We start from the raw sequence: 144,179 nt of genomic DNA on the forward strand, positions 1-144,179 counted from the left end.
GTCACATTAGCAGTGGGCGGATATTAGGTTGGCGGCTGTCTGCAGAGCTTTTTCACTTGAGGAGTCACCAAAAGATGCTTTCAAAAGAGAAAATACGTAAATTCGGGGAAAAAAATCCATTTTTTCCCCTCAGCTGCCTACTCTATCAGGCATGGTTTTGCCCTCATGGAGTTCAGTCTGGTGGGGGAAACAATAATTGTAATAAAGAGTGGTAAATGAAAACAGAGCCGGAAAGATGAGTTCTCCAGGAAGGAAGAGTATTCCAAAGTTAAGAAAAAATACGGACAGAAACAAGACACGCGAGAAAGGCTGTGGTTGACACATACAAAAGGACCATTATTTTGTGGCCTTTGTTTCAGCCTCGTTCTTTTCAGTCAAACCAACACCTAAATTTCTGTGGGCGCTGAATGAGAGGGTGAGCCGCACATGGACGTTCACCGGAAGGGAAGACGACAGCTTCCCTTCGAGCGAGTTCGTACTCGTACTTCCACCCGAGCCAGTGAGAAACCCGCCGGACTTAACAGCAAAGATATTTTCACCAGGATCCGCGAACGCCAGTACTGTAAGGTTCCGCCTCACCGTTTTCTGCCGCCGGAGGCACTTCCGGCCCAAGGATTTCCACCAATCTCAGTTCCTAAAACCTCCGAGGCCCCGCCCATCCCCGGGAGGGGTCACCACTTTGAGGGCGGGGAAGCCAAGGAAGCCTATCGATATCTCTGGACTAGACTGCTCTGTCCTGCGCCGCCGCGGTCAAATTTCCACAGACTTCTCTGTCGACCGCCGAGCGGTAGTTTCGGCAACGCGCCTTGATCCTTAGCTTTGCTGGAGGCCGCAGCCAGTCCCGCGCAGGAGCCATGGTGCGTTAGGTCCCGAGCTCTGGTAGGGTTGGGGCTGAGGTCCGGTATCTTGGTGGATGTCGAGCCGTCTCTTCTGCTATACTCTGAGCGGCCTGGGGCCCTGGGACTTGGGAGCCTCAGCGGACGGAAGGGCCCCGGCAGTGATTCAGCATCTCCGACCAGGCCCGGCGAGGGGCTGTCGGTCGTCGGTGCGGACTTTTCCCCGGGACTTATTTCGCTTTCGGTGTTCTGGACACACCCTACTCGATAAATTAGCTGCGTTCGTCTTCCGAGGTCTTTCAGTGGAATAAATCCCGAGCGGTCCAGTACGACTCCTCGTGCTGTGTGTGAGACAGAGGAGGCGAAAATAGGAAGTTAAGCCCCCCAGTATCTTCAGTCAGGACTTGACCCCAGTTTGGGTTTCTGGACCGCGCCCATTTTCCTGGTGGTATGACTTATCTCACCCCTAGGGTTCTATCAGAAACGGCCTTTTAAAATCACATTGTCCAGTAACCTAGTTTTAAAGATGAGTAAACGAAGGGTGAGAGGGGAAGTGATGGAATGAGGATTACATGATAAGTCTCTAAGCTTCCAGTCCTGTGTTTGCTGTTCCAGTGTTCAACCGCTTATCCCCCGTGATTATTCTCCCAAGTATGGTGTTGCTGGACTTGTTTTAATACCATCGTTTTAGCAGTGAAATTTCTGTTGCTGTAGTTATTTGCGTCCACCTGTAACTTCCTGAGGACTTTTTTGTGTTTATTAGTTCAATATCCATATACTTACAGATACAGGCGCTGTTTTAAGTATATAGTGAAAGTTCAGAGCGAAATCAGACATGTCCCTCTTCATAATAGAAAATACAAAGGGACGTGCGGATAAAGAACTAGGAGTGTATGGGAATTTTGGAGAAAAGGTGGAGAATTCAAGAGCTATTCATAGTTTAAGGAAAAAGGGGTTTGGGGCCATTTTTTCCTGCGGGTTTAAGTGAACAGCGTAGACAAAGACGTGAAGGAAAGCTGATTATATGAACTTTAGTAATTGACCCAATCTAAAGGAAATGTTATGGAAAGTGGTGCAATAGGAAGTTAGGAAGATAAGTCCTATCCAGATCTCCCCGCCCTCTCCTGCTCTTTAACCTCCACCCCTCGTGGTACCTGTCTGTAGCATTGTCTTGCAACAGAGCACAGTAGTAATCTTATGTAAGGTTGCATTAACAGACACATATCGGTATTGGATGGAAACAGATTCAAGGACATTTATTTCTTAATGATAGTGCATGTTAAGAATTGGGATTTGTAATGTTCTTATATTCATCTTTTATCTTTTACTTTCAGTTTCGCAACCAGTATGACAATGATGTCACTGTTTGGAGCCCTCAGGTAGAATAAGATTTATATTTCTACGAAGTAGCTTTTGATGGCTGCAGTCTGTTTAGAAACATATGAGATTGTATGCAGTAAGAAAATGGGATATAATCATTTTAGACATCCCTGGAACTTAAATTTATCATTAAAATAAATTTCCTGGTTTAAAATAATTATTTGAGGTTTATAAACATATCTTCTAAGATGTGTTTCTTTCTTTCTGTTTAGGGCAGGATTCATCAGATTGAATATGCAATGGAAGCTGTCAAGCAAGGTTCAGCCACAGTTGGTCTGAAATCGAAAACCCATGCAGTGTTGGTTGCATTGAAGGTAAGTAAAGCAATAAATATATCTTCTCCTTTAGAAAACATGACTACCAAATGTATATTTCACCGAATAGACAGCAATGTTGTAAACTTGTTTTTAATATCTTAAAATGTTTATATTTAGAGAGCACAATCAGAGCTTGCAGCTCATCAGAAAAAAATTCTCCATGTTGACAACCATATCGGTATCTCAATTGCGGGGCTTACTGCTGATGCTAGACTGTTATGGTGAGTATGATTATTAAAAAACAAAAGAAATATCTGTTTTGATTTATAATTGATTACTTTATGTTCCTAGAAAAGATTCAGATAAAGTATTTTAGGAAGTTGTTTACCAGAGGTGTATAAGTTAAGATTGTAAATCCCTTAGGTGTTTGGGCTCAGTTACTAAGTATTCCATTTCTCCATCACTGTGGACTAACAGAATTGACTATATTGGTATTAATGCTTTTGAGAAGTCACTAATAATGTGATACTATTAAATCAATCTATATCTTTTAAGACCATTTATGTCTAAGACGAGCTTGACAGTTTTCTCTAGTTTCTAAGCATGAGCTGAACCAACCTTGCTTTCTTCCATATGTCAGTTTTTATTAGACTTTTACTTGCAAAGTTTAATGCTAGATAAATCAGTCATGCATCTTGTCCTCAAGAAACTTAAAATCTAACTGTCTATAAGTATAATTTCTATAATACAAGGTAGAAAGTAAAGAGTTTTATGAAAGTACTAAGGAAATTTCCTTGAGAGTCCAGAGGACTAGAGATTATTTCTAATTGAGGAGCAATATGTAAATGAAGAGTTGGAGTCTTTGAAGTCACATAGCTTGAGTTCAGTTTTCACTTTCAGCACATAGTATCTGAGATTGGGCTAGTACTTAAACTCATTTTACTTATTCTTATTTTTCTCAAGGTTATAGTTAAATAGCCTAACTCATAGAGCATATAGATAGTGCTTTTCAGGTAGGATGTGAATGTGTGTGTGTTGAATGAAGGGTGAGAGTTAATTAGCTAAAACTAAATTCTTAAGTCCATGACTGATTAGGAAAGAGTATATACATTAAGGGCAAAATAGTAATGCTGACTTTTAAAATTTGTAAGTTATTCAGCCAGAACCTTGCTGTAAGCTATGTAGTGACAGCATTGTTGGTTTCCATCTACTCTTGAAAATGTAAAATGTATTATATTGCCAAACATTTTCACATAATAAAGGGATTTAAGAAAAACACTTTACATCAGTACTATCCAAAAAATGATATAATACAATCTATGTAAATAAAGTTTTCTAGTAACTGTATTTTTTAAAAGTAAAAAGAAATGGGAGAAAATACCTGTTTTTTTGGTATTACATATTTGAAATTTGATGTGTATTTTGTACTTAAACAGCACATCTCAATTCACACTAGTGACTTCTCAGGTGCTCACTGGCCACATGTGGTTGGTGGCTGCCGTATTGGACAGTGCAGTTTTAGATGCCTTGGGAAATGGACTTAAATAAAAGTATTGAACAAATAACCTGGCACCTACAATTAAAATTTGATCATCAGATATGACATACACGTAAATTGGACAAAACAACATGGAAAGAAAGGAGCATATCCATTTCTTTTTGTTAATCCTTTTGTCTTTATTAGTTAGGCATGAAATGTTCCCAGTGTTATACTTGTTTGAATCTTGGCAGGTTTAACAGTGAAACTCAACAGTCTAGAGTTAAGTATCTTCTTTAGAACTCTGTTAATGGGTAGAAGTAACATTGGCAGGAACATGTAAGAGTGTCTTTTAATATGAAATCTACTTCTTGTAATTGCTGTAGTGGGGAAGTGTTAGTCTTCTTTCAAGAAAAAAACAATATAGGTATTCTTTTGCTGGTTCAAGACCTAGAGTTAAGACAAACTTGCTGACAATGCAGAGGATAAGAGAGGACAGACTTTTTATTCCCTTGCTCAGCCTTCTATTCTCTGTTCAATAAAGTGCTATTAGACAAATGTTTTCTAGAGCTAAGGAATATCTCAGTCTTTTAAAAAACCTCCTTTCATCTCAGAGTTTAGTTAAAAAAATGTATTCTTTATGGCCATGTTTCTCTTACTTTTCTGATTTCCTTATATGGTGGTACTCTATGTAAATGTTTAAAAGAAAGCAAAAATGAAATCCAACTATTTTATTTAGATGGATAAACTCTTCTGTGATTTGAAATGACTGGAAAAATCCCCTTTCTTTTTTAGTAATTTCATGCGCCAGGAGTGTTTGGATTCCAGATTTGTATTTGATAGACCTCTTCCTGTGTCTCGTCTTGTATCTCTAATTGGAAGCAGTATCCTTTCTATGTTCACATTTATGGATATGACCTTTAAAAGGTTTTGATACTAAATCCTTCTATTAGTTATTCAGAGTATATTATAAGCCAATTTCCACATATTGTATGTTAAATCTATTTATATGTTTTGGGACAGTAGTTGGTTATGATAAGTTATTTCTTGGAAGAATGTATTCTAAATAAGGAAATGCATTGACTATTTCATCAACCCTTATAAGGAATTGCTATCTTCCAGATATAGATAAGGTCAATTTCAGGAAAACTATACTAGCATCATTTTTAGAGGGAATTTAAAGCTTCTTGTTAGTGGTTCTAGATGAACCAAAAAGCTCAAAAGTTTTGGACCCCTTATAACCAAAAAAATGAGTTACTAAGTGGGAAGAGATCATTTTGCTAGCATTCATTCTTGAATTTGATGGAGGGTCAAAAATTTAACATTACACCAAAGAAAGACTGCTCTTATTTTCTTGCTGTGTTTAATTTGTGGTGGGTTACACAATTAAGGAAGAAGCCTGAGATCTTGGTTAATTGGCTTGAACTATGTTGAAAAGAAAGATGGTACTTTATTCCTCTTAGAATAGGCTCTTTAACTAATTTAAGAAACCCAGATACCAACACAGCGATATGGCCGAAGACCATATGGTGTGGGACTGCTCATTGCCGGTTATGATGTAAGTTCATGAAGTATTATATTTTACTGATTTTTTTTTTTAACTCTAGAAGTTTTTATAAATTTCTGCCCAACCAAAGTCAAGAATAATGAAGTATACTTTTTTACTTTTGTAGGATATGGGCCCTCACATTTTCCAAACCTGTCCGTCTGCTAACTATTTTGACTGCAGAGCTATGTCCATTGGAGCCCGTTCTCAATCAGCTCGTACTTACTTGGAGAGACATATGTCTGAGTTTATGGAATGTAAGTGATAGCCTTTCTTTTTTGGGGGGTTGGAGGGGTGGGGTGTATTCCTCTCAGCACTCCTACCTAGACTTTGTATCATTAGTAAACACAGTGTCTGAAATAAAACTATCAGTCTTACAGAAAGAGTTTTTTAAAAATATCAAGCCCATTAAGTATTAATAGTATCTGTCACATACTAGTTTTTCCTTTTTCTGGCCACTATGATAGTTTCAATCACATTAGTAATATTTTTTTCAAAATACAAATATATGACCCCAACCTTGAAGATTTTTGGTTCACTTGATCTGAAGTGTGCCCCAGCCAGAGCTGAGAACCTCTGTACTAGATAGCAATTGTAAGTTCTGTTTACAGCTTTTAGTTTTCTATAATTCTGTTCTTATTTTTAGCCACGCAGACATTTCTGTAACAGGTAGTCCAGAAACAATTGTTAAAGGGCATTATAGCTATGCTAAAGAAAGGTTAAAAAAATATGTGAGATGTGATGATAGGGCAGGTTTTCAAGTGCTTTGCTTCATATTGGAAGCTTTAATATTTACGTTTGGCTTCTCATCTATTTTCTTATGGCACTAAGGACACCTTAAGGCCAGGCTTCTTAACCAGGAGTCTGTGAGTTTGAATTGATATTCAGAAAAAACATTCTTGTAGGGATGGGTTAAATAATACACAGCATAGTATGAACTTAGTAAGGGGTCCATGGTTTTCACCTGAATGGCAAAGGGATTCATGGAACAAAAAACGTTAGCATTCTATGAATTTAGAGAAAAATAAGTTCCTTATTAACATTACTCAGCAAATTATTATCATATAATAATAGTTTTAACTTTGGGGAAAGGTGTTCTGTGGTCAAGTAAGCTTGGGAAATGCTGGATTGAAAGTAAACCTTTTATTTATTTTTTTTTTAAAGATTTGTTTATTTCTCTCCCCTTCTCCTCACCCCCCCCCCCCCCACCCTGCCCTGGTTGTCTGTTCTCTGTGTCTATTTGCTGCATCTTCATCTTTGTCCGCTTCTGTTGTTGTCAGCAGCAAGGGAATCTGTGTTTCTTTTTGTTGCGTCATCTTATTGTGTCAGCTCTCCGTGTGAACAGCGCCATTCTTAGGCAGGCTGCACTTTCTTTCGTGCTGGGCGGCTCTCCTTACGGGGCACACTCCTTGCACGTGGGGCTCCCCTACACGGGAGACACCCCTGTGTGGCATGGCACTCCATGAGTGCATTAGCACTGCACGTGGGCCAGCTCCACACATGTCAAGGAGGTCCAGGGTTTGAACCACGGACCTCCCGTGTGGTAGACAGAAACCCTAACCACTGGGCCAAGTCCGCTTCCCAAAGTAAAATAACCCTTTTAAATTATGGTAATCGTGTCAGAGATCCCTGAGATCACCCCCAAACATTTGGAGAGTCACGAGAACTCATGAGACTCCACGTGTAGTTGTATTCTCTGCTAAGATTTATTATAGCAATAAATAATAAATAAGATTTATTATAGCAATAAATAAGGATATACAGCCTGATTAAGGAAAAAAAAGGAATCCATGTGTAATTCCCTATGCTCACTCCCCCCAATAATGGGTCACACAGAGTACACACAGCAACAAATACACAACAGCATGTGTATATGTTTCTGCTCAGGGAAGTTGATTAGAGACTTTGTGTCCAAGATATTCATTGAGGGCAGAAAAGAGTAAGCATTCTGTGTATAGCAAATTCCAATCTGGATAGGGAATTATAAGGATTACTTAAATCTGTAGATCAATTTGGGGAGTATTGCCATCTTAACATCAGGTTTTTGATCCAGGAATATGGGAAGTTTTTCCTTCCATTTAGGTCTTCAGCATCTTTTAACAATATTTTGTAGTTTTCAGTGTACAAGTCTTATACTTATTTTTGCTAAATTTATTCCTAAGTATTTTATTCCATTGCAGACAGGATTGTTTTCTTAATTTCTTTTGTGGATTGTTCATTGCAAGTGTAGAAATATAATTGATTTTTGTATATTGATCTTATATTCTGCAGCCTTGCTGAACTTGTTTAGTAGTAATTTCATGGATTCCTTTTGTTTATTTTTCTTTTTTTAATCTAATTTCTCTGGGTAGCACCTCCAATACAGTGTTGTGTAGAAATAGTGAGGGGACATCCTTGTCCCTGATCTTAGGGGGAATATTCAGTGATTCACTGATGAGTGATGTATGATATTAGCTGTGGGGTTTTTTGTAGATGCCCTTTATCAAGTGTTAGTATTATTTATCATACAACAATATTGGATTTTATCATGTTTTTCTGCATCTACAGAGATAATTGTGGGATGTTTTATTTTTGTTTGGTTGTTTGTTTCTGTTCCTCCTGTAATATCTTTGGTTTTGGTATCAGGATAATACTGGCATCATAAACTGAGTTGGAGACTCCTCTTTTAAAGAGCAAATACAGGGACTAATGTTCACAGAGCACATTCTACAAAACTCTGACCTGTATTATTTGTGAATTAGGACTTTGATTTGCCTAGCATGATAAGAAAAGTTCAGATTTAATGAGAAAATCATGTATCTTCTAATTAAATAAAATAATAGCAGTGTTATTGATTAGAAGATTATATGACTAAACATTAAACTTTTGGCTATTTTGCTATGATATGATATATTTAGTAACCAAGATTTTAGATTGTAGACGGGGCAAATAAGCCTAGCATGAAGATAAAATTAAGAAATAATTGTTACTTTATTACATATAGGTAATTTGAATGAACTGGTTAAACATGGTCTGCGTGCCTTGAGAGAGACACTTCCTGCAGAACAGGACCTAACTACAAAGGTAAATCTCACATTTTCCAGTTGTAGATGTTACCATTAAAATTTAGTCCTTTATTCCATAGATTTAAGGAGGATTATATACTTACAGTTCTTTGACCTGGGAGTGGTTGCTTTGGCTTATTATTTTTCTTGAAGCTATTCATTAAATGATCTGATTTTGAAATGTGTTTTTTTTTAATGTTTTTAATATAAAGTAATAAAACCAGTAAGTCTTATTTAGAATGCCCTTCATATCTTCAGCAGATAGGTATGTCTTGGTATTAATTCAATCAGTAAATATATATATATATATAAATATGGAGAACCTATCATGTACAAGGCACTTTCTAGGCATTGAGAGTATAATAGACCTAATAGGCAAGCATCTTTGCCTTCATGGAACATACATTCTTTTGTGTGAAGATAGTATAACATAAGTAAATTATATAGTATATTAGAAGTTAATGAATACTATAGAAAAAAATAAAACAGGTTAAGAGGAAAAAGAATGACTAATTGGTTGTAGGTAAGTACTGTAGTGGGGGTGATATAATTTAAAATAGGATGGTCAAGAAAGGCCTTACTAAGAAGGTAAGATTTGAGAAGACCTAAACAGAGGTAAGTAAGTCATGCAGTTTCCTAGAGTAAGATCATTTCCAGGAGAGGGAATACAAGTGCAAAGGCCCTGAGGCGAGGTAGTCATAATGTTCAAGACAGAGGGGCTGGAAATGTTGGACTCAGCAACGGGGAGAAAAGAAAAGAGGTCAGAGAGAGAATTGAGACCAGACTGTGTATGTCCTATAAGCCACTGTAGACCTTGAGTGAGCTGTTAGGGGAGTTTGATCAGAGGAATACCAAGATTTGATTTAAGTTTTAAGAGAATCACTCTGGTTGCCATTTTGAGAACAGATTTTAGTGGGTATGTGGGTGGAAATAGCTTTAAAACTGCTGCAGTAATTCAGGTGAGAGATCATGGTGCATTGAGACAGTGATAGAGTTGGAGATGATGGGGAGTGGTTCACTTCAAGGTAAGTTTTAAAATCAGAGCCAAAAAGATTTGCTAATAAAATGATTGTGGGGTATAAAAGGAAGAAGAAGAAGAAGAAAAAAAGGTTGTCTCCAAGGTTTTTGGCTTGATAAGCTAGTATAGAGATTTAAAATAAATTGAGATGAGTAAGACAGTGGGAGGAACAAGTTTTAGACTAGGAGTTTAAAGAGAAGATCAATCACTCAATTTTGGACATGTAAAGTTTGAAATGCTTGATGTTTGTCCAATTGGAGTATAGAGTCAGCTGCTGGATATGTACCTCTTGGAGTTGGGTAGGGTGTGGTACAACCTGGAGATATAAATTTTGGAGTCTATGTGGAAATGGTATTTAGAGCCATAAGATTGGACTTGATGAGATTCTTAAATGACTAGTTAGACAACAGGTTTGAGTACTAGGAATTGGCAGATGAGTAAAAATCAGCAAAAGAAGCTGAAAATGATAGGAAGAGTTGGAAAATGAGGCATCCTTGAAAGGAAATGAAGAAACTTTCAAGGAAGAGGGATAGATAAACTATGTCAAAAACTGCTAATAGATCAAGGAAGATGTGGATTGAGAATTTGCCAGTTGGTTAGCAATGATGTAGTCATTGGGTACTTGGCAAGACAGTTTCAATGTAATGGTGAGATAGAGGCCTCATAGGAATTGAATTAGGAGAGGGTGGTTGAAAAAGAATTGGAGGGAAGCGGATTTGGCTCAATTGATAGAGCGTCCGTCCGCCTACCATATAGGAGGTCCAGGGTTCAAACCCAGGGCCTCCTGTTCCATGTGGTGAGCTGGCTCACGTGCAGTGCTGATGCGCACAAGGAGTGCTGTGCCACACAGGGGTGTCCCCAGTGTAGGGGAGCCCCACGTGCAAGGGGAGCCTCCCCGTGCTAAAAAAGCACAGCCTGACCGGGAGTGGTGCCGCACACATGGAGAGCTGACACAGCAATATGATGCAACAAAAAGAGATGCAGATTCCTGGTGCTGCCGACAAGAATGCAAGCAGACACAGAAGAACACACAGCGCATGGACACAGAGCAGACAATGGGGGGGGGGGGGGCGGGGAGAGAGAGAAATAAATTTAAAAAATAAATCTTAAAAAAAAAAAAAGAATTGGAGACACCTCTTTGGAGGAGTCTGGGTGTCCAGAGAAGTAGGGTGGTAACAGGAAAAGGATGTAGCAAGGATTTTGTTTAGTTAAGATGGGAGAAATTACAATATGTTTGCTGCATGGTTGTAAGAATAGTGAAGTGTAAAGGGAAGAATTTATATTGGAAAAATAGTAAAACTACTGGAGCAATGGCCTTGAATAATACACAGGTAGAGGGGATGGCGTTAGACAGGAATGTGGACTGTTCATTCACAGTAACCGGAAGGGAGAGTATATAGGGACAATTGAAGTGAGTTCAGTTAGCATTGTAAGTCATTTTAATAAAGTGGTTGGATAATTACTATTTAACACCTATGTGAAAATTATAATTATAGCTTGCATAATCTTCTTTAAAGGATTTTTCCTATTGTAAAAATATGAATATTCTTCTTCCCCAAACTAGGGAAATGCATTAAATTGTTATTTTTGTTTAAAATATCTATAGTGCCATCACCCCAAGACAACTATCATTCAAATTGGGATATGCAGTTGACTGTTGACATTCGCAATTTGGAAGTCTGTCTTCCTGATGTCGTATTTTTATAGACTCATAGAGAATAACCTATATGTCCTTATACTCAAGGTTTCACTAAAATTTTAATTTCATAGGAAATGTTTTCACCCTGGTTAGCATTTACTGAACATTTTAAGAATTGCTCTTTAATTTTTCCATGTAGAATATAGTTTGAAGCCCCCATCAAATTCAACATTCTAGAACCCAAAACTTATTCTCTTTCCTAGTTAATAACCAGTCATGTCTTAGCTTGGATAAGAACCAATTTCATGATTTCTCAGGGCTTAGATTTGCTTCCTAGTGAAGTGCTTTGTTCCCTTACACTGATCTCCAGCACATTCCCATTGTGAGCCAACTTGCAAACTTGTAGATGAACTAGATCTTTAGGGTTACTTGTGATAATCAAAACTCTGTATTAAATCTGCAAATGATAAGGGTTTGCAATTTTTCTTATAGTTATTTTCCCTTATACTGGAGTATTTTTTTAAGTCCTACAGATGCTATGTAAATTTTTGTTCTGCTTTTATCACCCAATTTATAAACATTTTTCCAATTTAAATTCTTGATTTTTCTAACCTTTTTTTTTTTCTTCAGAATGTTTCCATTGGAATTGTTGGTAAAGACTTGGAATTTACGATCTATGATGATGATGATGTATCTCCATTCCTGGAAGGTCTTGAAGAAAGACCACAGAGAAAGACACAGGTATATAATATAACAAACTGTAAATACAGGAGACTTTATCATAAGCTACTGTTGCTGTGTAGAAACCTACCACTTTTGTCTTTAATTATTGAGATAGACCCATAATTCAGAGGGTAGTAAGAAAAGTAAGAATGAATAAAGTATCGAGAGGCTAGTGAGCTCCATAAATACAAAGTGGGAGCAGAAGTGATGGTTTGGTTGTCTATTGCTATGTAGTAAGTTACTCCAAAACTTACAGATTTAGAACAACTAACATTATTTCTCATAATGCTGTAGGTTGACTGGGGCTCAGCCAGATGGTTCTTTTGCTGGTCTCACTTGAAATCTCTGTCATTGCAGTTAGATGGTAAATGGGGCTGGGACATCTAAGGTGGCTTTACTTATATTAGGAGGCTGGGTCCTTGGCTGGGGTGGCTGGGCCACTATTCATGTAGTCTCAGGGTCTCTCCTATATCATGGGCTTTCTGGCAGGGTTGCTCTGTCATAGGACTTGCATAAGTTCAAAAGCTCAAAAGTAAAAGCTGCTAGGCTTTCTTAAGGCTGAGGCTCAGTACTTGCATGGCATCAGTTCTGCACATTCTGATGCTTAAAGGGAGTCACAGGAACAGCCCAGATTCTCTGTGGGTGGAGACTAAGAGAAGTGGTTCATAGGTGTCCAGTTTGGAGATTAAATTAACTCTTCACACATAGTGAGAAGAGGATCAGGAAGTGTTGGTAAATATTGGATTAAATATGGGTCTTGTTGGATGTTTAGAATACACATTTATAGATGCTTATTTGATCACTGTGTAATTGAAAGTAAAATGTCCTGTATAGAAATGTCTTTTGTAGCATGAATTGTTTCAACTTGAAAAGGGGGGAGGCAAGGTTTGCATTAATTAAATTGCTTTTGGTTACAAAAACTAGCAGTGTTTGGGAAGAATGCTGTTCAGTGCCACACAGCTGATTAGTTTGTGCTGTATATTGGTGGTAAAGGAGATAAGAATGTCTAAAAAGTACTGACTGTATTTTAAGGCTAATAGTGGTAATCTAAGAAATGAATGCCTTTACTCTTGAGCAAGAACTTGAGATAAAATCATAAATGCCAGAATTTGGAATTGTTCAATGTTGTTTTGGTTTTCAGAACTGTGAAATTTTATCTAAAAAACCCCAAAAAAACTTTTGTCCAGAAATTTTAGGACAATAAAATTAATTAGTTACCCAAAATATCTCATTTCCTATCCCTTTTTCTCATTAATTTTTAAAATAATGTAATATCTGTGATTAGACATGTATATTGATCGTGTTCTTTTTTTTTTCCTCCTCTTAAGCCTGCTCAACCTTCTGATGAACCTGCAGAAAAGGCTGATGAGCCAATGGAACATTAAGTGATAAACGAGACAATATGTGTATTATCAAATATGTAACAGTGCAGGATCAGTACCTGAGTGACAGTAATCTATACTTCGAACCAAAAGATGCAGAGTGGTGGAATGGTATGTTTTAGGAATCAGTCCAGAAGTGAGTTTTTTCCAAATAACCTAACTGAAACCATATAATGGGGTGCTTTTTCTTTGAGAGGGTCTGTATAATCATTTTCTAGAAAGTATAGTATCTGTACTACTGTTTTTATATGAAGAACCTAGTGTCTCTATGGTTTTAAACTCAACTGTGAAATAAAATTGTTTCACCTGCTGGTATAGTGGGGGTGTTTTTGTTTTGTTTTTAAGTATCTTCAACTATAAATAGTGTCTGGGATTACAATTGCTCATTTGCTGTGTTTGCCAAATTATTTTTAGTGATAGGAAAATAAATATCTCTTATCTATCATAGCCTTGTAACAATTCCTCAGTGAATGGACTGGCTGTATAAGAATCCATGGAGATTTGGTTCGGAATATAAATTCCAAGGTTCAGCCTTGGAGATTCTGATTAAAATCTAAGAAACCATGACTTCCCTACAAAGCTACAAGATAATTAACATAGAACTGCTTTTGTTTCTAATCTGCAGATGGCAGTAATCATAGTTCCAGTCTCACTGTAAGATATTAATGCAGAAATAACAAAAGAGAAATTTTAATCCCAAATCAGCATTTTCTCCTATCTCCTCCAACTCCATTCCAACATAGTCTTCAGACTGCCTTCCCATGGAGCTTTGTGCTCTGATAATTCAGAATAATTTTTATCCTGGACTGTGCAAAATGAAATTAGAGGAAATCTGAGTTTTAAAATCAAACTTGCTGCTAAGAAGCCTAAAGGAGTTATTTTCTGAAATACTGCATCTTTCTGGACAGGAAAGGTTCATTTATGGATAGGAACCAGGATTTTAATCCGAATTTTACCATTTAGCTGCTGTTGGCTTTGGGCTGTTTACTAGGCATTTTCTACTTACTGTGAAGATTAAATGGGAGAATTTATGTGAAAACACTTGTAAATTATAAAATTTATAAAATATTTAATATTTTTTACAGGATCCCCGAAACTTTAAAAATAAAAAAAGCCTTGGTTGGTTTAAATCTGTGACTCCTTGAAGGGAGAGTGGTAGGAAAAACTCTTGGAAGCCTCACTGAGAAAGACATCTGAGTATTGAATTTGTGTGAGATGTCAGTCTCTATTTTGGAAGTAGCCTCAAGAGTTGCCAGCTGCTTAGCCTGGGACTAAGCATGTGGCCATTTGATCTACAGTGGTGTGCATCAAACACATAGAATTTACACACAAAAAATAAAATAGTGAATGAGAAGAACTCCCACCTGCCATCACACTCAATGAATTTATATCCTGAAGAGAGAACAAAGTGAGAAATTTAATAATACATTCTGTCCTAATTAAGGTCTTACTTCCCTGTGCTTTTCATTGTATGAGCTTCTCTTTACTGAGTGATTCTAATATTTAGTGTATGTGTATGTCTTGTTTCTGGTTTTTTTGTTTGTTTTTTTGGTATCTGTACCTTAAATACAAGATGGTGCTCAGCTGAAAAAAACAAAACCAGTGATCTGCATTGTACTTTTGGGGCAATTTTAATTTTTTTTCAATGTGTGATTTTAGTCCTCAGAACTTAAAACTCTCCCACCCCAATCAGATTCATTTCCACAGTATATACAGAGGATACTGTGATGCCCTTTTTAAAAAAAGATATTTAGGGGAAGCAGACTTGGCCCAAAGGATAGGGCATCCGCCTACGACATGGGAGGTCCATGGTTCAAACCCCCGGCCTCCTCGACCCATGAGGAGCTGGCCCGTGTGCAGTGCTAATGAGCGCAAGGAATCCACTGCCACACAGGGTGTCCCGTGTAGGGAAGTCCCATGCACAAGGTGTGCACCCCATAAGAAGGAGAGCCACCCAGCACGAAAGAAAGTGCAGCCTGCCCAAGAATGGTGCCGCACACACGGAGAGCTGACACAGCAAGAATATGCAACAAAAAAACAGATTCCCAGTGCCGCTGATAAGGATAGAAGCAGTCACAGAAGAACACACAGCAAATGGACACAGAGCAGACAACTGGGGGGTGGAAGGGGAGAGAGAAAAATAAAAAATAAATCTTAAAAAAAATGGTATGGATTAAAAAAAAAAAAACTTAGATTACATAAATGTTACATAAAAAATGTAGGGGATTCCCATATGCCCCGCTCCCTACTCCTCCCACATTTTCCCATGTTAAGAACATCCTTCATTAGTGTGGTACTTTTGTTAACAACTGATGAGCACATTTTGGAGCATTGCCACTAAGCATGGATTATAGTTTACATCATAGTTTATACTCTCTCCTGTACAATTTTGTAAGTTATGACAAGATATATAATGGACTGTATCTGTCATTGCAATGTCATTCATGATAATACCCAAGTCTGGAAAATGCCCCCGTATTACACCTGTTTTCCCTCTCCCCTCAGTACATTCAGTGGCCACTGCTTCCACATCAGTGATAAAAGTAAGTCTACTTTAGTCCATAGTTCATTCCCCAATCTTGAGGATTCTGGGATGGTGATGCCCACTCTACCTCTAATTGAGAGGAGCCTTAGATCCCATGGGGCAGATGGATGGGATTATCTTGCTTGCAGGTACAGACTCTGTTCCTTGGGATGGTCATTGTCCATCATCTTGTTGGTTGTCCTAGATGAGTCTGATGAACTGGAGAGTAGGTGGTACAACTTGAGATTCAGGGCCCAGCTGACAAATGGACAGCTGAAAAATTTAAGTCTCTTGGACATATACCAATCAACTCTATTACTGTGTTCAAATAGAAGGGGCAGAAAAGCCATGTGTAGGGAAACCACAACTGAGTCCAACTTTGTCACACTGTGGAGCATAAATTCCCAAGTAGTGTCTGCTGGCAGGGCACCAAATTCCTGAGCTATCTACCCCGCCTATAGTGCCTGGATGTCTCCAGAGTTCTCAGGAGCCCCACTATTTGAGGCAATATTTACTTTGGCAGTTAATGAGATCCTGCTGAAACATGCATAAACAAACTTGGGAATGATCTTCTGACTCACTTGGAAGTCTCTTAGCCATTTAAACTCCTTTGTCTTTACTCTTTCCCCCTTTTGTGAAGGTCTGTTTCCAGCTGCATTGCTAGCTGGTACTTGGTAGTAATCCCTCTGTGCCAGGGAGACTCATCCTGGGAATCATGTCCCATGCTGGGGGAAGGTAATGCATTTATATGCTGAGTATGGCTTACAGAGAGGCGATATTTGAGCAACAAGGTGGCTCTCAGGAGGTAACTCTTAGGCACCCTATAATACTAGGCTAAGTTTCAATTTCAAAAGTAAAGGTTTTTAAACACAGTCATTGATACCAAGGGCCCTTCAATGGTCCATCGTACTTCACTAATTAGTGCCCTTTACTTGGGGGATTCTTGCTATCCCATTAGAGAATGTGGCAGAGCTCCCCAGGATGGGAATTTGACATTCTTTCAGTTATTGTGTGAATCTCTACCCACCATGGCAATGTCCCATGAACACCTGAACACATATATATGCCTTATAGGTATGCCCCAGGTGAACCTCCTCCCATGCATCCCTTATCACTGACACCCCACATCAGTGATCCTCCAGTGCCACTGTTCTAACTCTTCTGTGATCCAAAACGTTGAAAATGAAGCCAACAAAATAACCAAATACAAGTAATAAGAAAATGAAATTATAGTTTTCAAATAAAAAATAAAATACAAAAGTTTTTTAAAATTTTGGAAAAAAATAAAGTATAAAATTAAAAATTTTTGACATTGTCTTTCATCACTGTAAGATCTGTTATCTTATATGTACAGTGACATTTTCTTCCATTTATTCCCCATCTTATTTTTCTCATTTTGTTTTCAAAGAAGCTCTAGGTTACAGAAAAGTGACGTACAGAATGTAGGGGATCGCCGTATACCCAACATCCTTCCCACCTTCCCCTATTATTAACATTCTACTTGTGGATGGTGCATTTGTTACAGTTGATGTACAAATATTGAAACATTGCTAATAATCATGGTTGATAATTTATAAAATGGTTTATATTTTGAACCATAAAGTTTGATGTAATTTAACATGGTTTGTATCCATCATTGCAAGATTTTGTAGAGCACTCCCATTGCCCCCAAAATGCTCCATGTTCCTCTATTCTATTCCTCCCTCCCGCTCCCCTCAGGGCAAGTTCTTGTTCTCAAATTATTTATAATTAGAAAAGCATTCAAAATAGTATAACTACATGCTAGAGAAAAAGTAAGTCCCAAAACAATATGCATGTTTCAAGAGGTCAGGAAGAAGAATTAGTGAGGCTTAATAGGGTCCTGATACCTTTCCAAGTTCTGTTTTTAAGACTACCCAGGGAGTAGATGTGTCTCATACAGTTGAGTGCCTGCCTCTCATGTGGGAGGTCCCAGGTCCGATTCTCTGCTTCCTGAAAAAACAAAAACGCAACAAGCGAAAACAATAAAACCAACTCAAGGAAGCCAATGTAGCTCAGTGGTTGAGCACTGGCTTCCCACATAACGAGGTCCTGGGTTCAATCCCCAGCCCCCAGTACCTAAAAACAAGAACAAAAAAAACTCAAAAATAGATGCACTGTAAAGGTTTTAAAAACATATTACATTTTCTTGCCTTTTAATATTTAATAGTTTCCTTCATTATTCAGGGTCATCATATTAAATATCAAATTTTATTCTGTAACATAATGAGTTTATGAGACAACTGAAGTGAGTACGGTTGGTCCTACATTATAGGTGGCCCTAAACTAAGTCTACGTTTGTGCTTTTCCTTGGTTTCATTTCTTGCTAACAGATTATTGCTCCATTCTAAGTCAGTGGGCTTGGAAATCAGATTATCACATCTGTAAGAATTCCAAATTAAAAATGAATACAATAGGCAGGCAGATGTGGCTCAGGTGATTGTGCTCCCATCTACCATATGAAGGCAAGTTGGCCTGCACTGCTGCGGAGAGCTGACAGCAGACAGAAAGTACAAACAACAAGGGGGGTGGGATAAACAAAACTAAAATCTTTTTTTTTTTAATGAATACAGTAAAATAAGATGGAAAAAAAAAGACTACACCAGGGGTCAGGGATAGTTTGGTGGTTGAGCGCCTGTTTCCCTTGCACAAAGTCTCTGGTTCAATCCCCAGTGCCTCCTAAAGAAAAAAAAAAAAGAATACACCTACACCAGAAATGGAACAAACTGTTGATATATCTTGGATGGATCTCAAGGGGAATTATGCTAAAGTAGGAAAAGCCAATCTCAAAAAGGTTACATTATGGGAAGCAGGTGTAGTGCAAGTGATTGGATTCCCATCTACCATACAGGAGGTCCAGCGTTTGATTCCCAGGTCCTGGTGAAGGTAAGCTGGCCCATGGGGAGTGCTGGCCCGCACAGAGTGCTGGCCCATGGAGCGGCAAGATGGCGTAACAATAAGAAACACAGAGGAGAGACGGTAAGAGACACAGCAGACCAGGAGCTGAGGCAGCACAAGAGATTGAGCAACTCTCTCCCACTCTGGAAGGTCCCGGAATTGGTTCCCAGTGCTGCCTAAAGAGAAGACAAGCAGACACAAAAGAACACACAGCAAATGGACACAGAGAACAATGACTGGGAGAGGGAGAAAAAAATAAAATAAATAAATCTTAAAAAAAGGTTACATTGTATGATTCCTTTTGTATAATATTCTTGAAATGAGAAAATTATAGAGATGGAGAACAGATGAGTGGTTTCCAGGGGTTAAGGAAGGAGAGAGGTAGCCTCCCTGTTGGCTGTGGCTAAGTATATACAAAACTGGTGAAATCTGAATAAGGATGGGTGTTACATCAAATCAATTTCCTGGATTTGATTTTGTACTGTAATTATGCAAGATATTTCTATTGGGAGACACTGGATGAAAAGTACATGATTCCATTATTATTTCTTACAACTGCATGTAAACCTACAATTATCTCAAGATAAAAAGCTTAAAAACTGAATATGCAGGATCAAAGAGACATCTTTATCATTAAAGCGGTGAACACATGAAATTTATGATCTATTTTGGGTGTTAAAATTATTTTATTTTTTGCTTGACAGTTCCAAAAAAGGGAAATCTCAAAATGGATTCTAAATAGATGAGACACTACTTATGTCCTGTCTCCCTGAGGTAAACCTGTTCGTAAAGGCAGGTTCTGTCAACCTCTTCATATCCACAATGTTTTGCTCAAATCTTCAAATGTTTGGTTATTAATAATCAGCCAGGAAACGTTTTTTGTGGAGACGGGGGACCACAGATGGGCAAAAACTTAAGATGCTATAGTTGACTGTAGCTGTAACAATTAGGTTTGTGGAAATAGGTAAAATATTTTTGAAACAGTGACTATCAATTTCCTTTAAGCATAAAATAATTTTAATTTGCTGGATGCTCAGAAAGAGTCACAAAAGGGACCATTACTAAATAAAGAACAGAAATCATACCAGCGTTCAAGCTACTCCAGCCCAATTGCAGAGGCAGAGATTCAGATTACTGAAGATGTTAAGAACTGAAATAGATCTTCCAGATAATTTAGAGTTCCTTATTATATGGGCTGAAATTACTGTCCCAAACAGTAATTAATTACTTTCCCAGTTAATTACTGGGTGAGGTATAAAACAATCCTGGGTTTCCAGCTCCCAATTCAGTGCTGCTTCTGGACCCCACAGCCCTGATAGGAGTCTCTCCTCTCCCAACACTTCCTCCCCTTGGCTGTTTTAGTCCCTGGAAAAAAGAACAATTTCTAAGTAGCGTGTGAGAACAGAACTTATTTCAGTGCTTGACTTGTAGGAAAAACTTAGGATGTGCTTCTACTTTCCCCTGCGGCCAAAATCAACTATGGACGACAGAAAAAACAAACCACAGATTTGCGGCGCGCAACTACAGAACGGAGAAGGAATGTCCTCTCTGACTTGCCGTAGATGCTAGGTGGCTGTGGCCTTGGTCATCTTCCCATCCCGTTCCACGTCAGCCGAGGACTCCGGAGCCTCCGCTGCAGCTGCGGGTTGAAACCGGAATAGACGGTCCCGCTTTTGCTCCGGCCGCTGCCTCTGGAAGCCAGGTAGCGGGCTATTAATCCCCAATCTCGGAGGCATGACGGGCAGAGTAGAGTCCGTGGAACTGGCTCTACGGTGGGAAGATGCGACAGGGGTGACTAGGCCGCTCGCGTCGGGCCTGGCGAAAGGGAGCAGGGGGCTTGGGAGCTCAAGGCCGAGGCCAAATCCCGGCCTGCGTATAGGCCTGGGGGCTTCACCTCCCGGGTTTTCCGGATGCGCCTTTTCAGGCCGGTACACGCTTTGCAGGAGGAAGCTGGGAGTAAAGGTAGGAGGTAGGAGTGGGGGCGTGCAGTGCACCGATTGAGGGACCGACTGATGAGCGGCGCTTTAAGGTTTTGGCGAAAGATTCATACGCAGGGTCTTTTAACTTAGCAGTTCAGATTGTAGGTTGTGTTAAAGATCTGGTAGAGTGGGGTTGAGGGACTGTCACTGTTTTGTGCACCTTACTTGTGAAGTTAGTACAGCATTCTTAAACTATGGGCGGGGTTTGGGGGGGGTGCGGGAATAATATACTTTAGCCTGAGGCTGACGTGTTTGTATCATATTTGAACTTATTTTCATGGGAACACAATATAGACTGACCTTTCCCTTTTAATATTTTAAAACTGTTAAGCCAAACTGAACTTCGAGCAGTAAAGGTCCTGATAGTTACTGGTTTGTGTGTATTTGTGTGTTTTAACATGTAACGATATACCGTATTTATTTTTCTAGGTTTGCTGGCGTCTGTCATCCTTAAGTCTTGTATTGGGTTGCTTATAACCGGAAACCATGACGGCTGCTGAGAACGTATGCTATACGTTAATTAACGTGCCAATGGATTCAGAACCACCATCTGAAATTAGCTTAAAAAACGATCTAGGTAAACTTTAATAAATTTTTAAAATGAAACGGTAAAAAAGAAAAATGTGAAAATAACTCATTTGCGGGTTTTAAGGTCCGTTAGGAATGCTTAATATTTGTTTAAATATTTCTACGATCTCTTCAATAAATTTTCTGTCTTACTAAAAATGAAAACTTGTTACCTTTAGACTTGTGATACTGGGTTTTTGGAAATAGAACATCTCAGTTTAGCTTAGTAAAGCTAGAGAAATGTAATAGTTTAGTTGTTAGGTATGCCCCTATATAAAATAATGGTTTGTGCAGTTAAATATATTATACTTAAATGAAGCTGGAAATTCTCTGTAGGTAGCAGGTTGAGAATGTGTGTTTGAATATCTTATTTTCTTTGTGAAGTTAACTTCATATTCCTTGGATTATAAAACCAAAAGGACCTGTTGAACAAATGAAGTCAACACAGGAATAAAAATGTACTTTCTAGAAAGATTTAAGCTTTTTGTTTTGAAAGCATTTCTGCACAGTAGAAAACAAGATATATATTTGTGAATTTCACAAGTATGTATTGTGTCTTCTTTTTGTGGGATTCTGTTGAGAAAAACTTATCAAAAAGTAATGCACTTTGCACTTTGAAAAGTAATGATCCTTGTTATTTGGACTACCAATAAATATAACTTAACCTGGAACTAGTGTTTAAAACAGAATAGAGAGAAAATTATATTTCAGAACTTGAAACTATATTTCAGAAGGTAAGTCGTTTGCAGTTTGGAAAGAGACTTAACATTTTACTTTTCCCATCTCTTAATCAGCAATAATTGAACATCTGATTTTTAGTTATTTCACATTAGATTTCTGTTGAAGACTGTTAGTAGAGAAGGGAAAAGCCACTCCCTTTTATGACTTTTAAAAATCCCATTTTATACAAAAGCTACATAAACTTTTTTTTTCATTCATGTAAGATAGTAGAATGGAATGGAAACTAGTAAATAAATTCTCATTTCTATTTTTTTCTTATAATTTAGAAGTGTATATTATACTCCCCAAATGCTTATGGTTATAGCTGGAAAGGTAAAGAAGAAAATCTGTCCTTAATTGAACTAATATTTTTTCTTTAATTCCAGCTGCCTTAATTACCCTGCCCCGACCTGTAAATAAATAAGTAGTCTCAAATTTTGTGTTTTTTTTTTTTTTTGCTTTTACCTTGGAATAATTGAGGTGAGAAAAAATTTAGAACTATTTTCCAATTTTGAGAAATAATCAGATACTTTTTTGTTTGGTTAAATATTGAGGTGTTTTAACTATTCATTATTCTTTCCCTTTAGTCACTGGGTATACTCTAATGAATGTACATTCCTTGGAATATGAGCTACTTAGTATATTTTGGCTAATTGAATTGTACTTTAAATTTTAAACTTTATGATAGTGTTCATAGGGAGAAAAAGTTCTGGAAATTATGAAGATGTGGAAAGAAACATCCTTCCCTCACCTCATTTTGAAATGAAATGGTAAAATGGAAAATGGGGTGATGGTTTGAAGAATAAGTGGTATAGATTTTTTTTGGCAAGTTCACCATTAAACTTTTAAGTCTTGAGTTTTTTTTAAAACTTTTTAATCTTTTGTCAAAATCTTTTAGTAACTTGATATTTTGTAAAAAGTAGTCAAAAACTGTAAAAAAAGAAGCATAGTGATAAAATTTTATGCTTTTTTATGTTGTTGGAAATTCCTTTGTCTTATTTTGGCACAAATCTGCTTCATAGTAACTTTTATCCATTAGTTCTAGTTCTGTTTTTTTAACTCATGATAGCCCTATGATTATCGAAGACTTTTTTTAAATTTCAGATTTATTTTTTTATTTCTCTTCCCACCCCCACCCCCACCCCCCGCCCCAGTTGCCTGCTCTCTTGTGTCCATTCGCTGTGTGATCTTCTGTGACGCTTCTATCCTTATCAGCGGTACCAGGAATCTGTGGTTCTTTGTGTTGCGTCATCTTGGTGTGTCAGCTCTCTGTGTGTGCAGCCCCATTCCTGGGCAGGCTGCACTTTCTTGCGTGCTGAGTGGCTCTCCTTAAGGGGCGCACTCCTTGCACGTGGGGCTCCCCTACACGGGGGACACCCCTGCGTGGCAGGGCTCTCCATGTACACATCAGCAGTGCGCATGGGCCAGCTCCACATGGGTCAAGGAGGCCTGGGGTTTGAACTGCGGACCTCCCATGTGATAGGCGGACACCCTATGCATTGGACCAAGTCCGCTTCCCGTGATTATCGGAGACTTTTGTCAGCCCTTTTGTCCTTCCTTCTATAGCTTCTATTTTATGATCTAAACAACTGTAGTAGCAGTTATGTTTGTATCTTATATTTTTGCCTTTGAATTTTGGATCTAAAATATTTTTAGTACCATAAATTCTTCAACATGCAGCAGTGTTAATAATGTGAAATTGTAGGTGGTTTTGCGTAAAATATTTTATATTGCTTAGTTTTTAAGCTGAATAGCAGTAAGTTAGCTTCTTAAGTGTATCATCCTTAATTCCAAACAATGGTTACTAATCTAGAAACATTTAATTTTCTTCCAGTTTTTCATATAATTTCTTAAGAAAGATTATAAAGCTTCATAGTCTATAGAAATATGATGGGGTTTATAATTAATCTAGTTCATTAGTCCCCAACATTTTTGAGTCTGAAGATCCTTTTCCTAATGTTGGAAAAATGTCACTGGTCCCATTCTCCCCACAATGGTGGCTGTAACATTGAAAAAAATACAAACAGAAGCTGTTTTGAATTTAGAAGCACTTATCATAATAGCATCTATATATATATATTTAAAAATATTTACGTGTGTGTTTGGGACATACATTATTTGGTATATCTATAGATTCATGGATTCTTTGTATTAATTCTACGGCCTGTTGGTTAGGGACCAGAAATGTAATCCAGTGCCTTCCTGTTACACGCAAAGAATCTGAGGTTCAGAGATAAATGATTTGTACAAAGACATACAGCTTGTTCATGGCAGAACCAAGTGGAGAAGCCATGTTTCTTTGGTTAGTACCATAATTACCATTGCCCCCGATGAACAAAGTGAGAAAATGTTTTATTTTGTTGACTTGTTAACTGTTTTTCAAATTATCAGGAGAATTTTCTTTCAAAATAATGGCTTTTTTTTTTTTTTTTTTGAATCAGAAAAGGGAGATGTGAAGTCAAAGACTGAAGCTTTGAAGAAAGTAATCATTATGATTCTCAATGGTGAAAAGCTTCCTGGACTTCTGATGACCATCATTCGTTTTGTGTTACCTCTTCAGGATCATACTATCAAAAAATTACTTTTGGTGTTTTGGGAAATTGTTCCTAAAACAACTCCAGATGGGAGACTTTTACATGAAATGATCCTTGTATGTGATGCATATAGGAAGGTAAATTAACCAATGTAATTATTTATGAATATTGCATTGATTTTAAATATTTGTAAAATTGGTGGAATGGGCTTTTTTGGTTTTTAAAATTTAATGTTGGATAAAATGTAAGTTGTAGATATTTAGAAATTATGCGAAAATTTCTGTACATAAAAGTTATAAAGAGTTATTGTAAAAAGTTACTTTTTTCAGACATTCTATGCATTTAAGTGTAATTATTGATAAAAAACTGATGCACATAGACTATAAAACATTGATCAGACAGGCAAAAATTGCTTTAATCAACAAGAATCTGATGGAAACTGATGATCTAGGTCTTTTTCCTCAAACCCGCTTTTTTTTTTTTAAAGGAGGTACTGGTAATTGAACCAAGGACCTTTTACATGGGAAACAGGTGCTTAACCATTGAGCCATATCCACTCCCCAGTGAGAGTTGGGTTTTTCATGTTTTGTTTTTAGGAGGTACAAAGGATCAAACTCAGGACCTCATACATGGGAAGCAGGCATTCAACCACTTGAACTACATCTGCTCCCAAACCTACTTTGTCATTTTTTTTCTGCTGGAAATTTTTGCATTTAAAAACTATGGGTTTTTTCCTTTTATAAAAAGCTGACACTTAGTATTTCATATTTGAATTTTTATATTAGGATCTTCAGCATCCTAATGAGTTTATTCGAGGATCTACTCTTCGTTTTCTTTGCAAATTGAAAGAAGCGGAATTGTTAGAACCTTTAATGCCAGCTATCCGTGCTTGTTTGGAACATCGACACAGCTATGTTAGAAGAAATGCTGTTTTGGCCATCTATACTATCTATAGGTAAATAAAGATTTACTCCTTTCGCTTGGCTTTGTGAGGAACGTTTAGTCTTTCAGACTAGTTTCTAAATCAATTGCTTATAGGCTTTATACAGCTTTCATATCTGTTTTTTTGGTCTACAAAAGTTTGTTTTCTTTAATTTGTCAACATTGAAATGAAAACATATAGCTGTATTGGGTGCTAGTTTCTGCATAACAGCAGTCTGCTGGAATTGAGTGATAGTAGCATCCTTTAAACAGGTTGTATACATTCCAGTTTATAACAGTCCCTCTCATTCTCAACTGCATCCCTCCAACCCACTTAATTCATTTATTGACTTGCTTGGCCCTTATAGACTTAGAGTTTTTGTCCCTGTTTTAGAACCTTTCTTTGGGAAATATGGGTAATGTCTTTTTACCATTAGAGGAGGGAACTTTTTAGTAGGAAGAGCTATACTGCTCAACTGGTTCCTATTCTTTGAAAGCTGAAGAGTTCAGACTTTAAAAACAAAGAACCAGTTAGTATATGGGAACTCTTTGTTTTATGCATGATTTTCTATAAATCTACAACTTTCTCTAATAAAAAAATAAAAAAGAACCAGTTAGGTAAAGCTGAAATGTCTAATTTTTACAATCACTGGTATCCATTAAAAAATAATAATTTTTGTAAGCATCTTTGTACTTCCGTAAATTAGTTGACTGATAAATGATTTCAAAGTTATTTTACTGTTTATGAATTTGTTACCTGTTAGGAAAAAATATTATTCTGATTAATAATGTAATTGAGTTCTTTGAAAGTTACCATATAGACTACACAAAGTTCAGAATTTAAAATACAGTGATAATCGTTCTGTGATTACTTTAAAAAGAAAGAATCCTTTATTTTAGAGAAACATACTGATATATTTATAGATAAAATGATAAACTCTGAAATTTGCTTCAAAATAATATGGGAGGAGGGAAACTGGACTGGGTATGCATGTAATAAAATTGGCTGTGAGTTAGTAGTTGTTGAAACTAGGTGATGGTTTTTTATTAAGCTGGTGTTTTTTATTCTGTGTACTACAAATATTTTTAAATTAAAAAAATAAAAAGTAAGTACAGTGCACAACTAATAAAATAAAAGGACAAACTGTATTTCTCTGATAAATCTTAGTGAAGGATCTTTCTGTACCTTGATATTGTCCTTATAAGCATCAATATTATATTTTGAAGGTATACAAAAGACAATTATTAGAGATTTCAGGTGATAGCATGTTGAATAAATCAGGTTTTCCTGTATTAAACTTGAAAATATCTTACTTGATAATTTAATAGTTGAAATATAATCTTGTGATCCCTACTTGCAAATCTCATTGATTTAAAGTTTCAAAAGGCAAAATAATTGATAGTATTATAAAGTTTGTTGAAGTTTAATTTTGGTATTGTCCAGAAATTACTGAAATAGCAAAGTAGGTTTTTATTAAATATATGTATTATCTATTTTATTTAAAGAAATTTTGAACATCTTATACCTGATGCTCCTGAACTGATACATGATTTTCTGGTGAATGAGAAGGATGCAAGTTGCAAAAGGAATGCATTTATGATGTTAATTCATGCAGATCAGGTGAAGTACTTTTAAAACTTTCATGAGAATTGAAATTATTTCATGGGCCTAGATATGCTTTTAGCAGTTTAGTTAGTAATTTTGTGTATTGTACATGTGACTTTTGTGGTTTTGATTTTTTTTAGATTTTATACTTAATTTAATTTGTATAAAAGTACAATTTTTTCTTAACCCTTCTCTGAAATATCACTTAATGTATATATTCACTTTTTAAAAAGTAAACATTGAAGAGGCTTTAATAACCATTTTATAGTTTTCCTTTTTTTTTTTTTAAGATTTATTTCTTTATTCCCCTCCATCCCCCATTGTCTCTTCTCTGCATCCATTCACTGTGTGTTCTTCTGTGTCTGCTTGTATTCTGATTTGGCAGCTCCAGAAACTGATCCTGAGATCTTCCTGAGTGGGAGAGAGGTGATTACTCTGTTGTACCACCTCAGCTCTCTTGGTCTGCTCCGTCTTCTTTTTTCTCTCCTCTGTGTCTCTTGTGTCACTTTGCTGCACCAGCTCTCCCTATTGGCTGGCACTCCTGCATGGGGCAGCATTCCTGCATGGGCCGGCACTCTGCGTGAGCCAGCTTGCCCTCACCAGAAGGCCCTAGGCATTGAATCCTGGACCTCCTATGTTGTAGACGGGAACCCAACTGCTTGAGCCACATCTGTTTCCATATAGTTTTTCTAGATCGAAATTATGATGCCCATAATCTGTGGCACCCTACTTTAGGACTTCGATTGCCTGTTTTTTTCCTTATGTTGGTATAGGTCTAAAATGGTTTAATATAGAAAAGTAGTAGCTTTGCATAGGGGTCCCTCCTTAGCCATGTCTGTGGAAGTGGGGTAGAGTGGCCTTCAATTTAGATGCATGTCCTTATTATGCTCTTTAAATTTCCTAAGTGGATGTTAACTCCATATCCATCTCTGCTGCTGGTTAAAATGTATGGATCTGCTTTTGATTAGTAGCAGTTCTGCACATTTTGGTATGGCATCTGATCTTGAAATTTTTGCTGTCTAAATAATTATTATCAAAATATGGGAAATAACAGATATGAAGACTGAAAAATAAGGATTCTCACCATTCCTCTGAGATCCAGATACTGTTTTATCCTTGTAAGCAAGATTATGAGAAAGCTGCTTACTTGGACCACATTGTTTTGTCCTCCTGTAGAATTGGTTTTACAGAACATTGCTTTGGTATTATGCTGTTGACCTACAGTAAGGCACATAACAAAAAATAATCCAATAACATTTGTTAATATTTTTCTGTAGACATGTCAAGGCCATAGTTCTTCATATTACAGTGTGGTTTATGAGAACTCATAATAGGTTTTCCTTTTAGGTCTCAGTACTAGGAATAACTGTATTCCTAAGCAATTGGTTTACTTATTATTTACTTATTTATTTATTTTTAAGATTTATTTATTTCTCCCCTCCCCCTTGTTTGCACTTGCTGTCTGCTCTTCTTCCTTTTAGGAGGCACTGGGAACCAAACCCAGGACCTGTTGTGTGGTAGGGAGACATCCAGTCTCTTGAGCCACATCCGCTCCCTGCTTGTTATATCTCTCATTTTGTTGTCTTGTATTATCTTGTTGAGTCAGCGTGCTGCACCAGGCCATCACATCAGCTCACTGTCTTGCTCGTCTTCTTTAGGAGGCACCTGGAACCAAACCTGGGATCTTCCATGGGGTACATGGCACCCAACTGCTTGAGCCATGTCTGTTTTCCAGCTGGTTTATTTTGATTGTATGAGTACCTTGAATCATTTAACACACAGTGTTTTTCTCTTTTGATTTAGGTGCTAGAAAATTCAGATCCATATTTGTGACCCACTTCTAGAAAATATGTTTGATTTTGGGTCTTATATTTTATGTGTTAACCTCATTTGTAGTTTTATTACTTCAATTGTTTTTTCTTTTTCCTGATTTCCTTATTTGTTTTTAGTTACAGTATGTATTTCTTAGCTGTATTTTAAATCCTTTTACTGAATGAGGGTGGAGTATGATAAATATATTCTAATTTTTTTTTAGGATAGAGCTTTGGATTACCTAAGTACTTGTATTGATCAAGTTCAAACATTTGGAGACATTCTTCAATTGGTTATTGTTGAACTAATTTATAAGGTAAGAATGATACTTTGAAGGGAAAATAACTCTAAAAGTTTACTTTAAAACAAAATTTAGATACCTCTTTCTGTGAGGCTAACTAATTGAGATAATTTTAAACTTACAGGATAGTTGCAAAAATAATGCAAATGCCATGCAGAGAGCTCCAACATACCTTTACCCCCTAAGATCTGCAGATCTACCAAATTTAACATTTTGCCAGCTTTGTCATACCTTTATTTTTTTCCTTTCTTCCTCTCTTTCCCTCCCTCCTATCCTCTTTCTCCTTATCTATAAGTCTCTATCTATCTATTTTCTGAACATTTGAGGGCATCATACTCCTTGAACACATAATACTTCCATGTACATTTTCTATGAACAAGGATATTTATGTTATCACCTCGTGTGCAGTTATCAAGTTTAAAAATTTTAACTTTGATAAAAACTTACATTCTGTATCCCAGTTTTTTCTTATGTCCCAATAATGTCTTTCTGAGCCTTTTTTCTTCCATTCTTTGATTCCATCTGGTATCATATATTACATTTGTTATTATCTATTTAGTTTGTCTTTCTTTCTTTTCTTTCTTTCTTTCTTGGAAACATATCTTCCCAACCCTTCTCAAACATACCATTTAATGGGATTAATCTCATTCACAATGTTGCAGTTCCCTTACCACCATCTATTACTAAAACTTTCCCTTGACCCCAAACAGAAATCCTACACTCATTTTGTTTTAACTCATTGCCCTTGCCTTCTACCACTGGTAACCTCTACTTTACCTCTTGTCTCTTGTGAGCTTACATATCCTCTGATATTTTCTTTGTGGACACCATGGGGCTTATATTTAACATCTTAAATCTTTAACAGTCTCATTTGCTTTGATACCAACTTAGCATACAAAAACTATATTCCTCCATTTCTCCTACCTTTATGCAGTGCTTGTCACAATTACATGTATATGTATTATGAGTTTACAACCACTGAATTATTACTACATTTTGTTTGTCTTTTAGATCTTGTAGGAAGTTAAAAGTGGAGTTAAATAGCACTGGTATTTATGTTTACCAATGTCATTATCTTTATTGGAGAGCTTTATATTTTCATGTGACTTCAGCTGATTGTCTGGTATCCTTTTCTTTCAGAACTTCCTTTAGCAGTTCTTGTAGCCCCAAGTAATAGAGACTTAACTATGCATATTTTTAAGAAAATATGTTGCTGTATAAATATTTTAGGAAAATCTAATATCATTGTTATCTTCAAGAGAAAAAATAATAATAAGAGGTATTTGCCTCACAGATACAAGCGTTCATTTAGAATAATATAGAAAATTTTAGTTGACTATCCAGTATTGAATATTGTCCCAACTAATAGAAAGTAGTACTTGGGGGGGGAAAGGTTATCTATCTTGCTTGAAGAAGTGGTATTTTCCTTTTATCAGTTATTTAGATTTATGTAATCCATCATGTTTCCTTTTTTTGACATGTCATCGAAGAAATTTAGGACCAAATTTAATATCCTCTTACAGTACCTGTATTAGTATATTTGGTTAATGTGTTACTGTCCTTGCTTTTGTTGCTTTATATTTTCTTTTTCATTTGTGTACAGTATACGCCTTTTATTTTAAGCCACGTGAAAATCTTTTTTGACGCATGGGGCATAAAAATTAATTATGATTGATAAATGAATGAGTAGCTATGAGAAGTATTTGAAGTAACTCTTTATTTCTTTGTGAAATTACCAGTGCTGTGTCACTGTGTTTCACCACATGTTGGCCAACTTTTTTTTTTTATTTTTTAAGTGCAAGCCAGTTTAGTTAGGCTAGTAATTTATTAAGGAAGGGAGGGAAGAGAAATGGGAGAAGATAACAGATTATGGGTCTCAGGTAGAGAGGAAAGGGGCTGAAAAGAGATAAAGAGGGCTGATTTACAGATTATAATTCCCCAATACAGATTACAAAATGCCTAGGTTTACTTGCATACTGATGCAGGCAGGGGGAAGGAAGGCAAGAACAGGGCCAGTTTGGGCTTTGCTCTTGCTTTTGCTTTTTAAACCATTAATTACTCTGCCCCTTTGCTAATGTCTGGGTAGGAGTCCCAGTTATTTGCTATTTTGATTAGTTATCCCACCTATCAATCCCCTAGGAGGGTCCAATGATAGGGCCTTTGGAATATATCTGGGGCTTCTCCTTTATTCCGGAGGAAATCTCATTCCAAATGGGAGTTGTCGCAAGGATCTTCCAACAGCCATCTTGTGGGTTATTCTCAGCCATGTGGATTTCCTGCCAGGTTCCAGATCTGTCTGTTGATTCCCTGTTTTACTAGCTTGTTTGAACTTCCCCCTCAAGAGAGTTTACACCTTTACTCTTAAAGGGGTGCTGCTGATTAGGGGCAGTAGGCCCTATCTGACAAGGTTTAAAACCCTCCTGCTATTCTTTTGCGGTTGGAGGAAGACAAATCTGGCATCCTGGGTGAAGCTGGATGACGTCCCCTTATGGCTAACAAGATGTTGATTCTGGAAGAAATAAGCTTAGAACTTTGAAGATGTACAGTCTTACTAAAAGGAGACTGGACCACAAAAGTAGAAAAGGTGAGGTGCTTTTGAAGGCTGCATCTTCCCAAAGTTGGTGGGTTTTATTTTGCAGATTTTGAGCACTGTTTAGGACTTTTTTCAGAGTGGTTTACATAGAGATGGCATTCTTTCTTAAGGAAGAGACATGTTCCTCCCTGTTCTGCAGTTAGCATGTTAAGTGCCCTGTGATTTTGCAACACTGCTGCAGCAAGAGAGTCTGTTTGCTGTTTTAGAGTTTCTAAGGTATGGCTGGTTTCTTTTATGCAGTTAGTTAGCTCTAGGAAGTGACTGTAATAGATAGTGGGATTTGGTATAAATTGCCAATTCCAGTTTTCCACGGTGATGGGTATGCCTAAGACAACTAAGAGGAAGATGAGAAGAGGCATTGCCTTTTTAGTTATTGTATAGAAAGAAACTACAGGAAATGAAAACAGACAAGATTTTTTAAGTGGTGTCTGGTTTGCCCTCTCCCTAGCAATCAGCTTTTGGGCTAGCGTTAGAGGAAACAGTTGGCTTTGACGGAGGCACTGCTTAGCTTTTTCTCTTAAAGACATATTTCAGGCTGTCCAATGACTGATGTTCACCTGTCCTGTCAGGTGCTTCTGGTGAGCTGACAGCCAACAATTTTAAGTCCTTGAATAAGAATATTCTTAGCTTTAAAATTAAGAAAAGCAACATTCTATAAGCTGACACTTATAAAAAAATTTCATTTCGAAAGAAAATGTTCCTGAGATCAATTGAAACCTCACTGTTTTCTTCTTCAGGTCTGTCATGCTAATCCATCAGAGAGGGCTCGTTTTATTCGCTGCATCTATAACTTATTACAGTCATCTAGCCCTGCTGTAAAATATGAAGCTGCTGGAACATTAGTGACACTCTCTAGTGCACCAACTGCGATCAAGGTACTGCTTATTTTTTTTGTGGGGGTGGTCTAAATTAGATGATAGATATGCTGACTTTTCACTTAAGATTTAGTAACATTGCAGTTTACTTTTTAGTTGCATGGCATTACATGGCATAGAGGAGCAACTACAAATTTTATAAAATTTGCTTTCTTACATAGTCTGTCTGCTCTTCCTCCATCCCTCCCTACACATTTTTCTTACCTCCCCTCCTTCCTTCTTTTCTTTCCTTCATATATATGAGAAAAGACTTACATATCTACTTTCTGAAGAATAATACTGGTATTTTAAGATCTTTCCCCATATTAAATTTCATTGAAAACTAGATCCGGGAAAATGAATTCTGGATCCTAAATGAGGGATGCTGAAAGGGTACTTAGTGATTTTTTTTTTTTTTTATTGACTTTGTAATAATATTACATTAAAAATATATATGTGAGGTCCCATTCAACCCCACCCCCCCCACCCCCCCCCTCCCCACCCCAACAACACTCGTTCCCATCATCATGACACATCCATTGGATTTGGTAAGTACATCTTTGGGCACCTCAAAAATATGGAACGCTTCACGAATTTGCGTGTCATCCTTGCACAGGGGCCATGCTAATCTTCTCTGTATCGTTCCAATTTTAGTATATGTGCTGCCGAAGCGAGCACAGTGATTATTTTTAATAATGGAATGTTACCCTTCTCTTCTTTTTTTTTTTTAAGATTTATTTATTTATTTATTATTTATTTATTTAATTCCCCTCCCCTCCCCCGGTTGTCTGTTTTCTGTGTCTTTTTGCTGCGTCTTGTTTCTTTGTCCGCTTCTGTTGTCGTCAGCGGCACGGGAAGTGTGGGCGGCGCCATTCCTCGGCAGGCTGCTCCCTCCTTCGCGCTGGGCGGCTCTCCTTATGGGTGCACTCCTTGCGCGTGTGGCTCCCCTACGTGGGGGACACCCCAGCGTGGCAGGGCACTCCTTGCGCCCATCAACACTGCGCATGGGCCAGCTCCACACGGGTCAAGGAGGCCCGGGGCTTGAACCGCGGGCCTCCCATGTGGTAGACGGATGCCCTAACCACTGGGCCAAAGTCCGTTTCCCACCCTTCTCTTCTTAAGTTTTTTTCTACCTAGTCTGTGTCAGGAATCCCTAATATATTCAGAGACTGAGTTGCTCAAGAAAGCCAGTTTGTATAAATGGAAGAATTTACTGCTTTATCCACCAATACTTAGGAATATTTTTAACTTTATATTTTGAAACAATTTTAGACTAATAGAAATGTTGTAGAAACAGGCAGGTTCCCATATACCTTCACCCACCTTCCTGTAATGTGAATGTCTGCATAACCATTGTTTAATTGGCATATTAAGAATTAATATTGGAACAATACTAATAACTAGACCACAGGCAGACTATTTGAATTTCACAAGTTTTCCTACCTTTTTCTGGTGCAAGATCCAATCCAGGACCCCACATTGCATTTAGTTGTCAGATATCCTTAGTCTCTTCTATTCTGATATAGTTCTTCAGGTTTTCCTTGTTTTTTATGACCTTGAAATATTGAAGAGTACTCCCCAGTTATTTTGTAAAATATTACTCAATTTGGGTCCATCTGATATTTTCTCATGCTTAGATTGAGGTTATGCATTTTTGAGAAGAATACCACAGAAGTAACTTCTTTTCTTAGTATATCAGAATAGTGCTTGATATTGATATGTCTTAATACAAGTGATATTAACCTTGATCACTTAGTTAAATTGGTGTCTACTGCGTTTCTGCATCGTTGAGTTACTATTTTTGTCTTTGTAATGAATAAATTATCATGGGGGAGATACTTTGAAACTATGCACATATCTTGTTTTTTCTCAAACTTACACCCACTAATTTTATCTGCCAATGGATCTTCTTTACAACAGTTATTACTGTAGTATTATAATAGTGACTTTTTGTTTCCCTCATTTTCTTCTACATTTATTAATTAAAATTCTTCTGCAGGAAAGAGCTGTCCCTTTTCCTTTATTTGTATCAATATCTATTTTATTTCATTCTGTGCGTTATAATCCAATAAGGCCATTATTCTGTTGACATCATTCTGTTATTCACATTTTTCCAGCTTTGGCCATTGGGAGCTCTTTGGGGTTTGCTCCTTTATTCTTTACATTCTTGAATCATTCTAAAATATACGGGTTTTTTTTTTTCCTCTTATTACTAAGTGTTTTAAATATATACTGAAATACTCTCATTACTCAGGGTCATTTTTATATTCTTAGTTGTTCTGCATGCTTTAGTGTGGATGCATTAGACTTTGCCTCTAAACTAAAGTTGCTTAATAACTATACTTTTTGAGATTTTCTGCTTTTTTCTGTTTTTTTCCTTAATGTCAACCCTTAACCTTTCTTTGTCTGTCAAGTATTTCTGCCTGAAGCAACCCTTTTTCATCCTTTTAATGACCAATGCTTCTAGTCTTTTGTACGCTTGAAAACGATATAAGGTTTGTTAGAATTTAGGGAACAGAGGAACATATTCCTCTGAATAAAGTTCATAAACTTCAGTAAAGGAAAATTAGTGAGTATATTTTAGCTTCTTGAGGATATTTTTGTTGTTGCTGTTTTTTTTTTTTTGTTTTTTTTTTTTAAGATTTTTAATATTTATTTCTCCCCCTTCCCCTGCCATTACCTGCTCTCTGTGTCCATTCGCTGTGTGTTCTTTGTCCACTTATATTCTTGTCAGGTGGCACCAGAAATCTGTGTCTCTTTTTGTTGCATCATCTTGCTGCGTCAGCTCTCCGTGTGTGCAGTGCCGCTGTGCGGAGCAGGCTGTGCTTTTTTTCATATGGGGCAGCACTCCTTGCAAGGTGCACTCCTTGCACGTGGGGCACCCATACATGGCATGGCACTCCTTGCGTGCGGCAGCACTGAGCGTGGGCCAGCTCACCACACAGGCCAAGAGGCCCTAGGTTCGAACCCTGGACCTCCCATATAATAGGCGGACACTCTCTCAGTTGAGCCACATTCACTTCCCTATTGCTTATTTTTAGATTCCATGTTTAAAATAGATGAATGTAGTCTTAAAATACATTTCTTTTTCTAAATCAATATAGGCTGCTGCTCAGTGTTACATTGATTTAATTATTAAGGAGAGTGACAACAATGTAAAGCTCATAGTTCTGGATCGATTGATAGAATTAAAAGAGCATCCTGCTCATGAACGAGTATTACAGGTAAGTGTTGTCTGAACGAGAACAATCCTAAATTATTATCCAAATGGAGATCATTCCCAAGCCTTGCCATTTTGATTATCTTAAATGTTTGGATATTGGGCAGTTTAAATTTTGGTCACCTGAGGTATAACTCTTGAATCACCATAGCTTTTGGGGTTATTATCTTTGCCATAAAGAAAAAAAATTCCAAAATGAATTAATATGTTTGCTTTTTTCTGTTATATTTATACTCTTGGGTATGCTTAGCAATAGTGCTATATAATGCTACCAATATTAATATAGTTTATATTTCTTGAAAAGTAATTATCAATTAATTGAAAATAAAAGATCATCACATTCTAAAAAATAATGACAGGTAGATTGAGTCCTGGGTGAGAACAACAAAAAAATTGCTATAAAAGGTATTACTGGCATAATTGGAAAAATGTGAATGTAGACAGTTTACTAGCCAATAGTATTGTTATAAATGTTAAATTATTTTAATTTGATAATTATGTTATAGGTATGTGAAAATTATTGGGAGATATGCACAGAAATGCTTAGTATTATAAAGCAAAAATGGCAAAATATATTAACAATTGGTGAGTGTAGGTAAAAGGTATACAGGAGTCACTTACAAATTTTAGAACTGTTTTATCAGTTTGAAATTTTTAAGTAAAGTTTTCAAGAGGTAAAATCATTTGTAAATTAAGTTTTGCTGTACTTTGAAATATTTATCTGCCATAGATTTTTTATGCATCTTTTAAATATTACATTTTCCTTCAGAGCCAAAATAACATCAGAGTTAACAAAATTGTTATAATTTCTTCATATTATCTAATACCAAGTCAGATCCACATTTTCCCAGATGTCCCAAAAATGCTCATTGGTAGGTAATTTGTCCTTTCACAACTGTATATTGTATATGGTTGTTGTGTCTCTTAAGTCTTTTCATTTTTTTTTAATATGTATTTTTTATTGGAGTAGTTGTGAGCTTACAAAATAATCATGCATAATGTGCAGAATTCCCATACATCATCCCTCCACCAACACCTTACATTGTTGTAGAACATTTGTTACAGATTATGAAAGAATATCATCAGACTATTACCACTAACTATAGTCCGGAGTGTACATTTGGTATGTTTTTTCCCTGAATCCCTATTTTTTAGCACCATGTATTAGTATTGTGCATTTTTTATAGTTCATGAGAAACGTTCTCATATTTGTGCTGTTAATCACCATCCATCTTCCACCATGTTATATAGTCCCATACTTTGTAGATTCTATCCAAAGCGTGCACTCAGTGGCTCTCACTTTCATCACAGAGTTGTATAGTCATTACCCCCGTAAACCTTTCAATGTTTTCCTTAGTCTAATAGAAAAAGTTCCATACCTCTCTATCATTGACCCTTAGCATTAGTGTAGTATATTCTTGACATTGATGCAAGATTATTACAGTATTAGGGATCCAGTGTAGCTCAGGTTGTTGAGCGCCTGCTTCCCGTGTTTGAGGCTGCAGGTTCAATCTTCGGTACCTCCTAAAAACAAAACAAATGGAAAAACCAAATCTCATTGGGGAGCGTATGTAGCTCAGTGGTTGAACACCTGCTTTCCATGTACAAGGACCTGGGTTCAACCCCCATACCTCCTTAAAAAAAAAAAACAACACATTACAATATCGCTGTTAACTGTAGTCACTAAGTTACATTAATTGCATTTTTCCCATGAATCACCATACTTTTATACCACCTTGTAATAGTGATGTACATTTGTTTTAGTTCATAGAAGAACATTCTTGATTTTGTACTATTAATCATAATCCTCATCCACTTCCAGGTTCGCTATGTAAGTCCTTTCATTTTGAACAGTGTCTTTTATTCAATTTGACTTATTAAAGAGACAGGACCAGGTCACTTCTTGATGTGTGCTTTCATTTCGCTTGTACCTCTGACCTCTGTTGCTTGTAAACTAAGTTGGATTTAAAACTTGATAGAATCAAAGTAAACTTTTCTACCTTGAATGCGTCATGTTATAGTCTGTATTTCATATTGCATTATATGAGGAGATACAAAATATCTGTATATTTCACCACTTGTGTTTTGTGTGTTTTTTTGGAATTTAATATTTTCTTGTTTAATGTGTGGGTCTTCACTTACCCACTGAGATATCACCCTGTGATAACTTGAACACATTCATATTCCAGGTCACTAGTGGTTTTATGATAGATAAAAGGATTATGATCATGCAGACAGAACCCTCCATTCTACCATTATGTTTTTCTTGTGAACAGAATGATTGGTATTATTTAGTGATTTTTTTTTTTGCTCTTTTTCAGGACCTGGTTATGGATATCCTAAGAGTATTAAGCACACCAGACTTAGAAGTACGCAAGAAAACTCTGCAGTTAGCCCTGGATCTTGTGTCTTCTAGGAATGTTGAAGAGGTGAAACAAAACTGTCACAGCACTTGTAACCTGTCGGCCCATACACGATATAATTTTAACTTATATTTACTTTTTTCTGCAGCTGGTTATTGTCCTTAAGAAAGAAGTGATTAAAACAAATAATGTGTCAGAGCATGAAGATACTGACAAATACCGACAACTTCTTGTGCGAACATTGCATTCCTGTTCTGTCCGATTTCCAGATATGGCTGCAAATGTTATTCCTGTGGTATGTAAATCCGAGCCTTAATTTTGAAGTTCTCTAAAAATAGAATTTTTAAAAATTTCTAGTTATTCAACTCCAGAAATCACAACTGTATGGAATCACTACATTTCGTGGTTGAAAGGGATATTTATATCCATCTATTCTTTAGCTCAGAAGAATAAGGACTCTGACCTTTCTCAGACGTCCTCATCAAAAAACACATAGTGACAAAAAAAGTAGCTCCATGTGTTGTTAAAATTGATAGTTGTTACAAATATGTAAAGTAAAATTATGCTGTGTATATATATATCATTCAGGAAGAGATAAGTGTTTCAAATAGTTTCAGCTTTTGCAGATTTTTTAATAGGAAAAATTCACATATTTAGAGTTATTTCTCTAATACTGTCAGATAAATGAGGTATGTTGTTATATTTAAAATTTTATGTTTCAGGTCGGAATTTTCTCTAAAATGAGTTTGCTTTTAGTTATATTTTAGAAATATTCAATTTATTTATTTTAGATTGTGGGATTCCAGCTTCTGTCTTTTTGTTTGTTTTTTTATAAAGATTTATTTATTTATTTATTTCTCCCCAGCCCCTTGTTGTTTCTCACTTGCTGAGTCTGTCTTTTTTTTTTTTAATATTACATTCAAAAAATATGAGGTCCCCATATACCCCCATCCCCCGCTGAGTCTGTCTTTGTTGTTTCTTTAGGAGGCACCAGGAGCCAAACCCGAGACCACCGATGTGGGAGGGAGGTGTCTCATCACTTGAGCCACCTCTGCTCCCTGCTTTGTTTCGTCTCTCATTCTGTTTTTCCTCCCCACGTCTCTTGGCATCATCTTGTTGTGTCAGCAGCCATGCCTGCCTGTTGCATCAGCTCGCTGTCTTCTTTAGGAGGCACCAGGAACCTCTGCTTGCTTTTTTGTGTCTCCCACTATATTCTTTTCTTCTTGTGTCTGCTTACTGTGCCTGCCCGTTGTGCCAGCTCACTGTCTTCTTTAGGAGGCACCAGGATTCAAACCAGCAACCTCCCATGTGGTGTGGAAGGCAGGAGCAGTCACCTGAGCTACATCCACTTCCCCCCAGCTTCTGTTTTATACTCAGTTTTGTGATAAACGTAGCTGCACATAAAAACAAGAAGGCTTTGTGTATTTGTTTATATAGTAGTGCTTGTCTCTCAGTTCACATTTTGTTAGGATTTGAAAATTAAGAATTAACATTCTTTGTAAATTTGTTATTTTACTTCTTGCCGTAGATAATCTTTCCGATAATTATGTGATTGTTCTATTTCTCTTTTTTTGTTTCTTTTAGTTAATGGAATTTCTTAGTGATAATAATGAAGCAGCAGCTGCTGATGTCTTAGAATTTGTTCGTGAAGCCATTCAGCGCTTTGATAATCTGAGAATGCTTATTGTTGAGAAGATGCTTGAAGTCTTTCATGCTATTAAATCTGTCAAGTAGGTTTAAAATACTTTTAAATATAAGATTAAGCATTTTATCAGTTTTTATCTTTAAAGGGTCCATTGATAGAAAGTATAATAGAGGGAAGATGGTTCAAGATGAGCCAAAATAGGACAAAATAAAATAAGTCTAATCGTAAACATCACCCTACCCCCACCTTTGGTTAATCTGTACTTTACTGGAAAAATGATTTTTTAGGAGTGAATTAGCTCGTTTTCTCTATCCTGATTTTCTCTAAAATGTGAATCATAAAGTGCCTAAGGAACATATGTTTAAATGGCATCACTTTCGAATGTCATTATTTATATCCCCCTTTAGCATTTGTGGAAGAGAAGTATTGAAAATGCATCCTAATTCTGACATGATATGATTTCCTTCACATAGCCTTTACTAATAAGAAAAGAGCATTGCATCCAAATTTTTCTTCATATAAAGTATCTGATGGAAATACTGTAACAGACAGACAGTATGTCTACCTAGATAGAAAGAAAAGGGCCAGTATAAAATTTATATTTATGATATGAAAATATATTGATATTTATGGAAGAGAGCAAGATTTGCTTCTTTGTAATAATAATCATATCAAAGTTTTGTTTTGACAATTTCAGTCAAACATTATTAACTTTAGCATTTTAAACTAGAGAATTGTTGCCTTCTTTACCATTTTATGTTGTTTTTACTAATCCCTTTTATTCCTTCCTTGTCCAATGTTGTGTTAAGAACTTTGCCTCTTCTATTCCATGATTATCAGTAAAAAGTGAATTACTTTTTACATTAAGATAATAAATTTCTTAGAGTAGTAAGCAAAAAAGCTAAATTTACCTTAAAACTATCCTAAATGGAAGGTAACAACTTTCTGGGAAACATTTTGGTATTTTGTTTTTAATACTGAGTTTACCTAGTTTTAGAATATTCCTAATGATGTTGAATGAAACAGTTTTTTTCCTTTTAATCTGTGTGATTTCTGGAAACAAACAAAAAACCTAATAGTGTTTGTAATATTCTTTCTTAAATGTTTTTCCATATCTTCCATAGTCCCTTAGAACTGCAAAATCTTGAGCTTGAGGGTCTCACAGCATCAAGATTTGTTTGCAAGGCCAGTGTTTGAAAACTTGTATTCTTGTTCTAGAATTTACAGAGGAGCACTGTGGATCCTGGGAGAATACTGTAGTACTAAGGAAGACATTCAGAGTGTGATGACTGAGGTCCGCAGGTCCCTTGGGGAGGTATGTTTTACTTCAGTAAAACCTACTTTATAGGCGATTTGCTTTTGTGTTTCTATTTAATTATAGTGTCTGGGATAAAGAACACTGAGAAAAATGTATTTTAATTACCTAGATAATAAAGCCAGTTTCAAACTGAACTTTGAGGACTTCTCTCCCTCCTCCTTAGGTGCTGTGGAGAATTAGGGAAGGTTCATTCCCAATTTCCCTCATCCCAGTTGAAACATAGCAGCTTTTTTATCTATATTGTTTACTCTTCTCAGTAAGAGTTTGTTTGAACAAAAGGTTCTGTGTCTTAAAAAAAAAAAAAAAGGACAAAGGCCCATAAAACTGTTTCAGTTTTTATGTTCTGGAAGAATTACAAATATAAAAACAAGACTGACTTAAGAATATTTATGTAGTAAAGCTGACATTATCTGTTCATCCAAATAACATACAGTAGAAAAACAACATTGGATTGCTTGGCTAGTCTTTGTTTGGCTAGTAATTAGCTCCAGGACCTTGGATATAAGTTCCTTAACCGGAGTGAATATCAGTTTAACTCAACAACAAACAGATAACCAAATTGAAAAATGGGCAAAGGGCTTGAATAGGCATTTCTCCAAAGAGGATATTGGCTGATAAGCACATGAACAAATGTTCAACATCACTAGTCATTACAGAAATCAAAATCACAATGAGATACCACGTGACACCCACTAGAATAGCTATTATTTAAAAACGAAGAAACTGTGTTGGTGAGGATGTGGAAAATAGGGTCTCTTGTACATTGGTGGGAATGTAAAATGGTATACCTGCTATAAAAAAGTTTGGCAGTTCCTCATAATATTAAGAAAAGAATTACCACATGACTCAGCAATCCCGCTTCTAGTATATACCCAAATGAATTGAGAGCAGGGACTTGGACAGATGCTTGTACACCAATGGTCATAGCAATATTAGTCACAATAACCAAAAGGTGGAAGTAACCCAAATGTCCATCAGCAGATTAATGGATAAATAAAATGTGTATCCATACAAAGGAATGTTATTGTGCCTTTAAAAGGAATGAAATTCTGATAAATGTTATAACTTGGATGAACCTCGAAGACATGCTGCATGAAGTAAGTCAGACACAAAGATGCAGACATTGTATGATTTCACTTTATGAAATAGCATATGCAAACTCAGAGACTGCTTTATTCATAGAAGTAGCGTGACAGTTACTGGGGCGGGGATTATGGTAAGGATGAGAAAGGCAGTGGGCAGTTAATGCATAATGGGTACAGGGTTTCTGTTGGGGGCAATGTGAAAGTTCTGGTAATGGATGCTAGCAAGTATAGCACAACATTGTGAATGCAGTTAATCCCACTGAATTGTTTACTTGGGAGTGGTTGAGATGGGAAAGCTTATATTGTATATATATTTCCACAATTTAAAAAAAGACACTAAAGAGACAATGACAATTAAATGCAATACATGGTCCTGGATGGGGTCAAGTAATAGAGGAAAAAGGCTCAAAAGGACATTATTTGGACATATGAAAGATTTAGAGTATACACTATATAAACGATATCAATATTAAATGTCTTCAACTTGGTAATTATACTTGAGGTGCTTACATAAATGATTATCTTTGTTAATAAAATGTACGTGGAAGAATTACATGTTTAAGGAACATGATGGATACAACCTATTCTGAAATATTCAGAAATGGATGGATAGGAAAATAGAATGATACAGAAACTATGGCACAGTGTTAAAGATGGTAGATCTGGGTATGTAGATGTGGGGTAGAAATTCTCTGTGGGTTTTGTGTTCTTTTTGTAGCTATTCTGTGAGTTTCAAATTATTTCAAAATAAAAGTTGAAAGAAAAAAATAAAATTATTATGTACAAGGAAGTCAGATTTGTTTCATTTTAAAAGGAGTGCTATATTTTGTTAGTATTTTAAGAGAAAAGGAATGAGGTTTAGAGTATCTGCTTTGTGCTAGGCACTGTCCTAGGAATTTTCCTATTAAGTAACTTACGTAGAAAGAATTAAGATTTCGATTTAAAAAGATTTTAATAAACTGAGGCTCAAAGTGGTTTAATTAACTTTCCCTGGGTCTTACAATTAGTGGTAGAATGAGAATTCAAACCCAGGAATGTCCAACTCTAAAGCCCCTATTCCAATATCCACAAAATCCGTTGAGAGAATAACTTGTCTATAGAAATGACTGAATATTGAATATGATTTTGCTTGGTATTGATATTATTACTAAATTGATGTTTCCAATTGATTTTTAGATCCCGATTGTGGAGTCAGAAATAAAGAAAGAAGCTGGTGAATTAAAACCTGAAGAAGAAATAACTGTGGGGCCAGTTCAGAAATTGGTAACTGAAATGGGCACTTATGCAACTCAGAGTGCCCTTAGCAGTTCTAGACCCACCAAGAAAGAGGAAGACAGGTAATTTAAGGCACCTGTGCCCTGCCAGTTACTTCTTTTATTCTTGTGTTTAAAACATCAAATGATTTATTTTCTTTAATTATTTTGTTTTTATGACCAAAATGGAAGTGCATGCCATTTAAAAGGTACTTGAAGAGAGGAGAATTTGTTATTTCCTCCAGGGGTTTTGTTGCCCATTACCATCCAGAAATACAGTTTTAACTTCAAGGTTTTACATAGTTTTGAAGATTTTCCATTTCTGATTAACAGATTAAAATTGTTCATTCTTTCCCCTTGATTTTCCCTGGATTTTGCTTTACATTTTTATGGTGAAGCTGATGAAAATAATGCCTAAAGTTTTATTGAATGCTTACTATGTGCTAGGCATTGTGCTAGTTTTTTTGTCTCATAGTCTTGACAATCCTGTGTGGTAGAGTCTCTTAGTAACGCCATTTTACAGAAGAAGAATTTGAGGATAAATTTATAAATCCTACATTTATAAATTAAGGATAAATTCATAATTTATCCAAAAGGACACAATAAATAGACAAGCTGAGATTTAAATGTTGCTCATTGACTCCATATATATACCCTTAACCATTTTCTCTTTAATAGTTTTAAAGATTCATTTTATTTATTTTTCTCCCCCCCGCCCCCCCCCCCCCCCCCCGCCATTGTCTGCTCTCTGTCTACTCGTGGTGTGTTCTTCTGCATCTGCTTGCATTATCTGGTGGCACTGGGAAACTGCATCTCTTTTTTGTTGTGCCATCTTGCTTCGTCAGCTCTCCGTGTGCGTGGTGCCACTCCTGGGTGGACTGTGCTACTTTCACCTGGGGCAGCTCTCCTTGTGGGGTGCACTCCTTGCGCGTGGGGCTCCACTTGGCGTGGCAGCACTGCGTGTGGGCCAGCTTACCACACGGGTGAGGAGGCCCTAGGGTTCAAACCCTGGACCCTCCACGTGGTCGATGAACACTCTTATCAGTTCAGCCATGTCTCCTTCCCCATTTTCTCTTTTCATATCCATTTGGATCTTGCATCATTTGAAGGTAACTATTAAAGCCATTGCATTCTTTTTCCTTCTGAGAGCTAAAAAGATTGCTAATTGAACTCCTATCAGTGAAGGATAGCAGTGAGACTATTGAATAGACTTAATTGAATCATTTTTGAAAAGTTGCATGCTGCTTAGGAAGTTAATAGGTTTCATTTTCCTTGATTGCTTTGCAGACCTCCCCTGAGAGGATTCCTTCTGGATGGAGATTTCTTTGTTGCTGCCTCCCTTGCCACAACTTTGACCAAAGTTGCCTTGCGCTATGTAGCTTTGGTTCAGGAGAAGAAGAAACAAAATGTAAGTTCATTTATTCTCCATTTATCCAACAAATGAACATTGAGTGGCTACTATATGCAGACAATAGCAGGGACCCAAAAACTTCCTGGTATGGAAAAGCTATGATTTAGTAGAGGAAATGGACACAGTAACATAATATTACTGGGGAACTGACACAGTAATACAATATCAATACATTGTGATTAGTCCAGTGAAGAAGATAAAAATAAGGGTTTATGAAGTCACTTCTGTTTGCTAGCATTATTCAAAGCCCAGTGAAGAAAACGCCTCTCTCTAGCATAGTCTAGTCAAGTCATTTTCTGTTTTATCCCATTTCTATATATATATATATATATATCCTTTTCTATGGTTTATACCTTTATCGTAGCTTCTGACAATTCTGACTGTGCACTTGGCATAATAAACTTCCATTCCTGCACTTCTAAACCCCTACCCCAGTCATTTGTGCTTTTGTCCTACATTTTCTCTATGTCATGTTATAAACCTCAGAATACATTGTTGTTATTTTTACTTAAAATAGTTATCTTTTAATGAAATTTTTTTTCGTTGTGTTGTTTTTATTGGTGGGGGGGATGAGAAAACAGGCTTGTATTTATCCACGTATTTACCATTTCTAGTCCTTTTAATTCCTTTGTGTAAATCCAGAATTCTGTCTTTTTTCTGCTGAAAGAACTTGATCATTCTTGTTCTGAAAGTCTGCTGGTGATGAAGTCTCTCAGCTTTCATTTGCCTGAAAGTCTTTCATTTAAAAAAAAAAGCTCTCTTTGGAAGAATTTGTGAATGTTTATTTTATTTTCATTTCTTTTTTAATATTGCTAAAATAAACAAGAAGGAGGGATGTAATAAAAACTAACAGAAGAAACCAATCACTCGAGGCTATAGCACTCAAATACAAATCTTTCAATATTGTAGTGGAGATAGAAACAGCAAAAGATAGAAATACAATTACATTACTAGATATAATAACATGAATCCTTCCTCTTCCAGAGTTTAAATGACTTCTGTGAAACATCTTTTTCCCTACCTGGTCTTGATTATTCTATGTTTTACAATCTGCAGTTTTATTTAACATTATAGCAAACATTTTCCATGTTATTCTAAACCTTTCCTAATCATAATAATCATAATACTTCATAGCTGTGTCAAACCATTTGGTTTATGATACCTTCTTTTACTTAAGCCTTCCATAAAATTGAATATGTTCATTTTAGATTTGGAATTTTCAGTTTGTTTTTATTTATTTTTTTTAATTCCAGGTTTCAAAAAAAGCCATAAATGAAATTTTGATTACCAAATAATTTACAAGGTGTATTCTCTCTTTCTGATTTGTATATTTTGATTTATGAGTGATAATTTTATTTTGTGACTCTCTGTAGTCATCATTTATTTGGGTCACATCTCAGTGTTATCTTCTTAAATTATGATTTTTGGCAAGTCTCCAAAATTTGCATCTTAGAGTCTAATTTGATTTCCTCTCAAGGACAGCTGCATCACTTCTGGAAGTTGGGAGAGTGGTTATTAGTATCTTTTTAAGAGCCAAATTTCTGTTATCATATCTGATTCATAAAGTTTGCTACGTCTAGTCCAAGGAAGGAGGAAGTTGGGTAGTTTATTGCCTCACCAACTTTCCTTCATTTATGCCTTTTGTAGCATTCTTCATTTCTTGTAGACCTGAGTTCCTCTCTGATGTCATAACCTTTTTTCTAAAGAACTTGTTTTAATTTTTCTTGCAGTGCAAATCTGTTGGCAATTAATGCTTTTTGTGGCTTTTATTTGACCGAAAAAAGTATTTCTCTCTCTCTCTCTCTCTTTTTTTTTTTTTTCGGTTTTTGAGTTACGGGGGCCAAGGATTGAACCCGGGACCTAATATGTGGGAAGCTGGCACTCAACCACTGAGCCACATCGGCTCCCCTAAATTAGTTTTTTTGTTTGTTTGCTTGCTGTTTTGTTTGTTTTGTTTTGTTTTGAGGAGGCACTGGTTGCCTAACCCAGGACTTCCCATGTGGGCGCTCAACTGCTTGAGAAACATCTGCTCCCTTCATTCATTTTTGAAAGATACTTTTGCGGATATAGAGTTCTAGGTTGACAGTATTTTTTTTTTTCATACTTTATTCTTTTTTTTTTTTTTAAGATTTTTTTTTTAATCCTCCCCCCCCAGTTGTCTGCTCTCTGTGTCCATTCGCTGTATGTTCTTCTGTGACTGCTTCTATCCTTATCAGTGGCACCAGGAATCTGTGTTTCTTTGTGTTGCGTCATCTTGTGTCAGCTCTCCATGTGTACGGCTCCATTCCTGGGCAGGCTGTACTTTCTTTCCCGCTGGGCAGCTCTCCTTACGGGGCGCACTCCTTGAGTGTGGGGATCCCCTATGCGGGGGACACCCCTGCGTGGCACAGCACTCCTTGCACACATCAGCACTGAGCATGGGCCAGCTCCACATGGGTGAAGGAGGCCCGGGGTTGGAACCGTGGACCTCCCATGTGGTAGGCGGACACCCTGTCCATTGGGCCAAGTCTGCTTCCTTTTCATATTTTAAAGATGTAGTGCCATTGTCTTTTGGCTTACATGGTTTCCGATGAGAAACCTACTGTCATTTTTATGCCTTTGTAGGGAATGTGCCTTTTTTCCTCCAATTATAGATTTTCTCCTTGCCACTGGGTTTCAGTAATTTGATTGTGATATGCCTTAGTGTGGTTTTCTCCATGTTTCTTTACTTATGTTTGGTTCTTTGAGCTTCTTGGATCTGTGAGTTTATTAGTTTCCATCAAATATGGGAAATTTGGGGTGATTATTTCTCCAAATATTGTTTCAGGCCCCCTCACTTTCTTCTTTTTTTCTGGACACAGTGTCAAACCTGTACTCCTTTCTACTGTTTTTTTTTCCCCAGGCTTCCAGTAGTTTTTTCATGCACATATGCAGATCAGTTTGGCAAGGCTATAGAGGACATGTGTCAAGATAATATTAAATCAGACTTTAAAAATGTTAGGACTTCCAGGAAGATGGTGGATTAGAAAGACATGGGACTCTCTTCTCTCCCAGAAGAATAGCTAGAGGACAAGCAGAAATGGGCTGGAAAAAAAATGTTCTAAGGTTCAGGACCCCAGGGGAAGACCGGATACCACCCAGAAGAGGGGCATAGGAAAAATATCTCAATGGAAAGACTAAGTAGAAGCTGCAGCTGCAGCCATCAGCGCCCTTCCCCACCCTATGAGCAGACAATTTTGAGTTCTTCGGCCTTGGATTTACAGCTACAGGCAAAGACGACCACATAGATGCACCTCCCAAAGTAAAGGGAAAGAGAGGGATGCAGCCTAAGGTTGATTCAGCTTTTGGCCCACAAATTTGGTCTGCTGTGTCCCACTAGCCCTCCCAGGCTGGGAGGGGCCATGCCATTATTTGGCCAGGGAACTGGTATAGAACTGAAGCTTTCCCATCCTTACAATATCTGTCCTTACTGACCAGGATTGGTTGTTGAGGATGCAGAAAGTAGTGGAATTATTTCCTATCCAGATAAAGAGTAAGGGCTGCCAGCTAAGATTGGAGAACAGCCCCTGAGAAAGTTTGAATTGCAAAGCTCTTGGCCTCCAGGTAGGATCCTCTGTCTCGTTGTGCTCAGTGTTGCAGCGAAAACATTCACACCAGACTTTGAACTGAGAGGGCTGCTGAAGAGCGTGCCATCTGCTGATGGACAAAAAAAAATGTGTGTGAGGAAATTAAAAAGTTAAGTACATCAGAGAGGCATTTTCCAACCATTACAGTCTCCCTCCCCAAGGCCCTTGGTAGCAGGTCTGCAACCCGTTACTGGGTTGATGGCCCAGTTTGAGCAACTAACAGGGACAGTCCTAAAGACCTAGAACAGGTAGAGCCAAGAATCAAAGCAGCCATAACACAGTCTTCTGCCACTGTATCCCTACAAAAAAGAGAGAAATTGAGTGTCAGAATAAACTCATCATAATTAGATGCCTAGACATCAGCAAAAAAGTAAAAGCCACACTAAAAAATGGAAGAAATGGCCGAAACAAAGGAATATATCAAAGCCCCAGGTGAAACACAGGATTTGAGACAACTAACCAAAGAGATGCACACAAATTTCCAAACTGAAATTAATGACTTGAAAGGCAGTATGGGGAAGCAGATGTGGCTCAAGCAATTGGGCTCTTGCTTACCCCATGGGACATCTGTTGTTTGGTTCCTTGTGCCTCCTAAAGAAGACAGAGTTGACGTCACAGGCAGGCTCAGCAAGCTGACACAAGATGATGTCACAAGAGACACAACAAAGCAGGGAATGGAGGTGGCTTAAGCAAGTAGGCACCCCACTCCCACATCAGCGATCCTGGGTTCAGTTCCTGGTGCCTCCTAAAGAAACAAAGAAGATGAACAGGCACAGCAAGTGCAAAACAAGGGGGGTAGAGAGATAAATAAATTAAATAATATAAAAAAGACAGTATGGCTAAAGAAAGGACATCAGGAAGACACTGAGTGAGCGAAAAGAAGAATTTGAAAATGTGAACAGAAAAGTAACAGAGCTTGTGAGAATGAAAGACGCTGTAGGTAAGATAAAAAGCATACTAGAGTCATACAACAGCAGACTCGAAATGATAGAATAAAGAATAAGTGATGTTGAAGACATAACAGCTGAACTGGAAGAGAGAGAAGAACAGAGAAAATAATGGAAAAAATGAGCAGGGGCTCAGGGAATGGAACAACACAAAGCACAACATACATGTCATGGGAGTTCCAGAAGGAAAAGAGAAGGGAAAGGGAGCAAAAAGAGTATTCGAGGAAATAATGGCTGAAAATTTCCCAACTCTCATGAAGAAATGAATTTACATGTGCAAGAAGCACAGCCTACCCCAATCAATAAATCTGAATAGATCTACTCCAAGACACACACCACTCAGAAAATATTAAATGTTAAAGATAAATAGAAAATTCTGAGAGCAGTGAGGGAGAAGCAAACCGTCACCCAGTCAGACTTAGTGCATAGTGCAAATTCATCATCAGAAACCATGGAGGCAAGAGGAGAGGGATATGATATAATCATGAAACTGAAAGAGAGAAATGCCAGCAGAGAATTCTTTATCTGGCAAAATTGTCCTTCAAATATGAAGGTGAGTTTAAAATATTCACAAATAAACAGAAACTAAGAGAGTTTGTAAAAAAAGAATCTTCATTTGCAGGATATATTAAAGGCAGCCTTAGGGAGCCTTATAGCCTGAAAGAAAAAGACAGAAGAGAGAAACTTGGAGAGAGTATAGAAAGCAAGAACAGCAGAAATGATAACCAAAAGAGTAAAAGACAGAAGAAAATAAGATGTAGCACCGAAGAATAAAATGGTGGAAGTAGGCGGTGGACTTGTCCCAGTGGTTAGGGCGTCCAACTACCACATGGGAGGTCCGCAGTTCAAACCCCGGGCCTCCTTGACCAGCTGGCCCATGTGCAGTGCTGATGTGCGCAAGGAGTGCCACACCCCTGCAGGGGAGCCCCACGCGCAAGGGGTGTGCCCCGTAAGGAGAGCTGCCCAGCATGAAAGAAAGTGCAGCCTGCCCAGGAATGGTGCCGCACACGCGGAGAGCTGACACAACAAGATGAGGCAGCAAAAAGAAACACAGATTCCTGTGCCGCTGACGACAACAGAAGCGGACAAAGAAGATGCAGCAAATAGACACAGAAAACAGACAACCGGGGTCGGGGAGGAGGGAAGAGAAATAAATAAATAAATCTTTTTTTTAAAAAATGGTGGAAGTAAATCATGCATTTACAGTATTATCATTGAATGTGAATGCATTAAACTCCCCAGTCAAGGCTGACATGTAAGCTGACAGAATGGATTAAAAAAACATGAACCGTCCATATACTACCTATACAAGACTCACCTTAGACCCAGGGATACAACCAGCTGAAAGTGAAAGGTTGGAAAAAAATACTCTACACAAACAGCAACTAAAAAGAGTGTAGGTAGCTATACTAATATCAGACAAAGCAAACTTAAATGCAAAAAAATTATAAGAGATACAGAAGACAAATTTATTAATAAAAGGGACAGTCCATCAGAAAGAAATAACAGTTGTAAATATCTATGCATCTGGGAAACGGACTTTGGCCCAGTGGTTAAGGCGTCCGTCTACCATATGGGAGGTCTGCGGTTCAAACCCCGGGCCTCCTTGACCCGTGTGGAGCTGGCCATGTGCAGTGCTGATGCGTGCAAGGAGTGCCGTGCCACGCAAGGGTGTCCCCCGCGTGGGGGAGCCCCACGCGCAAGGAGTGCGCCCATGAGGAAAGCCGCCCAGCGTGAAAAGAAAGTGCAGCCTGCCCAGGAATGGCGCCGCCCACACTTCCCCTGCCGCTGACGACAACAGAAGCGGACAAAGAAACAAGACGCAGCAAATAGACACAGAGAACAGACAACCGGGGGAGGGGGGAAATTAAATAAATAAATAAATCTTTAAAAAAATATATATATCTATGCATCTAATCAGGGTGCCCCAAAATACATGAGGCAAATTCTGGCAAAACTGAAGGGAGAAACAGATGTCTTTACAGTAATAGTTGGAGACTTCAACATGCTGCACACATTATTAGAAAGCTAGAACTAGACACAAGATCAACAAGGAAACAGAGGAATTGAGCAGTATGATAAACAAGCTAGACCTAACAGACATGTTCAGAATATTGCATCCCAAATCATTGGGTTATATATATTCTCACGTGGTCATGGTTCTTTCTCCAGGATAGACCACATGTTGGGACACAACACAATGCTCAATAAATATTTTAAAAATTGAAATTATATAAAATACCTTTTCAGATCATAACAGAATGAAACTGGAAATCAGTAATAGATGGGAAATGGGGAAATTGGCAAATGTGTGGAGGCTAACCACCACAATCCTAAACAATGATTGGGTCAAAGAAGAAATTGTAAGTGAAATTGGTAAATATATTGAGATGAATGAAAACAAGAACACAACTTACCAAAACTTATGGGATACAGTGAAGGCACTGCTAAGAGGGAAATTTATAGCCCTAAATGCCTATGTTAAAAAAGAAGAAAGAGCTAAAATCAAAGCTCTAACTGAACTTGAGAAACTGGAAAGAGAACAGAAATCCATTCCCAAGCAAGCAGAAGGTAAGAAATAATAAAGATTAGAGCAGAAATCAATAAAATTGAGAACAAAAAACCATAGAGAAAATCAACAAAACCAAAACCTGGTTCTTGGAGAAGATCAGTAAAATTGACAAACCCTTAGCTAGACTAACAAAGAAAGAAAGAGAGAAGATGCAAATGAATAAAATCAGAAATGAAAAGGGTGAAGTTACAACTGGCCCCACAGAAATAAACAATATCATAAAAGGATATTATGAGAAACTATATGCCAACAAATTAGACAACCTAGATGAAATGGACAAATTCTTAAAAATGCTCGAATAACCTACATTGACTCTACAAAAAAAAGACAGAAACTTCAAAAATCAATCACATTTAAAGAGATTCAATCAGTCAAAAATCTCCCAACAAAGAAAAGTCCAGGACCAGATGATTTCATAAGTGATTTTCACCAAGTATTGCAACAAGAATTAACACCAATCCTGTTTAACTTTTCCAAAAAATTGAAGAGGGAAAATTACTCCACACATTTTATGAAGGCAATGTCACCATAATATCAAAACCAGATAAAGATAGGACAAGAAAGAAAATTACAGACAAATCTCTCTCATGAACATAGATGCAAAAGTTCTCAATAAAATACTTGCCTATAGAATCCAACAGCATGTCAAAAGAATTATACACCACAACCAAGTGAGATTTATTCCTGGTATGCAAGGGTGATTCAATATAAGAAAATCAGTTAACATAATATACCACAGATAGGAGGGAAAAAAACAAATGATCATCTTGATTGATGTAGAAAAGGCATTCAACAAAATCCAGCATCCTTAATCAAAACACTTAGAAAGATAGGAATAGAAGGAAAATTACTAAGTATGATAAAGGGCATATATGAAAAATCCATAGCCAACATCATACTCAATGAGGAGAGTTTGAAAGCTTTCCCTTTCAGATCAGGAACAAGCCAAGGATGCCCACCATCACCACTGTAATTCAATATTGTGCTACAAGTTCTAGCTAGACCAACTAGACAAGGAAAAAAAAAGGTATCCAAATAGGAAAAGAGGAAGTAAAATTCTCAGATGAACATCCTATATTTAGAAAATTCTGTAAAGTCTAAACAGAGCTACTTGAGCTAATAAACAAGGTCAGCAAAGTGTCAGGATAAAAAATCAGCATACAGAAATCAGTAATGTTTCTGTATACTAGACATGAGCAATCTGAGGAGGAAATCGGGAAAAATTCCAACAAAAAGATTCAAATTCTTAAGAATCAATTTAACCAAATGTGGTTGTTTGATGTTATTTATGAATTCCAAAAGAGATACTATGTTTCTAAACTGGTTTATTTCTCTGGGCTTGATACCTTTTGATTGTGCAGATTCAGCTGAGGCATCTGATTAAATTATGTTAAGATTAGGGCTTTGACTCAACCATGTCATTAGAGTGAGACTCAGCATTGAGTCCCAGCCCTCTTGAGCTGATAAAACAGACACTCACATGGAAATAGACACACAAAGAACACAGAGGAAAAGAGACAGCTTATCAGACATGGCAGACGTCCTGGGAAGAGAAATGAGCCTGATAGTCTACAGCTGACCTTGTGAAGAGACCAGATCTGCTGAGTCCAGAAAGAAATGAGCCCCAGGGAGAGAGGAGCATTATGCCACCCTACAGCTGAGATCAGAAGAAGCTGGGACCACGAAGCCTTAAGAGGAAGGAAGGCTGAACCCTCACAGACATCACACACCATCCTGCTATAATACATGGCCAATGACTTTGGGTAAGAAAGTACTGCTTATGGTACATTGACTTGGACTCTGTAGGCTTTGTGATTGTTAAACTTCTACCCCAAATAAATACCCTCTATAAAAGCTAACAGAGTTCTGGTACTTTAAGTCAGCATCCCTTTGGCTGACTAATACACCAAAGAAGTACAGACCTGATTTCAGCAAACTACTAAACAATGCTAAAGAAAATCAAAGAAAGCCTAAACAAATGGAAAGACATTCTGTATTCGTGGATTAGAAGACTAAATATCGTGAAGATGTCAGTCCTACCTAAGCTGATTTGTAAATTCAAAGCAATACCAATCAAAATTCCAAAAGCCTCCTCTATAGAAATAGAAAAGGCAAATTAACAAAATTTTTTGGATGTAAAAGTATACCTGAATAGCCAAACGTATTCTAAAAAAAGACTGGTGCGGGAGGACTTTCTGCCTGACCTTGAAACATAGTGCAAAGCTACAGTGGTTAAAACAGCATGATATTGTCATAAAGGTAGACACATTGATCAGTGGAATAGAATTTAGAGTCAAGAAATAAACCCTCACCTCTACAGCCAACTGTTTTTGTTTTTTGTGTTTTTTTAAGATTTATTTTATTTATTTCTCTCCCCTTCCCCCTGTTGTCTGCTCTCTGTCCATTCACTATGAGTTCTTCTGCATTTGCTTCCGTTGTCAGGCGGTACCGGAAAACTGCGTCTCTTTTTTGTTGCATCATCTTGCTATGTCAGCTCTCTGTGTATGTGGCACCACTCCTGGGTGGGCTGCACTTTTTTCACATGGGGTGGCTCTTCTTTCGCTGCACACTCCTTGTGTGTGGGGTTCCCCTACACGGGGGCGCCCCTGCATGGCACAGCGCTCCTTGCACACGGCAGCACTGCACATGGGCCAGCTTACCACATGGGTCAGAAGACCCTGGGGATTGAACCCTGGACCCTCCATATGGTAGACGGATGCTCTATCAGTTGAGCCATGTCTACTTCCCACCAACTGTTTTTTGACAAACCTACCAAGTCTGTGTAAAGGGGGACAAAATAGTCTCTTGAACACATGGTGCTTTGGAAACTGGATATCCATAACCAAAAGGATAAAGGAGAACCCCTATTTCACTCCCTATACAAGAATCAACTCAAAGTGGACCAAAACCCGACTATAAAAGCTAGGACCGTAAGACTCCTAGAAGAAAATGTTGGGAAACATCTTACAGATCTTGTGATAGGTGGTGTTTCCTTGGATCTTACACCCAAAGCATGAACAGCAAAAGAAAAGGTAGATAAATGGGGCCTCCTCAAAATTAAAGACTTTTGCATCTCAAAGTACTTTGTCAAAAGGATAAAAAGGCAGCCGGCTAAATGGGAGAAAATATTTGGAAATCACATATCCGATAGCATATAAGATGCTACAACTCAACAATAAAAAGGCAAACAATCTGATTTTAAAAATGGGCAAAAGACATGAATAGACATTTATCCAAAAAAGAAATACAAATGGTGAATAAACACATGAAAATACATGTTCAGCACCTCTAGTGATTAGGGAAATGCAAATCAAAGCTACAAGGAAATATCATTTCATGACTATTAGAATGGCCACTATTAAAAGCCAAAAACAAAACAAAACAAAACAAAAAAACCCTATAGTGTTTGGAGAGGTTGTGGAGAGATTGGAACACTTACTCACTATTGGTGGGAATGTAGAAAAGTACAGCCACTGTGGAGGACTGTTTGGTAGTTCCTAAAGAAGTTGACTGTAGATTTGTCACATGACCCTGCAGTACTACTACTGGGTACATACCCAGAAGTACTGAGAGCAGTGACGTGAACCAACAACTGCACACCAATGTTCATAGCAGCATTATTTACAATTGGCAAAGGATGGAAAAACCCAGGTGTCCACCAACCAGTGAATGGATAAACAAACTTTGGTATATATACATGATGGAATATTATGCATTTGTAAGAAGAAATGAAGTCATCAAGCATATGACAACAAGGATGAACCTAGAGGACATTATATTGAGTGAAGCAAGCCAGAGACAAAGGGAAAAATACTCTATGATTGCACTATTATGAAGTAAACATATTGTGTAAACTCATGGAGTTACTAACTAGAATATGGTTCATCAGAAAATAGAATGAGGGAAACGGACTTGGCCCAGTGGTTAGGGCGTCCGTCTACCACATGGGAGGTCCGCAGTTCAAACCCTGGGCCTCCTTGACCTGTGTGGAGCTGGCCCATGCGCAGTGCTGGTGCGCGCAAGGAGTGCCGCGCCACGCAGGGTGTCCCCCGCGTAGGGGAGCCCCACGCGCAAGGAGTGCGCCCCATAAGGAGAGCCGCCCAGCGTGAAAGAAAGTGCAGCCTGCCCAGGAATGGCGCTGCCCACACTTCCCGTGCCGCTGACGACAACAGAAGTGGACAAAGAAACAAGACGCAGCAAATAGACACAGAGAACAGACAACCAGGGGAGGGGGGCAGAATTAAATAAATAAATCTTTAAAAAAAAAAAATAGAATGAAGTTAGAGAATGAAAAGCTGAGGGTTAACTTGTACAGAATTGATAAAAAGGTTGTTTGTTAATCTTTGGAAATGAACAGAAAAGGTGAAAGCACAGCATGGTGTTTTGTAACTAGCAGTGCTATTCTATAGATATGACAGTAGTTGAAAGGAAAGTCTAAAGTCATGTATATTTCTAGAAGGAAATCTAAAAAATTTAATGTGGGACTGTATAGCTTGGTAAAAACTCATGTGAAATATGAATATGGGTAATATTGCATATATAAGACTTTTTGTTTGAAACTGATCAAATGTAGGTTAATGTTACAAGTTGTTAATAGCAGGCAAAAGACAAACATTAAGCTAACTGAAAGAAACCAGACACAAAGTATTAAATATTGTATAATTCCATTTATTTAAAATGTAAATATAAATCAATTTATAGAGATGAAAGTCAGTTACTGGTTATCTAGGGCTAAGGAAGAATAGAGGAATTGAGGTGCCTGCTAAAGGGTGTAGAGTTTTTCTTTTTGGAGTAATAAAATTAAAAATTTTTGTGGTGATGAATGTACAACACTGTGATTTTATTAAAAGCCATTGATTGTACATTTTGGATAGACTGGTATGTGAATACAGCTCAGTAAAAATGTTGTTTTTTTAAAAAAAAAGTTATAATTCACTCTTGGAAGACATTGAATAGCCTCCTAAGGAATATGGATTAACATGAGAGCTGTGGGAAGTCACTGAAGGTATTTGTGGAGACAGTGAATTGATAGGTATAGTATAAAGATTAAGATAGCAGCAGCAGGTGATCAAAATTAGCATCACCTGTATTGGGACAACCTGACACTACATGTATGCTGTTGCAATACAATAAGGATTAGAACGCATCGCCTCTATGGTACTGTAGCTACAAGTGGAGATAGTCAGTAAAACAACTGGTCCTAGCTCTTTAGAACATTAAGTGCCGTAAGACAAATAAAAACACAGAAGAACTGGACTAGATTAAAAGAGACTAAAGAAAATACCAGCCAAATAAAATGCATGAAACTGATCCTAGATTAAAAACAGACAATAATAAAAACATTTTTGAGATAAGGAGAAATATTTAATTCATACTGTATATTATAATAGATAAATTTTGGAAGTGTTAAATTTCTCAGGTGAGATAATGATATTCTATAAGAAGCTTTCTTTATTCTTAGGATAGATATGCTGAAGTAATTATGAGATGAAGAATCTTTCTTACTTAATGGTCAGCCAAAAAATAAGTATACATATATAGTAGAATGAGAAAACAATATGGCAGGGCAATAGGTAGATAGGCAGGGCTCATCTCTCTTATAAAAACTACAGAGGATGGACAAAAAGATGTCAAGGGAGCTGCTTTGGGTATCTGAAGACCAGGAGAGTTCAGTGCATCCTCCAGGAGGGTGAGGGACAGAGAGATAAAACTGAAATGAAAACCATGAATTTCTAGGCCCCATAGCCAGGAATGGCATCCATCCCTCACCCTCAAGGTGAACTGGATAAAACCTGTAGTTCACTGCAACCAACTGGTAGGAGAGCAGACATCTTCCTCTCTGAGAAGGAGGAGGATGCAGGGGAGAGTGGTTCCTCTTCAGTAAGTTTGGCAAGCAGAGCCTGTTTTGAATCTTGGCCCTGGCCTCCAGAATCACCAGGCAAGTGGAGGTTCAGATACACCTCTGTAAAGATTTCCCAAAAAGCACCATCTGCTGGCAGTCTGGGAAACTTTAGGAAGAAAAAAAAACAGTACTTTTTGGAGTCTCACACATCCCAGGCTCCTTGGATGTAATCTGTGCCCCATTAGTGGGTCCTTGGCCCTATTTTGATAACTTAAACTAGATAATTTTAAAGACTTAGAATAAGGTGAACCACAAATCAAAGAAGAGCTGTGAAACAAAACCACTAGGCAAAAGAGAGGAATTGACCATCAGAGTAATTCACTAACATATTCAGATACCTAGACATCAGCAAAAAATTAAAAGACATAGTAAGACACAGGAAGAGATGGCCCAGCCAAAGGAACAAATGAAAAATCCTGACAAGACACAGGTTTTAAAACAACTGATTAGTAACGTTCACAAAAATCTCCTAAATCAGTTCAAGAAGTTGAAGGAGAATATGGCTAAAGGGATAACAGATATTAAGAAGACACTGGGTGAGCATAAAGAACAATTTGAAAGCCTAAAAAGAAAAGTAAAGTGGGAGGAAGAGATGTATGTTGGGGCATTTTCAGGGGTTGGAGTTGTCCTGGGTAATGCTGCAGGGACAGTTATCAGACATTGTATGTCCTCCCATGGCCCACTGGGTGGACTGTGGGAGAGTGTGGGCTATGGTGTGGACCATTGACCATGAAGTGCAGTGGTGCTCAGAGATGTATTCACCAAATGCAATGAATGTCTCATGATGATGGAGGAGGTGGTTGTTATGGGTGGAGGAGTGGGGTGAGGGTGGGGGGTATATGAGGACCTCATATTTTTTTAATGTAACTTTAAAAAAATAAAGACAAAAAAACACACAAAAAACTAAATACAAAAAAAATGGACAAAATAAGATACTGGGGGAATGTGTGGAAGAAATTGTTACTGTACATTCAAGACAACAGATCTTACAGTGATGAAAGACAATATCTAAAAACTTTATATTCAATTTTTTTTATTTTTTGTACTTTGTTATTTTTAAACTTATATCATTTTCTTGTTAAAAAATAGCATATGGAAATGAAAGACACAATAGATAAGATTAAAAATATATTAGAGGCTGATAGCAGCAGATTTGAAAATGGCAGAACGAATAAGTGAAATCTAGGACAAAACATCTAAACTTGAAAAGACAGGAGAAGAGACAGAAAAGAGAAAGGGGGGAAAATGGAACAGGGTCTCAAGGAATTGAATGACAACATGAAGCGCACAAACATATGCAACGTAGGTGTCCCATTTGGAAAAGAGAACGGACAGTCAGAAGAAAGAATATTTGAGGAAATAATGACAAAGACTGAGTTTTCCCAGTGAAATCAGGAACAAACAAGGATGCCCACTGTCGCTTCTGTTATTCATTATTGTGCTAGAAGTTCTAGCTAGAGCAGTTAGACAAGAAAAATAAAAGGCACCAAAATAAGAAAGGAAGAAGTAAAACTTTGACTATTTGCTGATGATATGATCCTATACCTAGAAAATCCTGAAAAATCATAAAAAAGCTACTAGAACTAATAGACAAGTTCAGTAAAGTAGCAGGATGCAGGGTTAGTATGTAAAAATCAGTAGTGTTTCTATACATTATTAATGAGCAATCTGAAGAGGAAGTTGAAAAAAATTCCATTTATAATAGTGACTATAAAAGAATCAAATATTTTGGAATAAATTTAACCAAGGACATAAAGGACCTGTATTCAGAAAATTACAAATTGCTAAAAGAAACAAAAGGAGACCTATGAAGGCCTAAGTAAATGGAAGGACATTCTCTCTGTTCATGGATTGGAAGACTAAATGTTAAGATGTCAATTTTACTTAAACAGATTCAAAAGTCCCAGTAAAAATTCTAACAGCCTTTTTTTTTTTTCAGAATTAGAAAAGCCACTTATCAAATTTATTTGGATGGGTAAAGGGCCCCAAATAACCAAAAATGTCTTTAAAAAGAAAAACGAAGTTGGAGGACTCTCACTTCATGACTTTTTAAAGCATATTATTTAGCTATAATGGTAAAAAAAAAAAAAACAAAAACAGCATGGTATTGGCATAAAGATAGACATATTGACCAGTGGAGCCAAATCGAGTACTCAGAAATAGACCCTTACATCTATGGTCAAGTGATTTTTGACAAGGCCATCAAGCCCACCCAGCTGGGCCAGAGCAGTCTATTCAACAAATGGTGCTGAGAGAACTGGATATCCATATCCAAAAGAAAGAAGGATTACCCTTATCTCACACCTTATACAGAATTAGCTCAAAATAAATCAAGGACCTAAATATGAAAGCAACAATCATAAAACTCCTGGAACAAAATGTAGGAAAACATTTTCAAGATCTTGTGGTAGGAGGTAGTTTCTTAAACCTTCACCCAAAGCACAAACAGCAAGAACAAAATAGATAAATGGGTCTTCCTCAATGTTAAACACTTTTATTCTTCAAAAGACTTTGTCAGAAAAGTTAAAGGGAACTTAATGGGAGAAAATATTTGGCAATCACATATCTGATAAGGTTTTGATATCCATGTTATAAAAAGAGATCATACAACTAACAATAAAAAACTTAATTAAAAAAATGGGTGAAAGGCTTGAGTAGACGTTTTTTTCCAAAGAGGAAATAAAAATGGCCAAAAAGCACATGAAAGAATCACTAGGTAGGGAGAGGCAGATCAAAATTACAGTGATATACCATTTCACATCTTAAAGAATGGCAATTATTTGAAAACAAAAATCCAGAAAACTACAAGTGCTGGAGAGGAAGTGGAGAAATAGGAACACTTCTTCAGTGTTTGTGGGAATGCTGAATGGTGCAGCCTCTATGGAAGACAATTTGGCAGTACCCCCAAGAAACTGAATATACAACTGCTGTATGACCCAGCAACCCCATTATTAGGAATATATTCAGAAAAACTGAAACAAAGGATGCGAACTGACATTTGTACACTGCTGTTCTTAGCATTATTCACAATTGCTAAAATAGGAAACAACCCAAGTGTTTTATCAGCTGATGAATGGATAAACAAAATGTATATACATAAAATGGAATACTATTCAGCTGAAAGACGAAATGAAATTGGGATGCATGTGGTAACATGGATGAACCTTGAGGACATTATGTTGAGTGAAATAAGACAGACACAAAAGGACAAATATTGTGTAGTCTCAGAAATATGAATTAAATATGATGAGTAAGCTAATAGGGGTAAACTCTAGAGTATAGATTACTTATAGAATGTGGGTTGATGGGAAACGGACTTTGGCCTAGTGGTTAGGGCGTCCGTCTACCACATGGGAGGTCTGCGGTTCAAACCCTGGGCCGCCTTGACCCGAGTGGAGCTGGCCCATGCGCAGTGCTGATGCGCGCAAGGAGTGCCTTGCCACACAGGGGTGTCCCCCGCGTAGGGGAGCCCCACGCGCAAGGAGTGCACCCATAAGGAGAGCCGCCCAGCGCGAAGGAGGGAGCAGCCTGCCGAGGAATGGCGCCGCCCACACTTCCCGTGCCGCTGACGACAACAGAAGTGGACAAAGAAACAAGACGCAGCGAAAAGACACAGACGCAGCGAAAAGACACAGAAAACAAACAACCGGGGGAGGGGAGGGGAATTAAATAAATTAAAAAAAAAAAAAAAAAAGAATGTGGGTTGAGAATGGGAGCTGATCCTTAATGTATGTAGAATTTTTAATAAGGTTTATTATAAAAGTGTGGTAATGAATAGAGTTGATGGTCACACATTGTAGTAATTATAACTAATATTGTTGGTTTGTAAATGTGATTGTGCCTGGAAGAGGTGGTCTGTGATATAAATGTCAGTTGATAAGAAGACAATAATCTAGATACTATACAGCAGTGATTTCTGTGGTGCATGAAGACTGGTTAATAGTATAAATATAAAAATACTCTTTTACAAAGTGTTGAGAATATGGAGATACATGGGAAAATTACAACTGAAGTAATTTATAGATGATATTTAACAGTATTGCAATATTTTTGCAGCAATAGGAAGCTATTACTCAATTCTAAGGGACAGCAATATGTGGGGTATAGGGGGTATGGAATTTTTCCTTTTGGAATAATGAAAACATTCTAAAATTGAAGTAATGACAGCACAACTCTGTAATGAAAATGAGAGCCAGAATGTACACATTGAATGGACTGTATAAGGCATGGGACTATATAACAGTGAATCCTGAGGTGGAAGATGGACTGTGGTTAACAGAATATGAGAACATTCTTTATGAACGATAACTAATATGTAACACTAATAGAGAGTGTTAATAATCGGGTATGTTGGGGGGGAATTCATGAAATGTAAGATATGGGCTATAGTTAATAATATTGTGACAATACTCTGTCATAATTTGTAACAAAAATTTCATAACAATGCAGGGTCTTGGGATTGGGGTGATATATGGGAACCCTGTATGATGATATACATGTTTTGTAAATTCACAACTTTTATTATATACACGCTGTTTATGTACGTTCATATATGAATGATATACTTCAACACAGTTTTTTTAAGGTGGAAAGACAACTATAGCAAACATTAACACTTGGTAAATTAAATTCTTTTAATTTTTCTGTAGTTGGAATTTAAAAAGAGAGCATCAGCGTGTGAGGAGATTGGAGAGAGAGACAGAAGTAAGGGAAAACAATTAAAAAGCCATTGCTAAAAAATAAAAATAAGACCAAAAAAGCCATTGCTGTATTTCATTTGAAGATGAATGAAGATCTGTCTAGAGTGGCAGTTAGAATAGATAGGAAAGTCAAAAGATATTATGGAGATAAAATCTAAAGGGTTTGAAATCTTATTTCGGTGAAATGAAAAATTAAGTTTATTTTTTTGGACTGTGAGTTATATAATAAAGTGACATTATTGTAGTTGAAGAACATTGATGCAATAAATAACCTGTTTCTCTACTTTTTCTAGTCTTTTGTTGCTGAGGCTATGTTACTCATGGCCACTATTCTCCATTTGGGCAAATCTTCTCTTCCTAAGAAGCCAATTACAGATGATGATGTGGATCGAATTTCCCTGTGTCTCAAGGTCTTGTCTGAATGTTCACCTTTAATGAATGATATTTTCAATAAGGAATGCAGACAGTCCCTTTCTCACATGTTATCTGCTAAACTCGAAGAAGAGAAATTATCCCAGAAGGTAAATTGCATAGGATAAGGCCATAAAAATGCTTTGTGTTTTTAAAATGTTGTTGCTTTTTCAGTCCTCATATATGAGGGCTGTCCTTATACCTTTCTTTCCATGTTGAAAAGACATGTATTATTTTCTCAACACAGAAAGAATCTGAAAAAAGGAATGTGACAGTACAGCCTGATGACCCCATTTCCTTCATGCAACTAACTGCTAAGAATGAAATGAACTGCAAGGAAGATCAATTTCAGCTTAGTTTGCTGGCAGCTATGGGTAACACACAGAGGAAAGAGGCAGCAGATCCCCTAGCATCTAAACTTAACAAGGTAACAAAATGTTAAATACATTGGTAGGTTGACATTTTTTTTTTTCTTTTTTTATTGGAGTAGTTGTAGCTTTACAGAAAAATCATGCAGAAAGTACAGAGTTTCCATATATCACCCTTGTACACACACACATATAGTTTTTCTCATTAACATTTTAAAATTATACCTGTTAAGTTGATGAAACATTATTTTAATTATATCACCAACTATAGTCCATAGTTTGCATTACGGTTCACTCTTTGTATTGTCCTTTTCTATTCTGGTAACATATATACAACCTAAAAGAAATCATTTTTGCCATTTTCATGTCACTGGTCGGTTATTTAAATTGGTTACTTAAGGAAAGTAGTAACCAGGAAGTTGCTGGCTCTACTTGTTTTATAAAAGAAAATAGTTAACACAGCATGAGTATTTGTCAAGTCACTATGATTGATGCATTCATTAACTATCAGTAGAAACCCAGAAGCTGATAAAGTACTTTATGATAGTGCTGTAAATCTGTTATATGACTTTATAATCTGGGGAAATTTTTAGGCATTAATTTTAGGTTTTTAAAGGGAAGCTCAACATGCAGAGTTCTGGCCTCTTCGCCCACATCGTGATCTCACTTCCTACTTTAAACAGAGCAACTCTACTTTTATGTTCTTAATATATCTAGTTCCATAATAGGATTTTATTGGGAAAATGATTCTACTCTTTTACAAAATAAAAATGTAAAAAGCAGTGACACGGTTTAGTCCCTTTATCTGTTAGATTGGTAAGCAGTCCCAAATTGATTTTGCTTTCCAAGATAAGTTTAGTAGCAGAATTGGAACTGCTAAAACACTTTTATCTCCCTTAAAATTGGGAAATGCTCTCAACAATATTGCATTTTTAGTGCTTTTATACTTCGAGTGTTTTTTATTTTTATTTTTGGAGCATTTAAAATTTTATTTCTATAACATTACAAGCATTTCTTCCTATTTGGTTCCTGAGTTTGGCTAGCAGGGAGTACCACATGAATTGAATTTTGGAGAACAAATAGTGAGTTTAGATACAGAGGAATTTATCTGAAAATGTATCCAGATCTATTCAGTTCCTAAGTTGGGGTAATGTTTAATATATTTGCTAAACATGTTTAGCATCTTTTTACTGCTGAGATTCTGAGCTTAAAATGACATATATAATAATATCCTAATCCTGAGCTTTTGAGCTTAAACACCAATAGATTCCTGGATATCACCTTTTAAATTAGAGTTTTTAATTCTCTGTTGTTTGAAGAACTTTTTCTTTTAACTATAGGACCTGTTGTTTCTCATGTCCCAGTTTCAAATTCTACTTCTGTGTTATAAAACAATTTTATTATATATCTCTCAAAATGTCTTGTCTAATCTAAGCATCTGTTCATTACCTGTCAGACTTAGTCCTTTGCCAAAATATTCGTGGTTAAATTGTCTCAGTCATTTGATTATCTCTTTATTTTTGTTTGACAGGTCACCCAGTTGACAGGTTTCTCAGATCCTGTATATGCAGAAGCTTATGTTCATGTCAACCAATATGATATTGTCCTGGATGTACTTGTTGTGAACCAAACCAGTGATACTTTACAGAACTGCACTTTAGAGTTAGCTACTCTAGGTGAGGAAATTTACCACAAAAAAAGATATTGTGACATAGTATAGATCTTAATGACAGATTATTAGGAAAAGTACACAATTCAAAAACACTTCTCAGGTTTTCTGTAGTATTTATAGTTTTTGGAAATGCCAAAATATGCTGTATTTCAATGTGATTTAGGTATTTCTTAAGTGATTTAATATTCTCAAATACTAAATCTTGGCATAGCATTTTCTAAACCTATTCCATTTATTTTTATGGGAAGTTAATAATAAAATAAGTTTCCATGTAAGAATTATCTTGAGCCGTTTGTGACATTTTGAATCAATGCTTAGTTTTACATTTACATTTAGTCCCTTCAACTCTTATTTTCTGAATTGCTGTCATATTGACTTTCTCATGTTCTTGGCATAGATTTATTCAGTAAACGCAATCTCACAAATGTGAGTTTTCTAGGTATAGATAAAAGAGCTGTTTAAATTACAAATTTACCTAGTGGCTCACTTACTTTTTAAATGGCTTTGTACAGTGCTAGATACAACTAATGTACATAATTACACATATGTACATAATTATATGTATATATACAATGAATACATACATACATAATTATAATACATATACCTAACACATACCTCCTATGGCCAAGGTAATGCTTCATTATCACATTTAGCAACGTGAGATGTCTTTTTTCTTCTTACTATAAAGTCACATGGGGGAGTGGATATAGCTCAAGTGATTGAGTGCCTGCTTCCTATGTACGAGGTCCCGGGTTCAATACCGGTGCCTCCTAAAAACAAAACAAACAAATGAAAAAAAAAAGTTGCATGAATTAGATTCTCTCTGTCCATTTCTACATCTGCTTTTGAAGTTAGTAAATATAAATTGTATATAGGAACAGTACAGTACCCCTAACAATTCCATATGAGTTAGCCAAGAATTTAAGGGATTTCAAGATATCAAAGAAAAACATAATTCTGCCTGTCTTCCTCAGCATAACTTGATGCCTACTTAAAAAACTGTCTCTGAGAATTTACAGGTCTTTGTGCAGATTGTTTTATCTTTCCTTGTAATGGAGCATATATTTTGATTTAAGCATTTTTGAGAAGTTTGTATTCATGCCTTGATATAAAGTGTGTGTGTGTAGAATTCTGTTGAAAAAATATACTAAAACTTATTCATGAATTTTTGTGCATGTCTCTTGGTGCACATATAAAAATATTTCTCTGGGAAATTTGTCTAGGACATTGATATAAAATTTTATGCCCAAAGTATCCCCAAATGCATATAAGTTACATATAGAATTATTCTGAGATATCTGTTATCTTTTAAAAGAAAATTTATATACGGATGTGAATAATAAGGTCATTAAATGATTTCTTTTTATTGTCCTTATAATATTCGAATCATAATCCTTTTCTTGTTCTTGTTCCTTATTTTTCCAGAAACTATTACTTTTCTGCATACATTTAAGGTTTCTATGGTTTGAGAGCTTAATACAAGTTTTCTTTTAACCATGTCCAAACTTTTTTTTTCCCTCCCAGGGGATCTGAAACTTGTAGAAAAGCCATCTCCTTTGACTCTTGCTCCTCATGATTTTGCAAATATTAAAGCTAATGTCAAAGTAGCATCAACAGAAAATGGAATAATTTTTGGTAATATAGGTAAGGAGTTGTTTTATAGCATTTGACATTTGAATATTCTTATAAAGAATTTTTGTAATTAGTAGCTGTGTGGTATTGCTTGTGGTATTCAGGAGCTGAATCTATTCGTTCATTCATCATTTATGGAATACCCGCTATGGTACCAGGCATTGTACCAAGTTCTGGATATATAGAACCAAAGAGTGTCATTTTCTTCAAGAAACTCTCATTTAAAAAGGAAGAGATAGATAAGTAAAAAGATAATTATATTATAATGTGACAAGGGTTAGTTTATATACTATGTGCTTCAGGATCATAGAGAAAAAAATTTCTGACAGGATAGAAGACTATATAGGAGGAGGATAATGGATAACATTTGAGCTCAGTCTAAAACTTTGTTTAGGTATCTATTGAAAGGTACATAAGGGCATTCCAGACCTAGGGATTAGCTTGTGCAGAGGCACTCTTATGGATTTTTTTAAGCAACTTCTGTGGTAGGGATGGCACTACCATGGTGAAGAAAACAGATATGTAAAATAGATACACCCCATACGTACTGTGAAAGAAACATATAATAAATAAAGTGGCCATCCATATGAAGGATTTAGTTCAACTCTCTCAGAGGGTAGGGATGGGGAGGCAGCTTCAGTAAGGAGCTAAGGCTTCAGTGAGGTGTTTTGTTGTTGTTGTTTTAGGGAGGTATTGGAGATTGAAGCCAGGACCTTGCACGTGAGAAACGATGCTCAACCACTGAGCTGTATCTGCTCCCCAGTAACAGTTAGTTTTTTTCATTTGTTTTTTTAGGAGGTACCTGGGATCTAACCCGGGACTTTGTACATGGAAAGGAAGCGCTAAACCACTTGAGCTATATCTGCTCCCCATTCAGTGAGGTTTTGAAAGATCAGTAAGTGTTCTCTAGATAAGCAAAGATGCAACTATAACAAAAGCATGTAGTGTGATAGATCTAGAGTTAGAGTAAGCTGGAGGGTAATGGAAGAAAAAAATAAAGTTAGGAAGATGAGCAGGAACTATATTTTACTTGCCATGCTAAAGAATTTGGACCTTATCCTGAGTGTAATGGGGAGCCACTGAGGAATTACAAGTGAATGAGTTATATTATTAAATATTTCTGTGGCAGCACTGTAGAATATTGATTGAAAGAGGCAGGGAAATTAACAGGAGACTGTTGTAGTAGGCCAAATGGTAGGCGACAGAGAGCTTGAACTAATGCAGTAGTAGTTGGGATAGAGAGAAGGGATGAATAGGACAGATAGATATTAAGGAGATGAATGCCAATGACATGATTACTGATTGAAGAGGAGGTATCTAGAGAACCCTCAGAATTCTGGAGTGGATTTATGAGGTTGATGTCTCTGTCAATCACCAAAACAGAATATAGACGAGAACAAAGTTGAGAGAGGCCAATAAGTTAAATCCTGACTAGGTTGAGTATTAAAAATATATCCAAGGACAGTTTGATTTAAGTCTGAAACTTGAACAAGAGGTCTAAACTAGAGGTAAATGTTACAGCATGTAGATGAACCATAGAAATGGAAGAAATCACCCAGAGAGGACATAGAGATTAAGATGAAGGAAGATTGAAAACAAAATCCAAGAGACCAGCTGTATTTAAAGCTGGTGGGAGGAGGAAGAAGCTACAAAGGAATCTAAATAGTGGTTAGAGAAGAAAAAGGCTCAAGAAGCACTTAAAAGTTGCAAAAAGATCAAATAACATGAGGTCTGAAAAAGAGGAGTCTTGGATTTAGTGATTGGTGATATTAAAATATTTCCTGTGAGAGAGTTGGTGCAGCTCAGTGGTTGAGCACCTTTTCCTATGTATGAGGTCCCATGTTCAAGTCCCCATATCCCTTCAAACAAACAAACATTTCCTGTGGCATATCTCAGGCAGCATTTGTGAGTTGAAAGCTAAATTGGAGATGAGGAAATAAAGACAATGAGTATAGACTGTTCTTTCTAGGATCTTGGCTTTGATAGGAATGAGAGAGGGCAGTAGCCAAAGAGAAGGCAAGCATGAAAGAGGATTTACTTTTTTAAGGTGAGAGAGCCTTGAGAATGTTTATAGTAAGAAAGAATGTCAGTAGTGAATGGGACAGTCTAAAGACCTAAGCGTGAAAGAGGTGATTGGTGGAGTGGGGTCCTGAACCAAAGTAGGGATCACAGATGGCAGGAAGTAGTTAACCTTGAAGAGAAGATGAGGCAGGTCTTGTCTAACATGAAAGGGAAAGGCATGAGAGACAATTGAGAGAGACTTATTTTTAAATAATGGGGCTGAAAATTAAAGGAACTTCCTCTTGCTAACTTGAGTTTTCTCTGAAAGTATATAGGGTGGAAGAATGTCAGTAGAAGAGGCTAGAGAAAGGAAAGGTAGGTTCCAGTCAGATTATAAAGGATCTTTTCTACTATGGAAGAAATGTCATGTTAGCAAATAATCTTGCATCATTAAGTGCTATGGATTAGCAATATTTATTCAAAATTATTAGTTAAGCGCATCTGTGGGGATACTGTACTAATTGTATATCCCATGCAATGCCCAGCACTCTATAATTACTATATAAGTGGTCACTGAATTGGATTATTTGTTTAAAAACAAACAATTTTTAAAATGTGCCTGGGTTTGAATCCTAGCCCCACCACTTATCAGGTGCATGACCTTAAGCGATTTAATTGTTTCTTTTTAAACAAACTTCATGGTGCTTTAGTTTCCACATCTATAAGATGGAAAATGCTGATACTAAACATAGGATGGATGGTAGTATAACAGGTAATATTTGTAATGCACTTAAAATAGAGCCTAGCACATACTAAGCATTATATAAATATTTGCTGTTATTATCATTTGAAAATATTAAAACGTTTTAAGTTAAAATTTTCCCCTTGTGATTAAGGATCTTTTTATATATGTATATTACAGTTTATGATGTCTCTGGAGCAGCAAGTGACAGAAATTGTGTGGTCCTCAGTGATATACATATTGACATTATGGACTATATCCAGCCTGCAACTTGCACTGATGCTGAATTCCGTCAGATGTGGGCCGAATTTGAATGGGAAAACAAAGTTAGTTCCTCAGAAATTTCCTTATACTCCTTATCGCTCTTAATTTTTTGGCTACTGTTGAGGGGTTCTCTGATAAAATTAATCCCACTAAAAAAAGCCGATGTGAGAAGTGAGCAGTCTTGCAGTATCTGTTCCTGAAAATAACTGGTGAGAATAGGAGTTTTATAGTTAATCTAATTGATCAAGACGTTATAGACAATATCCCAACCCTTCTAGGTATGGATAATAATTTGTCATTGCAGTGTCCAGAAAATCCTTTACAAAGTCAATGGCCTAATGGCCTGCAAAGGAACTTGGTTCCTTCTAACCTCAATTTTTTTTTTTACGTTCTTATTTTGAAATAGTTTGTAACTTATAGAATAGTTGCAAAAATAATGCAAAATCCATACAGAAAACCCTGACATACCCCAGATCTAGTACCCAGATCTACCATATTTTAACATTTTGTCACAGTGGCTGTATCATTCTATCCATCCATCCATCCATCCATCCATCTATTTTCTGAACATTTGAGAGTAGGTTGTGTTTATCATGCTTTTTTTTTTTAAGATTTATTTCTTTCTCTCCCCTTCCCCACCCCGCCCCGCCCCAGTTGTCTGTTCGCTGTGTCCATTTGCTGCGTGTTCTTCGTCCACTTCTGTTGTTGTCAGCGGCACAGGAATCTTTGTCTCTTTTTGTTGTGTCATCTTGCTGTGTCAGTTCTCTGTGTGTGTGGCACCATACCTGGGCAGGCTGAACTTTACGGGGCACACTCCTTGCACATGGGGCTCCCCTATGCAGGGGATACCCCTGCGTGGCAGGGCACTCCTTGTGCACATCAGCACTGCACATGGGCCAGCTCCACACAGGTCACGGAGGCCCAGGGTTTGAACCACGGACTTCCCATGTGATAGACGGACGCCCTATCCACTGGGCCAAGTCCACTTCCCTATCATGCTTCTTGAACACATATTTCCATATACATTTCCTAAGAACAAGGATAACCATTTATATAACCACCTTGTATTAGTCAGCCAAAGGGGTGCTGATGCTAAGTATCAGAACTCTGTTGGTTTTTTTTTTTTTTTGTCTTTCTTTATTTTTTTAATGTTACATTAAAAAATATGAATATACCCCCTACCCCCTTCACCCCACTCCTCCCCCAATAACAACAACCTCCTCCATCATCATGAGACATTCATTGCATTTGGTGAATATATCTCTGAGCACCACTGCACCTCATGGTCATTGGTCCACATCATAGCCCACACTCTCCCACAGTCCACCCAGTGGGCCATGAGAGGACATACAATGTCCGGTAACTGTCCCTGCAGCACCACCCAGGGCAACTCCAAGTCCCAAAAATGCCCCACATCACATCTCTTCCTCCCACTCCCTACCCCCAGCAGCCACCATGGCAACTTTCTCCACACCAATGCCACATTTTCTTCGATTACTAATATAAAGGTATTTATTTGGGATAGAAGCTTACAGTCACAAAGTGCTAAAGAGTCCAACTCAAGGTACCATAAGAGGTACTTTCTTACCCAAAGTCATTGGCCATGTGTTGAAGCAAGATAGCACACAGTGTCTGCGAAGGTTCAGCCTTGCTTCCTCCTCTTAAGGCTCTGTGGTCCCAGCTTCTTCTGATCTCAGCTATAGACTAGCATAAGGCTCCCCTCTCCCTGGGGCTCCTTTCTTTCTGGACTCAGCTGCTCTAGTCTCTTCACAAGATCAACTGCAGACTCAGATTCATCTCTCTTCCCAGGACCTCTGCCATGTCTGTTGAGCTGTCTCTCTTCCTCTGTGTTCTTCTTCTCTGTGTGTCTACTTCTGAAAGTCTTTTATCAGCCCAAGGGTGCTGGGACTCTATGCTGAGTTGCACTCTAATGACATGGTTGAATCAAAGCCCTAATCTTAATGTAATTTAATCAGACATCTCAGCTGAGTCTAATACAGTGAAAGGGTACCACGCCCAGAGAAACAGACCAATTTGTAAGCATAATCAATATCTCTTTTGAAATTCATAAATTATATCAAACTGCCACACACATCAAATACAGTTATCAAGTTCAAGACATTTAGTATTGATAGAAAGCTTACAGTCTATTCCAAATTTTCATATGTCCTTTTGAGCCTTCTTTCCTCCATTACTAGATCCCAACCAGGATCATATATTGCATTTAATTGTCAGTCTCTTTAGTCTCATTTTTTAAATTGTGATAACCTATATACAACATAAGCTTTCCCATCTCAACCACTCCCAAGCATACAGTTCGGTGGGATTAATCATATTCACAGTGTTTTGCTACATTTGCTAGCGTCCATTACCAGAACTTTCTCATCACCCCCAACAGAAACTCTGTACCCATTATACAATAACTACCCTTTGCCCTTCCTGCTCATCACCCCCCACTCCTGGTAACCTTTATTCTCCTTCCTATCTCTATGAGTTTGCATATTCTAGCTATTTCATTTAAGTGGAATTATACAATATCTATCCCTTTGTGTCTTGCTTATTTCATACAACATTATCGTGTTATAGCATGTATCAATTTATATTCCTTTTTAAGGCAAAATAACATTCCATTGTATGTATACAGCACATTTTATTTATTCATTCATCTGCTGATGGACATTTGGGTTACTTCTACCTTTTGGCTATGAGTATCTATTCATGTGCTTATTGGCCGCTTACCTATCTTCTTTGGAGAAATGCCTGTTCAAGCCCTCTGCCCATTTTTCATTTTTTAATTGGGTTTGTCTTTTCGTTGTTGAGTTGTAGGAGTTCTTTATATTTCCTAAGTATTAAACCCTTATCAGACACATGATTTCCAAATATTGGTTTCCATTCTATTGGTTAGTTGTCTTTTCACTTTCTTGATAATGTCCTTTGTTGCACAGAAGTTTTAAATTTTGATGAAGTCTAATTTATCTATTTTTTTCTTTTGTGCTTTTGGCATAATATTTGAGAATCCATTGCCTGAAAAAAAGTCCTGAAGATATTTCCCTATGTTTTCTTCTCAGAATTTTATAGTTTAAGCTTTTATATTTAAGTCTTTGATTCATTTTGAGTTAATTTTTGCATATGGTGTGAGGTAGGAATCCACTTTCATTCCAGGTTTCCCAATGTTATTTATGGAAGAGACTGTTCTTTCCCCATTGAGTAGACTTGGCACCATTGTCAAAAATTCACACTGTTTTGATTACTATAGCTTTGTAATGAGTTTTGAAATTGGAAAGTGTTAAGTCTTCCAACTTCATTCTTTTAATAAGGTTTTGGCTATTCAGGGTCCCTTGCTCTTCCATATGAATTTGATGATTTGATGTGAAGGAGTCTATTAGAATTTTGGCTGGGATTGCATTAAATTTATAAATAACTTTGTATAGTATTACACTTTAATGATATTAAGTCTTTCAACCTATGAACATGGACTATCTTTCCATTTATTTAGGTCTTCCCTAATTTCTTTCAGTATTGATTTGTACTTTTCTGTGTACAAGTCATTCAGAATTTGGATATTTTATTCTTTCAGCTGCTAATATAAAATAGAATTGTTTTCTTGATTGCCTTTTCAGGTTGATGCTTGTTCTAGCCTTGATTTTTTATTAGAAATATTCTGTATGCAACATATTTCTTGATTTTCTATAGAGTTATTTATATTTGAAAGTACTGATACCAACCTGCAGTTTGTTAGATTTTGTAGAAGATGTCATTTACTTTTTGTTGCCCTCCACACTCCTGAATAGTTGGAAGGAGGTTCTTAATATGAAATATCAGAGATTGTTTCCTTGACCTCAAGATAAGAAATTCACAAAATTCACAACTTTCCCTTGTAAAAATTATAATCTCCTTAATTTTTTTATCTTCTTTGTAGGTGACGGTCAACACAAATATAATTGATTTAAATGAGTATTTACAGCACATATTAAAGTCAACTAACATGAAATGCCTCACTCCAGAGAAGGTAAGATTTGACTAGGAACTTCTTAAGTGCGATAAAGAATAATATGATAGATTACTTACTTTCTTGTATTTTTTCTAGTATATTTTCTATTCAGCCTTGGAAAACAGTGTCATTCTGGAGTAACTAAATGTAGTTATCCCACAAGATGTATAAATCTGCTTATCTCTCTACTGGAATACGAGGGCCTACTTGTACCTCGTGTAATTGCCCAGTTCAATAGGCAACCTCATTTTTTCTTTTCAGTGTTCTCTCTCTTTCTTCTGGGCTTATTCCAAAATAGTTTATTTGTGATATTGGATTAGAAAAACGTTCATGACCTCCTCTGTCAGCTCTGGTTGTAGGACAGAATATCTGCCTAGGATAGCATATATCTGCTGAAATACAGAATTGTTAATATACTATGGTTTTCTGTCACGCATATATATATGAAAAAAGACTAGAAAGAAAGAAAAATGAAGATGGGGCTCTAAAGGGACTTTTTTCCCTTTATAAATTTTATATTAATTTTATCAGTAAAAATTAATATAGTCATTCAGCAGATACTGAGGCCCTCTTATATGTCAAGCAGTCTGTGAGTGTATAGTAATGAACAAAATAATTGTGTTCATTCAGGGGGCATAAGATCTGGTGCAGGAAACAAACAAGTAAATGAACAGAGAATATATAAATAAAAATTGGGATAAGTTATTTCTTTCAAGTCAGGTTTATTCATGTATAATATACACACAGTAAAATTCGCACTTCTTATGTGTTGGTTCTGAGTTTTGACAAACTTATATAGGTGTGTAATCACTACCACAATAATGAGTACTATTTTAAGTGTTAATTCACCTATGCTTTTTGATCTCTAGTAAAATATTGAATTTATCACAAACTTCTTCCAGGCCCTTTCTGGTTACTGTGGCTTTATGGCGGCCAATCTCTATGCCCGTTCTATATTTGGAGAAGATGCACTTGCAAATGTCAGCATTGAGAAGCCAATTCACCAGGGACCAGAGGCCCCTGTTACTGGTCACATAAGAATTCGTGCAAAGAGTCAGGTAACAGTTGTTTTTCTTGGAGATCGTATTTGAACTGACCAAAGAATGAAAGAATTTATGTCTGTCTTGTTTTATTTTATATCTATAGTAGCCTCTGTTAAACTAGTGTTTGTGCATTAGATGCGAGTGTGTGTGTGTGATATAAAACATAGTAGAAATATCATTTTCTGGGTTATTTGCTTAAAACCAGATTGATTCCCATGAGACATTTGTGAAATGGGTTCCCAGAGCTTTTTGAAATCCAAGGTACAAATCTAATGACTCTTTGTAAATCTAGCCCTTGTACTTACTAAGTATGTAACCCAGTAACATTTTGTTGAGTCTGTGTTATAGACCCTTGTTTTCATTGCTGATGTGAAGTCACTGAATAGCTAAGATGCAATAACCTATTCGTTGTTATTAGATTCAGGAGTTATAAACATCTTCATTCTTCTTTACAGGGAATGGCCTTAAGTCTTGGAGATAAAATCAACTTGTCTCAGAAGAAAACTAGTATATAAGAATAAACAAAAAGTACTTGTAGCTTTACAGTTAAAATTTAGGTATGGGCTTATTGGACTCCAACATCTTTTGTACTCTTTCATGCTTTATGTTATTTGGAATCTGAGTTCATTCTGAATGCATTCCAGCTGATAGTTTATCTTTCCCTTAAATCAAGATTGAGTTTAAAATTATAGTTTGTCTTTTGTCTTAACAGTTCTGAATGCTGTCCTAAAAGTATATAATGTTTCTCACATGTATGTACCAAGACCATTTTCGTAGTATAATAAACAAATCTATTGCTAAATTTTTATTTTGTAAGAATAAATGTATCATTACATAATTTTAGTATGTAGCAATGGATTTCTTTCAGATTATAGGTTTCTTAAAATTTTTAATTTCTCTTTGAGTTGTGAATTTATGCAACTTTATTAAGAAAATTTACAAAACTCAGTGATATGAGACAGGCCTTGATTTATTTGATTGATTTTTACTTATTTAATATTCCACCCTTGATATCTCTAAAAACATTTTTCAAACTCCAAAAGGCTTTCCTTTGGACTTTAAATCCAGGGATAAGTATCAAAATAACTTGAGGAAACAGATTCATCTTCAGTTATTGGAGTATTATGAATCCTGACTGAAGTAGACACACCATTCTTATTTATCCTGAATTGTAGTAAAAAGTAGTAGGGAAGATAATCTAAAATAGATTTAAAATTTTTTCACATTTAGCTGTGGGTGTTCTTTTATGTTTGTTGGGAATTAAATTGGTTTTAGCCAAATATTAGAACTACTCTGAGAAGATGCAACTCCAGAGGATTCAGAAAACTCCTGTTTCCATTTTACATTCATGTCTTACTCCCTCTTCCTCTTTACTTCACATTTACTAGATTAGGCTTCAAGCAATATTCAGTATGGCATAGATAAGGACTACGAAAGAGAGAAAATAGCATCTCCTATTTCCAGCCCTAGAGAATGATTTGTTTAGAGTGTGAGGAGATTGATACCTTGTATGATGTCATAAACTTTGAAGCCACTTGCTTTTCTAATCAAAAAGAACCAAAGAATATGGATATTTAAAATTCCAGAGCTCTGAAATCTCAAAGCCAGTGAGACACGAAGAATGCAGGAGAGGCGTCAGTTTGATACGCTGAGTCAAGAGATTTGTGATGAGAGCAGAAGAACTAATGCATCTTTGTGTGGCTTAGATCATAATTATCCAAACTCTATTCCATTGAGCATTTGCTTCCTTGGATGTCTTAACTTGTCCCAGGGAATTTTTTTTTCATGTAACATCTATTGATGATACATAGCACAGTAATAGTGTCTTAGAATTTTAAAGATTTCTGTCTTATATTAACTGCCAACCAGTATTGTATTTAAAATCTCAAGGAATTATGTATGTCCTAGAATATATCTCTTTTGATACTCTCAGAAATTGCTGGCCATATTTTTGGAGTCAGATTGGCTCACATTGCCATCTTCTTAAATTTGTGAATAAGAAGAGAAAGAAGTTAATATAGTTTTCAGATCTCTGCACTATGTTAAGCTGTTTACTTCCTTAGCATTTCATTAGCTCTGTTTATATAATGTGAACTGATTTGGATAGCAGCACCTGGTGTAGAGAAGCTGTTTATACTGAGCCCTTTGATTCAAATAAAATATACCTTCAAAGATTGTGGTTGATCACATTAGGAAATACCATATAATTAGGACCATGATGTTTGGTAAGAGAATGAACATAGTATCTGGCACCAATGAGGGTTAAATATATGAATGGATTGAATGAATAAACCAGTAAAACTTGAAGAAATTAAATGGCCCTTACATTTCACTGGTGTCATGACACTAGAGGGAGCTGTACATCATTATTTTCATTTCGAGGTGATTAAAAATTATTAGTTTTATTGGGAAAAAAGCAAGGTAAATTTTTTCTGTTAACAAGGAGATTGGTGAGAGTAATATTTTGCTAGCATTTAGAAACTTGTCCATGATTTATAAATAATACAGGAGACGAACTCATTTCAGGATATCTGAAATGATAAAAAACCAAAATATCTTTAGAAATGAACATATTATCAGATGTAAAATATTTCTGCCATATATTGGGTTAAGTAGCTTGCCTCGTGACTTGTGTCCTTCCACATTTGTAAGTATTCTACCTGGCTAATAATTAATACCTTTTCCCTTATATTAAGGTTGAGTTTGAAATTATAGTTTGTCTTTGGTCCTAACAGTCCTGAATGCTATCCTCGAAGTATGGCCAGACACACCAGCTCTGTGCCTGATTGCCTCTCCCAGATTTTCTGTATACCATCAATGTGCCCTAGCCCTCTCGCAGAGCTCCACTGTCAACTCCTAGGATCTCAGGAGCATAAAGAGGTTACCAGATATAGTGCAGAAATACAGTTAGAATTAGAAAAGTGTGGGATCCTGTCTCTGCCATACTTGTTGTGTGGTCTTAGAAAATGGTAATGGCTTACTTATTGAGTGCTAGGCATAACACTGAGTATTTTTTCCATTATTTACCTTACATCATCTTCACAATGATCCTATGAGGCCAATACTGTTGATATCATTATTTAAAGGTGATGATCACAGTCTTGGAGACTTTATTTGTTTAAAGTCTAATAGCTAGTGGAAGATGAATCCAGATGTTAGCAAGGGTGGCTGACCCTAAAGCCCTGTATATTACCCACAGGTGCCTCTTAGCCTCAAATTTGTTCCTCTCCTGTTTTCTCTGTCTGGTCACTTGTGTTAGAAACCCCAAAGTCACCCTTAATTTTATCCTCACCCCCTATGTCTTACCAGACATAAAGCCCCTTCCTCAGTTTTTTTTTAAGTGGTCTTTTTTCACTGCTCATAGTACCATTACCCTGGTTTAACACTCATCATCTTTAGCCTGGTGTATTGCAGTGATAATAATTCTAAACTTAAAGCCTATGCTTTAACCTTGACTACATGTAACAATAACTGTACAGTTCCTTGACCTGGTTGGGCTTTCCCTGGAAATACCACTTTAGGAGACATACCTGGAAAAAAAAAAAAGTTCAAAGAATTTAATAATAAATTGAAATTGAATAATAATGAAAACTGGCAACAATCCAGATGCCCCAAAATGAGGATTGACAAGCAAATGTTGTTAAGTATCTACAGGGTGTACCAGAGTATCCAGACGATAGTAGATGCTTAGTAAGTATTTGTTGAGTGGCCATATGACTGATGCAGGTAGCCATTAAAAAATCAAGAGTGTAGATTAAATCATGGCATAAACGTGATTGTGGAATAATGTTAGGTAAGAAAAAGTGATACCACTCTCAAAGAATGTATGTCTCCTACTTTCTAGTGAACTAGAATAGGTAATAGATATAATGCCTGTCACTTCAGGTGAACAGAAAATCACATCAGTCATATCACTAGTATATCTTGAAAATAAATGCTCTCCACCATCTGAGGTCATTGGGTGTGGATAAGGTATTTCTTTGGCTGGAGTTCCTGATTTTTAGATCTTTGATCTTGATATCATGATCTTCAAAGTGGCTGAAACCTCAATTTCTTCTAGGCCCACTCACAGAACTGGCATTCCCTTGTGAGTAAGCACTGCATTCTCTCACAGAAGAGTGGGGATAATCTTACCACACCACCAGCCAGGACTTAAGGAAAATGCCTTAACAAGGAGTCTGTCCTGGAAAATTACTCAACTCTTCTAAGCTATGCTAAACTACCAAACCATTTCTTAAAGCCCACCTAACCATACTTTTTTAAAAAGTGAATTTAGTGAATTGTAATCCAAATTTTTTCATTCTGTGAAGTTTGTTTAAGGTCAAAACTTTCCTTCTTAATGACCAAATGGTTTGAGTAAAGGTATAACTGTTTTCTTTTAGTCTGGGAGAGTGGTTTTCAAATTGTCTATCCACTAGAACACTAGTATTCCACAAGCTAGACCAACGTGTTCTACAGCTACAATCAAATAATGGTGTTCTTTTTCATAAGTCCAAGAAAACACAAGTTTGTAGGAAAAATTTTGTCAATTTTATGTTTCTTCTCTACTAATGATTTTAACACTTTAATACTTGCTACCAAACTTTAAAAGTCTTAAAGAAACATTGTAGGAATATTTGGCTAGCTGAATATTCTTGATCTAACAGTTTGTCCTTGTGGCCATTTGTGTTCTTGGTGGTTTTATATATTGCATATGTATATTTTCTGCTAGTAAATTATTTCTAGTTCATCAAATTGAATTAAATGTGTCACTATTTCATGGTGGCAGCAAGGGAAATGTAACTTGTAAAATCCAAATGTCATTATGTAATTCATGAAATCACTCATGAAACTAAGCCTTAGTAATGGTTTATTAGTAAGCCACGATCATGTAGTCCTGGCTTATTATGCCCTCGATATGAAAACCTCTAGAAAAGCCCTGGAAGACTGTGGCCTGGTCTTTAGAACTCAATATATAAGATTTTCCTCTCCTTCCCCAACCTAAGGAGCACTTTCTAGGACTCTAGCACTCTGGCTCAAAACACCTATATGTCTAGTGTTAAGCTATGTCCTGAAGTTATAAATAGTAAGATATATAGTAAAAATAGAGGTGACTATTTCAAGGGCACATAATCAGAGAGAGCACTAGCTAATAAGTCTTTTAATAGAAAAATATACCAGTTGCTATGAGAGCACAGAAAAGGAGGGACTATCAAAATCAGCTATGGTTTCACAAGGAGACATTTGAGCTTTCCAGCCACGGAATGGTTTGGGTAGTCACAGGTGCATGGCACAAACTCAACATGAGGTTTATTTGGATGCAGTGGTAGAAGGTAAGGCTGAAGAAGATAGGCAAGTGTCAGTCATGAAGTTTAGGCTGAGGCATTTGAACTTTGTAGGAAATTAAGAACTACTAAGAATTTTAAACACATGAGTGGCATGATTAGCTTTTAGAAAATCCTCTGGCTACAGTTTGGGAGAATAGATTGGTGGGGGGCGCAATCAGTTAAGAGCCTGTTGCTTCAGGTGAGAAATGATGAGAACTTGAGCTGAAGTTGTGGCAGTTGTGATTAAGCGTAGAAGCCAAATTCAAGAGTTATTTTAACAGAACTTGTTATGGAGAGTGAAACTTGATGGGGACAGGGGATGGAGGACAAGTATGAGCCTAAAAAAAAAGTTACAGGTTTCCCTAAGGGCAAATGCTGCTCCAGGTAAGTGAATAGAGTTCACAAATCTTTTCTTCATATATAAAATAGGAAAGGTTATCCTTACCTTTCCTGTATTAAAGGGTTTCTGAAGTGACAATGAAATGTAATCTGTAAAGGTGTACACAAATAGATAGGAGTAATTGTCGATAGTACTGTCATAGTGATCATTATCCACAAGGCAAATGCCATGAAGTTAAATGATATGAAATTACCTCTTTTATGGGTTAAAAACAGTGAAATACCAACAATGTCGTAATTCAACCCAGGAGTTTGTGGGTTGTTTAATTTTTCCAATTATTTTTTGTCTCCTTTCAGGCCATATCATTGCTTGCTTGATATTTTTTCTTTCCTTCTTTTTTTTAAAGATGAGCAATTAAGTTCATCAAGGGTATTTCCAGTAATGCTGGGGAAGCAAGTGTGGTAGAGAGAAACTGTTCAGGCTTTGGAGTCAAATAAACCTGAATTCAAATTTTCCTCTAATTTATTTAGTGTAATAATTTTGGACAAGTCAATCTGGAAAATCTAAGTAATGCCTTCCTTGTGGTTATTAAATGAGATAACTAATGCCTTGTTAGTACATGGCATATAAAAGGTATTGATATGTTAGTTTCAACTGTTCACTATTCCTCACTCCTCATTTTTCCCGCTTGTTCATAGAAGGTTTGGCATGGAAATCCTAAGAATTACCTGCTTCCTTCTGTCCCCCAAAAAGCTGAGCTATAGCTCCTTGTGAGGGATTTGAATATATGTAAGAAATGTTCATAACTTCAACCCGAAATCATTTAGACTCAGTGGTCATTTAAATTATCATACATCATTCCAAGGAATTGCTTTAGTACACAAATTGTGTCAGGTTTTTTCCATAATGCCACAAGCCTCATCACTTTTCACATCATTCAGGAAGTTACTCATTTAACACAGGCTTCCAATAAACTCATACATACAGAATGCAATTTTCCTCTGAAAGTGTCATCACCCTTTTGTTGTTGATGTGATAACTGCTCTTTACAAAGGAAAAAAAAACCAGTTGAAATGGTATTTAATTCCTTATATTACTGGTGGAATCTAATCCCAAAAGGTGAACTTATTATCCCCTCGCCTGGACCCTTAACCTATAGGTTCCAAAACTCCCTCAACCCCTAACATGCACTCCTGGGTCCTCATAGTGCAACTGGATTTCTGTCTCAGTTTTCCTACTTAAGATTTTTGTTCCCTGAGAAGTTCAGATTTTGCATTAATTTATTGGTTTTTTATTGAGCTACTTGGTACAATACTATTCTTGTCACAGAATGAATAATTGAACAAGACAGACAAAATCTTTGCACACATGAGCTTACATTCTTGTGATGTTAATCAAATAAAGTATTTTCAGAGTGCTTAAGTGCTAAAAAGGAAATAAACAGGTTAATGTATAGATAGTAACTGGTGAAATGGGGCGATAGATGTGAGGAAGTGGGTTATTTAGAAAAGATTGTCAGGGAAGTAAGGCTGTAGTAAGACCTTAAGGTAGAAACGAATTTAGCCTATTTGAGGAACAGAATGTTGTTTTTTGTTGTTGTTTTTGAGGAACAGAATGTTGTATTTTTTAGTTTTGGGGCTTTTGTGTGTTTTTTTTGCAACAGGGAAAAACTGTAGAAGATGCAGTAGGAAAGGTAAGCAGGGGGACAGATAAAATTTATTCCCTGAGTTTTGGCGCCTAGCTGTTCTATAGGTTGGATTCTTTATCTAGTCATTACCTAGGACAATGCTTTAAACAGATGTGACTGCCAGCTGACTCCATCTCCAGTGAATGGAACCCTGCTGCCTTGCCCTACCCTCTTGAATTTGCACCTGACTGAAATCAAGCCAGAGTCCTTGATGTTCCACTGAGTTACGGCCTTTTAAAACTATTACTAAGAAATATGTCTGTTCACTGAAGATAGAAAATGAAGAAAAACAAAAAAGAATTATCCACAATCTCACACCCAGAGATAAATACTTGTATATTTAAGGTATATATTAATTATATACATATTTTTAAAAATGCTCATACTGTAACCTTTTTTAAAATTCAGTGATATTTTGTAAACAACTTTTATGTCAATAAATGAATGTCTGCTTCTACATTACTTTAGTTTCTTGCTGATATACCACAATTGTTTCAATCCATTCGCTGTTTTGGGGAAAATAAGACAATAATTATAATAGTCATACATGTTAGAACTGCTGGAACTTTAGACACATCATTTCTGAGAATAAGGGACTTGCCTAACACCACATAGATGGTAAGTAACAGTGCTGAAGCAGAAATGACATTTGCTAAGCATGTAGAATGGGCTGGCCACTGCTAGTCTCAACAGGGAGATAAGTTCTGCTATTAAACCTCAGATCTCTGAGGTGCTTCAGTTACTGTAATGGGAGATAGGCATCTGGGTGTCCCTTCCCACCAAGACTGCACATAATATACATAGAAATCTGGGTGCTATTAGGAAGGGAGAAATAGATGCTGCAAAACTTGACAGATAATCCATTATAGGTCTCTTAGGCTCTATTTCTGTCTCATGTTTTGGTGCCCATCCTCTGGCTGCACCACCTGGCTCCCATAGCCTCTTTTTTTTTTTTTTCCCATCTTTATTTTTTTTTTAATGTTACATTAAAAAATATATGAGGTCCCCATATACCCCTCACCCGACTCCTCCCACATCAACAACCTCTTTCATCATCGTGGCACATTCATTGCATTTGGTGAATACATTTTGGAGCACTGCTGCACTACATGGATAGTGGTTTACATTGTAGTTTTATACTCTCCCCCAGTCCACCAAGTGGGCCATTGCAGGACATACAATGTTGTGCATCTGTCCCTGTAGTACCACCCAGGACAACTCCAAGTCCTGAAAATGCCCCAACATATCTCTTCTTCCCTCTCCCTCTCCTCAGCAGCTACCATGGCCACTTTCTCCACATCAGTGCTACAATTTCTTCCATTACTAATCACAATAGTTTCATAGTAGAACACCAGTAAGTCCATTCTAATCCATACTCTATTCCTCCATCCTGTGGACCCTGGGATGGTTATGTCCACTCCCCCTCTGTATTGAGAAAGGAATTAGATTCCACATGGACGATGGATGCAATTCTCTGTTTGCAGTTGTAGGCACTCTTGGCTTCCTGGTGTGGTGGCTAACCTTCTTCACCTCCCTGTTAGCTGGCCAGGGTAAGTCCAATAAACCAGACAGTAGAAGTTGCAAGTCTGCTGAGGCTCAGGGCCTGGCTGTCACATGGGCAGTTCAGAGCTTCAGGTCCCCTGAGTATACACCAACCCCAGCACCAACCACAGGTCCGGTAAAAGTAACAGAAGAGGCATGTGTAGAAAGGTCATATCTGAGTCCAACTCCGTCACACTCAGGAGCACAAACGCCAAAGTAGGGCCAACTGACACGGCACTGAACTCCAGAGTCATCTGCCATGACCACAGAACCCGTGGGTTCCCTTAGCCTCAACCTCAATGAGGTTGTGTTTCTTCATCTATAAAATAGATAAACTATAGTTACTGTATTTTGACTGTTAAGCAGGAATAGGGCATAGCCCAGTGACTAGGTTTTCAGGAACGAGGTGGGTGGCTGGACCCCACTAATGACCTTTCAAAAAGTAGGAAGGGAACTGTCATTTTGGGAACCTACGAGATTGAGAAAGAGGAGAACCAGATGGGATTTGGTTTTTCCTCTGGGTTATTTGAAGGAAACGGCAAGGAGTGGAGGGGGCTAGAGATGGGGAACCTCCAGCAACCTCATTCAGGTGTGAAATAATCATTTAACAGGTCATGATGCTTTTAAACCCCTGCAAATTTCCTGGGACAGCTGCTGACAAGTTGACCCACTGCTGCTCATTGGCAGGGCAATCAGTCAATAGAAGGCATCATCGGACAACTAGGAAGTGACTGGGAGACAGAAACTGAAGTATGTAGGCAGTTTGAGTTGTGCATTTGCACCCTGACAGTAAGATGCAGAGAGATTAAACAAGAATGATGCTGCTCCAAGGCAGCCATACCCTTAGCAAAGGCAAGGAGAATAGCTCCCATGTGGGTCCAATGAGGCTCCTTTCCATTTTGGCCTAACTGCAGAAATGGCCCCTAACTGCATGTCTGTGTCTCTGGATTCAGGTGAGCAACTAACTTCTGGGAATGCAATACCTTTCAAGCCCTTCACTGACTTAATGTTTGTCTTAGTTTGCCATAGGTCTGTCGATGCAAAGTACCAGAAATGGGTTGGTTTTTTATAATGGGGATTTCATTTTGGATAAAAAGTTTACAGTTCCAAGGCCATGAAATGTCCAAATCAAGGCATTAGCAGAGATGCTTTCTCACCAAAGGTCTGCTGGCACATACTATAGTCCTACCACATGGTGAGGCAAGCTGGAGTCTCTGGGGGGCTCTCCTTCCTTCTGGAGCTCAGCTGTGAGCAATCAGGCATCTCTCCTGGTCCTTGTCTTCTTGTGCCTCTCTGATCTTCTCTGTCTTTCAGCAGCTATAGGTGAGCCTCGTGTCCTCTCTCTCATATGGCTGGGTCAAAAAGGACAGTGCACCCTTTCCTGTCTGTGTGTGTGTGTCTCTGTTTTTTCAGACCTAGCAAGAGGGTGGAGACCCAAGCTGGTTCACACCTCACTAACATAGTCCAGTCAAAAGGCCCCACACCCACTGAAATGACTGAAATGGATTGGTTCGAAAACAATCTTTTTCGAGGGGTTGTTGGTGGGGGGGGGGCACTGTCATAAAAGAACTTCAAACTGTCACAATGTTCAAGGTCACTTACCGTGTAAAGCTCTCTCAGGCTCTTGCTAATTGTTCTTTCCTCTCTTCTCATACAGCACTTTGTATTTCACTATTATAGCACATAGCACAGATGAACATGTTACCGTGTTTGTCTCCCCCTCTAGACTATGAACTCCAAGTTTGGGATTGTGTCTGATTCATCTTGCTATCCCCTTGTCCAGTGCAGTAAACTAACACAGGATTAGCACTGAGTAAAGATTTCTTGAATAAATGAACCTATCTTTGTTTTCCTACCTGTTAAATGGAGATAGTATTTGCCCTACCTTCTTCCCAAGGCAATTCTAAATTGAGAGTCAGAAATTATGAACTTTGGTGCAAATGCTGCCATGAACTCACTGTGCAATAATGATAATAGGTCATATGTGGATACCACTTCACCGTTCATAATGTAGTTTTGTATCCATTATTTCATTGGTCCTCACAGTAACATAGTTGTTACTTTATCATTTCAGAGACGGGGAAAATTGAGCTCAAGGAGGTGAAGTAATTGGCTGAGGTTGCTCAACAAGTAAATGATGGGGCCAATAATGGATCCCTGATCTCTTTGACCCAGAACCTATCCCCTCTCCAATACATGTTGTTAATTTAACCATTACTGCTGTTAATTTAACCATTACTGCCATTATAAAAGAGACAAAAACCTCTGCTACAAACTTTCTTTAAATTCATGTCATATCACTTTCTCCACCTGCTTGATGGGAAGGGACTCACCCTCAAGACCACACACTCCCAATATCCTCTTCCAATCTCTTGATTAGCTGCTACTATTCTCACATATTTTATATACCATTGGGGCCTCCATCGGCAGCTTGTTATTCCCCATTGGCACTAGCCTACCGCTACACTTCTATCACATGCAAAATTGACTTCTTTTTTGAGATGAATGCCATCCAGCTCAGTCCATCAGATCCTCTGTCCTGGGACTTTAACTCTTGAATGAGTGATCCAAAAAAGGAAGGAATGAAGGGAAGGCTTGTCTTTGGATCTCCTGCCATCCTGCATGCCATCCATTCAGTGATCGTTTTCTTATCACCTCAGTCCCTGAAGATTTTGGTACCTGGCTTATGGTCTTCTCCACTTCGAGTCCTGCCACCATGAGATGACTTCATTATGTGGACATATTTACCGTCCTACCTCTCTATTGCATTATGTTAGCAATAACAACTACTGCTCTACAACCACTTCAGTCAGTCATTTCCATGCTTATACACTGGACCTTCTCAAGACCTGGAACTGCTCTCCTTTTGAGATCTTAAGGTTTGATATACTAAATCTCTGACCATCACCTGCTGACTCCCCAGCTCTCTCACTTTCTTATTCCCTTTACAACTGCTCCTTGACACCCCAGATACTACCAAGCCTCTGACTTTACTGCTTTCCTCCCCTCAGTATTTTCCTTCCTTCTCTATCCTGCCTAGAACTTATAGTGCAGAATGAACACCAGCCTTACTCTTTCTGCCACACCCATTGTGAAAAGTCTCAAGTTTGGATCAGCCCAATCATCCACTTTCACCACCCTGTACTGTGGCTGCTGAGCACAACCAAGCAGATAGGCTCCATGGTGATTTTATAATCTCGATCCTTCACTGAACCCTCATAGGTCATCTCTTCGCAATAGGTATCAACTAATTAGGTAACAAATGTATAACAAGTTGATGTATCAATTCATTTTATGATTATATTATATGCTAGTCAAGGTGCTACATGTGAAACATCTAACAGTGGACAAAACAGACACACAGTGCCTGCCTCCATAGAATGATAGTTGAGTGGACGAGACAGACCTCCTCTACTTTATAGACATATATCCTTACAATTGTGGGAAAAACACCTGAGTATTAGGAGAGCATATATTTGGAAGACCTAATCTAATCTGAAAGATCAGGGAAGGCCTTCCTGAGAAAGTGGCATTTAATTTGAGGCTTAAAGGAATTAGCCAAGTGAAAGAAATATGGGTGGAATGAAAGGGCTTTCTAGGCTGATAGAAGACTATCTGTGAAGGCCCTGAGGCAGGAAGGAGGAATGATGTGACAGGGGACTTTGTAAGAGTATGTGGAGGGGACTGGGGGTCAGGTTAGAGAGGTTGATGTGAGCCAGATCTTTGGGTCAAGGATTTTAAATCAATGTAGGGTTTTAAGCTGAGGGTGGCATGATCTAATTTGCTGTCTTTTAAAAAAGGTCAACCTGTTTGCAGTGTGTTGAAACAGTTGAATGGAGGTAAATAAATCGGATAGAAAGCTTTGGTAGTTGTCCTTTTGAGGGCTGATGGCTTAGTGGAGGTATATTCAAGAATATTTCCCATGTAATCTAAAGCCTCTTTCAAAATTAAATTAAATTAAATTTAAATTTTAAAAAAAATTTCCCTAATTTGTAAAGCCCCATAACATAACCCCACCCCCTCACCTTTGGCAATTGACTTGCTTCCTACTTCTGAGGAAATTAAAAATATCAGGGGTGAACTTCCTCAGTTTCCTGCCTCCAAACCCACAAAATTTAGATAAGTGCAGTCCCTTATATTCTTTCTGCCATTCTCAGAGAAAGAGGATCACTTCTGCATTCTGTGGCTCATTATTCCCCCTTCCATGGTCTCCAGGATCAATACCCTGCTCCATTGTTTATCCAATGCCTCCCCTGTAAATACACTCAATTCTCTTCCCATAAACAAAACAAAACAGAAAAATCTACTCATCTCCTATCGCCCCAGCTCTTTCCCTTTATAATAAATTTTATATAGTCTACTCTCCCTATGTCAGAGAAAGTGGTACTCACCAAATACTCCATCTGCTGTCCACATTTCCCAACTCCTTTGCAGTTAGGTAGGCTGAGGATTAGTCTGGGTCAAAGCATAGAAGAGCTGGCATGCAACCTTCCAATGGTCTCTCCCTTGCTAGAGCAGTTGTGGAGGGGTCTTTGTCTTCCAGAAGCTACAGCTTCAAGATGATATAGTCTCCATCACTCTGAGCTTCTAAGTTACTGTGTATAGCAGTCCCCTCCTGGTACATAGCATGTAAGAAAGAAACAAGCCTGTATTGTGTTAAGTCACTGAAATTTCACGGTTGTTACTACAGCAGAAGCCTAACTTAATTGATATACCTATTGTCTATTTCCTCACTTCCCATGCACTATTTTTTTTTTTTGAATAACATTACTTCTGACTTACATTTTAGTCCCCCAGACAGCTCCTCTCCATTGACATTATTTGGGCCAATGTCAATGCCACTATAATTCTTTTATTATTAAATCATTTGCTTGATCATTTGATCACATCATTTGACCCTTTTGGCCACTCTCTTCCTCCTCCGGCTTCTATGATACTATCATGTTCTCTGGAACATAGGTTTGGAGATAAACAGAACCTCTTTTCTTACTCTATCAAAGATGAATCAGATGTCTTTTATCAACTCAAGCCTCTACCTAAAAGACTTCCATAGCTTTCCAAATCTAAGCTTATTTATTAAACAGATATTTGAGACCTTCCATAATTTTACCATAATTTCTAGTAGCAAAATATTGGGAATAAATTAAATGTCTCTAGGGGGACCACTTAAGCAATTTACCATAAAAGCCATGAAATATATACTGTGAAGATGGTGGTGATGTACAGTCATGGAAACTAATCACAATATATTGAGCAAATAAAGCAGTGAGGTATACATAGTCTCGTTTTTGTTAAAATGCATGGAAAATGCTTTTAGAAGTTTGTATCAGGGAAGCAGACTCGGCCCAATGGATAGGACGTCCACCTACCACATGGGAGGTCCGCGGTTCAAACCCTGGGCCTCCTTGACCCGTGTGGCGCTGGCCCATGTGCAGTGCTGATGCACGCAAGGAGTGCCGTGCCACACAGGGGTGTCCCCCTCGTAGGGGAGCCCCACGCGCAAGGAGTGCGCCCCATAAGGAGAGCCGCCCAGCACGAAAGAAAGTGCAGCCTGCCCAGGAATGGCGCCCCACACATGGCAAGCTGACACAGTAAGATGACGCAACAAAAAGAAACACTGATTCCCGGTGCTGCTGATAAGGATAGAAGCGGTTACAGAAGAACACACAGCGAATGGACACAGAGAACAGACAACTGGTGGGGAAGGGAAGAGAAATAAATAAATCTTTTTTAAAAAAGAAGTATATATCAAAATATTAATGGTCACAAACAACAAAAGAAAAGTAAATTGGACATCATTTAACTTTAAAACTTTTGTGCTTCCAAGGACACCATCAAGAAAGTGAAAAAGACAGCCCACAGAGTGGGAGAAAATACTTGTAAATTATATACCTGATAAGGGACTTGTAACTCAAATATATAAAGAACTCAAAAACTCAATCATAAAAAGACAAATAGCCCAGTTTCAAAAATGGGCAAAAGATTTGAAGAAACCTTTCTCCAGAAGTTATACAAATAGCCAATAAGCACATGAAAAGACGCGTAACTTCATTAGTCACCAGGAAAGTGCAAATAAAATCTGTAATGAGATACCACTTCACATTCACTTGGATGGCTATAATAAAAAAAAATACATAAAAAAACCCACAAAGACATAACCAGTGTTGGCAAGGGTGTAAAGAAACTGGAACACTCATACAATGCTGGTGGGAATGTAAAATGTTGCAGCTGCTTTGGAATACAATCTGGTGGTTCCTCAAAGGGTTATACTTAAACTTACGAAATGGCCCAGCAATTCCACTCCTAGGCCTGTAGCCAGGAGAAATGCTAACATACATCCACACAAAAACTTGTACATGAATACTTATAGCAGCATTATTCATAATAGCTGTTATGGGTTGAATTGTGCTCCCCAAAAAGATACCTTGTGTTCCTAACTCCACTCCCTCAGAATGTGACATTATTTGGAAATAGGGTCATTGTAGATGTAATTAGTTAAGATGAAGTCATGCTGGAGTAGAGTGGAAGCTTTTAATCTAATATGACTGGTACCCTTGGAAGAAAAAGAGAAGAGACACAAAGAGACACACAGGGAGAAAGCCAGGTGAAAACAGCAGCAGAGACTAAAGTGAAGTTGATGAAAATGTTTTAAATTTGATTGTGGTGCTGACTGTACATCTCCAACCCCCATTTAAAGGGGGCAGATGCAACTCATCTGCCCAGCTGATTTTGCCCTGTAGGAATGCAAATCCAAAGTTGCTAGATCTTTGGGTTTTTCAAGGAAATCCAAACACTTGATTTTTTTGTGGAATTTCCTGAGTTTAAAAACTCTTTTGGGGCCAACTACTAGTCTCTATGGGCTGTGTCTGCATGCAGGTTTCCAGTTTGCAACTTCTGATGTGTATGGTGGTGGAGGTGTTTTTAGGAGGCACTGGGGATTAAACCCAGGACCTCATACTTGGGAAGTAGGCATGCAACCACTTGCTCCCCTGATGTGCATGGTTTTATATAAATAGAAAATGTTTAGATAGTCCCGAATTTGTCTGTCTGTGTGATTTTAAGTACATTATTTCTCCTCTGACATGTAAAGTAGGGACAATAATCCCAACCTTCACAGTTGCATCCATGAGCTAAATTACATAAAGTGTTCAGGAACTTTCAGTTAAAGATGGTGGATTGAATGTACACATCTAATTTTGCTCCCACTTGAAAATCCACTGTAACCACAATAAAGGAATTTAGAGAAACAAGTCCACAAGAATGGGGTAAAAAAGAAAAAAACAACAACTGAAAGGAGAGAGTTGCAGTAAAATTTTGGAATCTGGAAAGAAGATAGACAAGTAGTAACTGACTTGACGAGATAAGAGAAGATCTTTCCTTGCTACTTTTAAATAAAGGAACATTCAGAGGACAAAAGAGAGACCTTGAAAATTAGAACCATGACAGCAGAAATGAAAAACTTATTAGGGGACTTCCAGGAAGATGGAGGATTAGAAAGGTGGAAGCAGAAAAACATAGAGGACAGACAGAGACTGTCAGGAGGGCTGCTCTAGGGCTCAGGACACCAGAGGATGGTGAGATACCACCCAGAAGAGAGAGGGGCAAATGAGAGGAGTCTCAACTGGCTGAAAAATCCTATAAGTAGAGCTACAAAAGCAGCAGAGGGTGCCCTTTCCTCCACCTATGTAGCAAATAGCCACCTGCAGACTGCAGGAGCTGTGGACTGCAGTGGCTGCAGACTCAGTGGGTTGCAGGGGTACTCTTTCCCAAGACAGGAGAGAGACAGCTACAGCAAATTCAGATTTTGTCCTGTTTTGCCTTATCAAACACCCTCCTTACTGTCCTGGGCTGGTTGCTGAAGAGGCCATGGGAGGGAGGGTGTGGCTGGCCAAGGGTGGAGAACAGCTTCTGAGAAAGTTTGTTTGGGAGGCTTGGGCAGCCTTGAGGACATTGCTTCTGCACTGCCCACCCAGATGAGGAGTTAACACTGAATGCATTCTCCCCTAGCATGTGGGATCTGAACTTGGTGGTCTGCTCAAGGGCACTATCTGCTGGCCAGACCAGAAAAGTGTATGAAAAAAAATGATAATAAATAAATATAAAAAACAAGCAAGTGCCTTTATTGCCACCCTCTCCAAGGCCCTTGGAAACTGGTCTATACCCCATTGCTGAACACTTAACCCTGGTTTGAGCAGTTAAATAGGAGCAACCCTAAACATCTAAAATAAGTTAAACCAAGAGTCAAAGAACAGTGGTAGCACACAACTACTTAACAGTAAATCCCCAGTCAAAAGAGAAAAACTGAAGGTCAGAGTAAACTCAACATCAGAATCAGATGCCTAGACATGAGCAAAAATTACAATCCATACAAAGAAAAATGAAGATATGACTCAGGCAAATGAACAAAGCAAAGCTCCAGATGAGACACAGGACTTGAAACAGCTAATCAGTGAGGGTTATACAAATCTCCTAACTCAAATCAGGGAGCTGAAGGACAACATGGCTAAAGAAATAAAAGACATTAAGAAGCACTGGGTGAGCACAAAGAAAAATTTTAACTCTTGGATAGAAAAATAACAGGGCTTATGGGAATGAAAGGCACATAAGTGAGAGTAAAACTACAATAGACGCACACAACAGCAGATTTGATATCATGGAAGAATCAGAGATGTAGAGGAAAGAACAACTGAAATTGAAGAGAAAGGAGAACAGAGAAAAGAGTGGGAAAAATTGAGAAAGGGCTCAGGGAGGTGAACAATAATACAAAGCACACCAACATACCTGTAATGGGAGTTCCAGAAGGAGAGAAGAAGGGAAAAGGGCAGAAAGACTATTTGAGGAAATAATGGCTGAAAATTTTCCACCTCTCATAAAAGTCATGAATGTATGTGTCCAGGAAGCACAGCATACCCTAATTAGGATAAATCCAAATAGACCTACCTCAAGACATGTAATGTGCAGAATGCCAAATGCCAAAGATAAAGAGAAAATTCTGAAAGCAGCAAGGGAAAAGTGAAACATCATATACAAGGGACATCCAATAAGACTTAGTGAGGATATCTTTTCAGAACCCATGGAGGCAAGAAGGCAGTGGTATGATAAAATTAAAATACTGAAAGAGAAAAACTGCCAGCCAAGAATTCTTTACCTGGCAAAACCGTCCTTCAAATATGATGGTGAGCTTAAAATATTTACAGATAAACAGAAACTAAGAGAGTTCATAAACAAGAATCCAGTTCTGCAGGAAACACTAAAGGGAGTTCTGCAACCAGAAAAGAAAGAGATGAGAGAGAAGCTTGGAGAAGAGTGTAGAAGTGAAGACTATCAGAAAGGGTAGCCAAAAATATAAAAAGATGGGCAAAAATAAGATATGACCTATGATAACCAAAAGATAAAATGGCCGAAGTAAGTAATGCCTGTACAGTAATAACATTGAATGTTAATGGATTAAATTCCCCATCAAAAACATAGGCTGGAAGAATGGAGAAGAAAACATGAGCCATCCATATACCATCTGCAGGAGATTTACCTTATCCCATGGACACAAAAAGACTGAAAGTGAAAGGCTGGAAAAAAATATTTCACACAAAAAGAGCCAAAAGAGAGAAGGAGTAGCTCTGCTGATGTCAAACAAAACAGACTTTAAATGCAAAAAAGTGAGAAGACATGTGAGAGTCCATTATATATTAAATCAGGGATAATCCACCACAAAGGAGTAATAGTCATAAATATATATGTACCTAGCCAGGGTGCCCCAAAATATATGAGGCAAACTCTGACAAAACTGAAAGGAGAAACAGGTGTTCCTGCAATAATAGTTGGAGACTTCAACATGCTACATATATCAATAGGTAGAACCTAGCTAGAAGATCAACAAGGAAACAGAGAACTTGAACATTATGATAAATGAGCTGGACCTAACAGACACGTACAGAGCATTGCACCCCAAATTCTTCTCAAGTGCTCATGAATCTTTCTCAATAGACCACATATTGGGCCACAATACAGCTTTCAATTAATTCAAGAAGTTTGACATTATACAAAGCAACTTTCCTGATCATAATGGAATGAAGCTGGAATTTAATAATAGGTGGGGAATGGGGGAATTTTTAAATATATGGAGACTAAACAACAAACTTGTTTTTTGTTTTTGTTTTTTTAGTTAGGCCAGTAAAAAGAATTTATTGGGCAATAGGGGGAAAAACAGTTTGCTGAGAAATAGGGGGGAAAGATGGAAATACACACTAAGATTTGGTGTGGGCTTCTCTAAGCGGAGAGTGCAAACAACACACTCTTAAATAATTAGTGGGTCAAAGAAGAAATTGCAAGAGAAATTAGTAGATATCTCAAGATGAACGAAAATGAGAACACAACTTATAAAAAATTATGGGATACAGCAAAGGCAGTGCTGAGAGGAAATTTATTGCCCTAAATGCCTATGTTAAGAAAGAAGAAAGAGCTAAAATCAAAGAATTAAATGAACAACTGGAGAAGCTAAAAATAGAACAGCAAACCAATCCCAAAGCATGCAGAAAGGAAGAAAATGACAAAGATTAGTGCAGAAATAAATGAAATTGAGAACAACAACAACAACAACAACAAAACACTAGAGAAAATCAATAGAACCAAAAGCTGGTTCTTTGAGAGATGTCAATAAAATCAATAAACCCTTAGCAAGACTAACAAAGAAAAAAAGAAAGACAATGCAAATAAATAAAATCGGGAATGAAAGGGGGGACATTATGGATGACCCCACAGAAATATAAAGGATCATAAGAGGATATTATAAGAAACTATATGCCAACAAATTAGACAATGTAGATATAATGGACAAATTCCTAGAAATGCATAAACAACATTCATTGACTCTAAGAAATAAAGGGACTCATCAAACCAATCACAAACAATGAGATTGAATTAGTCATCAAAAATCTCCCAGCAAAGAAGAGTCCAGGACCAGATGGCTTCACAAGTGGATTCTACCAAATATTTTTAGAAGAATTAATACCAACCCTATTTAAACTCTTCCAAAAAAAAATTAGAAAGGAGGGAAAATTACCCAACACATTTTATGAAGCCAATATCATCCTGAAACCAAAGCCAGATAAAGATATTATAAGAAAAGAAAATTACATTTCAATCTCTCTAATAGACCATAGATGTAAAAATTCTCAGCAAAATACTTGCAAATAGAATCCAACAGCATATAAAAACAATTATACATCATGATCAGGTGGGTTTTATTCCTGGTATGCAAGGTGGTTTACACAAGAAAATCAATTAACTAAATATATCACATTAACAAATCAAAGTAAAAAAACATGACTGTTTTAGTTGATGCAGAATATGCATTTGACAAAATCCAGCACACATTCTTGATAAAAACACTTCAAAAGATAGCTATAGAAACAAAGTTCCTCAACATAATAAATGGCATATATAAAAATTCCACACCTAATATTGTACTCAATGGAAAAAGGTTGAAAGCTTTCCCTCTAAGATAAGGAATATATAAGACTAGAATGCCCACTGTCACCACTGTTGTTCAACATTGTGCTAAAATTTCTGGCTAGAACAATTAGGCAAGAAAGAGAAATAAAAGGTATCCAAATTGGAAAAGAAGAAGTAAAACACTTACTATTTGCAGATGACATAGTCATACATTAAGAAAATCCCCAAATATCTACAACAAAGCTACTTGAGCTAATAAATGAGTTCAGCAAAATGGCAGGATACAAGATCAACACACAAAAAAATCAATAGCATTTCTACACACTAGTAATGAGCAAACTAAGTAGGAAATCAAGAAAAAAATATATTTACAACAACAACAAAAAGACTCAAATATCTAGGAATTAATTTAACCAAGAATGTAAAGGATCTGTATTCAGAAAACTACAAAACACTGCTAAAGGAAATCAAAGAATACCTAAGCAGGGAAACGGACTTTGGCCCAGTGGTTAGGGCATCCGTCTACCATATGGGAGGTCCGCGGTTCAAACCCCGGGCCTCCTTGACCCATGTGGAGCTGGCCATGCGCAGTGCTGATGCGCGCAAGGAGTGCCCTGCCAGGCAGGGGTGTCCCCGCGTGGGGGAGCCCCACGCGCAAGGAGTGCGCCCGTGAGGAAAGCTGCCCAGCGTGAAAAGAAAGAGCAGCCTGCCCAGGAATGGCGCCGCCCACACTTCCCGTGCCGCTGACGACAACAGAAGCGGACAAAGAAACAAGACGCAGCAAATGGACACCAAGAACAGACAACCAGGGGAGGGGGGGAAATTAAATAAATAAATAAATCTTTAAAAAAAAAAAAAAAAAAAGAATACCTAAGCAAATGGAAAGACATTCTGTGTGCATGGATTGGAAGACTAAACAATGTGAAGATATCAATTGTACCCAAACTGCTTTATCGATTCAATGCAATACAAATCAAAATTTTAACAGCCTACTTTATAGAAATAGAAAAAGTCAATTACCAAATTTATTTAGAAGGGAAAGGGGTCCCAAATGTCAAAAACACCCTAAAAACGAACAAAGTTGGAGGACTCATGCTTCCTGACATTGAATTGTATTATAAAGCTACATTAATCAAAACAGCATGATATTGCCATAAAGATAGACACATTGATCAATGGAATCAAATAGAGAGTTCAGAAATAGACACTCACCTTTATGGCCAACTGATTGTTGATAATTCTACCAAGTTCAGTTTTCTGGTACTGAACAGTATCTTTAACAAATGGTACTGACCAAACCAAAAGAATGAAAGAGGACCTCTATCTTACTCCCTATACAAGAATCAACTCAAAATGGATCAAAGACCTAAATATAAAAGCCAGGACCATAAAACTCCTAGAAGATAACATAGGGAAACATCTACAACACCTTGCAGTAGGAAGGGATCTCTTAAACCTTACACCTAAAGCACGAGCAGCAAAAGAAAAACTAGATAAATGGGACTCCTCAGAATTAAATACTCCTGTACCTCAAAGGGCTTTGTGAAGAAGGTAAAAAGGCAGCGTAACCAAGGGGAGAAAGTATTTGGAAATCACACATCCAACAAAGCCATGATTGATATATAAAGAGATCCTACAACTCAACAATAAAAAGACAAATGACCTAATTTGAAAATGGGCTAAAGACCTGAATAGACATTTTTCTAAAGAAGAAATACAAATGGTGAAAAACACATGACAAATATTCAACATCACTGATTATGAGGAAAATGCAAATCAAAGTTACAATGAGATATCATTTCACATCTATTAGAAGGGCCACTATTAACAAAACAGAAAACTGTAAGTGTTGGAGAGGATGTGGAGAGATAGGAACACTTACTCACTGTTGGGGGTAATGTAGAATTGTACAACCACTGTGAAGGACTGTTTGGTGGTTCCTAAGGAAGTTAGATACAGATCTACCATGTGATCTGGCAATACCGCCACTAAGTACGTACCCAGAAGAACTGAGAGCAATGACACAAACAGACATCCACAAACCTATATTCATGGCAACATTTTTCACAGTTGTCAAAAGATGGAAACAACCCAGTTGTCCATCAACTAACGAATGGATAAACAAACTGTGGTGTATATGCTTGATGGAATATTATTCGACTGTAGGAAGAAATGAAGTCATGAACCTTATGACAACAAGGATGAACCTGGAGGACATTATGCTGAGTGTGGCAAGCCAGGAGCAAAAAGATAAAATTGAATGACTTTGCTATTATGAACTAAATATAATGAGCAAACTCATGGAGTTAATAGCTAGAATATGTTACTACAGAAAAGAATGTTGTTAGAGAATGGAAAGCTGAGGTTTAATCTGTGTAGAACTGGTAAAAAGTTGTTTGTAAATGAATAGAAATGGTAAAAGCTCATCATAGGATTTGTAATTAGTAGCACTAGTATATTGGTGTGGTAGTGGATTTTTTCATTTTTTTGAGTAATGAAAATGCTCTAATATTGGTTGAAGTGATGAATGCACAACTTGGTGATTATACCAAATACCATTGATTGTACACATCAAATAAATTGTATGGTTGATGAACAAAAAAATAATTGAGTGGATTGGGGGAATAATACAGTATATGTAAGATATGGATTATAGGTAGTGGCAATACTTTGATGATGGTCTTTCATAATTTGTTACAAATGTTTCACAACAATCCAAGGTGTTTGTGGTGGGATGATGTATGGGAGCCGTATATATTGTTATGCATGTTTGTTTTGTAGGTTCACAACTTTCACTATATGCTCATTGTTTATGTTTGTTCATGTATGAATGATATACTTCAATAAATTGTTTTTAAAAGGGAAGAAGATGGGACTCAACCAGTTGAGTGTCCGCTTATCACTTGGGAGGTCCCTGATTCACGTACTGGTGCCTCCTAAAGAAGACAAGCTGATGCCCACATCCTGTCACGATGAGCTAGACGCCACAACCTGCCACTGCAATGAGCAGACACCTAAAGGAGCAGATGCCACAAGCCAGCAGATGCTGCAGCTCCCAGGAAGCAGATGTAGTTTGGGCCATTGAGTTCAGTTTCCAGTGCCTCCTGGAGAAGGTGAGCAAACAATGAACAGACAGATGAGAGAACCATCAGGGGGAGGAGGGATAAATTAAATCAAATCAATCAATCAATCAAATAAAAAAACTCATTAGGAAGGTTGGAAATTAAAAGTTTAGGATGTCTCCCAGAAATTAAGGGGAAAATTCATATCCAAAGAGATGGAAAGTGGGAACAAAAAGATAAGAAAATTTAAGGATCACCCTCAGTTCTAAGTAATAGGAATTTCAGAAAGAACAAGAGAAACTTAGAGAAGGAAATCATCAAAGAAATAATTCAAGAAAGTTTCCTGGAACCAAAGGCCATATTCATCCAGTCTACTGGATGAAAATATGCCTATAACAAGGCACATCATGAAATTCAGAACACCAAGGACAAAGAGAAGATTCCAGAAGCTTCCAGAAATAAATGATAGGTTACATACTACCAGGGATCAGAGTGGCTTCAGACTTAACAGTAACAAGGGAAGCAATAAGGAAATGGAAAAATGCCTTAAAAATTCTATAGGCAAATAGTTTCTGACCAAGAATTCTGTACCCTGCCAAACTATAATCAAATGTTAGAAGAGAATGAAAATAATTTCAGATATGCAATATCTAAAAAATATGCTGCTCATGAACCCTTTCTCATCAAAACAAGAGAGTAAACCAAGAAAACAGATCCCAAAAGGAAAGAAATGAAGGGCACCTGACACATGACAGAGAAGGTACATCCCAGGATTACAGCTTTGCACAAGGTGCAGAGGGCAACTGGTCTTGATGAGAGCAAAGTGATTCAAGAGACAGATACGTTGAAGATTGTCTTTGGGTTAAAACTTATGAAGGGGCTGGAGTATGCAGTCCCCCAAACAAGGGTATAAACTGAGAAAGTGGAAGATAAAAATTTTGGGCAACAGAGACGCCAACCCAGGAAAAAAGCAAAAAACAATTCCTGTATGACAGAGGAGGAAAGTTCCAGGACGAGAGCTGTGCAGGAGGGCTTGCATACAAACAATTCAGATAGGAAGATGAAGATACCCAATTGGAGTGTCTTCAAGAGAAAAAATGGAACTGACAGATTACCTGATGCATTTGACCATGAGAAAATCTGTATTGAAAGATTATTGGAAAGAGCCAGAATTGGGGTTTAAGATATATTTAGGGGATTGAATCTTTTTACTGACAATATGATAGCCAGGCCCTGAGCCTCAACAGACTCCAGCTCCTACAATCTGATTTATTGGACTCACCTCACTCAGCTAAGATGGAGTTGGAGAAGGACAACCACCACACCATGGAGCCTAGAGTGCCTACAACTGAAAGCAGGAGGATTGCATCCAGTAACCATGTGGAATCTGAGCCTCCTCTTGACATAGAGGTGCAACGGACACAACCAATCCAAGGACCACAGAGAAAAGGTGGCATTGGAGTGGGAAAAGTGGACATGGTGGCTGATGGGTATGGGGAATGGCAGGAAGAGATGAGATGTGGAGGCGCCTTTGGGACTTGGAGTTGCCCTGGATGGTGCTTCAGGGGCAATCACCGGACATTGTAAATCCTCCCAGGGCCCACTGGATGGAATGGGGGAGGGTGTGGGCCATGATGTGGACCAATGACCATGAGGTGCAGAGATACCCAGAGATGTACTTACCAAATGCAATGGATGTGTCATGATGATGGGAGTGAGTGTTGCTGGGGGGGGGGGAGGGGTGCGGTGGGGTTGAATGGGACCTCATATTTTTTTAATGTAATATTTTTACAAAATCAATAAAATAAATAAATAAATAAATTTAAAAAAAAACAAAGAAAATTAAGCAAAGAAAAACAAAGGCAATTATTACCTTTAGGAAAAGCAAAAGTAGGAAAAGAAATAGAATTTTGATATACTTCATATAGCAAATAGTATTTGTATAGGCATAATAACGTAAGCATTGAATACTGATTTAACCAAAAATTTTAATATATAACAACTCTAGTGGCAGGATGAGGAGAGAAGAAGAAACAAAGGGTATAGGAACATAAGAGCTAAATCCTAATCCATTATAAAAGGAAGTCACTAGGCTATGGCCAAAATTGATTAATCAAAAGGTAGCAGTAGAAACATATTTAGGAAAAACGGAGATGTATAAATGCCAGAAGAAACAGCTAGATGCCTAAAACAACTAAAAATCTTTCCCTTTGGGAAAAGGGACTTGAGTGAATGGTGAGAGGAGAGACAGGGCTATGGACTATTTTTCTGTTGTTATAAGTATTTTCGTTTCTATGGTTTTCTATTTAAAGCCTTGTGAATGTATTCATTTGATAAAAATTAAATGAAAATAAAAGTCTGTAGAAGCATACACAAGCAACTATTTACATTGAATTGGGTATCTCTGAGAATTGTGATTGGTAGGGAGAGGGTTTTTATTTATCATTTGATATCTTCCGTGCCGTTCAAATTTTTACAATAAGCATGCATTACTTTTATAATTATAATTAAAGATAAAATCCGTGTGCTGTCTCTATTGTCTACCTTCTGGAAAATTTCATCCCCAGGCTGCTGAGACACCTGAGGAAATTCTGATCATCACCAGTCTCAAGCCTTGTCTGTGGCTTTAACTCCTTTAAGCTTGAATGGCAGGAGAGCAATGGCTCTGTGTGCTCCACCCTGGTTTCTCTTCTCAAACAAGAGCCCATATCTGTTCTTGGCATACTCCTGTCTTCATGCCATCTCCAAAGTGCAGGAAACTCCGGCTCACTCATCCAAGTGAGTCAATGTCTTACATGCCAAAGAGTCTATCAAATTTATGTGCCGCTGTACAGTATATTTCTCTGTTTAGATGTTTTCCTCTCCTAACCTCACACCAGACAGTCTTTTCCATCTTTGCATTCACAGCTCTTGGTTTCTGTAGCATAATAGTGCAGCTGTAGCTAGCTAAGTTGGTGTTTGGACCATGCAAGAGAAAAACACACCCTAAAATCAATTTCGACACTCATAGCATTGTGGTTAAGGGTTAGGGGTTGCAAGCAAACCTGCACAAGGTCCCCCCCCCCAGACAAAAACATTATCTTTATTAGACTGGTCAGGAAACTTAATCTGCTCTCTGCCATGGTGAGAGACACTCTCTCACTTTCCAAGGCTGTTTGCTCTACAAACATCCTTGAAAAGATAGTCAGGAACAAAGTTGATACAGGAGGTACAGAAATGCCATGGAAAATTGTCCCCCAAGACAGACTCACAGAAACTATGAGATAATAAATGTTTGTTGTTTTATGCCATTAAGGTTTGGGGTAATTTGTCACACAGCAGTAGATAACTAATACAGCCACGTATTTTTCTTCCCAAATGCTCTTTATTTTGTGTAGATCTAGAGTTCCATCTTGTATGCTTTTTCTTCAACCTGAACTATTTCCTTTAACATTTCTTTTAATGCTGATTTGCTAGTGACTCATTTTTTGAGGTTCATCCATGTTATAGTATGCATCGGTAGTTCATTCCTTTTAATTACTGGAAATAATAACGGAGATGATGATGTTCTAGTTTATGGATATACCATATTTTATTTATCCATTCACCAGTTGATGGACATTTTGATTGTTTCCACTTATGGGCTATTATGAATAATGCTGCTATGAACATTTACATATATGTCTTTTTGAGGACATGTGTTTTCATTTATATTGGGAAGATTTATAGGAATTGAATAGCTAGTTCATACAGTAAATTTATGCTTAACTTTTTATGAAACTGGGAAACTGTTTTCCAAAGTGGTTATTCCAGTTACATTCTCACCAGCAATGCTAAGGGTTCTAATTTCTCCACATCCTCACCATCACTTGATATCATCCGTCTTTTTAATTAATACCCCTCTGGTAAGTATACAGTGGCATCTCATTGTGGTTTTAATGTGCATGTCCCTAAAGACTAATGATGTTTAAGTGTTTGGAGCTTTGCTAAGAGATGTAGTTATTTGGAAACAGTTTGATCCTTTCAAAACTTGCTTTGAAACTTGTTAGCCAGGAGCAGAGTCTAGTTTAGGGTTAATTTGACCCGTTACGAGACAATATCTTTCTGGGTACTCTTCCTAATGGCCCAATGTGTTACGGAGTTTCCTCACTCTGGCTGTTGGGAATATGAACTATTCCCAGTCCTATGTGAGTTCCGAGATTTGTTCCATCTTCTTCTTTTCCAATGTTCTTTCCCCAGTCTCCAATAGTTTCCTCACATGCATGCTCTGATCAATACACAGGTGAAGACTTAGAGGGAACCTTCTGCAGATCTCCAGAGCCTTCTTTCTCTCTATGCAACTCTCTCCTCTCTGGTGTTCTGTCTGGAAAACTCTAGCCACCTTGGCTTCTCTCAACTCCCACCTCTGTATCCTCAACTTAAGGAATCTGCCAGCTCTGCCTAGGTTGCCCCTCCGTGCCATGCATCCTGTAAACTCTCTCCAGGCAGAAAGCTGGTACAATGTTAGGATTCACCTTGTTTGTTTCTCCTCTTCAGGGATCACTATCCTGTACTTCCTACTTCCTATTGCCCAAAGTCTGAAAACATCTATTTCATGTATCTTGTCTGGTTTTTATAGTTGTTTAAGGCAGGAGGCTAGATTCAGTGCCTGTTATTCCATCTTGGCTGGAAATGTAAGTCTTCTATTCCAATGGTCTCCTAGAGTATTTCCCCAGGTATTCTCTCTCTTTGTTCAACTTTTGTAAACGTTCACTGAAGTGGAATGGGAAAATTTATATAACAACTGTGGAAAAGAATATAAGAAACTTCCATAATGCCCTTGTCTAGAAATAACTCTGATTGATGTTTTCTATAGTTTCTATTTCTTTCCAGTCTTCTTTCTATCTTTTGATTTTTCATAGTTTTTGTTTTTTACATCAGTTCTTCCCTTACTTAACCTTTTCCCTGCTCTTGTCACTAATGATCACTCTCTAATTCTTAAACTTTTGTTCACTTTTAACTTCCAAGAGAGCCCTCTCTCCTGGTTTTCTTCCAACCCTTCCAAACCCTCAAAACCCTAGTTCAGTCTGTTTCACAGATTCCTTAAACACTGGCTTCTTTCTTGGTTCCCTGCTCCCTTTACAGTCTACTTTTCCCCTAAGTGGTCTCATCTATGACTTAGGTTGTCATCTATTTGCTTGTGACTCACAATTTGTATTTCCAAATCTCTCTTCCCAATACTCCAGACCTGTATAGCCAACTTCTAACGTACGTATGTATTCACATTGTAAACTCACTCTCTTCCCCAACAACTTAATTTGCATCTTGGGTCCATCTCGGTGAATGGCACTAACATCCACCTTTCTTCCCAAGCTAGAAACATAGAAGCCATCCTCAATTTTTCCTTCTTTCTCCTTCTGAACCTCCACACATTTAGTGGGAATATCTATTTCTTGGATACTGTAAATTTCTTGGCCAGTTTATTTCCTAAGTATCTGTTTTCTTCAAACCTACACCCTAGTTTTCCTTCATTCCTGTCATTCACACCTTGATTATTTTTCACTTAAACTATTGCAACAGCCTCTTATCCTGTCTCTCTGCTTCTGGTGTCTCTCCCTCAAACCCATCCTCCACACTGTAGTCTTTTCCAAAAAATGAATTATATTGGGAGGTGGATGTGGCTCAACCAGTGGGCTCTCACTTAACTCACTTACCACATGGGAGGTCCCAGGTTCCCAGGTTCGGGTCCCGGTGCCTCCTAAAAGAAGATGAGCCGTCCAGCTGCAACAAGCAGATGCCACAAGCCAGCAGATGCTGCAACCCTCAGGGAGTAAATGTGGCTTAGGCCATTGGGCACTTGTTTCTCACATCAAAGGTCCTGGGTTTGGTTCCTGGTGCCTCCTGGAGAAGCAAGCAAACAATGAGCAGACAGACAAGAGAACCATGGTGGGGGGCAGGGGGATAAAGAAAAATTAATAATAAATCTTTTCAATAATGAATTATGTCATGCCACTCTCTTATTTAAAGAGCTCCAGTTGTTCCCCATCATTTACAGGACAAACCCAAAACTTTCAGCGTAGTACATTCAAGGCTTTTTACAACCCACCTCCAGACTCCCTTTTCAGCCTTACCTCCAGCTCCTCCAGTTTCTCTGCATTCCAGGTATATTGTTTCCCAAGTACAGTATCTGTTTTGCCTTGTACATGCTCCTCTTTCTTCCTGGAAAGTCCTTCCCCATCTTCTCTGACAGAAGCCGGCTTAAAGGCCCACCAATTGGGTTAATCATGCACTGGACCCTCTTAGGAAATGAAGCATCTCATTCCTGTCATATTTGGACATTTCCTTCACTCAACCATTACAGAATGTGTCACAGTGGCCTATATATAACTAGCGTTTACATCTCTCTCTCTTACTGGACTGTGCACTCTTCAAAAACAGTGGCCTTCTTATTTGTCTATGTACCTGTCCCTCTAACAAGAGTTCAGTATAATAGGTGTTCACTACATGTTTGCAAAAAACTTGGTTTCCTAGCCTGGGGTCAATAGAAGGTTTTGGATGGTTCCTTGAACTCCCTAATATTGTATGTCAAACTGTGAATTTTGAGGTGAGTTTCTTGGAAAGATGATTCATTATGGTCACCAGATTTTCAGAGGGGCACCTGGATTCACAAAAGGTTAAGTAGCCCTACCTACCTTTGGGAGAAACTGAAAACGAAGTTGTTTTCAGAAACCTGAAGTTAGGTTTAGGCCAGAGCCTAAACTTCACAAGGGAAATGGGATGACTCCACTGTTGCTCACCGGTTAGTCCTGTGATGAAGAGAGCGCTGGGGGGAGGGAGGGGTAGCTGATCGCCAGGCTGGTGGGGACATTCCAAAGCCTGACTTCTCAAAGGCCAGGAAATTTCTCTCCTCTCTCTCTTTCTCTCCCTCTCATGCTCATGAGCACACATACCAGGATGCAAACTCGAAATCTGACCACACACATCCACACACACAGTCAGGCACGGACATACCCATTTATCTGCATACACACAGGGAGACCTGCCCACCCACAAACGTGCCCCATGCAAAGGTGCATTCTGTGTCTCGCAGCTCCGCACACACATGCTCTATGTAGAATCACACACGCGACACACATCCATGCAAGTGAGACTCACAGGACGTGGCTCCCGCCCCTCCCTCCTGCAAAGCACGAGCCCTGCCCCTGGCATCGGGCCGCGGAGACAGCCGAGCAGAGCCATCTGTCAGAGCGAGGTTCCTGAGCGCCGCCCATCCTGCCTGAGCTCAGGCGGTCGGCATGCGGGGCATGCGGCCTTACTCTTTCTCCCGCTGAATCATGCTGAGTGAGCTGGCCCGGCCCGAGTTTATCAAATCGGAACAGAATTTTGGCAAAACAGATGACTTGTGAGCTTGGCATTTGTGGGCCTGGGAGGTGGAGACCTGTTGGAGGAGAAAGGAGAGAATGGAGGGGGTGGGGAGGGGAGGGAGGAAAAATAGCTTCTTAATATATTGACAGATGAAGAATTGAGTTCAAGAAGCGGTGTGGCCGAGAGACTTAGGTACGGGATGCAAGTAAAAAAAAACATGGTTCAGATTCCAGCTTTGCAAGTTACTAGCCTTGTGACTTTGAACATGTTAATTTACCTTTCCGAGCCTCAGCGTCTTATGTAACATGGACCAAGTAAAAGCACCTGATGTAGAATTTTACAAGACAGTACTTATCGATTAGCAGAGTGCTAATAAGTACTTAATAAATGGTGGCTATTATAATCAGATAACAGAGGAGCTCAAAGAGAACACAGAGACCAGCTAGCATAGCCTGGCCAGCCTGGAGCTGCTCTTTAGCTCCTCCAACCAGCCTGTCCCCACTGGGCAGCAGCCTCTGTACCTAGTGCGGCTCCCAGTCTTCATCTGAAAACCAAATGTGTTGATCCACTTTCACTCATCTGCCTCTTGCATCATCTTCTGACTACTTTCCAGAGGGGATTCTGAACCAACAATATCTCTCTGATACCAATCTTTATCACCCTCTGGTGATACTTGGGCTGCTTCTGCCTCCCCACCAGGTGTGGGGGGATAATAATGATGAATGATAGTGATAAATGGCATTTACTAAGCCTTGAGTAAGTGCCAGAAATTTGTGAAGCAAATCTAATTTAATCCTCACAAGGACCTATCAAGTAGATACTATATTATGCCCATTTGACAACTGAAGAAACCGAGCTACAAAGAGGTACAAAGTAACTTACCCAATATAAGGTATAACATCAATTTTAAGATACACCATTATCTCATTTAGCACTAAGAAAGAAAAGAGACCGTGACAATTAAATGTTTTACAACTCTAAGATGCGTCCTAATTTCAGAGAAGTTTAAAACATGCAGAGAGAAAAAAAGAATCAGTGAAATGCAGTAGTTGCATTGGTGCCAGCATGTGACATCAGGAGTTCTGCCCGACTCAGTGGTCTGCACTGCACTATTCTATTCTGCCCTCACACTCACATTTACTGAGCACTACTATGTATCAGCCATTGTGCTAAGTTCTTGTATGCATTATCTCATTCAGACCTCATTGACCCTTCCTATTAGGTACTATTCTCCACTTTGTTTCACAAAGGAGAAAGGCATAGAGAAGTTACGTTATTTGTCAAAAGTAGCATCATAAGTGGTAGAATGCTTCAAAGAGTGACAGAATGCTTTGACTCCAGAGTCTTTGCTCTTAACCATTTACAACCTACGTGCCTTATTCTTAGCCTGGATGGTTGTTCCCAGAGCATCCCCCCATAATCTCCTCCGCTGGCCCTGGGGACGGAACCACAGCTATTGCCCTGGTGATTTCCCACCACAGACTTGGTTTTGCTAGGGGAAGGGGAGAGTGCTGCACTGGGCTGGAGGACAGAACACTAGGCTTCTTGTGTTGTTCTCTTTCTGGCCTGGGTGACCTCTCAAGAGCCAGCTCCTGCACTGGACCTCAATTTCCCCAATGGGAAGAATACGCCTACTTCTGGCACCTGCTAAAGCTGTTATATTCTTCCCTGACACCAGACAGGGAAGAAAAGTACATAAGGATTGGTGTATTAGTAAGCTCTATGTAGATATGGCCCCTGACCTGAGTTTAGCCTTAGTTTCCAAAATTTTCCACGAAACTGGAAAAATCTCCAAAGGATATCCTTTGTTCATGCCTTTCCAAATATCTGAAAGGCCTTCTTATCTTCACCTACCATAATCCTACCTATCCATCAAGGCCTAGTTCATAGGACTCTGTGTAGGGGGTGTTCCTAGACTGCTGTCCTTCAAGTGATCCAGTTCTCCTACCCAGTCCTTGGCCTTGCCATAGAATCACTAATGTAAAGGACGTCTCCTCCGTCAAGGTGTTGGTTTTTGCTGGCCCAATATTCTCTCCCCCTTTTGGTAATAGCACCTTCATTTTCCTCTAGTGAACCACCCTCCTGCACTTTGAGACATGCCTCCCTCACATGTTATCGGGATGGCACACCCCAAATCCAGAGGTAGGCATATGACTTAGGCTTTTTCAAGCAGAGTCACTGCAATTGGTTCAGTGATGGGCAGATGACCCAGTTGAGACCATTGAGAATCATTCACTGGCACTTTAGTGGAAACCACTGGAATAAAAAAGCTCTTTTTTGTTGGGATTAGATGTAAACTTGGGGCTGTGAGAGGGTTTTGCATGGATAAAGAATGCCTGAGGATGAAGTCACCCTGGAGCAGATTATAGAGAGAGACCTCATGTGACATTGTTGGGACCATTGGATTTAGATTCAGCCATTCCTGAAGCCAAGACTAATCTGCCTGGGACAAATAAATTCTGTTCCCCACCCATATATTTTTTTTCCATTTAAACTAATTTGAGTTTTATTTCTGTAACACAAAATAAAAAGATCCTAATATATCCTCAGTTTGTTTATGGACTTCAGGGGCACAAAGGCCGTTTGTTTTTCGCTTTGTATTTCCTTGGGACCTAGTGTAGTACTTGGTCCTCAAGAAAGGGTGCTGGTGATTGATAGATGGAGGATCACTTCATTCAATCTCACTTTCTCTGAGCATCTACCATGAGCCAAGCATGATGCTTAGCACTGAGATCACAAAGATTAATCAGACACAGACCTTGCCCTTGATGAGTTCTGAGTTTAGTAAACGAGCAGAAAGATGAAAACAAACATGTTATAATATAACCTGGGCTTTAACAGAAATCTGAACAAACTTTTTGTCTATAGGTTTGTTAAAATGGCATCTAGGAATGTTTCTCAGAGGAAGTGACATCTGAGTTGAGTCTTAAAGGGTGAATAGACATTCATAAATGGAAGTGGGAGTGGAGAGAAGGTATTCCAGGGACAGGGTTTTCCAGGCAGAGGGAACAAGAAGGATGGGGGTGTCACCACCTCCCCCTCTTCCTCTGGCTTCCTCACCTACTCCTTCCTTTTCCTCTGCCTTATTTATTGGCAGAACCATCACAGTGGTTAAGAGCACAGGCTCTGAACTCTGAAAGATTTTGGTTCTACCACTTACTACCCATTGCTGAAAATATTAAATGAGATTACAGATCTAAAGAGTCTGCCTGGCCCAAGAAAATGCCCAAGAAACGTTAGCTGCTCTTATTATTGTCAGAGTTAAGAATCTTTAAGCACCAAGAAATGGAAAACCTAACTCAAAGTGGCTTAAACAGTGAAGAAACTCTTTATCTTGTATAATGGGGAGTCGTAAAGTAGAGTAGGCCCCAACCATGGAATAATCAGGGCTCTGACTGTTTCTCTGCTCTTGTCCCAGCTTTGCCTTCTTCTTTGTATTGGCTTTGTTTGCAGGCTGGCTTCCCTCATTGTCTAGAGATGGCTGTGTCACTATGTCCTGAGCAACTGTGACAGCATGCTTCCTTGTTTGCAGCCATCATGACAGAGTGAAAGACCTCCTGCCCAAGACAGAAATATAAGTTCCTTTTTCCAACCTGTTTAGGCCAGCTTAGGTTATGTACCTGCCCGTGGACCAATAACAGTGACCGGGGGAATTCCCTTTGTTGACTAGTTTAAGAGTAGCTCCCTGGACCTGTCACTGTTAAGTGAAGTTGGGCTGCCAGGATTGGCTTAGACTAATTGGGATCCACCCTAGGATCTAGAGATGGGGTCCAACTTTATCTGGGTGATATGAGCTGCATTACGGTGAGAAGGAAGTTCTCTTAGAGAGAAAGAAGGAGTAACCGGGTGTTGACTCGGCAACCAAAAGCGTCCTCTGCAATTGTAAATATTTTACTTTTTTGCATCCTAGTTAACATGGGGCTCTTCAGGCCTTGGCTGAAACAAAAGGTTTTCCTTGACCATTCGACAAGTTACATGAAACAACACACACGCCAGCCTCTCTTCCCACCCATCTCCTCTGAATTTCCTGTCTCCCTCTCCCTACATTAGTTTTATTGAAAGCATGTGTCCCTACTTGACACGTCATATACTTTTGGGTTTACTTGTTTATTGTGTTGTCCCTCTCTAGAAGGTAAATTCCATGAGGGTGGAGGTTTTATTTTAGTCAATGCTATATTTCTAGCACCTTGAGGAATCCTGGTCCCCATAGTAGGCACATAACAGTTTGTTGAATTAACAAATGATTCTGGCCAGTGCTAGATTCCTCTGAGCATCCTCAGAATCTGTGATCCTATAAAAGGGATTGGGAGAGACCCTGTTTTTTTTTTTGTTTGTTTGTTTGCTTGCTTGCTCGCTTTTTTTAAAAACATTTTTAATTTATTAAAAAAAAATACATAGATCACACAAAATGTTACCTTAAAAAATGAGAAGATTCCCTTCCCACTCCCCACACTTCCCGAAGCCCTGGTCTTCTTCTCTCTGATGCTCTAGTTTTCATCTGTGCCTACTTTCTCTCCATCTTAATTCCCCCTCGTCCTGTGTTTCTGTCTCTCTAATATCCATCTGCTGCCTTCCCAGAGCCTGCCCACCCAAGATCTGTGCCGCTTTGTTCCCCTTAACCTCTGTTTTCCTCCATCCCACCCCCACCCCAAAGCGTGCTGTCTCTAAGGAGGGACACATGGTAGAGGATTCATTCTTAAGATGAATTTTCAACCCTAGGAATGGGAAAGAGAATAATGATCAAAGTAACGACAACGCATATTTGCCCAGCCCACTTTACGATGAACCAAGCCTATAGTACATTTCATAATTATAAAGTTAATATGTGATTGTAACCTATTAGTTGTTCAGAGTAAAAAGTGAAAATCCCTCCATCTTCTCTAATCCTGCTCCCCAGAGATAACTGCTGTTAGCAGATTTGTGCATATTCTTCTAGACTTTTTCTTTGCATGCTTGGCAGAGATGGCTAATGTCTACCAGAATTTGTGCTCCCTGTTCTTTGACACAAGTTCTTGCAAGGAAGCAGCTACCTAGTCAGAGCTGACATTTTCTAGCCACCCTAGCATCGAAGTATAACCATATATGTAGTTTTTGCCAATGGAATGTGAACAGAAGTGATATGTGCCATTTCTGGGTCAAGGCTTTCAGGAAGTGATTATGATTCCTCCACACCCCTTTTCTTTCTGCCTGTTGAGTGCAGATTACTACGAAGCCCTGGAGGGGACGGCAGGGCAACAAGGTAAAAGGATGCTGGGTCCTAGAATCACTGAGGGGAAGAGAGCCACCTGCCAAGCAACTTGGTCATATGAGTGAGAAATAAACTTCTATTATGTTGGAGTCTTTATATACTTTGGGATTTGTTACAACAGCTAGCAGAATTATAATTAATAGAGCATATACAAACACATGTATTTTATGCTATAAAATACTACCCTACCTACATTATAAAGACAAATGGGATTGCACATTACACAATGATGATATTTGACTTGCACTGTTGTGTGAAGCAGTCCTTCTTAGCCCCTTTCTGCAAACACATGACAGGATGAGAGATGCTTTCCAAGAGGATATGGCCAGGAGGCTGCAGAGCCAGAGCCAGAACCAGGGTCTTATGGTCTCTTCAGAACCCCTATGCCAGCTATTAAACTGGTCTTGACCTTCCTCTCTGAAGATGCTAGCATGGAAGAAGGAGTTATGCGTTAGGCATCCTTGATGACTCAGAGCAGCTGCTTTCCCCTCTGATGTGGAGGCAGGGGGGCCCCAGGAAGACTGCCCACCCAGTAGCCTGTGGCTTCCTGCCTTCCTCAGTTCAAGGGTTTCTCAGAGAAAGAACCTCCAAAATGTGCTATTTCCCAGAAGAGAGAGTTTAATTGACAAGCACAGACTACAAAGACTGCCCAGCAGGTGTTGGGTATTGGGTCATGGTGAATAGCAGTGAGATGGGAAGTCTCCTCCAGACCAAACATCAGTGCCCCTCAGCCTCAGTTTACAACTAGTGAGCTATGTCCCCAGAGGTGCCTCCATGTGCCAGGTCCCAAATGCCACCAGAAAGCGAGCTTTAGAAAGCCAGCTCATGGCTGAGGGCAGGGAGAGGGAAGAAGAGATGAGATCTGGGGCCATTTTGGGAACTTGGAGTTGTCCTAAATGATGTTGCAGGGACAGATGCTGGACATTATAGATCCTGCCATAACCCACGGAATGGACTGGGGGAGAGTGTGAACTACAATATAAATTCTAACTCATGCTGTGAAGCAGTGCTCCAAAAGGTATTCACCAAATGCAATGAATGTGCCACATGGATGAAAGAGGTTGTTGATGTGGGAGGAGTCGGGGATGGAGGGGTGGGGTATGTGGGAACCTCTTATATTTTTTAATATAACATTTTTTGTGATCTATGTACCTTAAAAAAAAGACAATTTAATTTAAAAACAATTAAAAAAAAGAAAGAAAGAAAGCCAGCTGGGACTCTTGCCCTTTGGCCAGCCAGAGTCTCCCTGCAGTGTCCTGAGTGCCTGGTGAGCGGAGCCGGATGCCCTGCTTCTGCTCCAGGTCCTCGTCATGGAGAGCAAATGGGTGGAGACTCCCGGCAGCATCCTGGACGATCGCTGCAAGAGATCAGGGGTACTGGTTCAGGGGTACCCAGCAAAATCAGGCTGGGGATTTCCAAAAGGAAGAATAAATAAAGAATCTCCTTTGGGAGCAGATGTGGCTCAAATGATTGAGCACCTGTTTTTCACATAGGGGGTCCCAGTGTCTCCTAAAAACAAACAAACAATAATAATTAAAAAACAGACACCAACCAAAAAAACCAACTCAGGAGTGAATGTGGCTCAGTGGTTGAGGACCGGCTTCCCATCTATGAGGTCCTGGGTTCAATTCCTGACCCTGGTACCTGATAAATAAAAATAAAAAATAAAGGAACTCCCTCATCAATGTGCTGCCAGAGAGGGGTTTAAAGAACCTGGTTTTGATATTAAAATTATATTTGTAAGGATGATTACATTGAACATCGTATCAGTGATCAGCTTGCTCCTTTGTACGTCATTTCAGGAACTCCAAATAGAACAAAATTTAACCCAAAAACCAGAAGAGAAATTCGGAACATTGTGTGGTTTTCCATTGAGAAATTGCCCTGTCATAGGAATGATATGACTCCAAAATCCAAACTTGATTTGGTACCTAACAAATTTTTTATGGCCATTCCATTTATCAGACCATTGAGGTACGTGCTTTCTTGAAGATTTAGAGATTCCTCAGACAGCGACAATGGATTTTCCTTAGCTGATAGTACACTAGCTAAACCCACTGTGGAAAAACTGAGTTGAACTAAATTTTACCACAATCAGCAGTTATTTCCTACTGCAGCAAAAAAACGTGTAATAATCATTCTGAAATGTACAGTCTTCTAAAAGGATAGAATCAAAGCCTGAGGGGAAATGGCAGAAAACAGTATCAAGACTCACCTAATCAGAAGAAAAGAACAAATGGGGTCCACAGTTACCCAGTTAAACAGCAGAATCCCTCGATAAAATGTGGGAAAAACTTCACCCAGGAAAACTTCAGGATAATTTTGAAGCAGATGCTGTATATGACTCACCTTACTCCAGTGAAGACCAAGCAAGTGCTAGAACATGCGAAGGGGCAGTCTGCGGCATGCCATGGACATTGCAAATTCCCATTTTCATGCAGGGCCTTTTTGAGTTTCAAGTTTGATGATAATGTCATAATGAAAATTTTGAACCTTTGACAGCAGCAAATGTATTGTAGCAAGGCCAAGTTCAGAAACCTGTTCCATTTGATTATGTGTCTCTTTGAGCCTTATCTTTCTCAGATGTTTTAAAGACATGCAGGGAGTCAGTGATGTTTCCAAAGAGATTTCTCTCTATGCAGAAGAAAGTGGAAAGCAACAGAAGTTTGCACTGTAAATGGCAGTTATAACCTATTTTTTAAGAAAGATTTATTAATTTCTCCTCCCGCCCCCTCATTGTTTTTGCGCTCACTTCTGCTCTCTGTGTTTATTAATTTTGTGCTCTCTGTGTCTCTTCATTGTTTTCTTTTTTTTAAAAAAGGCACTGGGAACTAAACCTGGGACCTCCCATGTGGGAGGGAGGCACCCAATCATTTGAACCACATCCGCTCCCTGCTTGTTGTGTCTCTTCTTTGTGTATCCTCCTTGTTTCATCAACTCACCATCTTGCTTGTTTTCTTTAGGGGGCACCAGGAACTAAACCTGTGGGCTCCCAAATGGTAGGCAGGTGCCCATCTGCTTGAACCACATCCACTTCCCAGTTATAACTTTTTTTTTAGATATTTAAAAAAATTTCTCTTCCCTTCCCCGCCCATCCCCCCAGTTGTCTGCTCACTGTGTCTATTCACTGTGTTTTATTCTGTGTCCACTTTTATTCTTTGTCAGCGGCACCAGGAATCTGTGTCTGTTTTTGTTGCATCATCTTGCTGTGTCAGCTCTCCATGTGTGTAGGGTCATTCCTGGGCAGACTGCACTTCATTCACACTGGGCGGCTCTCCTTATGGGGCGCACTCCTTGTGCGTGGGGCTCCCCTACGCAGGGGACACCCCTGTGTGGCACAGCACTCCTTGCGTGCATCAGCACTGCGTGTGGACCAGCTCATCACATGTGTCAGGAGGCCCAGAGTTTGAACCCTGGACCTCCCATGTGGTAGGCGGACACTCTGTCCTTTGAGCCAAATCTGCTTCCCTTATAACCTTTCATATAGGTGCACCTTTTCCATGTTTGACTAACTAGGTTTTGTTTTGTTTTTTTAAAATTTTCTAAGGGCATTCTTTCCATGTAATTGTGAATTTTGTTTTGTAATAGAAGAAAATAGTGTTGAAATCATTAAGTAGCCAAGTTATTGGGTATGTTCCATCTGCCCATTACAGTGATTGCAATAATAGTTTACTTAGCTGAAATGCTTAAAAGAGACTTAAAATGCACCATTGCTAAATGAACATAAGTGCTGAAATGTCACAGAAATCAGGATTGCAGCTCATCTGTTTCGGTGACACTGCACATTTCTCTGCTTCTGACCACTTAGGCTCTCTAATCCTCCTCTGCTTGGAGTTTTGTGAAAGATTTTATTTAGAGCTAGCATCTTCAATACAATGTTCATGTTCAAGTTGCAGTCTTAGCACCTCATTCAAGGGTAACATCTGCAGCCTGGAGAGGGATTAGGGCAGGGAAGTGTTGCTGTAATTGTGAGTTGTGCTGCATGCAGTTAGTAAACATGTGAGAATGCTAGAGAAAGGGTTGCAGAGACCCTGGAGGCCAGCACCCAGCAAACTACTTGGGTCTTGTCTTTACCAGCCTGCTTCCAACCCTCTAGACTTGTACAATGGTTGTTTTCTTATGAAAATTTCTTCTGTATTAAAGTTGTATAAATTTGCGTGTAAAACTGACATAATTAAATTTTACATGGCATCTCAATGTTTATGTGTGGAAACCGATGTTGCAGTAGTAGCAGAGATTGTCAAGCTTTTAAAATCGACATGCTGAAGACTCTAGATAATGGAGCAAGAAGGGGAAGTGTATGCAATTTATCCAAGTACAAGCAATGTTTCACTAGGAAGAGTCAGAACATCAAAGTAACATATGTTACTCACTCTTAGGAATGTATCTCGCTCCTTCCTGATTCTTAAATCCAAATAAGAAAGGGTGACAATGCCCATTTTAAGAATGATTTCAATAAATGTTCATTAAAATTTAGAACAATTAATGTTTATATTCACATTTATACATTAAAAGGTGTTTTCCATTCTAGAGAAAATTGCATTTCTTTGAATAAAATATCATGCAATTTCTGTGCTTGACTTTATCTGTACATTATTTATTGAGGTTAAATTTACATAACATAATATTAACTATTTTAAAAGTACAGTCAGTGGCATTTAGTACATTTGCCATGGTGTACATCAGCTTTATCTAGATTCAGAACATTTTTATCTCCTTCAAAGGAAACCTCATATCCCCAAAAGGAGTTACTCCATATTCCCCACTCCCCTCAATTCCTATCAACCGTTAATGTTCTTTCTGTCTTTATGAATATACCTAACTTGGATATTGCATATAAATGGAATCTTTTAAAAATGTGACCTTTTGTATTTGGCTTCTTTCATGTAGTATGTCTTCAAGATTGTTCCATATTATAGCTTGTACCATTACTTCATTCCTTTTTAAGGCTGAACGAAATTCCAGTGTGTGGATAAAACACATTTTGGTTACACACTCACTAGGCGATAGATATTTTGGTTGTTTCTACATGTTTGCTATTGTAAATTATGCTGCTATGAATATTTGTACACAATTACTTGAATATCTCTACAATTTTTGGATATATATATATGAAATTGCAGGGTCACCAGCTAATTCCGTGTATACCTCATTGAGGAAATGTCAAATATTTTCCACAGTGGTTGCACCATTGTACATACCCACCCGATATCTCCACATCCTCACCAACTCATTTTAGATTTTCAAAAATGTAACTCTTGCAGGGGGTGTGAAGTGATGTCTCTGGGGTATTGATTTGTATATCCCTAAATGCTAAAGACGTTGAGCATCGTTGCTTGTTGGCCAACTGCATATATTCCTTGACTAAATTCCTATTTAAAAAAAGAAAGAAAGAAAAAGAATGGTTTCAGCTACAATTGAGAACAATCACCAGGACTTGAAGCGACTTTAGTGTTTTGGCTGCATCTGACCTTATTGACGGTATTTCTTTGGGGGAGAGGAGGATTATGAGCATGTACGTGTGTTGTATGCTCCTGTTTTGTGGGTTTTTAAATCTTTTTTATGTGTGGTATCCACAAACTGTATTTCTGCTTGTAAATATTACAGTAGAAATCTTCATTTGGTATAGCTAAAATGTATTTAATAGAGGCTCTAGTTAACCCAGTAGAACATTAAAAGAGGGCACTATTGTAAGAAATTCATTTGCTATTACTTGTGTTAGCTTTTAAGTGGTTTGATTTATTTATATTTATTTTAATTTATTCCCCCCCCCCAAGTTGTCTGCTCTCTGTGTCCATTCACTGTGTGTTCTTCTGTGACTGCTTCTATCCTTATCAGTGGCACTGGGAATCTATGTTTCTTTTTGTTGCACCATCTTGCTGTGTCAGCTCTCCGTGTGTGCAGCGCCATTCCTGGGCAGGCTGCACTTTCTTTCACACTGGGCAGCTCTCCTTACGGGGTGCGCTCCTTGCACATGGGGCTCTCCTATGCGGGGGACACCCTTGTGTGGTATGGCACTCCTTGTGCGCATCAGCACTGCACGTGGGCCAGCTGCACATGGGTCAAGGAGGCCTGGGGTTTGAACCACGGACCTCCCATGTGGTAGGTGGATGCCCTAACCACTGGGCCAAGTCCGCTTCCCTTGATTTTTTAAAGAGAAGTTTTGTTGATTAATATAAGTATCACCCTATTGGGGCTAAGCAGGAGAATCCATAATTACAGCAGTGCATTTAGAATTAGGCTACCTGGAATCCTGTGTCTTTTTATCTTTTTAAAGATTTATTTTGTTTATTTCTCTCCCTTTCCACCCCCATCATCTGCTCTCTGTGTCCATTCACTGTGTGTTCTGTGTCCGCTTGCATTGTCAGGCAGCATTGGGAAACTGCGTCTCTTTTTTGTTGCAGTATCTTGCTGAGTCAGCTCTCTGTATTTACAGCGCCATTCCTGGGCAGGCTGTGCTTTTTTTCATGCAGGGCAGTTCTCCTTGCACATGGAGCACCCCTACACGGGGGTGCTGCTGTGCGGCACAGCACTCCTTGCATGTGGCCGCACTACACGTAAGCCAGCTCACCATATGGGTCAGGAGGCCCTGGGGATTGAACCCTGGACTCTCCATATGGTAGACGGACACTCTACCAGTTGAGCCACATCTGCTTCCCTCCTGTGTCTTTTAATGTGACAAATAAGTGAATCCCTCTGTGACTTTTATTTATTTATTTTTTACTATGCATTGTATGACTGTTTGGAACCTCCTCTAGTTCTTTTCAAAAATACGACTGCTCTGTTTGGGTCTCCTTGAGCCAAACTTACAGCTGATCCCAGCATTCCATATTTCTGTAAAATTGTTAAGAGACTGAAAACTTAGTTTTGCCTGGCAGGTGAATCATTTTTCTCAATTTCTATCATTCAGAAACCACTTAAGTTTTTGCTGTTTTTTGTATGTGTGAGTGTGTTTTCTTTCTAAAGCAGGGGTTCTTAACCAGAGGTCCACCCCCCAAGGTGTCCGTGGAAAGATTTTAGGGGGTCCATGAGCTTAAGTTGAAAAAAACCAACTTATTATCTTTATTTTCTCTGACCTCTATCTGAAACCTAGCAATTCCTTTACTTATGGATGTATGTAATAAATAAATCGCCATAGTATTCATTTCAACTGCTTGGCAAAGGGGTCTGTAGAACAAAAAGTTAAGAACCCCTAATCTAAAGTGAATATTTTGGTCAGTCTTTCTGGTTCTTAGAGTTGCATTTTTCAGCTCTCAGTACCAGAGCAAGAGGGATTAGTTACCAAAAGTATGGCCTCTAAGGGTACTGAGCCTCTTCAGAAACCAACTAGTATCTCTTTTCAACTCTAGGTAGTTTGACTATGGTACCATGTTGTTGTTGTGCTGTTTCATTTAATGAACTGTGAAACAAAATATTGTTGGGATGGAATTATGATAATTTTAGGCTTTTAGGTCTCTTGACAGCTTGGGATAAAAATATTAAAAGATGGAAGTGATATGAATTAACTGTAAATCTTATATAAGTTGAATGTACTTATTTTTTATGTAGATCTGCTGTATTTATTCATTCAAACCTGTGTATTAGTGTCTCATTGTTTACTTTGAATAAGGCAATGCTTAGCATAGAAACTGCATTTCTCCTCTGAGAAATTTTAGGATGGTTTGAGAAAATCAAATGATAAAGGAGTGTGCTGAATAAGCAATTATTTTTACTATGTGCTGCATTTTAAGAAGCTAGATGAGAAGTTGTGTTGACTATTATTATTATTTTTTATCTTTGAGAGAAAAATAGATCCTTGAATTTGCTTTTTAAGTGTTCTTATGTTCCAACCTTATATATTCCAAGGTACGATGCACTTTGAATCTTTTATTTTTTAAATTTTGTAGGTGCTTTTATGTATAACTTTTGATTTATAAGATGTTAGATGAATTGTTTTTGTATTTAACCATTGTAATCCAAAAGATACAGTTTATACACTTTTCACAAGTTTATGTTAAGAAACAGCAAATGAATGGTTTTAGAATTTCAGTACTGCTCGCCTTAGAAATGAGTGTTTAGAGCAGGGGTTCTTAATTTTTTCGTTCCATGGACCCCTTTGCCAGTCAAGTGAAAAACATGGACCCCTTCTCAGAATACAGTGGCAGATAGTTTTATGACACTCAGCTAGTGTTGGGTCTAACGAATACCATCATTTTGAAGTATGGATGAGTATAAGTGATTTTTTGAGATATGCAACAACTGTAATGTGATATGAAATGAATACTACTGTAATTTATTGCATACATTCATAAGTGAAGGAAATGCTAGATTTCAGTTAGAGGTCAGAGAAAATAAAGATAATAAGTTGATTTTTTTTTCAAGTTCATGGTCTCCCTGAAATCTTTCATGGATCCCTGGTTAAGAATTCTTGATTTAGAGATTTCCAAGAACCTAATAGAACTCTTTAAGCATGGGTGAAATTTGATTAATGAGCTTTGAAAATAAAGTTGCATTTTTTTGTTAATATATAAAAGCAAGTCTCTTATGCTGTCAAAGCAACTGCAGTGACTTCTTACTGCTTTGAGATTTGGAGAGCCCTATTTTTCTATTAAATATCATAGCATAGATAATGAATATTTATAATAATAATAAAATTAATTTCATGGTGTAAGATTGGGGTTTGGTACTTTTCCTTTATGGCTTTAGTAATTTGTATGTAACGTAAAATAAAAACTGAAACCTAAGTGAATAACAACCTTCCACTATTGGAATTAAGAGATTCAACATGTTGTTTTCTCTAGAAGAGTTCAGGTTTGAGTGCATGTGTGCACTAAAAACATTTCATTACCTGCTCCCTCACTTATCTATGTTTTGCTCCCCAACAGTTAACTTGAACATCAAGGAGCAAAGTCAGTTATAAAAATTAGACTTTTTGTTTGGTTCTGGTTCTTAACTATGACAATCTCTTTCGGTTTTTTATCTTTACTTTTATACCACTGGGTCCCCTGCCCCCTAAGAGATTTTGTTTTGATTGCCAGAGAATGTTGTATTCACTTGTTGAAATCTATTGTTTCTGTATTTCTCTCAGGCAGTATTTTCCTTTTATCATAGTTATAACAAGATCAGATACATTTTCTGATTGAAGAAAAATAAATGTTACCTGATTTGAAAAAATTAAAAAGCCAGTTGGCCTCAAGCCTCAGGTCTCAGAGGCTTCTAGGAAACTTCATCAGTTCTAAGAAGCCCCCGTTTCCTGCTTCACACCAGACCTTTTGAGCTCGGTGGGGGAGAGTCAGGGAGGCCCTTACCTTCTGCTCCCTCCACCCCCATCCTCATTTTGGGAAACACCTCTGTGTGCATAGCTGCTCATAGAAAAGCAGCTGGAAGGGATGGGAGGGTGGCCTCTCAGTTTATACAAAGAAGATGCCACATTTCTCTGGGGAACCCTCCACATTCACTTCTCCTAGCTCAGCATCCTTCTGTCACCTTCTGAGCTAAAGATAAGGCCAGAGGTAAGCCAAAGCGACTGATAGCCCAAAGCACATTCCATTTTGTTTGTAAATATTAATAAACTAGTGTTTCCCAGTATATCATTTAGCATTGTTGGGATATGAAATGATTCAAGATTTCTACACAGACACCAGCATTAAATAATATTTAATTACTTTTCAATACTTTTGATTATGCCAAAAAGAATGTCTCAGGCGCTAGCACATCTGTACTGCTTCTCTAATATGAGTTAAGACTCAGAAAAAAAATGAGAGAAGGTACGAGTAAATAATATTAGAAGTAAAAATAGGATCATAACTGATACAGCAGAGATTTAAAAGATAGAGTAGTAATAAACACTTTCTAATGGAATGCAAAAAAAATTTTTTTAAAGGTATCATTTACAAAAGCAACAACATTTTATGTATTTAGAAATAAATCTAACAAAACTTATGTGCCTGGTCCTATCAAGAAAATTGTAAAACTTTAGTTTACAGAGGTAACCAACATACAGAGCTTGTTTGGTGACTCTACATGCTCATGTCTTTCTGGACAACCTGCACACAGCGACCACAGGGGACATTCCTTGTTCCTTTGGCCCAGACAACTTTACTGAGCCTGGTGTCAATGAACACATCTAGCATTCCCATCTCCTTCAGGGCAAATTTTCTGATCTGAGGGATATTGATGGTGCACTTCCTGGTCACAGCCTGATGACAGAATGGCCCCTCTTTTTTTTTTTTTTTTAAAAGATTTATTTATTTATTTTTCTCCCCCCCTCCCACCCCGGTTGTCTCTTCTCTGTGTCTATTTGCTGCGTCTTCTTTGTCCGCTTCTGTTGTTGTCAGTGGCATGGGAGTCTGTGTTTCTTTTTGTTGCGTCATCTTGTTGTGTCAGCTCTCCATGTGTGCGGCGCCATTCCTGGGTAGGCTGCACTTTCTTTCGTGCTGGGCGGCTCTCCTTACAGGGTGCACTCCTTGAGTGTGGGTCTCCCCTACACGGGGGCACCCTACCTGGCACGACACTCCTTGCTCACATCAGTACTGCGCATGGGCCAGCTCCACACGGGTCAAGGAGGCCCGGGGTTTGAACTGTGGACCTCCCATGTGGTAGATGGATGCCCTAACCACTGGGCCAAGTCTGTTTCCCAGAGCAGCCCTTCTTGATACCTTTCTTTGCAGGAACTATTCTCCAGGATTGGGTTGGAAAGGAAGAGTGCAGAGTATTGTGGGAGAAGGAAAGCGTGGGTCACAACAGTGGGTGATTTTATTTTCCACTTTCGACATTGTCAAAATGTACTATTCAGTCATCTTGTTCATTAAAAATCTAATATTAGGCCATGCTTGTTTTGGTTGTCAGGAAGGGAAACTCACTCAATCTTCCTCAAGTAATGTGTATGAGAGAAGGGAGAGAGAAAGGAAGACAATCTTCTCACTGACTCTTAGGAAAGGACCCTGACTGTAGCATGGCTGGACCATTTGGCCCAGAAGGTTGCTCTGGATCCAAAGAGGCTCAAGAGACCTCCACCACAGGGTTTTCCACAGACCTGCGATGCCCTGGGCTTGTTCAGGTGACCGGGTTACTCTTGGCACAGCTACATATCTACTCATTTCCCCAATACTAATTCTCTCATGGCTTCTGGTGCCTCACAGTTTGCTTCCTAATAGCTTTTGCTAACCCGTGGCTCAACTGGTTGACCCAGCTTCTCTCTGTATACTCCTTGAACAGCTGCTTCTGCTGCTAAATGCCTTGGTCTCTCCATGTTTCTCTGTGTAAAAGTCTTCAGTGTGAAAACATGGTTATCCCAGCTTCTCTTTTTGTGCCATTTCATATTATAGTTCATCAGCCAGCCTAAACATTTGTTATACTTAGGCTCGGTTTCCCACTTACACCAATCATTTGTGGCCAAAGGGTCACATGACAAAATAAGTCTACCTTGACTGCCTGTAGCAGGGACAATGAGCAGTATATTTCCCATTAGGAGGGACTGGGTATAAGGGTTACTGAAATGGATGTGCTAAAGTACTATCCTATAAGGTCCGCAGTAACTGGGGCCACCCCCAGGTGCCTGAAGCTGGGACCCTATGAAAATTTCCCATGAAGCTGTGGCCCCTGGGAGGGCCTGGGTCTGTGACCTGAATTGACTCACTTTAGAGCCAGAAGTTCTCAGATAGTTGCTTGGTTGTGGCAAACCGCTTCCTTCTCTCTATCTTATCCTCAACTTCCACTTATCTCTTCCCCGATTTAAAGAAGCTCCTGCAAGGGAGGGAATAATGTCTCCCACATGTGGGTCTCAGAGCCACGAAGAAATACTGCAGCCCTTTGGGAGGAAGCCTGCCACAAAATCTTCTGGAGAATTTCTGATTTTCTGCTTTGGCCTTAGTAATTCGGGGATGATGTGGTCAGAGCCTGGAGACAATTTTGCAATTACACCCTGAACAGCATTGGCTTGGACTCTCACACTCGGGCCATCTCTGACTCAGAGCTGAGTTAAGGAATTAAATTTGCCACCTCCCAAATTTGGCAGGGATGAGGATGGGCAGTGGGTTTGGGGCCCTGGGAATCTCCTAGGCAGGCAGAGTGGGCTTTACTCAGTCATGTGGCAGGGGAGGGGATTTGGAGAATTCCCATCTCCAACATGCCTTCCCCAGTTGCCCCTGAATGCCTAAAATAAGTCAGCAGACTCTTCCTCTTACCTGGAGACTTTGGTCCCAATGAAAATGTAACTTCCTATTCTGCCAAAGGCCATACTCAGTGCTGACATCAGTCTCATGGGCTTCATGGAAGACTGAGTTTCCCATTCTTTCCTCCAGTTAGGTTTGGAGAAGCAGTTGAAGCCTGGGAGCCCTGGTGTGTGTGTGGGCACACATAACTGCAGGGGGTAGATGTGTGGAAGGTAGGACTGAGAGAAGAAACATTCAGAGTTGGGACTGCGGCCCTGCTGAAGGCTGATTATAACAGAGCTGTACCTCTAATTGAGACCTGAGTCTCACCCTGGCCATGCCACTACCCGTCCTTGAGCAAGTCACTTAATCACAGAGTGAGAAGCTTGGGTGCAAGGTCTCTCAGAGCCTTTCCAGCTCTCAATTACTGGACCTGAAACAGATTTGTTTTGGAGGAGAGCCGGAGAGGAGGAAGCGTCCACCAGAATCTCTCTTTTCAGGCTTAGAAATAGTAACAGCAGAGGTGGCACACACCCAGAAGGTAGGAGAAGTGTAGAAGACCTTACAACTGAGCTCACACTACCCCAAATGCCAGCCCCTGCCTGTCTCATCTCCAATCCAATTAGAAAAATATGTCCCTTCTTCAAGATGCTTTACTGCCATCTTTCAGAAAATTGTCTTAACAAATCTACAAATCTACAATGTCTAAAACATAAAGGGGACCCCCTGGAGTTGTGCAAAGCACAACCTGCACAGTCCTAAGCAGTGAACTTGCCATATCACCACATACTCTCCCATGGGTAGAGTGCAGATTTAGGGTGTTGGGTACCACAAAAACTATACTTGGAGCAATGGTATGAACTCTAGTGTTTTCAGAATCACCTGAAAGAGAGCTAAAACCATGAAACTCTAAGAAGAAAAGAGAGAAAATCTTCAGGACCCTTGTATTTGGCAGTATATTCTTAGATATGATGCCAAAAGTGTCAGCAACCAAAGAAAAAATAGATGAAAATTTAAAACTTTTGTGCATCAAAGGACATTATCAACAAAGTGAAGTGACAACTTAAAGAAGGGGAGAAAATAATTGGACACCATATATCTGAAAAAGGTTTAATATCCAGAATATATAAAGAACCCCTACAATTCAACAACAAAAAGACAAACACCCCAATTAAAAAATGGGAAAAGGAGAATAGTCATTTCTCCAGAGAAGATATACAAATGGGCAATAAGCATATGAAAAGATGTTCAACCTTCTTAGTCATCAGGGAAATGCAAATCAAAACCAAAATGAGATACCGCTTTTCACACACTAAGATGGCTATTACTAAAAAATATAAAATAACAAGCAGTAGTGGTGGGAATGTAAAATGATGCAGCTGCTGTGGAAAACAGTTTGGCGGTTCCTTCAGAAAGTTAAACATAGAATTACCATATGACTCAGCAATTCCACTTCTGGGTATATATCCAAAACAATTGAAAACAGGGACTTGAACAGATATTTGTACGTTAGCGTACATGGTAGCACTATTCATAATAGTCAAAAGGTGGAAAGCAACCCAAGTGCCCATCAACAGGTGAGTGGACAAATAAAATGTGGTATATTCCATTATTATTCAGCCATTAAAAGGGATAAAGTCGTGATACATGCTACAACATGAATGAACTGTGAAGACATCATACTGAGTGAGATAAACCAAATATTTTATGATTTCACTTCTATGAAATACTCAGAATAAATAAATTTATAGACACAGAAGGTTAACATTTCCAGTGGCTTGATGGAGCAGGATGGTGAGTTATTACTTCACAGGTACAGAGTTTCTATTGGGTTGATGAAAAAAGTTCTCATAATAGATGGAGATGGTAGCACAATATTGAAAATGTAATTAATATCACTGAATTGTACACACAAAAGTGGTTAAAATGGAAAAATTTTTGTTGTATTTTGGTTACTACAATATTAATAATAAAAAGAGCCATCTGGAAGGCTTGCTAAATCACAAATTTTTGAGTCTCACCCCATAGTTTCTAATTCAGTAGGTCTGGGGTAGACCTTGAGAATTAGTTGGCAGGTTTCCTGGTGATACTGAAACTGCGTGACTGGGAACCGTACATTGAACACTGCCGCTCTGGAGTATTGGAGCACAAAGGAGACTGGAGGTCATCTAGCCCACTCCTCTTCCACCTTACAGACGAGCACAGTGAGGGAAACGGAGGCGTCAGCATCACAGAGCTGTGACCAGATTTCTTAACCAGTCCACTTTCTACTCCATCACTGTGCTGAACCCTTGACAGTGATACTGATGGAAAATCCACACCTTCCTCAGTCTAACTGGAGATCTTTAAGGAGAGGTGACGCTCGCTCAGGGCTCCCCAGAAGCAGGCTCAAACTTAGGCAGTCACAGTGGGAGTTAAGCCTGGACTCCTTACGGCACTGCAGTGCGGGCACCCATGGCAGCTCCATGCCCACCCCAGAGGAGGGGAGGGCCTCAACAAGAACCAGTCGATTCAGAAATAAATGTGTGATGCTGTGGGTTCCTGTTCCAACTCTGCTGCCCATTGCTGACCCTCAGTGAACTGTTCGGCATGGAACCTTGTGTCCCATACCTGAACTCTGAAGCTAGCTTCTCTATGAGGTGTGAATCCTGCCTCTGCCTGATCACCTTCAGTGAATGGGAACTTAAGCCTTCCCAGGCACCATTCTAACTTTGGCTACTTCCCCAATCTCAGTTGGAGAATTTCTTCCTCCTGAGAAATACGTGCATTGATGTCTACAGCTTCCTAAGGCCCTGGAACTTTGTCTTCCCAAGGCCAGAAGGGCTCCTCCATGCCTGTCAGCTAAGTAATAAATAAACATTTGTTACATGAATGAAATGGGATAGGAAAGGGCAGATAGAGTCAAACTTCCTAGAAGATGGCTTTATCACCTGTGACTTATAGGTGCACATCATTCGACCTTTACATGGCTTAGAAGACCTTGTGTGATCTGCCCACTGCCTACCTGTCTAACTTCATCTGATGCTACCAAAAGTAGTAATACTTTTGTAACTGTATATTTATTTGTGTGGCTTTAGAAAAATAATGTTTCTCTCCTCTACCAAACTGGAAGATCTGTGAGGACAGGGACAGTGCCTATTTTCTCACCAGTATATATCTCTAGCATTTAGCATTGTGTCTATTATATAGTGTATGCTCAATAAATATTGTGGAAGGAGTAAAGGAAGAAAGGAAGGAAGGAGAGGAAGGAAGGAATAGGGAAAGGAAGGAAGGAAGGAAAGAAGGAAAGAAGGAAAGGAAGGAAGGAAGGAATTGCCTACTTTGTAGAAGACACTTGCTTAGTTCCCTTAAATGATTGTTTGAATAGGCAAACTATATGTGAATAAATCGGCTGAATAGGACATTGACAATGAGATTAGTACTTCAAGAGAGACTATTTGCATAAAAAAAAGAGATTAGATGGAGTTTAGAGTAAAGGCTAAGATGCTATAAAAAATGGCCCCAAATTCCATGAATTAAAGAAAACAGTAGTTTATTTTTCTCTCAAAAAATAACACCAAGGTGAGTAGACCAGGTTGGCAGAGCCCCCTGGCCCTACGGCCATTAAGAGAGCCAGAACGTCTTGTTCTACCATTCCTAATGCCATGATCTTCATCTGCATGACCAAAGATGGACCATGGACCCCACAGATATTTCGGCTTATAAGAAGGGCATGGAGCCCAGGGCAAGGGATTTTATTTTTAAACAAATGAGGCAAAGACATATCCTCCACTTCTGTTCACAGTCCATTGATGATAACTAAGTCACGTGGCTACATCTAGCTATAAACTGGCTAGGAAATGGATGGCCACTTGCCCAGCTTAAACTCTATTACAGTGAAAGATAAGGAGAAGGGACTTGGGGGGCAGGGGCAACTGGCAGTCTCTGCCACAGGGAGTATTATAATAATAAATAACCATTACTCAGGATATTTAAACTTGACCCAAATTACTAGGCCCAAGCTACTAAATCCCACCAGTTAATTGCCAGAAAAAATTCTTTTCATGGATCTCCCATTTCCGGGAATATTTCAGGTTACTATTTCATGTGCTCAAGAAGAGGTTCTTCCTCAACTTGGCAACATATATCCAAGTTACAAATGTCCATACCCTTCAACCCAGCAATCCCCCTTCTAGGAATTTCTCCAGTAGATATATTTACCCACATGGGAAATGAAATATGCACTGTTGGTAAAAGGAAAAGATTATATAAAATATCCTGTACCCACACAATGAATGCTACATATCTCTTTTTTTAAATGAGGAAGTTCTTTGTGTACTGCTATGCAAAGATCTCCAAGTTGTATTGTTAAATGAATAAAAAAGGTGCAGCACAGCATGCAGAGTGTGCTACTATTTTATAGAATAGAGTAAAAAAGAATATATATATATTTGATTTTATACTCATAGGATATCCCTGGAAGAATTAAAAAGAAATTCACACCAGATGGAAAAAAAGAAAAAAAAAAAGAACCTTGTAACAGGGTGGGAGAGGGATTGGTTGACTGGATGACTGGAGTGTATTTTTGTTTGTCTGTATGGCCTATTTTTTTTTTTGAAGATTTATTTATTTATTTTTCTCCCCTCCTCTCCTCCCCCAGTTGTCTGCTCTCTGTGTCCATTCGTTGTGTTTTCTTTTGTGACTGCTTCTATCCTTACCAGTGGCACCGGGAATCTGTGTTTCTTTTTTTTTTGTTGCGTCATCTTGTTGTGTCAGTTCTCCATGTGTATGGTGCCATTCTTGGGCAGGCTGCACTTTCGTGCTGGGTGGCTCTCCTTACGGGTCGCGCTCCTTGCACGTGGGGCTCCTTTACACAGGGGATACCCCTGCGTGGCAGGGCAGTCCTTGCGTGCATCAGCACTGCACATGGGCCAGCTCCACACGGGTCAAGGAGGCCCGGGGTTTGAACTGTGGACCACCCATGTGGTAGACAGATGCCCTATCCATTCATTGGGCCAAGTCTGCTTCTTCTATTAAGATGGAGGGAAGGAAGGGATGGAGGGAAGGAAGGAGCAGGGAGAGAGCAGGGAGAGAGCAGGGAGGGAGGGAGAGGCCTTTCATTCTCTTGCTCTGCCTGTCTTCCCACGCAGTCACACTGATGCCTCTGCCACCAGGACCCTTTGGGTTGCTGCTCCTTGGGCTGAGCTGTCTTCTGCTGGCAACTGCCACTGACTTTGCGTGGGCTTCAGGTAGGGGGCACTCTCTCTTGGCTTCTCTGGCACAAACGTGAGATAAGACGTTCCCTTTAATTTTCTATAGCCCAGCAGAGACTAGCCCATAACATTTAAAGAGAAGTGACTGATAGTTCAAGAATTAAGAAAGAGGGAAGCAGATGTGGCTCAAGCAATTGAGCTCCTGCCTACCACACGGGTGGTCTGTGGTTTGGTTCCTGGTGCCACCTAAAGAAGACAGCAAGCTGGCGCGATGGGCAGGTATGGTAAGCTGGCACAAGATGATGCAACAAGAGGCACAAGAAGAAAAAAAAACATGAGAGACACTACAAAGCAGGACATGGAGGCGGCTCAAGCCTCCCTCCCACATCAGAGGTCCCGGGTTCAGTTCCCGGTGCCTCCTAAAGAAACAAGGGCAATGAACAGATACAGCAAGTACAAACAATGAGGGGGTGGGGAGAAATAAATAAATAAAGTAAAACTTATTAAAAAAAGGAATTAAGGAAGTAAAGGAAAATAAATATTAACTTCCAACAGTTGCACAAACTCAGATCTTTCTTCTAGGTGTTCCTGGCTTGTCTTCACTATGGCAGGAGTCAATTTTCATCACCACCAGGAGCTCCCAGGAATATCCCCCACTTCAGAGTCCAAGCCAAACTGGCTCTATACGCCAGAGAGAAAAGGAAGATTTTCCCTTACTCTAGTCTACAGGGTAGCTCCCCAGATAATATTTCCAACCTCAGGATTAAACGCTTCTCAAGATCATTCCTTTCAGGGACGCTCACAGGGATATATCTTTGCCTTATGGTCTTCAAAAACCAATCACAATAATCTGACCTGAATATATTTCCAATGTCTGGTCAGTTGACTTTAGATATCAAATTAAAATCAAATTAAGATATGTAATCTGGGATATCAATCGATGAGCCAGGGGAAATATGCCAAAATTAGGGCCATTTTTTTCTGGTCTCTCCTCTTCAAGGACCAATTTACTACATAAAATTAAAAATATAAGTAATGGCCACAACCTTAAAGAAAAGAGAAAACTAAATGGTACCAAGAGCCTCAGATGAGATCGTTGTGGTGACTGAGCACTAGATATAGCTCTAAGATTCACTGCTGAAAGAAAGAATGATGTGGATTGTGTAACTGTTCTTGAGAATGATTATGGATTATGAGAGGGTTTTTGTCCATAAATACAAACTTGTAATTCAAGGAGAAATTCATCACACATCCTTATATAAAGACTATTGAGCAAGAGAGTAAACAGGGTCTTTGATGGTAGTGGAGCAGGAACTCAAGGTAAAACACAAGCCATGCCTAAGAGGCTGCTTCCAGAACTCCTTGGGGGAGTGGGTAACAAGAAAGAGAGAGTAGAAATGTTTTGTTGGGGGTCGGGGGTAGTTCACATCAGGGTAGCGAGGACAGCACGATGTCTCTCGTAGCGACTGTTGTCTGACCTGGGCTAGCAGATTTGAACAGCAGTGTACTCTGAGGAGAGTTCCTTGGAATGTGAATCCGCAGGGGACACTGGGTTGCCTCCAGTTTCCATTTTAACAGAACCAAGATTTCGCTTAGCTATCCACTTCTGCTCCATGTGGCCATTGAGCCAGGGGAAGCAGAGCCCATTCTCAGCTTCGCGGAGTATGCGTGACTGACTGGCCTAAAAGCAGTTCTACCCCCTTGCATGTGACCCAGTTCTGGCCAATGAGAGCTGAGATTTCTGCTGAAGGATTTGGGAAATGTTTTGTACTGAGAATGAGCGGTAAAGAGATGCTTTCTCTTCTTCCTCTGGATTTTGTGTCTAGATTTTGTGCGATGCCTGGAATTCTTGTAGCCATCTTGCAGCTTGAGGATGAAGTAAACACCAAAGATGGCAAAACAGACAGCTGGAAAGAAACTGGATTCTTGATGACGTTGTTGGAAGACTATCATACCTCTAAATTTCCTCTCATGTACAATAACATGTCTCCATCACATAAAGCAAATTTCAGTCGGGGGTTCAGTCACTGCACAAATATTTATGGGAGTCAACTCTTTATTAGGTGCTAAGGAAGCAGTTTTAAATAATAACACATCTCTACCTCCATAGAATTTAGGCATTAAACAACTGATTTCACAATTAATTATTTAATCTTAATAGGGTAGAGTGCTATGCATTGTATGAAGTATGGAACATTTCCTTCTCGATGCCTCTCTTAACTGCGATTTTTAAAAAATTTCAGCTGTGCTTGCAGGAAGGTCATTTATACTGAGTTCTGTGTTTTGCTTCTTGGAAAGTACTTGTGGCATCCATTTGATGACTAAAGAGATATCCATAGTCTTAAGTGTAAGCCTGATAGGCAGCAGATATGACATGCTTCTGTGAAAATTGTAGAGCCTGAGTTGCTTTCTCTTTTGGATGGAAGGAGCCCAACCTGTGGATTGCCAAGGCTGAGAAAATCCCACTTCACTAATCAGCAATGACAAAAAAGAATCCTGGGAAATGAGATAAATAGAAGGGCTGGAGATGGAGTTCAGGAGTGGCTCACAGCAGGGCAACCAAGTTTTGAATAAATGACAAACAAGTGTTGTATTAGTCATCGGTGGATTTTCCTCCCCTTCTTTACTCAGAAATCCCCACACCAACGAGACTAATAAAAAAACACAAACCCAATCTTTGATGAAAGAAGGAGAAATCTGAAACTAAAGAAAACAGATGGACAAATTATCTTAAGAATATAGAGGAAGGTAAATTTGCTATAGCAGATATCTCGGGATGCTTCACTCACTGGCTCGGCCCATCTCTGAGTCCAGCCACAGCTCAAACTCACTGGCACTGACGGCATCTTGCCTCGAGTATGTGACCTGCATATTTTCTCTTTTTGCCCTGAAGCTTCTCTGATGTTGTGAAAGCTACTTGCCTTAAGTGTGAGTAATAGAGTAAGAAAAAGAGTAAGGGTAACCTCAACCGAAGGGGGAGTGGATGGAGTAGATAAATGCTTCAACGGCCAGTCCCACTGCCTATCAGCCCCGCTGCCCACGGGGACAACCTCAATGACTCACTCTTATATTCACCTTTCCTTCTTCCTCTAATTTGCTTCTCTTCATCTCCTCACTCCTGCTTACTGGGATCATCTCCCAAATAAACTATCTGCACCCCAGGACTTGTCTTAGCCTTTACTTTCCGAGGAAACCTAACTAAGGCAGAAGGTATTTGCAGAGGGAGACACTGAAAAGAAGCAAGTCAACCTACTCTGCAGGACCCTGGAACGGCTCAGAAATCAGAGGCATTAAGTGCTTTGGAAGGCAGGGCTGAGATCCTCCAATGAAAAAGCCAGCTGCCAATTAATTATTTAATCATTATTGACCAAGCAAGCCTCAGTGAAACCCTCTAGGCTCCAAGTCCTTTTCATACACAGATTCCATTCAGCACTTTAGTACTATATTCTTTTCCTCCAGAGGAATGTTAAATTTTTAAACTATCCCAAACCCAAACAAAAGTTGCAAGTTTAGTACAAAGAATGTGCAATACAAAGAACATGTCCCCTTGCAACCCCCCCCCCCCCCCCGCCCGGGGGAACTATTTAAGAGTAAGGCCAATATGATAATCCATCATCACTGAGCACTTTAGCTAAGAAGAAGGACCTTCTACATAACCACAATACAATCATCAAAATTAGGAGATTAACATTACTACATTAATATCACCCTATCTTCTGACCCCATTCAAGTTTCACCGGTTGTCCCCATGAGGTCCTTTTTAGCAAAGGGATCCAGTTCAGAATCACATGTTGCATATAGTTGTCATGTTTCAATCTGACACAGTTCTTCAGTCTTTCCTTGACATTAATGACCTTGACACATTTGAAGATTACATTTCATTATTTTGTAGAATGTCTCTAATTTAGGTTTGTTTGATGTTTCCTCATGATTAGAATCAGGCCATGCATCTTTTAATTTCCTGGCTGCTAAAGCAAATAGCATGCAGTGGATTGGCTTAAACAACAGGAATTTATTGACTCATGGTTTTGAGGCCAGGAGAAGTCCAAAATCAAGGCATTAGCAAGGTGATGCTTTCTCCAAGAAGATGGCAGCATTCTAAGGCAATGCACATGGCAGCTTCTTCTGGCCTCTCTCTCCCTCTGACTTTCACTCTACCTATAAAGAACTTTTGTTTTGTTTTTTTTTTTTGTTTTTTTTTTTTAATTTTTTTATTTTTTATTGACTTTGTAATAATATTACATTAAAAATATATATGTGAGGTCCCATTCAACCCCATCCCCCCACCCCCCCTCTCCCCCCCCCTATAAAGAACTTTTGTAATCCAAATTAAAGCCCAACCTAATTCAATGGGGCCACACCTTAACTAAAGTAACATTTTGAGGGGATCTCATTTAATATGAGTCCATACCCAATGGAATGAAGTCCAAGACCAAAAACATGTCCAAACTGGGTATACAACTCAATCCACCACAGCATTATAGCATTTTTGACAGAAATATAACAGCAGCGATGATGTGCTCTTCTTGTTTTCTGTCAAGTGGTGCATGATTATGATTTGTCCCATTGCTATTTTGATTATGTGAATAAAGTTGTGCCTCCAGGCATCTCCCCTGAAAAGTTTCTCTCTTTCCTTTTTAAATTAATAAGTAATTTGTGAGGAGATATTTTGAAACCATGTAACTATACTGTTCCTAATCAAACTTTCAGTTTAATCATTTATTTGTTTATGTTAGTATATACTAATGGTTTTCCTACTTTATTCCATGGGTTAGAATCCATTTCATTTTATTATTTTTTAAATTTTATTTTTTTAAGAGGTACCAGAGATTGAACCCAGGACCTCATGCATGGGAAGAAGGCACTCAACCACTGAGCTACATCGCTCACCAATGAGAGTTCGATTTTTCATTTGTTTGTTTGTTTAGGAGGTACCAGGAATCAAACCTGGGACCTCATACATGGGAAGCAGGCGCTCAACCACTTGAGCTACATCAGCTCTCCAGAATCCATTTTATTTTAATGGGCAGTTTGTTCCAGATTTGGCCAGTTGGAGTCCCTTCAAGCTGGCTTCTGTGTCGTTTTTACATGACCCCATCATTTTGAACTTTTCTGGCATAAAATGATGTTTCAGAATCACTTTGTATTTTTTTCTGACTGAACCCTTTTTCTAAGGATCCCTGGTTCCTTTTAGGCAAGAATGGCTTTTAGAAACCAAGAGCTGAGTGCCAGGTGTGCTCTTGGTGTTTGGGGAACCACTGTCTCTAGACCTAAAAATGTGAAGAGCTAGGCAGTATGTCTACATATATCCGTGCATGTTTGTGTGTGTAGCCTCACACATATTTATATATATAAAATATTTATTTATCTCTGTATCTATCTATATATATTGAAATTCATCAGTTTCCCCCAATATCTCGATTTGTAATTCAGTGCTGCAGGGTTCATTCTAGTCTTTTCCTTTTCCTCATTTGTAACTCCATTCTCTGATAGTGATAAATCTAATGGATATCTACGGTATCTTGTTGAGTAAAAAAGGGAGTTACAAAACCATTTATATGCTATGAGCTCCCCCTTCTTTAAAATTAATATGTGCATAGAACAAAAAGTCCGGAGGAATATATAGCAAACTGCTAACACTGTGTTTTTTCAGAGTGAGATTATGGTGGCTTTGTAGTTTCTGTATTATGTCTATATTTAAGGTATTTAATTTTCTTTCTTTCTTTTTTTTTTTTTTTGCTAAGAGCAGGAATTATTTTTTTTAACAGGATGTTGATGGCTCTTTTCCTGTTGCCCTTCAACTGACACTACAGCCCATAGCAGAAACAATAAAACTAAATACCCACCCTCTTAAAAGAACAGACCACATCCCTCATCCCCACCCCTGCTCCCTGCCCTTCTGTCTTCCCCAGGGTTTACAAACAGGCTGAGAACTGGTCTGGCTGCAGGGGAGCTTTCTTAAGGGTAGCTGGTCTTGTGGAAACTCTAGCATTTGTTTATGGTGAGTCAGTGTTTTCTTCTTTACCTGAAGCCAAATACTGGGAGGTAGAGTCGGAGCTCCAAAAGAATCATCTGTAGAAATTAAGGCTGCCTACAAGAAAGGAAGACCAGGTTTCTACTTCCTATCTGGATATCTGCTTAGACAGTAGATAATTGAACTATCTCCAGTGTCTGATTGAGAAGGAGAGAAGAAAATTGGAGGGAGAAGGCAGGCCAGAGAGAGGGGGCAGGCAGTGGAATAGCGTACATACTCAGTGCTTGCAGCTGAAAGTGTCTGAGTTCCCTGAGGGTCACAAACCCTGGGAGCTTTCGTCTTCTTTTTGTTCTCCTCCCACGAGGGCTACCTGCAGGCAGGAGACCTCAGCAATAAGATGCTGTTAAGTATGCTCAGGGTTGATATTTGAAATACATTACAGCTGGATGACATGTTTACTGCTTAAAAGAATTTATACTTCACATAAGCAACTTTTACAGCAGCACTGCTGAATATTACCCTGGATGTCCCTCTGTACCTGAGGGGTTGTGGAAGAGCAAGCAGGAGCTGGATCACTCACATCGGATGTGCTGATCTTTATCCACTTGCTGCCTGAGCTCAATTCTCCACCCTTCTCTGTCCTGCTCCATGCCCTGGGAGGTTTACTTCCATGGATCTCTTCACCAGGCTCCCTTGCCCTCTGGCTTCCAATGGGTCTGGGTAAAAGGAGACTCTGACAGATCAGAGGATGGGAAGATAGAAAGGTAGTTACTACCTATTCCTCAACCCCAATTCCCTTCTGGTCAGGCCCGGGTTTTACAGCGTCTGCATTCATCTTCCTATGGCCATCGCCTTCCAGCGGTCCCTCTACTGTGGTTATATCTCTCCCAGAGTTTAACAACTTCCTCCCCTTGCCCCTGCCAGCCTAGAAGTGGTAAAGGCCTCTCACTAACTATCCCTGAGGTGCTTCAGCACCCTTGCTGGTGCCTGTAATCTTTTCTATTCCTCGGTAAATGTCCATTCATTAGATTCTCTTCAGTGACTCCCTTGAGGGTGGCATCTGTTTCCTACCTAGACTGTGACTGATATGTCAGACAACTCTGTAGTGGGCAGGTTCTTCCGATTCCCTCCCAAAGATCCCCCACAGATTCTCCACGAGAGAGCTGACTCTTGGGAACCTGCGTCACAGAGGTCATCTGTGGCCAGTCACTGTCAGCCAGAGAAGCAGCAACTGACAGAGAAAGGGCTGTAACTAGGACCAGTCAAACAGAGACACTTGTCCTTTGCCTTCTTCTCACCCCAATAAACTAGAGGAGCAAAGCCAGGGAGAGAGGGCTTTAGAGTCTCTGATATGGTCCAATCATAATATCCCCCTCACTGCTTGGGCTCAAAACAAATTGAGAAATCAGACAAAAAATGATATAGATAGATGGTAACCAAAATGTCACCTTTTTGTGATAAAGGCCAAATTGGGGGATATAACTTAAATTGAGAGCCAAGTGAACTCCAGGATTAGGTAGACTCCACCCTTCAGTGAGGTTAGCCATGGACCCCAGCAGCCTCCAGACATGGGGCCTTGCCCAGATAAGATGCAAAACAAGGAGAAGGAGGAGAAGTCCAGCTCTGAGTGGGCAGTCTCTATCCTAAGGACAAAAAAGAAAAATGAAAGGAGGCACTGAATCAAAAATATCCAAATTTATGAATCATATAAGTCACATTACCTTTTGTGAACAGGGTAAATAAATGGAGTGTGTGACACTAATTGAACCCTCTCATTTTGAAAGGCAACATAAATAATGGGGGGAAAAGCCTTCCCCTTATTATAGGGTGGAGGTGCCTTTGCAGTAGATTTCACCCCTCTCCATCTACTTTAAGCAATCAGGCTCCCCACCTAAGCTTAGGATGGGGCAAGGGAGGAGATGAGCTTTATTCTGAATTTAAGATGAAATCTTTTTAATTCCATATGGATCATAGAGCTAAATATAAGAGCTAAAACTATAAAACTCTTAAAAGAAAATACGGGAGTAAATCTTTGCAAACTTGAATTAGGGAAAACTTTCTTAGATACAACCTCAAAAGGACAAGTGACAAAAGAAGGAATAGATAAATTGGGCATCAAGATGTAAAACTTTTGTGTTTCCAAGATTTCTACCAAGAAAGTGAAAAGGCACCCCAGAGAATAGGAGAAAACATTTCCAAATTGTATATCTGATAAGGGACCTGAATCCAGAATATATATAAAGAACTCTTACAAGTCAATAATTAAAGGACAACCCAATTTAAAATTGGGCAAAGGAACTGAATACTCCAAAGAAAATATACAGAAGGCCAATAAGCACATGAAAAGATGCTCAACATCATTAGCCACCAGGGAAAGGCAAATCAAAACCACAATGAGGGAAGGGGATTTGGTTCAACAGATAGAGCATCCGCCTACCACATGGGAGGTCTGGGGTTCAAACCCAGGGCCTCCTTTTTGCCCCATGTGGAGCTGGCCCATATGCAGTGCTGATGCGCACAAGGAGTGCCCTGCCACGCAGGGGTGTCCCTGTGTAGGGGAGCCCCATGCGCAAGGAGTGGGCCCCATAAGGAGAGCTGCCCAGCGCAAAAGAAAGTCCAGACTGCCCAGGAGTGGTGCTGCACACACGGAGAGCTGACACAACAAGATAACACGACAAAAAGAGACATAGATTCCCAGGCTGCTGACAAGAATAGAAGCAGACACAGAAGAACATATGGCGAATGGATACAGAAAGCAGACAACTGGGGGGGAAGGGGAGAGAAAAAAAAAGTCTTTAAAAACAAAACAAAAACCACAATGAGATACCACTTTACACCCAATAGGCTAGAATCAAAAAGACAGTTAATAGTAAATCATACACCACTAATAGGAATATAAAATGGTACAGCCACTTTGGAAAACAGTTTAGCAGTTTCTTAAAAGGTTAAATTTAGAGTTACCATATGATTCAATAATTCCATTCCTACATATATACCCAAAAGAAATGAAAACATACATCCACATTCAAACATTTTTTTCACATTCAAATTTATATGCAAACTTTTGTAGAAGCATTATTCATAATTGTCAAAAAGTAGAAACAACCCAAAGGTTCATCAACTGATAAACATATAAATAAAACATGGCATATCCATACAATGGGATATTAGTTGGCAATAAAAAAGAATGAAATGCTGATATGTGCTACAATACAGCTTGAGCCTCAAAAACATGCTAAGTGAAAGAAGCCAGAGAAGACTGAAAGAGAGAGAGAGAGAACCAACAACATAGTAGATGAACAAGCAAATATTTGCAATACAGAGTGTAAAGTTTCACTTCCAAGATAAGCCCTGAGTGCTGCAGAAAAGACTGGAGACTGGAGGTGGAGAATCAGTGAAGCCTTTGTGGAGTAGGTGATGTTTTGGGTAAGTTTTGAAGGATGAGTAGGCTAAATGATGAAGATGGAGAAAGACTGTTCTGGGTAAAGCAAAACGTATATGGCATGTGGTGAGTGCAAAGACAAAACATCTATTCAAGAAATACTTGCAGAGCACCTTCTGTTGCTAGATACAGTGGTAGGTGCTGGCATTTGCAGTGAAAAAAATCAGGGAGAGGCTCTTGGACCAGATGTCTACCCTGGACCAATTAGCCAGTGATAAGGATGAGTAATAGAATGATGCAGCAGAAACATGGCTTCTGGGAGTACACTCCTGGGGCGGGGCAGGCAGTTTCTATAGAAAAGGTATTGGACCAATACAACACTTTACTATGTGTCCCACTGGGGCTGTGAGGGTAAGGGCTACATATCCTGTTTGAATCTGGGCATTGCTGCCAGTTTTCTTGGTCTCCTCCACTTTTTGCTCCCACTCTTACCTGTGATGGACAGTGAGTGACTGACCAGGGCAAAGGGCATTCTGAGTCTAAAGGAAGCAGGAAGGGTGAGGATGCAACACCCCTCCAAGTCTGGCCTGTGGACAATTGGGCTGGCCCCAAAGAAGGCAGGGCTGTTTGGGAGGCAGGGAAGATGTGGAAGACAGATGCCTGAGTGTAAATGACTACTTGCTAGCCAGCTCAACTCTGCCTCAGAGTCATTTCCATGAAATTGCCACCCCAAGGCACTAATAAGGTGTTCCTGAAGACAGCTGGTATTTTGCATAATTCCCAGAAGGACAGGATTAAGTGGAGACCAGTGATTGATTTCCTTGTATCTTCCAAGATTAATAAGGGAATGTGGATGGTTGTCATTGTAGGAGGAGAAGCTGAGGGACACCTGGTGGTCTCCTTGTGAGAAACCAGCCCCAGGGACCCTCTGGAGTAGCCCTAGGGGAGGAGAAAACTAGCTTTTAGAATCTTGCCACCAGTTTGTCCTGTATCTGGGCTAGGCAGGGTAACAATAGCATCTTTCTGGCTCTGGGCTCCTCCCTTCAGCCTACAAATGAGCTCAAGCCTCCCTCACCTGCCTCTAGTCTGGCACTCTCTCACTCTCTCTACTCCTCTTGACAGTGCAACTTCTAGAAAGAGTTCTCTGTATCTACGGTTTTACTTCAACAACTCTCATCAGTCATTGGTGCCAAAACCAATCCCTTATCTTCCTTGCTTCTTGGTGGCATTTCACGCTCTGGTCCTCTCTCTCTTGATGTACACTTCCCTTGGCTTCTGTAACACCACTCTCTCCTGGTTCTCGTTCTGCCTCTGATTTCTCAGAATTCTTTTTTTTTTTCCTAGATTCTCTTCTGCAGCCCATTCCTTAAATGCTGGTCATCAAGAGTTCTGTCCTTGGCGCCCTTCCCTTCTTGTTCTGGGTGATCTCATTCATTCCTTTGGCTTTAACCAATCTCTCACATGCTGACAACTCCCAGTTGTATATCTTATTCCTGAGCTTCCAGCCTTTATATTGTCCTGCTACCTGGATGTACCTTGGTCTCTCAACTCAATATTTACACTACTGAACTAGTAAGTAGGTTCTTAAAATTTGCTCCTATGATGTTCTCCAGTTCAGCTGGTGGCAAGACTCTTTTCCTTAGACACAAGAACAAGACACCTAGGTGGCATTCCAGTTGTCTAATGTCCATGACAACACCTCAATTCCCTCCGTTTGCCTCCCTAACTCCCACCCTCAATTTTTATAATCGCTACTTTAATTCAGACCTCATCATCTCTCACATGGATTTGTCAACAACCTGCTTACAGGTCTCCCTGCTTCTCAACTTTCCTTCCCTTCTTTCCATCCGCCACATTATGCTCTAGGTGATCTACTGGAAACAGCAATCTATAACTCCATCAGTTTTGGTTTAAAACCCTTTCATGGGGGAGCAGATGTAGTTCAAGTGGTTGAGTGCCTGCTTCCCACATGGGAGGTCCTGGGTTTGGTTCCCAGTGCTTCCTAAAAACAAAGGCAAACAACAAGCAAACAAATGAAAAAACCAACTTAGGAGAGCTGATGGGCCTTGGTGACTGAGTGCCTGCTTCCCACATACATGGTCCCGAGTTCAATCCTTGACCTGGTACCTCAAAAAAATGAAACAAAACAAAACAAAACAAAAACCTTTCCATGGCTCCCATTTCCCTCATGATAAACTCCAAATCTTTGACCCTGAATCCAAGATGAAGGCATGACCCTGGCCCCTGATCGTGGCCAAAGGGACCTGATAGGATGTTGCAGGGGAAGGAGTCAGGATAATTTTCCTCACTAGTAAAAAGGGATACACAGGAGCAAATTCTCCACTGTTTCTTTGGCAATGAAATGTCTGGAAATGCTTTGGCTATCTTTTAACCATGAAGGGAGATACTGCAGATGTACCAAAGACAGCAGAGCAAAAAGATAAAAAGCACTTGGGTCCTGATAATATCCCTGAACCACTGAGTTTTTCAGCCCTGATCATACATACCTCCAGAATTTTCTGGAGTATGAAATAATAAATGCCATAGTTATTTAAGCTACTTTAGTTGGGTTTCCTGTTATCCTATACATTCACAGTATGTTTCTTTTTTTAAAAAAATAAATACCAAAGATTTTAAAAAAATAGTCTTCTATGACCTTCCTAGGAAGATCCTCACATAGCAATGTGCTCACATAGCAATGGTACCTTCCTGTGTTGTGGCATTTGGAATGGAATTTTTGTTTTGCTTTTGGTTTCTTTTTACTTACTACAGACAAAGTAGTTCCTGCTGCAATGGATAGCTAAATGCATTCCTAAATTCAGTCTCCTACTTAGGCAAACACAAACTGCTCTATCACTCAGAACCACATCCAGCCTGTTTTCGTCCTTAGGTCAGTGCAGGCAATATAATAATAGCTAGTCAGCTACATTCTGTGTGAAGAGCTGGGTGTCACAGCTCATCTCTGCTGAAACATCTAGTTATGCTGGGCTGGTCGTCATGGAGACACAGCTGATGATGTGAGCATATGGCCTAGAGCCTCTGTCTCTTACATTCCCAGTGAGGGAGAGGAGCTGGTACTTGAGAACAACATGACAATGTCCTGTATTATCTGTTGTTCTTGTCAAATGAAGGGGGAGAATAGATTGCTGTGGAGGGGGCTGACTTAGAGGTGCTATGAGGCATTAGAACTTAGAGAATTCTGGTTCCTCTGTGAACACTCCTTGAGTAAGGCCTGAGCATCTAAAATGTGTACAGATGGACCTGTGGAATGTGGAGGAGTGGTGAGAAGGAGGAAGGGGGACAAATGCCATGCACACTCACTCTGTGCCAGACACTGCGTTAAGAATAATAACATAATTATAATTTTGAGCACATAATAAGTGCCAGGGACTTTACAACATTATTTCATTTAATCTATACGATAATCTTAGGATGCTTATTCCATTGTTCTTCCAATTTCTCAGATAAGGAAACTCAGTTAAATAGTTGTCCAAAATCATGTAGCTAGGACATGGTAAATCTAGCATGAAACCCAGGTTTGTCTATCTCTAAAAAATTTGCTTAAACCTATGCCATCGTGTCTGTACTATATTGAATGCTTTGGATTTATTATTTTGTTCAGATATCTTGTTCTGATGTTAGACTGCACACCAAACTGATAAGGTATAGTACAAGGTGCTTGCCTACAATATTCTCACATAAGTAGATGAGAGTCTTTTGAACTGCTAATTGTACTAACATAATTCTCAAGATGATTCTGTGAGGTAGAAAGCATTATTTCCATTTTATAGATGGGGCATCTTGTACTCAGAGAGATCATATAACTTGCCCAAGGTCCCATGGCTGGTGCAGGCTGAAACCAATGGGGTTCATGCTAAAGGCTGGGTTTTATCTACTTCCTACCCTGCTTAGGATCAGGCAGGTCATCTCTCCCAGGTGTCCACTGTGGCTTTTGTTACCTTATGGAGTTAACTCCAAAGCCGAATCCTCTCTTTGACTGAGAGGCCCATCTACCAAACCATTTATTCAACTGCATAGGCAAACTTACTCTGTCCAAATCAAACCAAACCAACAATACCATGACTAGGCACCTAATATATCCAAAGTTGAATTAAATAGCTTCTTCCCCCAAAACTGCTCCTCTGCTAGTACCCTGATCTCAGTAAATGGCATCATCATTCACCCCAATGTTCATTCCAGAAACATGGAGGTCTTCTTAATATCACACTTTTCTTCTCCTTTTTCACATCTAATCCATCATTAAGTCCTGATGGTTCTATTCCCATTGGTCTAGTCTGCTGACTGCACTAGCCCAAACCACTACTATTCTGGCCTGGATCATTATAAAACCTCCTAAGAAACTCCGTGTCTTTACTCTTGTGTCCTTCTGATCCAATCTTCACCCTGCAACAAAAACCACTCTTTTGATTAAATGATTTTCTATTACTCTTTGGAGAATGTCCAAAATCTTTAGCATGGCTTATACGTCATGTTATGATCTGTTTTGTGTTCTTATAGCATCCTCCATTTTGCAGCACCTACCATATTTATGGTTAACCATTTAATTAATTATTTGTGTAATTATCTGCTTTATGTATTTCTGTATTGGAGCCTGAGTCCTACATTCTAGTCCTTACCCTGTGTATTAGTCAGCCAAATACCAGACATTGGTTGGTTTTTATAAAGGTTATTTATTTGGAGTAGGAGCTTACAGATACCAGCCATAAAGCATAAGTTACTTCCCTCACCAAAGGCTATTTTCATGTGTTGGAGCAAGATGGCTGCCGATGACTATGACGGTTCAGGCTTCCTGGGTTCCTCCCTTCCAGGATCTTGCTCTCCTCTCCTCTGTGTGCGTACTTCCTGGTGCTCCAGCTTAAGTCTTCAGCATCAAACTCCAACATTAAAACTCCAATATCAAAAACCCCTAACTCAGTTCTTTACCATGCCTTTTATCTGTGAGTCCACACCCACCAAAGGGTGGGAACTCAACACCCTACTGGCACAAGAGGATTACATAATTACTTATTCAAGTAAACCTCTGAATCCAATATAATCTAATATGCCCAGAGGAAAAGATCAGTTTACAAACATAATCCAATATTTCTTTTTGGAATTCATTAATTATATCAAACTTCAACACCCTGCCATTCACTGTGGCTTAAGTAAGAAGCAAGATATGCCAGTCTCTATTATGAATCTTTGCTTATGTGTCTGCATCCCCACTGAACAATTAGTTCCTTTGGGAAGCACTTGGCTAGAAGCCAGGTCTGTCTGACTTCAATCCAAAATTTCCTAATTCTTGCAGCAGTACAAGAATTAGGAAAATAGAACGGTGGCACACTTGGCCCAGTGGTTAGGGCATCCGTCTACCACATGGGAGGACCGCGGTTCAAACCCCGGGCCTCCTTGACCCATGTGGAGCTGGCCCCGGCACAGTGCTGATGTGCAGGGAGTGCCATGCCATGCAGGGGCTTCCCCTGCGTAGGGGAGCCCCACGTGCAAGGAGTGCACCCTGTAAGGAGAGCCGCCCAGCGCCAAAGAAAGTGCAGCCTGCCCAGGAATGGCGCCGCCCACACAGAGAGCTGACACAACAAGGTGACACAAGGAAAAGAAACACAGATTCCCATGCCGCTGACAACAACAGAAGTGGACAAAGATGTAGCAAATAGACACAGAGAACAGACAACCGGGGTGGGGGTGGGGGGGGGCGGGGAAGAAGTAAATAAATAAATCCTAAAAAAAAAAGAATTAGGAAAATAATTGTGCAGATGAGGAAACTGAAGCCCAGAGTGGCAAACTGACTTGTCCAAGTTCACACAGAGCCAGAGCCAGAATTTTAGCCTCTTGACTTCTGATCCAGGGCTTGTGCCTTTAGGTTCATGGTCTCCCATTGGCAACACCTGGCAGAAGCCAAGGGGAGCCCAAAAGGCTGTTTCCATGTCTGCCTCGGGTGTGTTAGCAGCATAACTACTAGGCTTTGCAGGGTTCTCCATTCACACCCTCCATCCCCCTCTCCAAATCTGTATTAGGGCTTAACTCCTGATGGGTTCTGCAGGTTATCCTTGCTGGACCAAGGCAGCACTGCTCACTGGCTCAGGGTGGGGGTGGGGGTGCTTTGAGGTTCAGGTTATATGCTTGCAGACCCTGACTGACTTCTGACTTTCCTTGGGCCTCAGGCAGGGCTCTGCTAGCTCCTATAACACTGCAGGGCATATTGCAATAAGGCATTCCCCTCTGGTGGACACATGTGAAAGGGAGCTACTTCGGGGGCCTCCATTCCTCTGGCTGGCAGCCTCAGGTGGAGGTGGAGGGTGAGGAGTGGGTAGTGGGCGGGGATCCTTGGCTGCCTGCCCTGCAGCTCGCCTTCCTTCAGGCCACAAATGGCACCACCAGTGCACAGCTTGCCTGGGATTCTGGCCCTGGAAATCTCTCTCCTCTGTCCACTTCTCTTTATCTTGTGCAATTTGTCCGAAGCTTATTCACCACCTACTGCAAGATAAAGTCTGTAAAACTCTGTCTGGACAGCTATTATTCCAACCAACTTCCTGGAATTCATAATCTAGGAAAAAGAGACCAGGTAAAACCTCAGGTGGTTCTGGGGAGACACCCAAATTTTATCAACATTATGTCCTCTCAGAATTAGAGGTTGGGACCTTCATGGGACTCCGTGGGCACAGGCCCTAACTGAGGGTTCAACCAGAATGAAGGGAAGGGGAACCTGAGGATGGGTGTGGGAAGACAGAGACCTGGATAAGAGCATT

The 144,179-nt window shown here is 38.8% G+C and overlaps 2 protein-coding genes, 1 non-coding gene and 1 pseudogene across 3 annotated transcripts; 3 read left to right on the plus strand and 1 right to left on the minus strand.

The window, feature by feature from the left end:
• The first annotated feature begins 742 nt into the window (after positions 1 to 742).
• Positions 743 to 13,617, plus strand: PSMA1 (proteasome 20S subunit alpha 1). The gene is made up of 10 exons (XM_004485189.5): positions 743 to 857; positions 2,171 to 2,215; positions 2,429 to 2,530; positions 2,651 to 2,754; positions 4,746 to 4,834; positions 5,438 to 5,508; positions 5,624 to 5,753; positions 8,480 to 8,559; positions 11,828 to 11,938; positions 13,249 to 13,617. Exons 1-10 carry the CDS (start codon positions 855 to 857, stop codon positions 13,303 to 13,305), a joined length of 792 nt encoding a protein of 263 aa, XP_004485246.2. The 5' UTR covers positions 743 to 854; the 3' UTR covers positions 13,306 to 13,617.
• A 6,412-nt stretch (positions 13,618 to 20,029) lies between these two features.
• On the plus strand, positions 20,030 to 75,615 carry COPB1 (COPI coat complex subunit beta 1). The gene is made up of 22 exons (XM_058305707.2): positions 20,030 to 20,444; positions 21,151 to 21,298; positions 24,450 to 24,679; positions 25,328 to 25,497; positions 26,970 to 27,084; positions 29,105 to 29,197; positions 32,513 to 32,650; positions 35,734 to 35,853; positions 38,171 to 38,278; positions 38,361 to 38,507; positions 39,797 to 39,942; positions 41,076 to 41,172; positions 43,437 to 43,597; positions 44,801 to 44,921; positions 62,944 to 63,171; positions 63,309 to 63,488; positions 64,961 to 65,105; positions 66,629 to 66,748; positions 69,660 to 69,805; positions 73,663 to 73,752; positions 74,637 to 74,792; positions 75,233 to 75,615. The coding sequence occupies exons 2-22, from the start codon at positions 21,208 to 21,210 to the stop codon at positions 75,290 to 75,292; spliced, it is 2,862 nt and encodes a 953-aa protein (XP_058161690.1). The 5' UTR covers positions 20,030 to 20,444; positions 21,151 to 21,207; the 3' UTR covers positions 75,293 to 75,615.
• Positions 33,201 to 33,307, minus strand: LOC111758918 (U6 spliceosomal RNA). The gene has a single exon (XR_002793040.1). It is a non-coding gene; the product is annotated as a U6 spliceosomal RNA (small nuclear RNA).
• A 36,431-nt stretch (positions 75,616 to 112,046) lies between the features above and the next one.
• LOC101422383 (m7GpppN-mRNA hydrolase pseudogene) lies at positions 112,047 to 113,235 on the plus strand (annotated as a pseudogene).
• The last annotated feature ends 30,944 nt before the right edge of the window (positions 113,236 to 144,179 follow it).

This window comes from Dasypus novemcinctus, chromosome 10, assembly GCF_030445035.2.
Source record: "Dasypus novemcinctus isolate mDasNov1 chromosome 10, mDasNov1.1.hap2, whole genome shotgun sequence".
Lineage (NCBI taxonomy): Eukaryota > Metazoa > Chordata > Mammalia > Cingulata > Dasypodidae > Dasypus > Dasypus novemcinctus.

Excerpts from the sequence above, each read along its gene's own strand:
- COPB1 (XM_058305707.2), top strand. The coding sequence starts at position 21,208 with ATGACGGCTGCTGAGAACGTATGCTATACGTTAATTAACGTGCCAATG. Across the intron at positions 38,279-38,360 it reads CTTCTAGGAATGTTGAAGAG|CTGGTTATTGTCCTTAAGAA; the intron begins GTGAAACAAAAC and ends TTTTTTCTGCAG. Across the intron at positions 39,943-41,075 it reads CATGCTATTAAATCTGTCAA|AATTTACAGAGGAGCACTGT; the intron begins GTAGGTTTAAAA and ends TTCTTGTTCTAG.
- PSMA1 (XM_004485189.5), top strand. Across the intron at positions 2,216-2,428 it reads TCACTGTTTGGAGCCCTCAG|GGCAGGATTCATCAGATTGA; the intron begins GTAGAATAAGAT and ends CTTTCTGTTTAG. Across the intron at positions 5,509-5,623 it reads TGCTCATTGCCGGTTATGAT|GATATGGGCCCTCACATTTT; the intron begins GTAAGTTCATGA and ends TTACTTTTGTAG.